This window comes from Phyllostomus hastatus, unplaced genomic scaffold (genome assembly GCF_019186645.2).
Source record: "Phyllostomus hastatus isolate PE091 unplaced genomic scaffold, TTU_PhHast_1.1 phas_contig_449, whole genome shotgun sequence".
Classification (NCBI taxonomy): domain Eukaryota; kingdom Metazoa; phylum Chordata; class Mammalia; order Chiroptera; family Phyllostomidae; genus Phyllostomus; species Phyllostomus hastatus.
Window position 1 is genome coordinate 2,959,780 of NW_025333882.1, and position 144,179 is coordinate 3,103,958.

Below are 144,179 nucleotides of genomic sequence, written 5' to 3' on the forward strand. Positions count from 1 at the left end.
CTGGGAAAAAAAAAAAAAGGAGAGAGAGACAAGTCTCCAACAGACGAACAGATTAGTCCCCCAGGACTCATCCTTTTGAGTGACTAAGAAATAGCCAATCTATCAGATGCACAGTTCAAAACACTAGTGATCAGGAAGCTCACGGAATTGGTTAATTTGGGGCAAAAATTACATGAAAAAATGCAGGTTACCATAAAAGAGATGAAGGAAGATACTCGGAGAACCAATAGTGAAGGGAAGGAAATGGGGGCTCAAAACAATAGAGTGGACCAGAAGGAAGCAAGAAACAACCAAGCAGGAAAGCATAAAGAAATAAGAATTCAAAAAAACGAGGAGAAGCTTAGGAACCTCCAGGACATCTTTAAACGTTCCAACATCCGAATTATAGGGGTACCAGAAGGGGAAGAGGAAAAGCAACAGATTGAGCATCTTTTGAACAAATAATAAAGGAGAACTTCCCCAATCTGGCAAAGGAAATAGACTTCCAAGAAATCCAGGAAGCTCAGAGAGCCCCAAAGAAGTTGGACCCAAGAAGAAACACACCAAGGCACAGCATAATTACATTAGCAAAGGTAAAAATGGAGAGAATCCTAGAAGCAGCAAGAGATAAGGGGACAGTAACCTACAAAGGAGTTCTCATCAGACTGTCAGCTGATTTCTCAAAAGAGACCTTACAGGCAAGAAGGGGCTGGAAAGAAATATTCCAAGTCATGAAAGACAAGGACCTACATTCCAGATTGCTCTATCCAGCAAAGCTCATTTAGAATGGAAGGGCAGATAAAGTGCTTCTCAGATAAGGTCAAGTTAAAGGAGTCCATCATCACCAAGACCTTATTTTATGAAATGCTAAAGGGACTTATCTAAGAAAAGAAGATACAGAAAAAAACATGTATACTAAAAGGACAGCAAACTCACAATTATTAACAACCACACCTAAAGCAAAACCAAAAGAAACTAAGCAAACAACTAGAACAGGAACAGAACCACAGAAATGGAGATCACATGGAGGGTTAGCAACAGGGGGAGTGGGAGGAGGAGAGAGGGGAAAAAGGTACAGAGAATAAGTAGCATAGAATGTAGGTTGAAAATAGATAGGGGGAGGGTAAGAATAGTATGGGAAATGTAGAACCTAAAGAACTCATAAGTATGACACATGGACATGACTAAAGTGGGGGGGGGGATATGGGTGGGAGAGGGTGTGCAGGGTGGAGGGGAGAGAAGGGGGGAAAATGGGACAACTGTAATAACATAATCAATAAAATATATTTAAAAAAAGAAAGTGAAAAAATAATGTCTATCTCTTTAGCCGTATTACTACTAAAAAGATATCCTCCCCTCCTTTTATCATATTGGACAAGTGTTGTTGCCTTACCCACTACTGCCCAGAACCTCAGCATGAAGAGCTCAGCATTTTAGTTTGATATATTCATTCCTCTGACTTGGTTACACATTACTATTTTGGTAAAGATTTATACTATTCTGAACTCTGACTTTTCTCCTATTTCTCCAGATTTATGGGGCAGTCACTTCTGTTTTTCATGCTGTTCAATTCTGTGCCCATATATCACTTGTCTTTCTTTAAAAAGAGAAGTGGACTGTAATTTCCCAGAAATTATAAAGACTAGAATAGTGGTTCTTAAAGAGGTTCTCCAAGTCTCACCTGGGAACTTGTTAGAAATGAAAATTCTCCACCCCTCTCAGACTTGGTTCAGCAAACATCCCTTCACCTGTCAAACAAGAATGCTATATACTATGTAGTTCACTTGTGCAGAAGTCTGATGGTGCTAATGTTTATATGGAAGAGACTGAGACCCTTCCACTTTGAAAATGCCACCGTCTCTCCAGGAACCTTAAAATAAGATGCACTGGGGAAATAATTAACAAGAAAACACTAAACACTCAGAAGAAAAGGGTGTGAAACACAAGAACATTCTTACTAAGGTAGAGTTAGGATAAAAAAGAAAATTGTAGCCCTAGCTGTGTGGCTCAAGTGGTTGGAGTGTTGTCCCATACACCAAAATGTTAAGAGTTTGACTCCTGGTCAGGGCACATACCTAGGTTTGTTTGGTATCTAGTCTGGGCATGTTCGGGGTCTTGATGGGGTGGGTGGACAGCAAGCAATTGATGTTTTTCTCTCCCTTCTCTCTCTAAAGTCAATAAGCATATCCTCAGGTTAGGATGGATGGAAGAAAGGAAGGGAGAAAGGGAAGGAGAAAGAAAATTGTAAAAATTTGTGCCAGCATTGAAAGTCTTCTTGTTCCCCGGTTCTATAAAAATATAACAGATTTTCTATTTCTATTTTTTAATAAAAATTGTGATGTTTTCATGAGCTGTCTTCCCTTTGCTCTCCAACCTTCAATAAAAGTAATTATCACATTATTCAATGAATTGACTATTTTGTCTCTACCTTGATTATTTTTAGTGGAAATTATTACAAATGTGAAACAATATGATATAAGAAAAACACTGTGGAAAAGTTCCTTTTTACTAAATACTGATAGGTACAACAATAATCAAAATTATGCCTTAATTTTTGTTGAAAATAATTGTTTTTTTCTCTTCCCTAACTTAAACAACATAAAAAATCAATATTGACCAACACAAATACATGTCATGTCATAACTAAATATTCATTGATTAGGGAGGTAAGATATAAATGAAAGTCATAAATTATACTAAACTTACTATTTTTCCTTTATGGTGTGGGGGTTCACGTGATACTTCTGAAGGATTTCTTTTTTCTTCTTTTTATAAGGGGATGGGATTTAACTGGTTTTTGTTTTGTTATATTTTACAGAGACATGAAGCCACTCTGCTATCCTTCAATTCTGCTGAAATCTTTAGAAAGCTGATACCTAACCTAAAGAGCAGAAAATTCCCAAAACTAAAATTGCTCTTAATTCCAGAACATTTTCTCTAATGTCTTGTAGATATAAATATATAATATTATATATTAGAATATAATTATATATCAGAATATAATATATATCTATATCTATATATTTACATTAAATAAATATTTATCAAGGATTAAAAAATTAGAAAGTAAATTAGAAAGTAATCATAGGATATGATTGTCCTATCATATTACAATGAATTTTTTTTCATACTGATAAAGTACAAATTAACATGGAACATAAAAAATTGAACAGTATTTGGTTCAAGATGGTGGGGAAAGGTATTTTAAAAATTGTATTATTTTTTTTCTGGAAATTCTGCAAAAATGACAAAGAAAGCAAAATATAGACATCCATCTCGAGGTTCAGGGAAACAAGTAAGCATCCACAACAGTAAACCAAAGACTCTAGAATATCAGTTAGGTAGCTAGAATACCTATATGATTTGCTCTTAACATACAGGCAAAAGTAAAAATGTTGGATAATCTCTTCACTTTTGCTGCAGGAGTACATTTTTCTTCATCCTGTTTGACTTTACTTGAGTAGTTTATTATCTCAAGTTTTCTGTGTTGCTAGACTTCCTTTTTCCTGCTTCATTCACTACATCAAGCAGACATCATGATCTTCTGGTATAATTCACATTAGGTTAATTCAGAGCAAGTTGTCCTATGACCTCACATTTTATCCAGGAAATTCTTAAGTTTTATTTTAAAAGTTCTTAAAACTACCTGCTCTCAAAATACTCTTATAACTAATTTCTGAGGTGCCCTTTGAGCTTTTCAGAATGCCTAATATGCTTGTTCTCAGTTTTTCTTCAGTTTAGGAAATTAAACTTCATTGAAAGTTATTAATTCAAATTAAGGATGAAACTGTGATGTGTAAGATTGGTATTGTCCATATTTGAAGGTTTCATCATGGAAGATGGATCAGAATTATTCTGGAGGCTTTCAAGAAGACCCAGGCATTGTAGTTACAAGGGGATCATTTTAAGAATCAGAGATTTTGTGAAGATTAAATGAACTATCCTAGGTGATAGTAACTTTTTTCATCTCTGGAGCAAGTCAAGCAGCAGTTGCATGTCCCTAAGGAATTCATATGTATTGCAGACGAGATTGAACCATTGTTTAGATTTCTGGTGATAATGGCCATTATGGTCTCTGATGTTTTATGATTTTATACAACTCTACTGATCATTTATAATAGTTTAGATTTTTGATACTGAGGCCTAGACAAATGTTTGGATTTACATTTTGTATCTAAATTACAGTGGAGAAGATTATATGCCATTCAAAGTCATCATCTATGAAATTTTGATGTTCTTGAGAAGCTGCCCACTAATTAAGAAAATAGATTTTAAATCATTAATTGCAGGAAGACTCCATTAAGAAAATGTGGATAGTTAAACATGTAAAAAAATTACATGTTTATATAAGATTTTTCATCCATTATTCCTCAACTTAAAGAGAGATTTGAGCTAGATGTATGGTAAAGAAGCTTTTTGCACTCTGCATGTGCCAATTTTATGCATTAGCCAATTTTATGGAAACAAGGTTAGTCTCCTATGCTCATTTGGTACCCTAATTATTAAAGCCACTTTTATATTCCATACTCACAGATATCAGGTTGAAGAGAGGAAATACAATATAAGAAACTTGATTACAAATAATTGAAACACCACACTTCAGCAAGATAATTATTGTTGTTTTCAGCGGGACCATACTCTGACGATTATGAGATTTTGCCTAGTCTCACCTTCTGCCACTAGGAACATGTCCAGGAATATTTTAGAGGAGCAGATGGGCAGTAATAATGTGTTTCCTAAGTATATCACTCAAAATCTAAATGTCCTCTCACTTATTTATTTCCTTATTGTGCTATTATAGGATTTTGGACTACTTGAGCACCGTTAATAGCTACCTAAATTATCTCTAGCGAAGGCCCCTCTCATCACAGGATATTGTTTCAGTTGCTAATACATAAACTGTTTTTTCCTGACACTGTCAGCAATGAGTATTGAGGCCTTTGCTGTACTTCTGTATTAACACATTTTGGAATGTATATTTAAATCCATTTTGTAGTGGTCCACTGGCATATATAAGAAATCAGAATGATATAAAACAGTCTTAGCAGCACAAAATGTAATTCTGTATGAAAATATCTTTCAATTGTTGTTTATCCATCTTGTCATCATTACTGGTAAAATAATTTTATTTAAGTATTACCTCTAGTTTAAAAGAAAACTTTAACAGAACCATTAGAATATGTCTGTGAACACTTGCTTGAGAAACACTGGTTTATAATTTATATTTTAGCATATCTCTAGGATCATAAAATATATACTTTTAATAGAAAATAGCTATTGTTTATATCTATTAGTTTTCAATAGTAAGCTTGATAAAACAAAACTGAGTATATAAGGCTATTCCCATTGGTTCTGAGTCACAATTTCTAATAGATTATACTCTTTTTTTTACCATCCACCCAAAATAGATCATATGCAAAATAATCTATACTTAGCAGTAAAAAATTACTAATAAATCACTAAGAGAATTGAATAATGCTATGTATGAATGCAGAGTACTTTTAGTGAAATACAATTTTTTCTAGTATTGTTAACATATATGAATTGGGGGGGAGGTAATGTGCTAATTATAAGAAAGATAAAAGACACACTAAAATATTTACCCTGAGCTAACCATGTATCATGTAGACTATGCCAGCACTTAACCTATGACAACTTTAATGCTTACAAACCCCCTTTGAGTTGTTAACGTTATGACTATCCCCATTTTCTTGGTATGGATAAAGGACCCACATTGTGAAGAAGGTCACTGCTCCAAGGTCAGAGCTTAAAAATGGCCAACTCAGGATTTGAACTGGGCAGTCTGCTCCAGACTTTATGTTCTGAACTCTCACCGTATACCTCATTAGTTTCTTCATTCTTCATTAATTTATTCACTGAGCATAATCATCTAAACCAAATCAAATTCCATCAGTTTTGCATGTTAGGAAGCTTTTTTTTCTGGCCTGCTTTAGATGGCACTTGAGAGATTGTTATTAATTTGGCTTTTCTCATCTATGGACAGTACATTTGCATCTCTGTAAAATTAGCAATTAGTTCCTTGGCTTGGCTGCAAGCATTTTTATATAACTGCTAAGATAATAAACAACTCCTACTTTTCCATAAGTAGGGTTATCTGTTAGGATGCAACAGGCACAAAAGAACCAAAATTCTAAATGGCCAGTGATCATCTAAGAAGCATTATTTGCCTGCAATAGACCTCACATAGGCACTCAGTTGTCATTGTACACGGTACCCTGTCCCCCTCTTTGGCCCCTAACACTGAGCAAATGGAAGTCAGCATAAATTAGATTTCTTTCTTCCCTGAAGATGCTTACAAGGTAACATTTATTTTCAGCATAATTTCCTAAATTAAGGTAATCGTCAAAAATAAGTCTTAAGTATATGTTAACTTAAAATCATTTATAAACAAATTACACATATAGAGAACAGATATTCCTTCAGTATCCTCATTATTAGCATTTTCATATGCATCCCTTTCTTCAGAAATGCAGGTGGAACAAGCAGAGGCTTTACTGGTGTTTAATCTGAGGACTAACTTGGACACGCCTTTCTGGGTCTCTGCCATGGCCATTGCATGCTGGCCTCAGTAGTGATGGGCAGAAGATCACCTTTGTTTTATAGACCTTTTCTCTAGAAGGCAGTTAGTTTAAAAGGTAAGTTCAGTGAGACAAGCTGAGTCTGAAAGGTGTGGTCTGGGACTACATTTCCAAAGACAGAAAGAAAATGTGGCTGCCTGGGCATCTCTCACCCATCACCCAGGATGCTAGCTGCACTGCCTGACATGCAGGGATGTAAATCACTTGAGTTTTATAGGAAGGCCTGTAAGGGCTGGTCCTTTAAATTTTGAAGAACTTGATACTTGATAAAAAGCAGTTACCCAAAACACTTAAAGGACTATGACATAAACACTTGCAGAGTACAGATTAATCCAAAATTTGATGAGATTGCTAAAATACTGCTGACTTTATTAAGACACCTAATTATACTTTTTGCTATCCAAATTAAAGTTTGGAGCTCTGAGAAGCCCCAAAGCAGTCATGTTCATTTGAGCTACCTGTAGTTCAAAAGTATCTTGATATAATAACTTTGATGCTACTGAGAAGTTAAATTTCTCCCTGAAGATAAATTAAACTTCACCAAGAAGAAGGTGGGATTAAACCATTAAGCCAACAATCATAGTAAATGCTATGCGATTTAGGCTGCTGAGCACCAAACTCTTTAGTTTCAACTTTCTTTTTTGACACATCCTATTCAAAAACTAAAAAAAAAAAAAAACCCACCAGGTTCCAATTTGTTCAGAGATTTGCTTAGCATATTTTGAAGTAATTGGACCCATTCACCAATTGACTTTAGTAACTTTCTTGTTAATTTGTACTTATTTTAATTGTATACAATGGTAAGCCTTTATCATATTTGTAGAAATAATATTTCTTTTTTAGCTCTTGACCATTTTATTTTGGTACCTGAAGATAGTTTTTCATTAATATGTACACAAAAAGTCTTTTTCTTTTCTTTATAATTTTTAAGTAGAAATTATAAGTAGAAAATCTTCCCCTTCCAGGGTTATGACAGGCATTTAACTTTATCACTGTTCTTGCTTTTAAATGGTGTCTGCAGTTTCTATCTTTAATTCCTCTGGATGTTATTTTGGGCTTTCTTTAAAAGCAAAGCTGATGTCTCTCCTCTGTTTAAATTGATAAAATGTGTTGATTTGGATAAACTGGCTTCTTTCCTAAAGATAAAGGGGCTCTGTGGACCGAGGTTCTTCACTTCTAATGTGTTACAGGCTTCAGTGATGGAGTTAGCAAGTGCAGAGAGACCTACCGGTGGTCTTGCTCAGGGAAGGAAGTATGAGGTGCACTTTGTGGGGTTTCATCTGGCTCTGCCAGGCACCAGCATGGTTGACCCAGCTAGGGAGCCCCCTACAATGTGGAGAAGGGAGGTCTGGTTTAAAAACTCAAAGGAACAAAAACAAAAACAAACTAAGCAAACAACTAGAAAAAGAACAGAATCACATAAATGGAGATCCCATGGAGGGTTATCAGCGGGGAGGGGGAGGGAGGAGAATAGGGGAAAGGTACAGGGAATAAGAAGCATAAATGGTAGGTACACAATAGACAGGGAGAGCTTAAGAATGGTATAGGAAATGTAGAAGCCAAAGAACTTACATGTATGACCCATGGACATGAACTAAGGCAGAGAATGTGGGTGGCTGGGGGGGTCTATGGCAGAGGGGAAAAAAGGGGGGGGAATGAGACAACTGTAATAGCATAATCAATAAAATATATTTTCAAAAAACTCAAAACAAGTCATCCCACTCTTATTGTCTTTTCACCATTATCAAAGCTATGAAACTGCTCTCTCTTTTTTAATGCATATACCTGTTAGGCTATAAGCTAAATCATTAATTTAATTTGAATTTTTAGAAAAGGGAAGATCATTTTTCTGAGCATGGAATCTTTTCCAGAGATGTTAACCATTGGAGCAATGCACACCCTTTTGAAGGGTCAGTGATAAGAAAAGCACAGCTCTCCCTCATTTTCTCTCTTTGAATTCCCCCTTTCTACCATATTTATCTGTGACTAGACATGGAGAAAGTTTCTATTGTTTAAAGTTATGTCAGGTTGGATGTGGGGGAGCTTTGTCTGTAGAGCCCCCTGTCTGCCATGGATGAGAATAAGTCTACTAAGACATGATCTGCTTGGGGAGGAAAGGTAGCCAATCTCTCACAGGAGAAGGACCAAGAACCTTTCCCTCACAGCTTTTATTGGGTTCATTTACTCAGGAATTCAGGTAAAGCTCATTACTCATTGCCCAGAAATAAGGATCAAATAACAAGGACTCTGAGGACCTATTCTGAGTCACGGTCAGATAGCTAAAGAGCTGTAAAAAACTTTAAGGAACAAACTTACTTCTTCCTTGGACCCTTATAATTTAATTCAGAGCATTCTAAACAAAACAGGTTTCACAGGATTTTACATATTCTTTCTTAGGCCTGATCACCCGGGGAACCCACCCTTTCCAGCACAGGGCTGCACCACCCTCTGTCATTGTTTCAGGCTTGGGTGGAGCAAGGGAAGTAAGGCAGCCAAGAGATTAGGAGATTTTCTCACAGACAATGAGGACGCAGGCTTTGTCAAAGCCGAGGGGCCAGGGTCCATCACCCTCTTTTGCTGTAGCCCCCAAAGTCCTTCCTTGGGGGCCTCCCACGTGATCATGCCTGTCTTAGATCATTCCCCCCTTGGGGAATCTTACCCATCATTGGCTAACCGACCAAGCATTGGAGGCCAGGCAGGGTGAAGTAAAAGAACAGAAGCAGTGCTTCTGCCAGGGAGATAAGCTTTTGTCTCCTTGGTAGCTTATGGTCCAAGGTCATTCCCTCAGCCTTAGCCTTAGCAGGGGTTATGGCTTCTGATACCAGGCAGGGTGGTTCCCAACAGTTGGAAGTGGGCTAAAGAACTTTTCCAAAATGACAAGATGGTAAAAACCTTGTGTTGAGGGCCTCTGCCAAGCACCTTGCCTTTCTGGAACTCATAAAGCAACAGGCAGAAAGACAAGAAATACAAGACAAAGACATACAAAGGCAGACAATACATTTAAAAGTTAAGTCATCTTCCATATATATGGAGTATCTTAGCTTAGTGGTACAATTACAATGTTACGCTTACAGTGTTTGAATTTTAGAGACCTCTAGTGGCCACTTTGGAGAGGCAGACTTGACTAGAAGGAAAGAAGACTAGGCCCACAACCTCCCCACTAAATATCCCTCCACTCTCACTTGCACATAGCAGCTAACGAGTGAGGGTATAAATGAAATGGGAAGAAGGGAGAGGAATGGTGCCCATGATAAAAAGTGAGAAACTAGAAATAGGAGTTAATTTCAGACAGGGGTATTTCTATTTGTCTTTAGGAGTAGAACTGGTGAGTAATGATTAGAATTCATGATCCTGACTGTGGGCTAGTCCATTTACTTCTCTAAGCATCAGGGTCCTTATATGCAAACACATCTGAGAGAGGGATGTAGTTCAAGGCTGGAAAAGATGGTGAACTCTACTCAATCCTTGTAATTCTAGAAAAAAAATAATTTAGAACTAAACCTCTGAACCATATAGGTAGTGTTGGGGAAACAAAAGAGATTTATAAGCATGCTAAGACTTTACCAAAAAACATGGATAGAAATATAGATAAAGCTATATTAAAACCAAGGCTACAGTAACAGATAAACAAGGACACTACATAATGATAAAGGGAAAAATACATTAAAAGGATATAACCCTAGTAAATGTTTACACACTCAAAAGAGGAGCACCTAAATTTGTAAAGCAAATCTTGATGGATGTAAAGGGAGAGATCAACAAAAATACAGTCATAGTAAATTTTAACACCCCCTTGATTTCAATGGATAGATCTTTGAGACAGAAAATCAACAAGGAGTTCCAGCCAAGATGGAGGTACAGGTAGAGACCCTTTGCTTCCTTGTACAACTAAAAGCAGGCCAACGACCAAATCATTAAATAACCAAAAGCACCAGAAAATCAAACTGCATGGAACTCCCACAACCAAGGAATTAAAGAAAAACTCAACCAAAATAACCAGACAGGTAAGGTGGCTGACCAGATCAGCCCACTCAAAAAAACCATGGTATCCTGAAGACATTGGGGTGGGGTGGGCTGCCCAGCTCAGTGGGCTGTGCAGGAGCGGCTGGACTCAGAGGTGGCTGTGGGCTACGGCTGGAGTCTCCATGGTAGGAGAAGCTCCAAGTCTCACAGGAGAGTCCAAGAGTACATTGAAAAGTGAACTAGACAGTAATCAAAAAACTCCCAACACACAAAAGCCCAGGACCAGATGGTTTCACAGGAGAATTCTACAAAGCATTTAAGGAAGAGCTAACCCCTATCCTTCACAGACTATTCCAAAAAATCCAAAAAGATGGGAGTCTCCCAAACTCTTTTTTATGAGGCCAACATCATCCTAATTCCAAAACCAGATAAAGACACAACAAAGAAAGAAAACTTCAGGCCAATATCACTGATGAATATTGACACTAAAATCCTCAACAAAATACTGGCAAACCGCATCCAACAATACATTAAAAAGATCATACACCATGACCAAGTGGGATTCATTCCAGGGATGCAAGGATGGTTCAATATTCCCAAGTCAGTAAATGTAATACATCACATAAACAAAAGCAAAGACAAAAAACACATGATTATATCAATTGATGCAGAAAAAGCATTTGACAAGGTACAGCACCCATTCATGATAAAAACACTCGGCAAAGTGGGAATAGAGGGAACATTCCTCAACATAATAAAGGCCATATAGGAGAGACCTACAGCCAGCATCATAATCAATGGGCAAAAATTTAAATCTTTTCCACTAAGATCAGGAACAAGGCAAGGCTGTCCACTTTCACCACTTCTGTTCAATATAGTACTGGAAGTTTTAGCCACAGCAATCAGACAAGAAAAAGAAATAAAAGGCATCCAAATCAGAAAGGAGGAAACAAAACTGTCAATGTTTGCAGATGACATGATAGTATACATAGAAAATCCTATAGACTCTACCAAAAAACTGCTTGACCTAATAAATGAATTTTGCAAAACAGCGGGATACAAATTCAATACTCAGAAATCAAAGGCATTTTTGTACACCAACAATGAAACAGCAGAAGCAGAGATCAAGGAAAAAATTCCATTTGAAATAGCAAAAAGAAAAATAAAATATCTAGGAATAAACCTAACCAAAGAGGTAAAAGACCTGTATTCAGAAAACTATATAACACTCAGGAAAGAAATCAAGGAAGACACAAACAAATGGAAACATATACCGTGTTCATGGATTGGAAGAATTAATATCATCAAAATGTCCATACTACCCAAAGCAATTTACACACTCAATGCAATTCCTATTAAAGTACCAATGGCATATTTCACAGACATAGAACAAACACTTCAAAAATTTATATGGAATTATAAACAACCTCGAATAGCTGCTGCAATTTTGAGAAAGAAGAGTAGAGTAGGAGGGATCACAATACCCGGCACTAAACTATACTACAAGGCCACTGTAATCAAAACAGCCTGGCACTGGCATAAAAACAGGCACATAGACCAATGGAACAGAACAGAGACCCCAGAAATAAGCCCAAGTCTCTATGGTCAATTAATATTTGACAAAGGAGGCAGCAACATAAAATGGAGTAAAAATAGCCTCTTCAACAAATGGTGTTGGGAGAACTGGACAGCCACGTGCAAAAAAATGAAACTTGAGCACGAACTTACACCATATACAAAAATAAATTCAAGATAAAAGACTTAAATATAAAAGGTGACACCATTAAAGTCCTAGAGGAGAACGTAGGTAGGAAAATCTCAGATATTTCACGAAGAAACTTTTTTACTGACTTGTCCCCTAGAGCAAGGGACATAAAGCAAAGAATAAACAAATGGGACCTCATCAAAATTAAAAGCTTCTGCACAGCTAAAGAAAACAGTATCAAAACTAAAAGAGAACCAACTGTATGGGAAAACATATTTGCCAATGATACCTCAGACAAGTGTTTAATCTCCAAAATATATAAAGAACTTACAAGACTGTACTCTAAGAAGACAAGGAATCCAATTAAAAAGTGGTCAAAGGACTTGAACAGACACTTCTCCAAGGAGGACATACAGAAAATCCAAAGACACATGAAACGATGTTCAATATCGCTAGCTATCAGAGAGATGCAAATTAAAACCACAATGAGATACCACTTCACACCAGACAGAATGGCCATCATAAACAAAGCAACAAACAACAAGTGTTGGAGAGGTTGTGGAGAAAAGGGATCCCTAGTGCACTGCTGGTGGGACTGCAGACGGGTACAACCACTATGGAAAGCAGTATGGAACTTCCTCAGAAAACTAAAAATGGATCTGCCTTTTGACCCTGCAATTCCACTGCTGGGACTCTATCCTAAGAATACTAAAACACCAATTCAAAAGAAACTATGCATCCCAATGTTCATAGCAGCACAATTTACAATAGCTAGATGCTGGAAGCAACCAAGATGCCCATCAGTAAATGAATGGATCAAAAAACTATGGTACATTTACACAATGGAATTCTATGCAGCAGAAAGAAAGAAGGAGCTCCTACCCTATGCAACAGCGTGGATGGAGCTGGAAAACATTATGCTAAGCGAAACAAGCCAGGCAGTGAAAGACAAATACCATATGATCTCACCTTTAACAGGAACCTAAATAACAAAACAAAGAAACAAACAAAATATAACCAAAGACACTGAAATAGAGGACAGGCTGACAGTGACCACAGGGGAGAGTAGAGGGAATTTAAGGGGACAGTGGGAAGGGGTCACAGGAACAAACTTAAAGGATACATGGTCATAAACTAAGGGGAGGGTGGTAATGGGAGGGAAGTGGGGAGGGGTGGGAGGGGGGAATGGATTGGTAGTAAAAAGGAGAAAACTGTATTTGAACAATGATTAAAAATTTAAAAAAAAGTGAACTAGAGATAAGCAAGAGAGCCACACAGTTCCTTCTCTTGCCCCTCCCCCACAAGCACTTCCGCTGAGCAGCAAAGAGCGTTGCCCTGCCCTAGTGAATACCTAAGGCCTCACACCCTTACAAAGAAATATGGCCCAAATGAAAGAACAGAGTAGAGCCTCAGAAAGAGGGCTAAGTGAGGAGATCACCAACCTATCTGACGGAGAATCTAAAGCCCTGGTAATCAAAATGCTCACAGATCTGATTGAGCTTGGTTGAAAAATGAAAGAACAAATGAAGGATACCCAAAGTGAAATAAAGCAGAATGTTCAGGGAACCAACAGTAACGGGAAGGAAACCAGGACTCAAATCAACAATTTGGAACAAAAGGAAGAAATAAACATCCAACCGGAACAGAATGAAGAAAAAAGAATTCAAAAAAGTGAAAAGAGCCTTACAAACCTCTGGGACAACCTGAACATTCCAATATCTGAATTATAGGGATGCCAGAAGGAGAACAACAGCAAGACATTGAAAACTTATCTGAACACATAATGAAAGAAAACTTTCCCAATCTGGTGAAGGAAATAGGCTTCCAGGAAGTCCAGGAAGCCAAGAGAGTCCCAAGGAAGTTGGACCCAAAGAGGAACACACCAAGGTACATCATCATTAAGTTACCCAAGATTAAAGACAAGGAGAGAATCTTAAAAGTTGCAAGAGAAAAGGAAACAGTTACCTACAAAGGAGTTTCCATTAGGCTATCAGCTGATTTCTCTAAAGAGATATTGAAGGCAAGAAGGGGCTGGAAAGAAATATTGGAAGTCATGAAACGCAGGGACCTACATCCAAGATTACTCTATCCAGCCAAGCCATCATTTAGAGTGGAAGGGCAGATCAAATGCTTCCCAGATAAGGTCAAGTTAAAGGAGTTCATCATTACCAAGCCCTTATTATATGAAATGTTAAAGGAACTTATCTAAGAAAAGAAAGATAGAAAATATAAACAGTAAAATGACAACAAACTCACAACTATCAACAAATGAACCTATAAGAAAAGAAAAACAACAAAATTAAAAACTAGGCAAACAATCAGAACAGGAACAGAATCAGAGAAATGGAGATCACATTGAGGGATTTCAGTGGGGAAGGGGAAGGGAGGAATAGGGCGGAAAAGGTACTGGGAAGAAGAAACATGGTGAGTAGGTATAATAAGGTAGACAGAGAAAGATAAAAAAATGGTATGGGAAACAGAAGGCTCAAAGAACTTATATGTACAACCCATGGATGTGGACTAAGAGGGGGGAATACTGGAGGGTTGGGGGAACAGGTGGAGGGGGGATAGAGGAGGAAAGTTGGGAAAACTGTAATAGCATAATCAACAAAATATACTAAAAAAAGTTTCAAAAAGAATATTGCAAAAGTAATTTTAAAGAATATTCTACAATGTTAGCTATCTTCCATTTTGTAATCGCAGCCTTTTAAGTAAATGCTACACGTGCAATAAGAGGCATTTTGCTTTGCCCTCTCTAACCAAAATAAAACTTTTGAATTTCACTGTTACATGAATACACAGATTCATTTGATGTCACGTATTACTTAAAGGAGAATTTCTAAACTCCATCTAATCCTAAATTTTAGTGACAAGCTTTGTAACTAAAAGAATTAGAAATGTTGCTACCCTGGCTGGTGTGGCTCAGTGGATTGAATGCAGGCCTGTGAACCAAAGGGTCACTGGTTCAATTCCCATTCAGGCCACATGCCTGGGTTGCAGGCCACGTCCCCAACTCAAGGGGCAACCATACATTGGTTTCTCCCTTTCTTTCCCCTTCCCTCCCCTTCTCTCTAAAAACAAATAAATAAAATCTTAAAAAAAAGAAATTGGTAATGAGCACTGAGCAGGTATTTTATTGTGTTGAAAGCACTGACATTTTCAAGATTTATAAATTTTCAGTTCTAGGTTGGCTTATACTAATAAACACTATAGAGAACACATGGAGGGAGGGAATCATGCTTCTTCCAGAAAATGAGTAAAAATTGGAAAAGTTTAAAGAAATAATTCAATATTCATCTGAAGAAATCATCATATAGGCTGTGGATGTGTGGCTGGAATTTTAAAACAATGAGTAGTTTAACCAAAGCAACATGAATTTGGCTATAGTCTAAAAGAGACATGATAGAATGGAATTTAACTTTAAAAAAATCAAAACAATTAAAATTAGAAAAGTTAAGAAAAGAACCCACCAAAAAAAAAAAAAGCTGAAACTTGTGGAGAAAAGGAAACCATCATGCATTGTTGATGGGACTGTAAAACATTATGGGGATTCCTCAAAAATTAAAAATATAGCAACCACAAAACCCGGTAATCTCCACTTCTGGGTATTTATCTGAATAGAAAACACTAATTTTTTAAAAAATGTGTCTCTATGTTCATTGCCATGTTATTTACAATAGCAAAAATATGGAAGCCATATACATGGTCACTGATAGATGAGTGAATAAAAAAGAGACGGTACATATATGCAATGGAATATTAGTCAGCCACAAAGAGTAAAATCCTGCCATTTCCTACAGCATGGATAGACCTAAAGGGTATTATATGCTATAGAAATGTCAGAGAAAAACAAATACCATATGACTTTATTTATATGTGGAACCTAAGAAACGAAACAGAAAGAAGCTCATAGACAATAAACTGGTGGTTGCCAGAGGGGAGGATAGGGGGATGAGTGATAAAGATGAAGAGGCTTAGTAATACACACTGCTTATTACGAGTCACAGGGATGCGAGGTACAGCATAGGAAATGTAATCAATAACATAGAATGTTCAGTGACAGATGCTTTCTGGACTTACCATGGCGATCACTTCACAAAGGTGTATAAATGTCTAATCCCTATGCAGTACACTGAAACTAATATTGTACGTCACATATGATTTAGAAAATTCAAGAAGCTAACACTTGAGCATTAAAAAGGCAGCATTAACTGAAGGGAGTTGAGAGGAAAAGCTAGGAAAGCTCCAATTTCTCATGCTCCAATTTCTACCTTACCAGACAGACTTGTGATAATTCTTTTTGAGGACAAGAATTCATCAATTACTATACTACACACCCTTGGCAACTATGTTACTCATCACAAAAGAGAATGGTTCTGGTTTATACCAGAACCACATCCCCTGCGACATGGCCTGCCTTCATGTCAACACGGAAAAACTCATATTACTGACTTATGATCTTTATCTTTTAGAAAATGGGTTGAGTCAGGATATTTTGAAGACAGCAGGACTGTCGTGTTTGTAAAAAAGTAATGATTTAAGTAACAATTTGCAGTGTATATATTCTGAACATATACACTGTAGGAATTATCACTTAGCTGATGTGAGATTTCAACTATCTCAACTGAGAATATTCTGATTATAGGTAACAAATAATGGCTAGTTTTCCAATAAAATAAAAACTTCATTGTTTGAAAAGCCTCTCTAATGCTACAATTATTCGTAGGCATCACCGGTGAATGTGGAGGTGCTTCAGGAAACACCAGGCACCACAGTTGGAACATGACCTGTCTGGCATCCCAGACTGCCACAGAAATATCTGGATCAGCGACGAAGTCTCCTATACAGCAGCATTTCTTAATGCTCTTACTCATTATATAATGATATTATTTGTAAGGCATCTTAAAATTTTATATTATGCACATTTTCAGTGCTAATTTTTAGTAAGAGCTCTCATGCTTCCTTGTATTTTTCAATACTGAAGGATAATTTTAGGAATAATCATAAAAATTTATTTTTTAAAAGGACCTGATTAAGAATATGGTAGCATAAAAACAGAAAAGTACACATTTTTGCTACACCAAGTATTGCCTGTTTTTACAATAATGCCTCCATATACGGTGACATACCCAGAAATACTTCCCAAACAGGTTGGAAGAAGAGATAAGCTTGTAATACATGAATATGACTGCAATTGCTGAGAATTCAGGTATCGGATAAGCTTGAGATTAGGCCTTACACTTTTGTAGGAGTTAAGTTTAAGAACTCATTCTTTAAGAAATCGAGCAATTCATCTCAGAAGCCTGAGCTAGTTAAATAGATATCCACTAGTGGAACAGAATTACAGAGATTACAAGTAACACCTATGTGAGCTATTCACCAAATAATATTACTATTCTGACTAGAGGAATTAATTGGTGGCATTTCTAAATCAGTCTAAGGAAAGGGTATTATAATGTCAACTTGGAATTAGACCGTCAGAAGCATCTTTTCTATCAGATTCCACAAAACTGAAGAGATCTTTCTGAAGCAACATAGACCACGTGCTAAAATGGCTCCTGAAAGCCATGAGTATTGGAAATTCCTAAATTTCCAATACTAAACTATTACGATAGTTGTTAGGATGAAGCAATTCCTGCCTTTACCAGGCCTGGCACCCTGAAAAAGAATGGGTGACATGTTAAAATGGTTTAATGACACAGTATTTTAATGGGGCATGGACACTAAAGACGCACACACCTGTAGGTATATTCTTACGTGACACATGCATCCTATTATTGCTTTGATTAGATCAGTAACAGAGTACAACTTGAATTGTGTTATATTGAGGCTTGCCACTTGTTTCCACCAAGTACTTACATGGCCTAGTAGCCACTAGGCCTTATTATAAGGTGGGAAAGAAAGAAACTGGTAAAGCTCAGTCTAAATGGTCTCCAAGTCTGAGACACCAAAGGAGGTAAACCATACAGCTTACATCTGCGGTGTATAGTCTCATTACTATGTTAAGAATTGTTTGCAAGAATTTTCATCTTACCCATAAAGATTACAAATTATACAAAGTATTTTTAAAAACTGGTAAAAACCGGCTTGTTTATATTCTAATAGTGTAACTAAACAAATGCTATCAAATGGTGAACACCAGTATTTTTAACTGCTTCCCAGTTTTCACTAGATAGCTTAATAGGTACATTTATAAAAATTAAAATTAGTTTTCTGACTTTAGGTGTCATTAAATTACTGCTGCTTTAAATCTTCAAAGATATCTGTATCAAAATATTAAGGGGCAATAAGCTATTCTATACCTAACTTCAAAAAAAGTATGGTGGTTTACAAAAGTTTTTTAGTTACTCCTTCTACACTTTGAATCTTGGTTGGCTCTGTGACTTAGTTTGACCAATTTGACATCCAAGCTTCTGCTTTTCACTGCCACTTTTAGGAATGCTACTGTTGCCATTGTTTAGAAACCCAGGGTATTTTGACAGAAGCCACAGAAAGTACCAAGGCACCCCTGATGACAGCCCTTCACCCAGACACCTGAGTGAAGGCATTATGGAACATCCAGCCCAAATCGAGTCAACAGATGACTGCAGCCTTGCAAGATGTTACTTTAAGCCACAGTCTGGAATAAGCAGTCACACATCACCTGATACAGAAATTGGTACCAGGAGTGAGGTAATGCCATAAAAAAAACCCTCGAACATTTGGCACTGTCTGACCAAGGCTAGAATAGTGAACAAACTCTCTGTGAAGGTTAGGAAAGAAAACTACTATTGGAAGCTGGAAAGATGGTGACATGAAGGAGTGAAACACTTGGCAAAACTAACAAATGTGTGCTTCTGGCTGTTTCCAAGAAATGTTCAAATAGTCAATTGCTTTATTTCAGCTACCTATAATGAGGCATCAAAAAAAGAGATGAAATAAACTGTTCAGTGTGCAAGAATTTAGCAAAAAATACAGGAGACTCAGGACCAGTAGGGTTGGCCTGGTACCTCCAAGCTGAAGATTCTTAATGAAATGGCTTCAGCGTCATGGTCAAATCAAAGTTGAGTATGCCTTAATTTAAGGCTTCAGATTTAAGGTGGTGTCTGGTAAACTCTCTTAACTAGACAAAGTATTTCTTAACAATATGAAGTGTTTCCCACAGCTCTATACCATTTCAGTTAGGTCTGTGTAATTCTGATTTAACTTTTAGAGCATGTAGAGAACTCGAGTTTTTTGTATGAAACCCACATAATTTTTAAGCGGATTGTAGTTTGTTAAACACATATGCGGAAAAACATTTTAAAATAAAGAAGGCCACCACTTCAGCTATCACAAAAGTCAACACCCAACAAACTAGAAATTGAAGGGAACTAAAGGCTGTAAGTGAAAAACCCACCGTAAGTACCATAAACCATGGTGAACAACTGAAAGGGTTTCTCCTCCAAGAGCAGGAACAACACAAGGATGCTCATTTTCACTTTTATTGAAGACTACAGAACATTTCTGAAGGAAATTAAAGAGGACATAAATAAATGGAAAGATATCACGCTTATAAACTGGAAGACTAAAATGGAAAAGTCAATCCTAGAATTCATATGGACTATGAACCTTCAGTATATATATATCCATTCAAAGTACTGAGATTGTTCACTTTAAAATAAAAAACAAAATGGAGTGGGGGCCAGATGGCTTCTAAGATTTCATAAAGTTTAAATGTTTTTTTGTTTTCTAGATAGAGGTGAAAGGATTTTCAAAGTTGGCCATCACCTCTTTAATGCTGTAGTGTTGAATCTGAGGGGATAAACACCACCAGATATTCAGGAATACTTCCTACATGAAATAGAAACAAAATAGTGGGGCGGCACTGTATGAAAAAAGGTGAAGGGATTAGCCACAGAACGTATATGCATGACACACAGACAACAGTGTGGTGATGGCCAGAGGGAAGGGGGTGTGGGAATTGGGTAGAGGTGGGCAAAGGGAGTGGAAAATGGGGTCATGCGTATTAGCATCAACAATTAAAAAAAAAAACCATGATGCGTTCATACGATGGAATATCTTACTGTTATGCAGACATTTAAAAGCATGTGACAGAAAGAAATGTTTGTGATTTAAATTAGAAAGTAGATTAAAAACAAGCATACATATTTTGACACAAAAAATAATAAAAAATTTCTTGGAGACAATAGAGGAAATAAAACTATAGAAAAACAATTTGTATTTTCAGAGAGATGGGACAAGATAATGGATCCTACTATCATGAAAGGTAATCAGTACTCTTGGAAGTTAAAACCATAATTGTCAACATAAAAATTCAAAGACATGGTTTAAAGGAAACAGTAAGAAAACTCTCAGAAAAGACTCAAGTTTACCAATCAGCTAGAAAATAGGAACTCAAAATACAAGGAAAAGAGAGATCTAAAAGGTTTAGCAAACATTTAAAGAGTAACCAAAAAATTTAAAACCTCCCCTTAGTGGTGTAGGACATGAATCCTTAGGTTGAAAAGATTCACTGACTTAACAACAAGAAAAGCGATTGGAAACATTATCATACCATTTTATAGTTCTGGGCCTAAAAAGCTCTTCAAACAGGAGTAGGGTAAAATATATATATAATCTATAACAACACAAATGGAATGGCATTAGTTTTTGAAACAATAACTTGGAAAGTAAAAAACAATGGAGAAATTTCTGAAAAATTCAGTATCCTGTTAACCTGTCAAATGTGAGCCTATTTGCAAATTTAGAAAAAAAATTTTCCTAATATTTCTTTCCTAGAAAGTAACTTAATCATAAGCTCCAGCAAGAGAGCCCAAGAACCAATGGCTTTCTAACAAAAAATGTTAACGTTACTTCATATTCATAGAATACAGTATATTAGGCTTAGAGAGCAACAGATCACTTTGAAGCACATCAGCTGTTTCCAAGATGAAGTCTTTGAGAAAAATGGGACTTCATATGTGAAGAAATATTTGAAAAGATTAAAGCTAAGATAATTATACAATAGGACACACACACGCAAACCAGAAAATCTTCAAATAAAGACCCTAAATGGTACAAGAAAGGAAATGTATTCATAGTTCAGGACTTGGCTCAGTAGACAAGATAATGTAAATGCTAATGAACCAACTAGAAAGCAACAGAAAGCAGAGCAAATTCTTAAGAATCAAATCTTTATATCACATGAAAAAGAGTATCAATAATGTAATTGATTTATCAAGAAATAGCAGTATAGTCATATAATTCAGAACATAAGATAAAAATGGATGAAAAAGTAAAAACCACCTCTAGATGGCAAAACTGGGAAACAAGACAGGGGCTTAGGGACATACTATTTTTTTGTTGTTGATAATTTTTAAATAAAAATAAAAAATTTAAATAATTTTTTGTTCATTCTCTTCTTAGTATATCCAGGCAACCTTGCCAAAATAAATATAACTATTCACACAATTCACGTATACCTAAAGTTTACTTGAAGTGAAACATGATTTAAATATTCATTCTTGTAATAAAGAAAGCCATATTAGAACTTGAATAGTGAATTCACAGGTTTTTAAAATGTTGAGAACTAATGTTTATTGAGTACTTAATCTGCTTTTTTGAAATTGTTCAAGCCACTTTAGCTTTGTAATTTTTATCACTTAATCTTCAAAATAACCCTATGAGTTTGGTCCTATTATTATACCATTTTATACATAAGAAAACTGGGTTCAGAGTTTATGCAACTTGCTGAAAGTTGTTATATCTACACCTGGAATGCAAGCATGTGATGCCAAAGGTCACAGTACACTTTCCTTAACCACCCAAAGGTAAAAATATAATTCGTGAGTTTTTATTTTCAGGTTTCATTTTTCTTTTTTAAATTTTTTTATTTATTGATTTTAGAGAGAGGGATTGGGGAAAGAGAAACACTGATTTGTTTTTCCACTTATTTATGCGTTCACTGGTTGATTTTTGTATGTGCCCTGATGGGGAATCAAACCCAAAACCTTGGTGTACTGGGACAACATTCTTGCTTAACGGAGCTCCTCAGCCAAGGCCAGGTTTCTTATTTCTTCTTCTTTTTAACAAAGAAGATTGCATTTCCTTTTTGCTTTATCAGCATATATATATGACATTGACAAGATGGATATAAGAAAAAATATAAGCAACAGAATTACAGGGCAGCATTGAGACAATGAATTTGATGTCATGTGTCAGCCCACTACAAATCAACATGACCACACATCAAATTTGAAGGGCACTGATTAAGTAACATGACTCACCTGGCAGATTCATTTAGACCCAATCAAATCTGCTTAAAAAAAACAAACAAACAAACAAAAAAAACCCACTGTGTATGTAAAGTAATTTATTGCTTTGGTATTCTTTGCAGTAAGATGTCATGGAAGGATTAAATAGAAACATGTGAAGTCATTTGTTCATTTATTCATTAATATGCTGTCAAATTCAAGTTTTCTATACACTATGGTGTTTATTCCATTTTCTGTACTATTAGACATACATATTTAAAAAAATATTTAACTTATTTTTATGAAGAAATTAAATATTTTCTGGAAAAAAATCATTTTATTGTTCTCTAGCAACAAACCTCATCCAATTCAACTAATTTAAATACCTTTGCTCCACAGCAATATGTCTAAAGATCTAGTTTACACAATTCTATTCTACATAACACTGTTTTACCCTGTTACATAGTATATAATTAAAGAACATTTTTGTAATAAACATGTTTTTTTAATATAATACAGAACAAGTTTTTCCCATATCCCAGCAATCACTCAAATATATTAAAAATGTATCCATCTTAAAAGGCACACACATATACAGGTTCAAATCTTTATTGTTTTAAAATTCTACATGTCTTTTACAATATTTTGTTATTTAAATGACTTCTAAATGGTTAATGTACAATGAACTTTTTTCCTGAAACTCAATCATGAATTTTAATTCCATATAATTATTCCAAACAGAATAATAAAGATGTTGGGAAGGCTTCAGTGCTGCATTTGGAAACATCAATAGCACACTCTTCCCTTTAGAACCCAGGTGACCAATCTATCGAAAGTGCTTTTAAAGACTGCTAATTATGGCTGATCTTAAAAATCAATCAATCAAATGAGTTTTTTTTTGTTTTGAAACATCAAAGGGCATTTAAAAAAATAAATGAAACAATTTGCTTTAGTAATCTACAGACGCAAACTCAAAGTTATGATTATCTGCATGCAATAACACTCCTCTTTAGTTTTGAAGCACTTATACAGTTTATAAAGAATGTATTAAAGAGTGCAAGTTTTTTGATATTGATTTCACAAAAGGACAAATGCTGGTAATAACTAACATTTAACATCTAAGTTCAAGCTAATGTATATGTATCAGGCAATTAATATGGCTAATCATAAGCCACAATGCACAAGGTATGCCCTTTGAGAAAATGAACTAGTTTGGTCCACACTTCTAGAGTTATGTGGGTAAAAACAAAAACAAAACCATTTTAATTCAGCCAAGGGTCTTGATGAATTTACTGTTCCTAAAGTGTCGCCAGTTAAAAAGTAAATGATATACACCAATGAAGCATACTGTCACGTTGACTTTTGTATAAAAAGACGGCCTGCTGTTTTTGGAGTGATGAATGAACACTGTAGGACAAATCAGGAAAATGTAACTTTCTTCCATAAGTTATACTTTCTTATTCCATGATACAGCTTTCACTCTGTAAAATTTTGTCCCCAAAGGAACTTTAAATCTGTTTTGTGCCTAAAAAGGAAAGAAATCAAATTACACAGGTACAACGATATCATACTACTCAATTCTAGAGTACTGAGGGTGGGAGGGAGGTTCTTTGTGAAACTATACAAGATCTACCTCTAAGCAGGTAAAAACATATTGAGCCACTTATATTGATGGAAGAACACAGGACAAAGAACATAGTACAAAGTGAGCTATAAGTCATTATTTTAAAGTATCAAAGAAGCCTTGATACTGCACAGTTTAAGTTCCATTAGAGTTTTGGAACAGAGGGGCCCAAAATTACAATGAGTTAGGAAAAATGTTCACCAGATTTCACTGATTGTAATACCAGCATTGGTATTGCTGACATTACAGTCAGGTGTACTTTTGGCCATCAAGTATTTTACTTCAGTGGGGGTAGTGTATGAAAATAAGAAAATATCAATGCTATTTATTCACTTTTAATCAACAGGTTGTATTCTTTTTTGGCAAAACACTAATACAAATAGTCATAGAACAGAAACTTATAGTTGTTTTCCTATATAAACTGATGAATTATTGGTAATCTACCTCTACTATCTAAAGATAAAAAACACATATACTTATAAAATTCCTGGTTCAAATTCATACTCATTAAATGCAAGGTCTAACTTAAGTAAGCAAAAAGGTTAAGGACAGCACTATTAAAAATTTCTATATAAAGTAGTATAAGAATTTTCCACATAATTCCTAGGTTTATATCATATAATACAGTTTTTACCTTTTTGGCTTGACAGTATTCCTTTTCCATTACTTTTCCAAGAACCCAAGGTCTTCTAGATGCACCTGAAGCTATTGAATGAAATTATTAGTTTCTTTTGAAAAGTACAGTATAATCATCATAAATATATAACTGCAGGAATCAAAACAGACTAATGCATTTCCAGGAGTGAGAGAATGTGTAAGACTTTTAAAATCGCTGAAATCACAAAAGATATATAACAATTTAAAAAACAACACTGAAGTCATTTTATTTTTAAACCACTAATTTTGGATTCATTTACTCATTAAATGTTGGTGGTAAGTCAAACCAGAGAACTAAAAATTAAATACAAATAATCTAAGTAAAAATCATAAACAAATAAATGCAGGAATTCTAAATTAGCTCAACAGTGCCATCTACTGAAAGCACTAACAAAGAGGACCTTCCCCATTCTGAAAGCAGTTACACAGACAAAATTTATTTTCTAGGTTCAAAGAAAGGCACTGCTTTTTGAGAGGCAGTGTTTTTATAACACCAGTGCTCAAGGGCAGGAACTGCACCTTTCACACATCTGTACTCCCCAGTGTTTGGCAGGTCTGTGTGAACATAATCAGTGCAAAATAAATAAATAACAAGTGGTAAAGCAGCAAAGCAAGTCTAGAAGAGTAGTACTTGAGTGAAGGAGAGATGGAAAATGTGGGAGATGAGATGAAAAAAAGCTAGTCTGTATAAACCCAACTGTGACAAATTAAGAAGATAGAAATACTCATTCTCTTTAAATTCATCAAAAACTGTCAGAAAAAGTTGACTTTAAAAGTACTTTGGCCAGTAAGTTTATCTGTTTAGGCTAAATCCTTTGAGATTCGTAAGAGTAGCCAAAATTGATAAATATAAATAAAATATACATACACAGAGAGTACCACATGACAGACAGAAGGCCCTGGGCCATTCTAAAAATAAAATGCTTATGTTTTATGTACAAGGACTAATGAGTTACACTGTTTCAGGCATAAAAACACCCATCTAGTAATCCACCCATCCCCAGGGCAACAGTACAGGGGTAGGATAGCAATATCCCAATTTGTATCCCCTGCACTGTATTCCTAAAAAAAAGTATGTGTGTATGTTGGGGGTTAGAGGGCATTAGGGAGGATATGGAGTTCCATGATAAATTTTGTTAAATAAGTTATTTTCTGCAAGACTTGTGAGAGCCTTTTAAAAGATGATGTGCACTGTGAATCTCTAGGAGTATACAGTGAGTGTTTCTGAAATTTCAACACACCCTATCCTTAGGATATTGCACATTGAAAATTTTCAAGATAAAGGACCATAATATAACAGCCTTATATGATTCTGTAAATAAAATGTGCACACAATACATATATTTATGTATTTCCACATTTAGACATATACATAAAGAGATAATAGAAATGGGGGAAAATGTTAACAGAAGGTGAACATGGGTAAAGGTATATGAGGTTTTTGGACTATACTTATTATGCTATATTTTTTTTGTAAATTTAAAATCATTTTTAAGTAAAAAGTTTAAACAAATGCAAAAAACAATCCACAAAAAAAAAGTCACAGAAAAAAGTAACCACCACCAACAGCTACAACAGAGTAATCATGAGACACTGAACTACTTAAGGAATTGGTATTTCACCAGGTTATCATTCTAAATAGGAACAGCAATCTAAACAAACATATGTTCTTGTTTCTCTATTTAGGTGAAGTATCCCAGGGTATCAATTCTGTTCTTCTGGAATTCTTCAAAGTAATGAAAAAACAAAAAACAAACAAACAAACAAAAAAACAACTGAATAGTAATAGGAAATAAAGAGAGGATCCCTTCCTCTACCACTGTTGTTCTAGTACTGTTTACATCTCTATGTGCCCACTTGAACCTAATTATATGGTCTACCTCTGGGACCAGGAGGGGATGAAGATGAACAAAGACCCAGCCTACCTGAGGCTACTGTTCATTGAATGATTACTTAACCACTGTTCCATGAGCCCAACACTGAAAAACTTTCCTTCTAAATAGTTAACCTTTTCCTGCAGGCTTTTAAAATGTAAAAATCATGGTCCACTAATGAGTGTATATTCAGAAACAATCAATTATAACCATAGGCAGAACTACTGCAGAATGTGAAACTTTGTCCTAACACAATTTCATCTTAAATGTTATGTTCTTTCACTCTAGGGGACAGAAAAAATTCAAATATAAACAAATGAGAGAATAGGAATGGATAGAAAGAGAAATGAAACCAAACAGTAGGATGCCAGACAGAAAAAGAATGGTTTCTATAAGTCAAACAAAATCCTGTACTAGGATTGGGAATAGAAGGCACTAGACCTGAGCACAAGTATCATACATCATTTAAAAAAAAATCAACACGAGAAGGAGAAAAGCAGGACATATGTAAATTCTTTTCCCTCTCCAAATGGACTGATAACTACATTGGGCTGGCAAAGAAAACTGTTTCTTAATACTGATGGCAGGTCACTAGAAAAATGACCCCTACCCCTTCATCATCTTTCTCTTATTTTGAGGAAGAAAAAGAGGTACTGGGTAAAAGTGTGGGGTGAAATAGATTGTGGCAGCAAAGAGCTATTTATTTTGAGCCTGGTTTTAGGCTGGATTATAAATTAGTCCAGAAATCATTTTGGAAGATTTATGCCTGATTGCTGAAAACAGTTCAATACATTAGACCCACTAGTCCATAGATGCATCTCATAATAAAGCTTCTGACACAACTGCAAATTATTTAAAATTGGTAGATATTTTTAAGTAACACATAATACATACTATAATTTAGAATATTTTAACAAAGCTTATGTGGCCTTTTTCAAATGTTTAAGTATTGACAAATTTAATAAAAAATAAAGTAGAAACACTTAATGATAAATAAGATGGAAAAGATATTTTATAATTTGCCATAAAATTTGTTTGTTATAAATAAATAAGCATGTAAGCTGAAAAAGGTTGCATTTATAGAAGAATTGTGGCAATTCAATTCTGCTATTACTAGGATATGAGATATTTTGCCCAACCCCATTAATTATACTGATTTAGAATTGTCAATAGAACCCAGAAAAAAACTCTGGATATTGCAGATATTAAAAGCAGATTAAACAGAGTTCCCTTTTAGTTATTTAGGGATAACTAAATCTGATAGATTTAGACAGGGAGAAAATATTTAATATATTCTTTTTACTTCAGCCTTATTATTCTAGTTATGGATGTGACACTTACCACCCTCACCTGGTTTGAGATCCAGGGCAGGCAAAGACTCTGAATGCAGAAAATATAAGGTTGGACTAACAGTAAATAATACATAATTGTCATGACGTTCATCTAGGATGATGAGTACCAAATCTCCCACCTGAAAACTGAATAAATAAATGTTATTTTATTGCCCTAAAAAGTTACTACCACTCTATCCTAAAAATTTTAAGTATATATTCTGCAATGTTCAACTATATATATTGAAATATCAATACAATAGTCATTTTCATATTTACATGATATGTAACTTTTTTACTACACCCAGCACCTAATGGGTGTGCTAGTCATACACAGAAGATATTCACAGGATGATGTCAGTGACTATAAGAGACCTAAAGCATTTTTAAAAATAAAATTTGTAATACTATCTACTGTTTAAAGAGCACAAAAAAAGGAGGGGAGAAAAAATAACTCCACCATAGCTCATCTAGTCATATGAAGAAGATATTCATCCTGACCTTTTATTTTACAATAAGAAACACAAATTCAGAGGGAGCAAACATTTATAGTTGTAGTGGCAAAGAAATTACTATATAATATTTCTACAGTCTCTATTCTAAGTACAGTGCTCTTCAATTTGAAAGAAAAGCTAACTGAGCTAGGTTCATGTTGTTAATTAGGTTTAAACAATGGAATTACTAATTTAGGGTGAAGGCCTGAAAGAAGGGAGGAAGAAAAGAAATGGTACCACTGTCAACGTGCTTTAAGTGGTATCTGTTCAGTCTTTTTAAAAAATGTTCAAAGTATCAACAGTCCTTGAAAGTTATTCTCTGATTCCGTAGTTGTCAAAGAATTTTAATTTATTAGGTCCTATACCTAATAAATCATCAAAATCTCTGGAGAAGCTTTTAAATGATAAGTCTCTTATTCATTAATTGTTTACTTTGCAAATACCTGTTGTCTACCTCACGATATGTGAAGCAACTGCTTTGGCTAAACACCAAAAGGTAACTTTAAAAAAGTAGATACGGCCTCTCTGAGGAAGTTTCTTTCTTTTTTAAAAGTTCTTCTCTCTCTAATCTATGAAAGACCATAAACTGATTTGATTTGACATAGAGCTGGTAAGTCAAGTCAGACACCACCCTTTCAAATCACTGGAAAAAAGATAAAATTCTAATAATTATTTAAAGGTCAGTAACCACTAATATTTGACAACCAAAATTTTGGTCAACAAACCTATTGTAGACAAAGGAAAGGATCTTTTGAGAATATTTAGTTTACTGGTTTTTTTAAAGCCTCACCTGAAGATATGTTTATTGATTTTATTTTTAAGGGAGAAGTAGTAAGGGGAGATAGAGATAAAGACAGAGACAGAGACAGAGACAGAGAGAGAGAAATGTTGCTTCCCATACATGCCCCAACAAGGGATGGAACCTGTAATCCTTTGGTGCACAGGATGACACTCCAACCAACTGAGCTACCTGGTTAGGGCCTGTTTATGGATTTTTGTATCAGTCCTGACAGATATAGAAAACTGAACAGTATTCATGAGCTGCTAACAATGCCTTTGTTATTCCAGAGACCATCCTTTTTAAACAGCCTACACCAAAAGCCAATATATTAATATGGGGTAATTTGGTCCAGGAATACTATTATTTGATACTTAACAGTGTATTATAAATTTTTAGCATAGCAATAAAACTAAGTCTAAAGAATAAAAATGATAATACAATGTAACTTAAAAAGCTAAGACTCTCCAATCTCAAATTTAGAAAGACTAAGGAGATAAGTGGGATTTGAAAGAGGTGGCACCAACTGAAAAGTGAACTAGAATAAAAAAAACTTCAGAAATATTTATGCATATGATAATTAAAGCTGTTAATAGGAAAGATTTCTAATATAATTCTAATATTACCAGAAATAATAATTTAGAAAAACTTTGCTTTTAAATCAACCTTTTCACTACCAATGAATACAAAATACTCAACGCAGTGAACCTGGATCTGAAGGATTAAAGGCATTGAAATACGTTTTCATTAACAATTCATTATTATTCAGTTGAGCAAATTTTTTCCCACAAAATATAAATAAAATACTTACTCTCTAATAGCTATCTTTTCAGAATGCCTTGAAGATACTGAAGACATGCTCTGAGACATCTAAAAAAAAAGTTCATAAAGGTTATACAATTAAAGCATGACACTTATTAGGTTCTTACTGCAAAACTTCTGCTCAATATTATACACATTAACGTCTCCATCCTAGTTTTACAGAGTCCAAATTTATATGGTTGATTAATATAATTCTTTTCCTTCAACAATTACTTTCAGTGGACGAATTTACCTACATTTTTATATTATTTTTGAATTAAATTTTCATGGATTAAAAATAATATCAAATTACATTTTATTTATAATTATGTATTTAACCTTAAAAATTTCACAGGGAAAAAGACTGACACGTATACTTCCTATGCATAGTGGGCCCAAGGCCTAGCTGTACAAATCGATGAAAGATGAATGGATTTCTCTTTGTTTATTAGTCTAATTTTGATGTTCAGAATTTCTTCCATTTACCTTTGAACTCTTTCTGGAACAATGCAGGGTCTCAATTAGAGTTAAAAAAAAAAAAGATAAAGAAAAGAACTACAACAAATAATGAGCAGAAAGGCCTAAAAGTGTATAGCAACTGATTATCAAAATCATCCAACTGCTCCGTATGCTGCCAGTGAAGACAAGTTTGAGCAACCATTTTTCAGACATATTCAACTTTGTTTAGATTTTCTGAAAAGATGTTTTTAATTAATTTATTAAAATGAAGGCTTAGATATGAGGAAACACTGTGAAGACAGCTTTAAATTGATATGAAAGTACAATTTCTGTTGAGACATTCTGGGTTGGAGTGGGACACTCTTTGGACCTGAAGGGCAAAATTCTGTCATTCATAAACATTTCCTAAGCATCTGCTGGAGACTGTAACAGTTACTATTCTAGGTGTAAAGAATACAGCAGTGAATAAAAAACTAAAACCCTTGCCAAGACAGCTTATATTCTATGGGAATACTGCATAAAACACAATGCTGAGTGATGTCTGGAATAGGCAACTCTTTTTGAAAAACAGTTTGCTCTACTTATAAAAATATCAAATAGCCTTAAAATTATTATAGCAATAAGTTAATGACTGACAATCTACTCACTATAGTATTAATATGTAATTTTTGCTGTTCAAGTTAAGGATATACAAAAGAAAGCAGGTGTTTCCCTATGAGATAGGCCTTAAACAGTGACTATTTCCATGTAAACTGTAATTATTAGAATTTAAAAACTGAAATAACTGCTTCATTAAAATGTATAACATGGACTAGAAATGATTATTCAAGTACTTGGTTAAATACATAGCTAGAATAAAATCAAGGTAATTTAGCAAGGTGTTAGGCTCAATCCCCTTCAGTTAAAAAAAAAAAGAAAAAAGAAAGACTTGTGAACAGATGTAATGTATTAATTATGCACACTTGAGTAAACATGCTAATCTTCAAAAGGATTATAAAGAATGGCTCTTACTGACTTAATAATCCTAATGGGTGTTACAAATACATAATTATAAAGCATAAAGTCCTACAGATTATAGCTTATTAAAAAACAAAACAAAACAAAAACCCTGACCAGTGTGGCTCAGCAGGATGGGCGTCATCCTGCAAACCAAAAGGTGGCCAGTTCAATTCCCAGTCAGGCACATGCCTGGGTTATAAGGCCAGGTCCCTGGTTGGGGGCCTGTGAGACGCAATTAATCTATGTCTCTCTCGAACGCTGGTATTTCTCTCCCTTCTTTCTCCCTCTCTTCCCCTCTCTCGAAAACAAATAGATAAAATCTTTTTAAAAAATGATGAAAACAACTGTCTTGATTTGTTCAGTGCTTTTAAAATTATATTGGTCAGGTACACAGTCACAGATGTCAACTGTAAGAATCACTCGCTGATGACCAACATGGCTCAAAGAAAACTACTGGAAATGAATTAATCAAACCATACTTTTGACAGATCTTCATGATGAAATATAATAAATTTTTTAAAAATATTAAGATCAACTGGGCAAGAAAAAACTTACCAGTCTTTGATTTAACCTCTTGTTTTCTTCTTCTTTTAATTGTAATGTCTGCAGGGGGGTGGAAAAACAGACCTGTGGTTTATTCTTATACCTACTAAAGTCTAAACATAATTACTGTCAAAATTTTCTTTAGATGGATGCTCGGTTGTAGTTCAAAAGGTTAGTAAGATGTATGTTTTGTAGATCCCTTCCCACTGTTTTAATTAACTGGCTTAAAAGATAACAACAATTTTTTAGCATATTTACCTAAGCCAAGGATTCTCAAAGTTTAATACGCATCAGAATCACATCACTTGTAAAATATTCTAAGTATGCAGTAAATATCTGAGATCTATCCCAAAGACTCTGCTAGTAGGTCTGGACTTAAAGGAGGGATATACATATATCCCAGTTGATTCTAATGTAAGTGATCATACAATCTTTTAATAACAAAAAAATGCATGCTAGAACACCAAGTGGTACAATTTTGACTAGACTCATAAGCTTGTACAGAGCAAAAGAAAAATACTTTTTTTCTAAAAAATCTTAAAAACCCAAGGAGAAATGGTCTATAAACAAAGATATGTTGAATTTAAATCAAAATGGCATGCCCAGGCTGGCGTACGTAGCTCAGTGGATTGAGCAAGGGCTGCGAACCAAAGTGTTGCAGATTCAATTCCCAGTCAGGGCACATGCCTGGGTTGCAGGCCATGGCGCCCAGCAACTGCACATTGATGTTTCTCTCTCTCTCTTTCTCCCTCCCTTCCCTCTCTAAAAATAAATAAATAAATAAATAAAATCTAAAAAAAATAAAAATAAAAAAAATAGCACAATATTTAAAAATATATCTTAAATCAAAATGACATTATCTGATAGTACAATTTGGGAGGAAACCACTTATTGACAATTTTTTCATGTCATTTCAATTAATCTCTATAAAAAACATAACTTTTCTTCATCATTCACATATTCTATTTTTGCCCAATTCAATGCTTTGTTTTTGAAATATGTAAAATTCATACTTAAAATGTTTTAATGATTTCTGAACTAATGAAAAATACTATTACTGCATATATTTATTTTATAAAGACCACTAACCTTTTTCTCTAATACACACTGCATTTATTGGAATGATATGACAAATAAGAGGCTTAATATTGCCAATTGTTAGCCACTTCTCAAAATATTAACCACAAAAATACCATTAAGAATTATAAACATAAATAGAGTAAGTTTTCAGCATAAAATTTATTTAACTGCATCCATCAGAGTGAACCTATTAAATACTGCAATTAAAGAAAACAATTTACTTACTCGTTCTAACAGCATTATCCTCTGTTTTTCTTCAGATAGCATAGGAATATTTTCTCTACGAGAAAATAAATTACTTTAGTTTAAGTCTTATAATTCTACACTTTAAATTATTCAAAAGGATTTTAGAAATTTAACTATTACTACAAAGTACTTTAAGGGACTGTACTAAACTTTTAAAAGCCTTCCTTTTAAGTTAGCGTACATCTCAATGGTGTACATTCTTGATACCAGAGGTCATGAACTTAGACCTATAAAACTTCTGAAATTATGTATAACCAAAATGTTTGCCTATACCTTTTTCTAGGATAATGTCTTTTAAATGTCAAATATTTTTTCCTTCTTTCAGGGATTAAGAACCTTCTTCATCCTATGTGTGAATGAATACATGTTAAGAATAAACTGGTATCACTTGGGTGGCTTCACCATTCAAACTAAAAACAAAACAAAATGCCCCATACCTGAATGAGCTTACAGAACTCATAATTTCAGTATATGAAAAATAAATCAAATCTCAATAAAGACTTCAAAAGTATTACTAAGTGGCTACAATGTGCTATTTGATATGCCATATGCAAATTTCCCCATACATTAAAATATTTAAAAACTAATTAGAAAAGAAAAAAAAGGATGTGTAGGCTTTTGTTTAATTTTTATTGATGCAAAACTGACAAATAAAACTAAGATGTTTAACGTGCACAACTTGATAGTTTGGTATGTATACACACTGTAAAAGGAGTCTTTGCTTTGAGTTATTTAACACATGTATCACTTCCCTTTTGGATGGAAAGAGGAGATAACACTGAAATTCCACTCTTAACCAATTTTTACCTGTACATATAGTGTTATCTCCTATAGTCACCTTATTGTACATTAGATTCTCAGACCTTATTAATTTTATAAATGAAAATTTGTACCCTTTTAGCAACCTCTCCTTATTCCCCCACCTCCCAGCAAGGACTTTTCTAGTGTTTCTAGGAGCCTTGATTTTTTTTTTTTTAATTCCATATACTATCAGGGACACCATGCCATATTTGTCTCTGCTTGACGTACTTCTTTGGCATAACGGTGCCCTGAGGTTAACCCACATTGTTGCAACAGAAATGATTTCCTTCTTTACACAGTAATCCCATATATATTTTTTCACCATTTGAAAATTTATTAATTTGAGACAGACATCAATTTGTTATTCCACTTATTTATGCATTGATTGGTTGATTTGTATATGTGCCCTGACTGGGGATCAAACCTGCAACTTTGGTATATTGGGACAATGCTCCAACCAACTGAGCTACCCAGCCAGGGCTATTTTCACCATTTTCTGTTCATCAACACTTAGTATGTTCTCTTATCTTGGATATTGTGAATAATTCTGCACTGATGTAGATTTCCATCCCTTGAGATAATGGCTTCATTTCCTTTGGACATATGCCCAGAGATGAAATTGCTGGATCAAATAGTAATTTTAATTTCTTGAGAAACCTCCATACTGCTTCCCATAGTGGTTGTACCATTTACATTCCTCTCATTAGGGTGCCCTTTTTTCCCAGAAATTCATCAGCATTTGCTAGCATTTGTCTTTTTGATAATAGCCATTCTAACAGAAGTGAGGTGATATTATGGTTTTGATTTGATTCATTACCTCTTGCCTTTTGATAATACTTTTGAGGTGATTAATATGATGAGATCTGTCCAGAAAACATCCAACCACTGTTAATATAACAAGAACAGTTTGTGCAACATCAATGTAACCTGGCAGCCAAGGAGAGTGGACTGGAATGTGCACGTGTGAACAATGACAACTTCACTGTACTAATCAGTGGGGGCATGATTGGGGCATAGACACTGTTGACTGAGTTTGCATACCATGTGGCCATCATATTCAAAATGACTGAGTGAATAGAGCAATGGATCTGCATCAAATTTTGCGTTAAGCTTAATCATTCCTCCATATAAACTATTTGGATGATTCAGAAGGCCACAGCTATAGGAAACTGGTGACTGGCACCTTCATTACGACAACCTGCCGGCTTATGCATCATGTCTTGTACAGAGTTTTCTCGTGAAACATCAAATCACCCAGGTGACTCAGCACCCCCATGACCAGATTTGGTGCCCTGCAACCTCTGGCTTTTCCCCCAAACTAACATCATCTTTGAAAAATAAGAGATTTCAGACCACTGATGAGATTCAGAAAAATATGATGGGGCAACTGATGGTGACGGGGAGAACAGTGTGAGGTCCCAAAGAGCCTACTGTGAAGGAGACTGAGGCATTGTTGTCCTATGTACAATCTTTCTTGTAAGTTGTAACTTCAACAAATGCCTCCATTTTTCATAGTTCATGGCTGGATACTTTCTGGACAGACCTCAACGTATACACCAACAATTTATCAGATGCATCAGTTGCAAATATTCTCTCCCATTTCATGGGGTGACTTTCCTTTTTGTTGGTGGTTTTACTTTCTGTGCAGGAGCTTTTTGGTTTGATGTAGTCCCACTTATTTAGTTTTGTTTTTGCTCCCTTTGCTTTCAGTATAAAACCCCCACCCCCCAAATCACTGCCAAGACCAACGTCAAAAAGATTGCTTCCTATATTTTCTGCAAAGTTTACGGTTTCAGGGATTATGTTCAAGTCATTAAATCCATTTTGAGGTGACTTTTATGTGTGGTGTAAGATAGGGGTCCAGTTTCATTCTTGTGCATCTGGCTGTCCAATTTTCTCAACACCATTTATTGAAGAAATTTTCTTCTCCTCATTGAGTATCCTTGGCTCTCCTGTCAAATATAGTTGAGCATATATGTGAGAGTTTACTTTTGGGATCTCTATTCTGTTCCACTGAGCTATGTGTCTGTTCTTATGACAATACCATACTGCTTGATTACTACAACACTGTAATATAGTTTGAAATCAGAAACTGTGATGCCTCCAGCTTTGTTCTTGCACAAGACTATTTCAGCAATTCGGGGTCTTTTATAGTTCCAAATGAATTTCAGTATTGCTTTTTTTCTGTTTCTATGACAAATGCCATCAAAGCTTTCATAGGAAATATCCTAAATCTGTATATCACTTTGGGTAGTATGGACATTTCAACTATGTTAATTCTTCCAACTCATGAACACTGGATACCATTCCATTCATTTGTGTATTCTTCAATTTCTCATCAATGTCTTACAGCTTTTAGTGCATAGATCTTTTATCTCCTTAGTTAAATTTATTCTTAAGTATTTACTCTTTTTGATGCAATTCTAAACGGGATCATTTTCTTCAATTCTCTGATTGTGTGCTGTTAGTGAATAGAAACACAACTAATTTCTGTATACTGATTTTGTGTCTTACAAATTACTGAAAGTATTTACTAGTTCTAACTACTTTTTGGTAGAGTCATAGGGTTCATGTATAATGTAATAACATCAGCAAAAGGATAAGTTCACTTCTTCCTTTCCAGTATGGATGCCTTTTATTTCCTTTTCTTGCCCAATTGCTCTGGTTAGAATTTCTAGTATACCACGGTAATGCCAAAATTTGCTATGTACTTTCTTTCTGGATCTATTGAGATGATTATATGATTTGTCTTCCATTTTGTTAATGTGATTTATCATACTGATTAATTTGTGAATGTTAAATCACCCTGATTCCCTGAAATAAATGCCAATTAATCATGGTGTATGATCCTTTTAATGTGTTATTTAATTTGGTTTAATATTATTTTGTTGAGGATTTCTGCACATGTTCATCAAGGATAATGGCCTATAAACTTATAGTGTTCTCATCAGGTTTTGCTATCAGGGTAATGCTGGCCTCATAAAATGAGTTTTGTAGTGTTCCTTTTTCTTTTATATTTTGGAAGTATTTCAGAAGTTTGGTATTAGTTCTTTAAAAATGTTTAGTAAAATTCACCTATAAAGTCATTTGGTTCTTGACTTGTCTTTGCTGGGAAGTTTTTGATTACTGATTCAATCTCCTTACTAGTAATTGGTTTGTTTGCACTTTCTTCATAATTCAGTCTTGGAAGGTTGTATATTTGCCAGTTTTTATTGTTTATTTATTGTCTTGCTGAACAGTAATAGTGACAGCATTTGTGCATTCTTCCTAAATTATGAAAAATGCTTCTAAATATTTCAACATTAAATATGTTTGCTGTAAATGTCTCTGTTACATGTAGTCTCTCAAATTAAGAAAGTTCCCCTCTATTCCTAGTTTGCCAAGGTTTTCTTTAAAATGTTATTTTTACTTAATGGGCAGATATTTATCAATTGCCACTTTTATGTTTACTAAGATGACCATATAAACCTTCTCATGTGATCAGTGAATATAGTTACACTGAGAGAATTCTGATGTTGAACTATTATTATTGTATTCCTAAAATACTCCTCTGAGTCACGTTGAATACATCATTTTCATATTCCATTGTTATTAAATATGCTAAAATTGTCTTTAGGACTTTCCACATCTAATTCACAAGTGAGATTAAATAAGAATATCTTATTCTTTATAGTTTTTAAAACAATACTTGTGGTTATAATCCTACTCATTTTATAAACTTACCAGTACTTTTTTACTTAATCATATTTTGTTTACCATAGCTCATTTACTTTTAATTCCATTTTTTAGAAATAAATGTACTTGTTCTCCCAGTGTACCACCTTCATTATATCTGTCATTTTTTAAAAAGATTTAAAAAAAATTATTTTAGAGAGAGGAGGAGGGAGAAAAAGGAGAGAAACAATGATATGAGAAACATCAATTGGTTGCCTCTCATCCCCAACTGGGAGACCCCCAACTGGGGACCTGTCCCACAATCCAGGCATGTTCCCTGACCAGGAATGGAACTGTCAACCTTTTGGTTCACAGGCTGCATTCAATCCACTGAGCCACAGCAGACAAGGCTATATCATCATTTTGATACACTTGTTTAGTCTTGAGTAACTCTAGTTTCCACTTTCCTATCAATGCCTATGTATGCATGCGAATATACAGCTATACAAACTTCCTGATGTATAAACTCCTGTTTTTGTTACTAACTTCTTTTATTTTTTATTTTCAATTACCATTGACATTATTTTCTATTAGTTTCAGGTATACAACTTGGGGTTAGACATTATTTAAATAATTTATAATGTGACCTCATGCCCCAATAAATGTAGTAACCACATTGTATCATACATATGTAGTTATTACAGTATTATTGACTATATTCTCTATGTTGTACTTTATATTCAATGACTGTTTATTAACTACCAAATTGTACTTCTTAATCCCTCTACCCTTTTCACCCCACAAATTCCCTCCCATCTGGCAACCATGAGTTTGTTTTCCATATCCATGAGTCTGTTTCTGTTTTTTTGTTCACTTATTTTGTTCTTTAGATTTCCACATGTAAGTAAAATCACACGGTATTTGTCCTTCTCTGCCTGACTTATTTCACTTACCATAACACCCTCTAAGTCCATCCATCTTGAACCAAATGGTTAAGATTTAATTCTTTTTAATGGCTGAGTTTATGTTCCATTGTATATATATACACCAGATTTTCTTTACCCAATCATCTAATGATGGGCATGTAGGCTGCTTCTGTATCTTTAGTATTATAAATAATGCTGCAATGAACAAAGGAGTGGACATATCTTTTCAAAATAGTGTTTTGGAGTTCTTAGAATACCCAGAAGTAAAATAGCTGAGCCCTATGGTAGTTCTATTTTTTATTTTTTGAGGAACCTCCATACAGTTTTTCACAGTGGCTGCACCAATTTGCAATCCCACCAACAACGCTTGTTGCAACAACTTGTTTTATTAATGACAGGTGTGAGGTGAATAACACCAACAAAATGAACAATAAAAACTGGGTAGAAGACCTGAATGGACATTTCTCCAAAAAGGACATAAACATAGCCAACAGACATTTGAAAATATGGTCAATATCACTAATCACCAGAGAAATGCAAATTTTGTTATTAACTTTTATTATTATTGCTTACATTTGGTAGCCTGAATTCTATCAATATTTAGAACTTCGGGGCTTTCTTTTTTGATTCGATATGTAGTTAATTTTTTTAACTGTTTTTCTTTTTCTATTTTATTTTTATATACTTTTTATTATATTTTTACATTACCATTTAGTCCCCTTATATATTATACACCTTCCCCCCCACCAGCAATTACCACACTGTTGTCCATGTCCATGAGTCTTTTTTCCCTTTTTGCTCAATCGCTCCACCCACTCACCTCCCCCCACCACTAGCTGTCATATGTCCTCCATCTATGAGTCTATCTCTGTTTTTCATGTCAGTACAGTTTTTAATATTTGTCATATTTATAGTTTAAAGAATTAAAGTAGCACAGCTTTTAAGTATATGGGCTATGGACAACTATGGGACATTCATACAATGGAATTCTACTCAGCCGCAAAAAAGAAAATTTTACCCTTTGCAACAGTATCGATGGACTTGGAGAACATCATGCTAAGTGAAATAAGACAGTCAGAGAAAGACAAATACTGCATGATTTCACTCGCACATGGAATCTAACAAACAAACTGAATTAACTGCTTTTACCTTTATGTTTTTTATGTTTTTATATTATTTATGTTTTACTTAATTGTTTCCTGAGATGAAAAAGTGTGCTATCCTAACTGTGGCACTACAAAGTTCTCATTTTAGTTTTATTCCACTTTTGACTATCACATTTTAAAGTACCTATAAATGAACAATTAATTGCTTGTAGTGAACTTTGTCCTCTTTATATAAAAGTTCCTATTCACCTTTTTAAAACCTTTAGTGTTAGGTGGCTTATGTACATTTTTTGTTACTTGCCTTATATATCTTTGTCAATCACATTATATTAAATGTTCTGTATAATTTTTAGTTATATGCTTTTCTTATACATAGAATGCAGTTGGATGCTTTTTTTTCCCTGAAAGGTTTTGTACATATGTTGGTTTACTTTTTCATGTACATTTGAACTTATTCATGGCATTTGTTTTCTAATGCCATGGTCTCTTCATATGTTTAATGCTTTGCATTTTTAAAATACATTTATTTGTTGTATTTTTTCACGTATATTCTTAAGCCTCATACCTCTCCAGGTCTCAAGTTAACCAGTGTCTACTTCCTTCTTTTGAACTAAACAGAAACCTACTTATATCTTTACTTTTCAAAACACCACTCTGCCTTCCTCCATTCAACATACCCTTATCAAAATGAATATATTCACCATTATAATAATGCCTTTTCCCCCCAAGGTTATAGAGCTCAAAGTTTAAACCCTCCCTGTAAGTAAGAATAGCTTCATACTTCTATAGTGATACTTTACCTGGCAGCCTATGAAAACATGCCAGGGTGATTCATAAGACACACAATCAGTAACATTAAAATATCTGTCATATTTATAGCTTAAAGAAATAAAGTGGCAAAACTTTTAGATATATGGGCTATGGACAACCAGTAGTGCTAAATAGATTTCATATCTTCAGAAGCACACTACTGGTTTAAAAGCCTGTAACTTACAAAGTTGAAGAAAGATTCACTTACTGTACAGACATCATGCTTGTCTCCATTGCTGAGTCCACTCTTCCTTCATCTGGTGTTTCCATGGCTGATCTCTCTGTTTCACCTGGGAGTTCAGGTGCACAAGCTTCATCAAGAAGTTCTGGAGCTGTAGGTACATATGGTGAAGGAACGAAACTGCTACCACGCAACTTACTGAGTTCTTCTTCAAGTTGTTTCTTTTCTTCAAGCAAGCGAGCTCTATCTTCAGATAGTGACTCTATCAAATCTGAAGGGTACCCCAAGTTGAAATAATAATTACAAAACATTTCAAATAACTGTTAATTTAAAAAAGAAATTAAATGTATCATATTACAAAACAGTACTAACCTTTATCTCGCTCTTGCTGTTGCATTGTACTTTTCAACTTATCACTCAGATCATTAATTATATTTTCTTTTCTCATTTTCTCTCTTGTTAGAACAGTGTTAAAATTGGTCTGGAACACAGAATGATAAGTATGTAAGTTATCAGCATGCACATAGCAACTAGGGCTAAAAAAAAAATAAACCTGCAAATATTTACATGGTACATTTATATGTGAATAAAGTACAATTTACTAATGGTCTTTATTTTTAAATAAAAATGCTATACTGTGGTAAATACAATGTGATTGTATTTCCCTGGTTCCATATTAAGATATTATTGTCTACATATTTATTGTCAAAAGAAAAACATAATTTGAGGAAAAGAAATAAAATGATCAATAAACAAGTGCTATTATATAGCCTACCTATTTTTTTTTTATTAATATTCCTGCCTCTGGAATTTTCCTGTTTTTGCTAAATCTTGATTGCCAAAATAACATTTCAGAATGACTTTATCCCATCTCCATCTCTCATCTGGATATTTTAATGGCCATTGCACCTCTGCTTTATAATGACTAGTGTTGTTATTCAACTTTTAGGAAAACTTTCTTACTATAAAGCTCATATATCCAACTGAACTGCCTACCTAATTGCAGTTTATTTTATAAAGATGAATGAACTGTCAAAAATTTCATGTGTAAGATCTCTATTAAGATCCTGAAACTTAAGAACAGATGAATAATGAAATGATCTAAATCATATCTAACCATCTACCAACCATTTCTATTTCCAAAATTAAGAGTCATGATCCTTCCACCAATGAATAAATGCCAATAATGTTGGAAAAAGTGAGATTTAATAAGAACATGGCATTTTTAGATCAAAATTAGTGAATTCATTAAGCATTGAGTTAAATATCATTTCTAGTCAGAAAGCATCCAGGAAGATCCCTCAAAAGAATATTTATGAATATGTATGTTTATATTAAGCCAGTTCTACATATTATTATTATTTATGTATAGAAAATTAATAAACATTTATAATAGTATATTAGTCATTGCTGTTTCTATAATATAGGGTAGATTTTTAGAAAAGTTAACATAATTTATAATAAGCATATGAAAAACATGGGCCAGTTAAGATAGAAACTAACTCAGCTCAAGTCACTCATATAAACTAGTTACAAATCAAATTACCACCACTTAATATCCTATTTGAAATTGGAGGATACTTTAGAAGTCATCTCTCCTAATTTCATTTCACAAATACTAAAAGAGACCTTAAGGTGAAAAGATCTAAATTTAAATTAGCTGATAATTTTATATTTATTGTTTCAGTCAGCTAATTCATACCCAGCTTAATTTTATAAATCTGAAATTGCCTATGTGTTCACAAATGGGGCAGAGAGAAAGAAGTGAAGAGAGTGAAAAAGATCTATTTTATGTACCAAGTTAGTTTTTTTAAAAAAACTGAGACATTAGTAATGACCTCTTGTTATCAATAATTCTTACTTAAAACTGCTGGCTACTCCCCATCCCTGAATAGTTAATTTTATTGGCTTCATGAAACCAGTCTCTTCTTGGTTCTGGTTACTTTTTCTTATTCCCCTGTTTCAGGCTCTTCTTTCTTTCCTCAATCCTTAAAATGGAAAGTTCTTAAGAGTTTTGAACTGCATTTTCTTTCTACTCCAATAGACATTTTTTAGCTCTAAAAAGACAATTTAAAATTACCATTTTAAGAAAAGAAAAATAACACATTATATTAAATGTGTATGTCAACTATAACATGTGAATCAGTTTCAGAAAAGTATTTCTTAGATAAAAAAGCCCTGGCTGGCATAGCTCAGTGGATTGAGCGAGGGCTGTGAACCAAAGTGTTGCAGGTTCAATTCCCAGTCAGGGTACATGCCTGGGTTGCAGGCCATGACCCCCAGCAGCCTCACATTGATGTTTCTCTCTCTCTTCCTCTCTTCCTCTCTCCCTCTCTCTCTCTCTCCCCCACCCTTCCCTCTCTAAAAATAAATACATAAAAAATCTTAAAAAAAAAAAAAAAGGTATGTCAGTGTTATCCCTGGCTCGAATTACAGCAACAAACTAACTGCTCCTACACATGCCTGTGTGTTGCAGTCCCCTACTCTTTTTTCACATTCAAGGGCATAATTTTGATTGACTATAATCCAGTTGTGTCATTCCTCTAAGTATCTTAAGTGAACTAAGTACAAGCTCCCTAACAAGACTCCCTATAGTCCTCAATGGTCTGGCCCCTGCTTACTTCACAAGCTTTACGATTCACCATTGATCAATATTAATAACTGAATCAGCAACACTCAATATTATTCAATTGTGATCTACCACTAGCCTATCATGGATAAAAACTGTAAGAAGTACAAAATATCTGTACTGATCAGCATGTAACTTAGAATAAAATTTTAGAACTTATCATATTAGTATAAACACTTTCATTTTGCAAAACAACTGAGTCTCAAAGAAATTAAAAGATATATCTAAGATCACATAGGTAAACAAGAAACTAAATATTAATTCACATTTCCTAATTTCTAATCTAGGGATATTTCATTTTGAAGCACCTGACCATGTCACATAAAGACCTTTAAAAAATACTTTTTATCATAAAGAAGATATTTAATAAATATTAACAGGATCAATATAGGGAAATCACATCTAAGATATAACACATCACCAGCTGCACAAAGAAATTATATTTCTTAATTTATATTTACCTTCTTTAGCCTAAAATAATGAAAAGGGGGCAGGAGAACATACCTGTTGTTCAGCAATCAAAGATGTTCGAACATTTTGCATTTCTTCATTCTTTCTTTTCTCTTGTTCTTCAAGTTGTTCTAAAAACTTAGCTTTTTCTTCCTGAAGCTTTTCTTGAAGTTCAGCAACTAGACTTGAAGAATCTTCTCTGGCAGACTCAATGGCAGAACTTGAAAGTTAGAGCATTAAATTTATTTTTTCAAAATTGCAGATGTAATCCAATATAGAGCAAACACCATAACTAGTTGACATCAGAAAGACTATAGATCTTTCTTAAACCTAAGAGTAGAGTTAACTAGTGTTAAAGACATACGAACCCTCTCTTTTTATCTACCAAGGTAAGGGAAACAAATACAAGATTAAAGTTTAAAAGATTACATATTCTCCAACACCAACATGGTTGAATAATTATATCTGCTTCTACTAGAAAATAGTAATGTTTTTAATATAAAAATAATACACCTCTCCAGAGCTCAACCTCAAATTTCAATTTTACTATTCCTACAACTGCAATATACATGACAACTGAGAGGTGAAAAAAAGAAAATGTTTTGCTTCATTTTGTTAGCTAATAACATACACTAAAGCTGAACTTAAATGTTCACACACAGCAAATCTACATATTCCTGAATTCATATTCATTTCCCCCAAAACTTGCTAACCCCAGGAAAGAGGACAAGGCAAAGAGAAAACCACTAACACAAGTTAATTATTATTTTAAGTTCTGGTATAGAAGTTAATCTTACCTACTTTCAACCATATAATTCTTTATGTCATAAAATGTTTGTCCAAGTGGATGATTAATCCCATCAAAGAAAGAGGTTACTCCTCTAGTATATTCTCGTAAAATATTCCCAAATTATTTGAGCAACTAAGTTAACTGATTGTTTTAAATGTACATTTACTTAAATTTAAATGACACTTTATCAGTAAAGGTTCCCTAGCACTCCCTCCAAAACAGGAGAAAATTACATATTCCTGCCTTTGCATGTATTAACAGGCCTAGAAATTAGAACTCAAAAAAGCTGATACATTTGTTATCAGTTGGAAACTTCCATACTATTATACATAGAACTTGAAATAAGGAATCTCTGGTTGATACTATTGCCACCATTCATAAATTGTGTGTATAGCAAAAGGATCCATTATATCCTATATTTCTAGTAACTAGAAAATCTGCATTGGATACAAACTAGATTGTCTTGATGCTTGAACTTTCTTCTATCACTGACTATATTAGATTTGGACCTAGTACACACTTACTGTTTGTCATTGGTTTTTAAAACTCTTGTTTTGAGAACCATATTTTAAAACATTTAAATTTTCCTATATTCCCCCAGATCCACATCCACAACTCCTTGGAAGCATGACTATGAACAGTGAAGTAGGCAGATTTCCAGATATATGGAAACCACATACATATATTCTGCTCTTCTTTGTACACAGGTATACATAAGAAAGTCCTTTCCTTTAAATTCTCAAAAATGATGTTATACTGTTGATATAATTTTTCCCAATTATATAGGAAAGTTATTTTAATTTTGCATTTTCTTCATCTCAAGTAGACCGATCAGCTATTCACATACAGGCTATTTGTATTTCCTCTTTGATTTGTCTATTCGTATCTTCTCACTTTCCTAATGGATTTTTTGCCCTTTCAAAACTTGAATCGTGGAGGAAGTGTTGTTTCCTCTGCATGGAAGAGAAACTGAGAACTACATTATCCAGAATCCTCTTTCCAGTAAATTCTGGGGGGGACTCAAGTTTGTCAACAAAAGATACCCACGCAAAATCCGAAGTGCTAAAGAAAAAGGATTTGTTTATCAGTATCCAGAGATGGCTTATGCTCAGACATGTGGGCAACTTAAGAATCATAAGGGGTTTCTGAATAACCTACCTCCATTGGTATCTCAGGAGACAATTGGAAGAAGTTTTCTAAAAATTAGTGCAGTTTCCTAATTAGCCACCAACTTCGGTGTTTCAGATTACTTTAAAACTACCCACTCATTAAGACTTTGACTCCCTTACCCTTCACTTCCACTACCCAGCTCTCCCAAATTTCATATTAAACCCTTTATCTGGAAATGTTTAAAAGAGGTTCTGTTTTCTAAGCTCAATCCAGATAGATACAAATACATTCCTAGGTGGGAAAAATCCCCTAACGACAAGAATCTTGAGTTCTCTGATCTGCTTTGATCTGAAGGCAGTACACCTCACCACCAGTACAAAATGAAACTTTGGTAGACTAGGGCATTCCACAGCAGAAGAGATGACAACTGTAGTTGTCTGATGTCAAATGACTGAAAGCCAGGTTTTGGAGATGCCCCACTTGTCACTCCAACTCCCACCAAGTCTGCCTTACCAGTGGTAGTCTCTTCTCCCTTATTTGAGATCAGTGTCACCATACCTGATGTTCCCTTCTCAACAAGTTGATCCTTCTCAATAACCTCTCCAACTTTTTCAATATTCCCAGAGACCTTGCTACATTCAAATGTAGCACGGGTTCCAAGGAAAGTTAAAAAGAAAAAAAAAAAGGAATTGCAACTCCAAGATTTTTCACTTATTTTGGAAGAAATATAGGATTTATGGAAATAGATCCAATGTGAATTAGACCAGGAAGAACAAACGAAATGCTAAAACAAGCCAAAATTATTTGTATGAATGTAGTGACCACAGGTTCTAGTTTCAATGTCAGCTTTAATTGCTTATAAGGTTAATTGCCTGAAACCTGGACCCAATGGCCAACATTAAACAAAAATAAGATGCCAAGGTGAGATACTCTAGACCACAGGTAGGCATCAAAGGACTACAGACCAGATCCAGCCTGTTACCACCTATTTGTGTAATTAAAGTTTTGCTGGAATACAGACATACCCATTTGTATTGTCTCACTCCTCTCTGGTTACAACAGTAAAGCTGAGTTAGCTCAAAGACCGTGTGGCCCACAGAGCCTAACATATTTACAATGTGGCCTTGTACAGAAAATTTGCCACCATTCTCTATACCAATGTGATTTGATCCACGTAACTGTGGGGGTAACTAGAACAATTACCCCTTAACAAGGTCACTACTACCTGACACGTAGCTACTGATTTAGTGATTTCTTCCCTGTCTATGCATATTGGTACAAACCAGGGGTTGACAAACATTTTGGGGAAGGGAGTAAAGGCGGACAGGTAATTAGCAAAAATGTTAGCCAGATGATCTCTGTCACAACTACTCAACTCTGCCAAAAGCAGTCACAGGCAACTGGTAAAGGAACAAGCATCTCTGTATTCCAATATAGCTACACTGGCAAAAAGGGGGAAAAAAAAAAAAAGTACCAGAGAGTGAGCAATAAAGCCCATGAATAGTCAGGAACTTGTCACCACAGAAAAAATTTTTAAGTATCCAATGATCTGGCCATGTGAGATGTCCCCTGTAAGGTGAAGGGACAAACTGTTGCTACATCAGCATCTCTGAATTTTGGACACAATATATAGTACATTTGGGTAGGCTGCTATGACTCAGTTAATTACCAAGTAATTTTTAGGGCTGCCTATTCTGTATGAAGCCCACAAGAGACACTCTTGCAACAGGTCCACACAGACATGCAAGCTGCTCTGCCACTTAAGCCATGTTTCCCAGTAGATGCCACATGTGTCTGCAGCAAAAACGGACACCAATGGAGCTTTTAGCAAGTCCTACAGGAAAATCAGTTGAGGCCCTTAGGATTTTTGAAGCTGGTAGCTATTTTTGTCTGGTAAAATGGCTTGCTAGTGGGACTGTACAGATATTGAAAGACTGACCATGGTCTCCCAAGTTATCAGATGTTATCTGAGTTGCCCATCATAAAGAAGATATTATCTAACCTATTAACCCACCAAATTTAATGTACATAGCAGTATTCCACCGACAAGTAGGTGTGGCACACATAGGATGGAGCTCAAAGATGTCCTGATGGTATAAGGTTCAAGAGGTTCAGGTTCCCAAGGCTCTTACTCCTGCTATATTGCTTCTTTTCTCTCCATCACAAGTAGGGCATTCTATACGAGGGGAAAAATACTGGAAGACCTGGTTTCCTGATAATCCTACATAATAAACTGACATTATTCAAAAGCACAGTTTAAGTACTAGAGCCCTACTGAGGCGTTATTCTGAAGAACAGTACTGAAAGGAAATCTTCCTGGTAGCAACAAGTCAAGCAGTGTCCTTGATGTTACCTTGGAGAAATGGCCAGGGCTATCACACTTCAGTGACTCATGGATACCGGCCAAAGACTGGACTGGATAGTGAGTGAGTTGGAAGAAACTAGATTGAAATCTGGTGACAAGGAGGTTTGCAGAGGAGAAATATGGATGAACATCTTAAAGGAGGCACAAAGTATGAGAATACAGAACTCCTCTGAGTACATTATGTCCAACTGCGAGAAACCTCATAATAATCAGATGGGTAAGTTCAACATTCTCTGGGTATCAAATTCTTTAGCCACACCAGTCCTATTGAAAATGCTAATGACATGCAGAAAGTGAGAACCCAGTTCTGAAGAACTCTTTCAGGAGACCAATCACTTGGTGACCCTTGATCACTTCCATCATGAAAGGAACAGTAATCTGTTCTCACAAAAATAGTTTAATATTCTCTATATAAATTAACCTTCCATGACTACAATGTTTCTGCAATAAACACTACTCCTGAACTTACAAAGGTTTAATTTATTGTTATGGTATTCCACTAGAACTGCTTCTGAGGAAGGGATTTTATTTTACAGAAAAACATGTATAGCCATGGCCTCATGCCCAAAGAGAGTCAGATCTCACCACATACGCCAATCTCTAAAGCAGCTAGTCTGATACAATTGTGGATCAATTTATTGAAAACCGTTACAGTACGAGATGGGTGACATTTCGATAGCTAATGAATGCAGTACATGCTCTGAACCAGACACTACTCTGTGAGACTAACTTATAGATTAGAATACATGGGTTGCAGAACTGAGGACAGAAATTGGAAGATAAAAATTGGAATAGCCACTCTATTACTCCTAGAGCCATTAGCACAAATTTTGCTTCTTCTCCCTACAAATTTGGGTCATGCTGATTTACAGAATAGTTATGACCCCCACATGCCCCTAACCCACAAAAAATTTATTTACCAGGAGATACAACCAGAGTCCTACTGAACTGGAAGCTTAAACTACCACTTGGCTAATTAGGGTTCCTCATGTCACTGAACCAACACTCAAAGAAGGCTGTATTGATATAACCGAACTCAAATTATCAGTGGGAAACAGTTTTTCCTACACAAGGGCAGGGAAGAACATTACTGGAAGTCAGGGGCTTTTACAGGGTGTCTCTTGGCACTGCCGTGTCCAATGATAAAGGGTCAAATGAAAAACTACAGTACTGTATTATAGGAAGGACCATTAATGACAAGTCTCTTCGGATTAAGAAGTAAAATCAGCTGAGGTGATGTCTAAGGTAAAAAAGTGGAGTGGGTAATAAAAGGAAGCTGTAAATACCTTCAAGAGTGGAGGTGCCAAACTAATTTTCACCGGGGACCACATCAGCCTCGCGGTTGCCTTCAAAGGGTCGAATGTGATTTTAGGACTGTATAAATGTAACTACTCCTTAACAGTTTTGTGAAAGCTCAGCCCTGCCATCAGGTAGAAACAAGGTGCTGGGCTGGCTAAAACAAGGTGGAGGGTCGGATTTGGCCCGCAGGCCTTTTGCTTGCCACCTGTGTTCCAGAGTTACAAGGCTAAATACAGAAATAAAGAATATATATATATATATATGTGTCTCTCTCTCAATATATAAATACATATATAAATATATACAGAGATATATAAAGCCTGTATATATTAATCAAGTTTTCATCTTTTTTCTTCTCTCTCTTAGTACATGTGTTGCGACAATGCTAGTTAACCCTATACTTTAACATTTAACTTACAGAATATCAAACAGAGATTGTATCTGTGTAGAAAAATTAATGAACATTAATATGTTCACTCTAGGATGGCTAGAATGACATTAAGTTTAAGTCTCACCTTTGGAAGAAAGGGTTAGGATATCTAAGGAGATATGAAGGATATAAGCTGAATCACATTTGACAGAAACATGACATTGTAAATGCCTTTATTTGATAGTTCAATATGAGTAAAAGAGATATGTAAGATTATTGAGTTTGAAATGAGGTGTACAGGGCTAGACTGTTGTCAGCTTGCCATTGCTCTCATCCCTTTTCTAGAATCTGATCTGCAATGTAATGCAGATTCTATATTTTCCAGAAACCCCTTTATAACTTCAAGTTCACCAATGAAAAGAACAAATACAAGGTTTGAAAAGAAGTGCAGCCCAGGATTAACTCTCCAGGTAGATACAGGTGGTGTATCCAGATGCAGTTTCACAGTAGCTTCCTACCACTTTGTGCTGCAGATGGAGCCACATCATTGGGGCTTGAAGAGATTCTTGAATGTTGCAGCAGCTTCCCAGTGAGCCATAGAAACTATGAGCTTTGGTGGGTGCTTAGTGTCTGTTTTCCTACATTTCACTTAGAGTTCTTCTGGCCTTCCATAGTAACTACTTTGACCTTACCTGCCCCAGTTCTATAAACATTTGTGCAACCCCTAATTCCCATATTAAACCCTTTAATTTCCCCAGAATACACGAAGAGTTTCTGTTTTCAAAACAGAAGAGGTTAACTGTACACCAATATACGAATATTACACAGCAGAGAGTCAATCACAAGAGACTGTGTAAAAGTGTTAAGGCAAGAAACAGATGTTAAAATATATAAAACACATATAAATATAAATATATTCACTTGGAAGAATAATAGAACTAATTGCTAATGTTCTAAAAAGCTTTTATTAGCCACAAAACACCTCAAAAAATTTTAAAGAATAGAAAAACTAAAGACCATTTTCTCTAATAACAAATGATATCAGTCAGTAACAATAATAAAACTGCAAAAATCCCACCACTGTACAAAACATGGAATTAAAAAAATAGTATCATCTGAAAAAACAAGGAAATCACTGAAACTTTAATATCAAGAAAGTCACAATAATGAAACTATACACAGCCCCAATTTCAAATTTAACATTTACTAAACACTGCTCAGGGGAAACTGTTAACTTTTTATACATACATACACAATTTAAAAAGAGAAAAAGTAAGTAATTTTTGATTGAATAATTTAGGAAAAAACCTTCAAATAAACCAAAGAAGAAAACTGATCAATTAAAAAGAGGAAAAAGAAGCTCTTGAAAACATTTGAATTTTTCAAAAACTCATTTCCCTAGAAATCCAAAACTCTAATCCATTTTTAAAATCCACTAATAAATCTGTGCAGTCTGTTACTTTCAAAATGTTTACAAAAAACATTAACTATTTAAAACGTACAAGTTTTTTTTATAGCTCAATTGTTACATTTACCTAAGATATGAGAGTAAATCAAGGTAATGCGATTAAACAGGAAACTGATTTGAATTACCTATATTTTAAATTTATAATCACAGACTTAAAGGTTAATTCTTACCTTTTTGCTATGTGATTCTCAAGATGTTTAACTTTTTCTAATAACTCTTTTTCAACAGTTTCTCTCTCCAATTTAAATTCTTTTAGGGCATTCTGAATAGCTTTTTCTTTTTCACAATTAAGCTTCTGAATTAATTCTTCTCTCTCTTGTTCCTGGTTCATGACTAATTTCTCTTTGTCTTTCTCAAGTTTCTGGATGATAGCTTCATATCTCTCTTCTTGTTGGGTGATTTCTTCATCTTTTTGTTTTTCAAGAGCACTCAATGCTGAGTCCAATTTACTCTGCAATTCAACTATTTCTTCTTTCAGGTATTTTTCTATTTCAAATGCTTGGCGATACAATGATGTTACTTGGTTTAATTCAGCTTTAAGCATATTAGATTCTTCTTCATGTTTACTAATTAACTCTGAAATACACTGATCTTTTTCAATTGTCATTAAAGTTCTTAGCTCTGCTAGGCCTACCTGATAATTTTCATTATTATCCTGAATCTTTTGGTTTAGTTTACTTATCTCTGTTCTCAAGTTTTCTGTTTCTTGTTCAAGGAGAGATTTTAAGGTCTCATTCTGCTGGGCTCTGCTTTCTTCTAGCAAAATTTTTATTTCATCAGTTTCTGCTTCCTTCAATGCAAGTTCAACCTCTAACTTACATCTCATGTCTGACAAATCAGACACCTTGAGTTTTAACTCCTGTAGCTGTTGTTCTTTTTCCTGAATAATTGTGGCATGAGACTCTTGAATCTGATTGATTGTTTGTTGATTTTCATTTTGTAATTTCTCCAAAGAAACTTTCTGGTCTGTCATAACTTTCTCGAACTCCTGTTTGTGCTTGACATGCAGAGTGTCCTCTAATTCCTTTAGGTGACTTTGCTCTAAGTTCTGAAGTTCTGTCCTCAACAACTGGATCTTCTCATCATTTTCAACATGGAGCTTACTTAAGTCTTTTAATGCTATCTCTCGTGACTCTTTGAGTTCTTTAATTTCACAATTCTGAGTATGAATTATATTTTCCATCTCTAACAACTTCTGGTCCTTTTCATTCTGCAGGCAGATGATAGCTTCTTTTTCATTTTTAACCAAAGAAAATTCATTATCTTTATTTTGTAAAACCTCCTCAAGGCATACTAAGTCTCCTTTAAGCTTTTTAACTTTGTTTTCGTTTTCTTCACTCTCCTTTATTAGTGCATCAAGTTTGCCTTCATATTCACTTTTTAAAGACTGCAGTTCTTTTTGATGTTTTTCATTTAGTGTTACTTCCACAGAATATTTCACCTTTTCAATAATGTTTCTTATTTCTATTGATGTACACTTTAAAGAATTTGAGAAGTCACACTGTTCTTTTTGTACATATGTTCTGAAGAGGCAGAGGTCTTTCTTGATCGTTTGTATAGTGAACTGGGAGTCTTGGGCAACAACCCTACATTTTTCCAACTGGACATTTAGAGAAACATGATCTCCTAAATCCTCCTTACCACATATATTTGTATCCTGCATACGTCTACTATCTATTGCATTGATAACTGATGAATAAAGTGATTCCACCATCATTTCTGGACTTTGTGGATCACTTATAGGATTAGGAGATGATAAATTTTCTTCTATTACAAACTCATTCACAGCAGACATAAAATCTGATTCAGGACTTTCTGCTAATGAATCCAAGTCTAATGAAACTTGGTGAATAGTCTGTTCTATGTTTGGATGGGGGATAGTTTCAAAATCAAATGTATGTGCATCAATGCTATCTGGAGACAATTCTTCTAAGGGACATACTGCAGGACATAAGGGATCCTGCACAGAGAGTGGAGGGGGAGTTCTTGGTGAGGTAGTAGTTGTAATTTCTGTTGCACTTTCTATCCTTGGTGAGGAAGCTGACTGTGGGGATGTCTGACTCATGGATGCCTGGAAAAGAAAGAGATAGGCTTATACAGCTTCAGCAACATAAACATTTTACACTAATAAACCATTTGAAAGAACTTAATTTGCCTTTTGTTCACTCAGTAGATCTGTAATGGTCTGTGACATTTCGTCCAAACTTTGTGCTGCTTTTACCAAATTATGTAGAGCAAGTACATGCTGGTGTAGAGGTTCAAAGTCACAAAGTAAGGGAACCCTGAAACAAAATGTAATCAGATTAGATTTCTGATTTCTTAATAAAAAGGTAAGTACAACCAAATATTTTAATCTGTCAAAATAACTACAACATTATCATCCTCTTTCAATCAATACCAAAAATAGCTCAAGAAACCTAACATATAATCACTAAAATGATAAATTAGAAATCTCCCACAGTAAGCAAAATCAGAGTCACTACTAGAAAATAATTACATATAAGACATAAATTTATTTTCTGGTCATTTTTACATTGTGCAGAAATTTCTTAAAACAGCCATAGGAGAGACAGTCTATCATGAAATAGTTCTAGTCTGGTATCTCCTAAGAGTGCTAATACTGCTTTCCAGAGCTCCAGAATAATGAAAACACTGTAAAGTGATATCTAAAGTTAAAAATAGTAATGACATTTACCTGAGGAATGGCTGAACTTCTGAAGGACAAAATGACTGCAGAAACTGTAAATCTTTTAATGAAATATCTGGAAGCTCACAGTCAAACTTTCGAGGTTTCTGTGTCTGTACAAATAATAATAATTTACCATAAAATATATGGAATAAATTTATAAATTCTCTTTTACAATAATCAAATTCAGTAAAACAAATAAATGAAAATATTTCAACTGATCAACTCACACTTAACAAACAGAATAAAGTAAAATAAAAATGAAGAACCATTCAATGACATGGTGTACTATTTTTCTGAGTTTTTAATAACTGGGATACACAAGCTCTTGATAGTCAACTGATGTACTTGTTCCTGCCCACTTCTATTTTCTGCGTCTTTTTATGGGAATTCTAGCATTTCTGTCAACATTAAAGAAATCATCTATTTCATTAGTCATAAACTATTCTCAAATTTTTCCTTGACCTATGGAATAACCATGAGGATCTCTTCAGCCTTAGCCCTATATCTACTCCTATCACCTATTAGCATGCCTTGTTTTAAAATGGTAAAAATCATTTTCCCCCATGTAACACTTCCTTGCCATTCACTAGACCTTTACATTTTTTAAAAATACAAATCATTAGTTAATTTCAACTTCTTTAAAAAAAAATCACATGATAAGCCCTACTATTTCTTTATTATATGGCCAAGAAATGAATCTTTAAAAATAAACTGCATTTGTTTCAATTTTTACATGGATTTAGAAACGTTAAGATTCTCTTATTGAAACAGAGTTTCCTAGATAAGTAAGTGTGGGAACCCTATTATATAACTCACTCTTAGATACATATTTCAAGTGCTAAGAAATCCTATAGCACAGAAACTTGTTTAAAAGCTAAGCTGAATGTCTAAGAAAACACAAACAAGCAAAGCAACCTATAGTATTTCCTAAACTTCTTTGACTATGGAATCTGGTTTAAAATATATCAAACTTATTTTTCATGGTTCCAACGAAAGCTACCTGACAAGTCCACTCTATTCTGTTTTTTCAACACATAAATAAAAGAAAGGGGGTCCATGGGTAAAAGAATGAAAAGAGGAAGAAAAATAGGAGAGGACAGGGGGAAAGAAAAGCAGGGAGGGAAAGAAAAGAAGAAAATGGTAAAGAAAGGGGCAAAAGGAGAAAAAGACAAAATACAAATAAAAGAATCTATACCTATCAATCTTAACAGTGTAATAAGACATCCCCCTGTGCTAAGAAGAGTCTACATCAAAACTATAGACTTTGGGTCCAGATGGCAGTATAGCAGACATGGCTGGCTCATCTCTTCACATTACTACATCAAAATTACAACTAAAACATAGAACCATCACTCAGAAACATCAGAAATTGAGTTGAATGGAAGCCTGCCAACTACAGAATTAAATAAACCACATCCATCCAGACTAGTAGGAAAGGCGTAGGCACGGAACAGGCTGGTCCCAGACCCACATGGATAAAAATTCAGGAGGGATATTTCAGGAGTAAGGACTCCCAGGCCCACACTAGGCACCCTAGCCCAGGAATCCAGTGCCAGGAACATAAGTCCCCACAACTTCTGGCTGCAAAAACCAGCAGGGACTGAGTGGGTGGAAGAAACTTCTGGAGCTCCAGTCAATTCCTCTAAAGAACCCACACATGGACTTACCTACTCAGACTTGTTCTTTCTGAGCTCCAGCACCAGGGTGGCAGATGGAAGGGCACCAGAGGTATACAGGGAGAGAAACTGAAGTATCTGGCATTGGGACGAGCAGAGGCCATTATCACTTTGCTACACTCTCCCTCAAAAGAGCTGGTAAACTGGTGCCATATCTAAGACTCCAACAACCTAGATGACACTGTCTGACCCACCTTGGGGATCCTCAGAGGCTCTGTCCCACCCAACTTGCAGGCCCACCCAAGTTGTTTTTCCATAAAAATGGCTGGTCTTGGCTCCTAAATCCTATCAAACAAACAAGAGCATGGCTTCAGTGAGCCCTAGAGGCAGCCAGATTAGATTCGCAGCCTGGTTCTGCCTGGGAATCTCCAAGCCAAGCACAAGTAGCAGCAATCTCAGATTGCTTTACAGCTCAGGCAGGGTGCCCTGGGCAAAACACAGGTGGGGGCTGACCTTGGACTGCACCACCATGGAAACCCCAGGGCCAGTGCACCCAGTGGACAGTTATAGAGTCCTTAGAACACCAACACCCTGCCCCTGCACAGCTGATCCTCCGTGGATGGTGGAGGCTGGTGGTCAGGGCCACAGCCAGTCCCTGTAGCTACCTGGCCAGGGTAAGTCCCTTACACTGATCTGCCAACACTAACCAAGTCTCAACTACAAGAGGAGGGTGTTCTCAGTATACACGAAAGGCGCTACTTCAAGTACCCAGCTTGGGTGAGAGGGGAGGCTGTGTCACTAGACCCTACAGTATGCCTACTGTGTTAGGTCACACTAACAAGACACAGTGTCAAAGCAGCTCTACCTAATACACAGAAACAAACACAGAGAGAATGCCAAAATGAGGAGACAAAGAAACATGGCCCAAATAAAAGATCAGATCAAAACTCTAAAAAAAGGCTAAGCAAAATGGAGATAAGCAATCTATCAGATGCAGAGTTCAAAACGATGGTTATAAAGATGCTCAAGGAACTTTGTGAGGACCTCAGCAGCATAATAAAAAAGACCCAGTAAGAAACTAAGGATTCACTGATTGAAATAAAGAGCAACTTACAGGAAAAGGAACAATAGAGTGGATGAAGCTGAGAATCAAATCAATGATTTGGAACATAAGGAAGTATAAAACAACCACACAGAAAAAGAAGGAAAAAGAACCCCCCAAAATGAGGATAGTAAAAACAGCCTCTGGGACAACTTCAAGATGTCCAACATTTGCCTCATAGGGGAGCCAGAAGGCAAGAGAAAGAGCAAGAAATTGGAAATCTATCTGAAAAAATAGTGAAAGAAAACTTCCTTAATTTGGTGAGGGAAATAGACATGCAGGTTCAGGAACCACAGAGTCCCAATTATGATGGATGCAAAGAGGCTCACTCCAAGACACATCATTATTAAAAGGCCAAAGGTTAAAGATAAAAAGAGACTCTTAAAAGAGAAAAGAAGTTAGTTACCAGATGGTTGCCAGAGGGGAGGGGGCTGTGAGAGAATGAGTGAAGAGAGGAGAGGGGAGTAAGAAGTACAAATAGGCAGTTATAGAATAGCCATGGGGATGTAAAGTACAGTACAGGAAATGGAGTAGCCAAAGAACTTATAGGCATGATTCATGGACATGAACAGTGGTGGGAGGACTGCTGAGGGAATAGGGGTCCCTGGGTAGAGGGAGCAAAGGGAGAAAAATGAATAAAACTTTAGTAGCATAATCTATAAAATGTAATAAAAAAACTATAAATGTATTTTAAAGCTTTATAACAACTGCTGTTTTTAAAGCCAAAAACTTTATGTTGATAAATGCCTCTACTTCTGAAATCAAACTGTGAACACATAAAAAATTTAGTTATGGTTAGGAAATAAATACATACACAAAAGGACGGGGGCCAGGAGTCCAATCCTCTAAACAGACGATTTCTTAAAAAAGACTTCCCTGTGTAAATAAATTAACAATGTGGTTATTTTATAACTTTATTTAGGATAAAAAACAAAAACCAAAGAGGAAAAGAAACCCTATTTTTAAAAAAACATTCTGATAATACTTCATATTTAAAAGTTAATAGTGGATTCAACTCTACAGACTTAAAAGGAATGTTTCCATAGATTTCAATACTAATTAAAATTATATTCATGCTTCAATATATTCATATCCTTAAAATAAAAACCACTTTTTACTTAAAAAATAAATTTAAGTTATTAATGAAGAGCACTTACTAAATAATTTTCCAAAGGATTCCCTTTTTGACTTTTCGGCTTCATATAATCGCTTTCCATCTTTGACTAAAGCACCAGCCCACTAAAAGGAGGAAAGTTTATGTTGTTATCGCACAATAATCCACTAAGATTGATACACAATTAAAACAGAATAAAACTTGCATACCTCCCTGTAGTGTTTTATGAACATCTTTCTCCTTACAACTTCAACAACAGCTAAGCAGTACATCTGAGGAACTGTACTAAGAGCTTCAACAATTTTGACTCTTTCTAATAGCTCTATTACGAGGCGAAGCAAAGCTTGCAATTTCTCTCCATCTTGATCAGCATGAAGCATTACAAAGCAACACCATCTATAGAATAAAATTGAGACATACAAATTCTATAAAAATAATCTAATGCCAAGTTAGCCAATCAAGTATTTCAATATAGTGATGAGAAAAATATGCCACCACTTGGGAAAAATTAAGTTAACATCAGCTCTAAACATGCTAAATTAGAAATAACAAAATAACACTTACTTTAGTCTCACATGTAGGTTAGTTGCTAGTTCTTGTTTGGCAGTGGTACACTTCTGTTTAATATCCAACAGTTTTCTATGATTTTGCAACATAATCATTAACTGATTTGCATGACTCAGGCATAAATCAGGTAATACAGATGCATCCTTCAAGTTTTCAGCTCTCATCTGATTAGCTAAAAATCCCTTTGAGAGAAAATATTTCAAAAGACATGAAATTTGTTTCATGAAAGATGTGAATATTCTTTTATAAGGAAAATGTTTATGTTAACCAAGAACTGTGCTACTTTCAAACAAAATTTTAAAAGCTACTTTTTTGAATGTGGTACATGTGGACATAGGAAAGCGTTCAGTTTAAAAAAAAATCTATGCTTATCTAATTCATTTCCATATTCATGCTAGAAAAAAAAATTAAACCCAAGAAGAGAAAGTAACTTGTCGAAGGACACATTTAATAGCCAAATTAGAACTAGAACCTATGTGTCTAGACCCCTACTACACATGGGTCAGAGCATGAGTATTAAATAAAACACAGTCACTGATTTTAAACCATGAAAGAGTAACTGGTTTAATCTTGGCCAATGATATTCAAGAGTATATTGTACACTTATTCAAATAAATAAAAAACAATTAATTAACTTTGTACTTTTTATTTCTGGCCTATATTATGAGACAGTTTGTGCCATCTTTAGAACAATGACTTAACATTGCAATTTTACAGTACATTTTATTATTTGGTAGGAAAATACACTATTTTCCTTAGCTATGAAATGTATTTTCATAAGTGAAATTTACATCATTTAAGTAAGGAAGGGATTGTTTTTAGGCTATAAATTAATTTAGAAAAATGTGTCATATTTGAAATGTGTCATATTTGTCTGGTTGTGTGTCATTTTGTACACACAACCAGACAAACTAAACCCAAGAGCAAACACTTAAAAAATGTCTGAAGAGGATATATAGAAGATGGCAGCCAAGTAGGTGGAAGCTGAGTCCAACTGCTCTTGCCCCAAACTCTGATTCTTGGCTCATCTTCTGACAAAAAAGCTGAATAATCAACAGAATCCTAGCTGATAAGAAGTTTGGAAACCAAACAGTACAGAAGACATTTCACAAAGGGTGGTAAGAAGACTTTACAAGTGGAAGGGGAAAAACCCCCTGTGTGGCGCCTACAGCTACAGAAAGACTAGTCAGAAATTGCGGCTTTGTGGTCCCTCCCAGGGCAGGGAATCCCCAGACCCAGGTCAGGAGTAACTTGAGAGGATATGTGAAGTTTGGGAGATCCAGGCTACACACACACAGAGTGAGCAGCAGGTCCATAGATGCAGCATCAAACACCAAGGGAGAGTGACAGAGAGAGAGGCACTCTATCTCCCAAAAGGATTAGGGGCCACATCTGGGTTGGGAGGAGGCAGGCTGTGACCACCCATGACTGTGAGACACTTTTGGTTTTTGGAGAGGCGGTGTGCGTGAGAAATGGGACAATGACTTGGTAGTGCAGTGGGTGTGCCACGGAGAGAATTCTTAAAATGGGAGCTAAAGCATGCCTGCCAACAAAGGGACAAGGCTGAAAGAGCAGTTTATTCCCAATGAATACATTTCTAATCTTCCCTGGACAGGGAGGTTAGAAAGTTACACAGCAAAGGGATTTCTGGACCCCAGCCCAGTGGGGCTGGCAAAACAGACCTACGCAAAACAGCGTTGGGGACTGTGTCTATTCCAAAGGCAGTGGCCTGGGAATTAGGCAAGAGTTGAACATCAGAGATTATTTACAGCCAGGCAGAACCCCTTCCCTAGCAGAGCTCAAATCTCTGGGAAGTTAAGGATGTACTCAGCCCCCACCTCCTGCAGGACTGTCTGTACCACATCCAGCATGGAAGCCCTGCAGAACAGGTAGGACAGGCTCAAGACCCCTCTGTGCGTATCTGCTGGAGAAAGATAGGAAGAGAAATGCTAAAGGGCCCATTTTGTACTTTTCTCAGGGAGACAAAATACACTGGTTCCTACAACCCTTATTCCACTGAGGCCAGCAAGGCAAGGAGATCAGAAATCAATGCAGCAAGGGGGAATCAGAGCACCACCCATCCTGGGCTAGCACAAAGAGTTGCCATCAGTGAGAAGCAGGAAAGAGCTGACCCTCTTACACAGAAGGCCGATCCCTTCAAATGGACAGCTAGTTCATTAAAAACTATACATATTAGAAATAAGATGGGGCAGACGAACATGGGTGGCGCAGGGGCGGGGGAACACACCTACAGTTTTCCCAAGATACTGAACAATGCCTCCCAGGGAAGACCCAAGGGTCCCACCCTCCAGATCTCAATAGAAGCCCCCTCTGGAGGCAGGTGAAAATAGTACACATGGTGCTATCAGAGTTGGATGGCACAGAAGATAGAAGGCAAAACACTGAACTCTGCCTTGATGAGTTCTACCTCATTATTCTTCAGAATGTTATTTTTCTTTCGCATGGTCTTTTAACTTTACTCCTTCTTCTATTGTATTCCAACTAATTCACTATTGTCTTTTACTTTTATTCTTTTTATTTAGATTTTTATATTATTTTAATTTCAAATCTCACATTGTACCCTTCCTTGTCTACCTCCATTTTGCTTTCTTCCTACTCTTTATTTTCATTTTAAATTTTACTTTACCCCTTTACAATCATTGTTCCTATTCTTTTCTCTTTACTATTTCTCCTCCCTCTATCCTCTCACAATCATTTTTATTTACTTTAGTCAGCTCACATTCTTTTTCCCTTTCTTATAATATTCTTTCTTTCTTTCTACCTTTATTAATCGTTATTTGTTTGGTGTGGATATTGCAGCTATTGCTATTTTTCTTTAATTTCATTCCTATTTGTTCACTATATTTTTATTTCAAATCTCATAAGTTACTCACCCTTACTCCATTTTGCCTTCTTCCTGCAATTGCTTATTTGAGTTTAAAATTTTTTTTTCCCTTTCTTAGCCTGGATTCTATTCCCAAATCTTATTATTTCTCCTCCCCTTATCCTCTCAAAATCATTTTTCTTTATTATGATAGACATTTCATATTCTCTTTTCTCTTTCTTATAATATTATTATTTCACCTTTATTAATTTTTGCTCATCTGTCATTATTGACCCTGTTATGATTTTTCTTTGATTTTGTTCCCATTGGTTCACTGTTTTTTTACTTTATTTCAAACCTCATATTATACTCTTCCTTTTCTTACTCTATTTTGCCATTGGCTCTTCCTTTTTTACTTACATATTTATATTTTATTTCCTCCCTTTTTATGCCCTGTTTCTGTTCCCTACTGTTATTACTTCTCCTCCCTCTTCCCTCTAAAAATCACTTTTCTCTCCTTTAGTCATCTCATATTCTTTTTTCCTACCTAATAATAATCTTAATCTTTTCCCACCTTTATTAATCTTCATTCATTTCTACTGATATTCCTGATGTGGTTGGAGGGAGATATTTCTGTTGGCGTGGATTTGGTTTCCTGGGTAGTTTTGTGTTGTTCTGCCAGCAGCTGTACAATACCATACAAGATGTGGTGGGGTTGTGACAATCAGTCAGCCAGCCAGAGGTGAGAACCCACCAACAAATGAGCCATCAATAATCAAAGTCAAAGTTCAACAAGGGGGCCTACATAAACTGAATAAAGGGTATCCCTAGATTATCCAGATCAGGAGATCAAAGAGAGTATACCACTGAGTCCCACAGAACTCCTATCACAGAAGGCCACCCCATGAAGACAGGCAGTCAAAGCAGAGCAGTGTGAAACACAGAAACAAAGAAAGTCACCTAAAATGGGGAGACAAAGAAACAACTCTCAAAGTTTAAGGAGGAATCCGCAGAAAAAGAGCTAACCGAAATTGAGGCCAGCAATCTATCAGACATAGAATTCAAAATAATGGTTATGAGGATGCTCAAGGAACTCAGTGAGAACTATAAAGAACTTAGTGGGAATTATATCAGCATGAAAAAGGACATAGTAACTATGAAAAAGAACCAGGAGGAAAAGATGAATACAACATCTGAAATGAAGAATACACTAAAAGGAATTAAAAGCAGGCTAGATGAAGCAGAGGACTGAATCAGCAAGCCGGAAGACAAGAAAGAAAAAAAACACTCAGACAGAGCAACAAAACACAAAAATACTGAAAAAGAACAAGGATGGTTTAAGGAAGTTTCAGGACAACATTCACATCACAGGAATACCAGAAGATTAAAAGGAGCAAGGGATACAAAAACTGCTTAAAAAAATAATGACGGAAAACTTCTCTAACTTGGTGAGGAAAAAGTCACACAAGTTGAGACAAAGGGTCTCAATCAAGACAAACCCTGACAGGCCCACTCCAAGGAATATCATAATTAAAATGGCCAAATTTAAAGACAACAATAGAATCTTAAAGGCAGCAAGGAAACAGCTAGTAACATACAAGGGAGATCTGATAAGGCTATCAACTGATTTCTCAACAGAATCACTGCAATCAAGAAGGGAATGGCAAGAAATGTTTCAAGCAATGAAAAGCAAAGGCCTGCAACAAAAATTAGTATATCCAGCAAGGCTCTGACTTAAAATGGAAGGCGAAATAAAGAGTTTCCAAGACAAAAGAAGGCTAAAAGGGCACATCTTGGCCATGCCAGCACTGCAAAAGATGCTAAAGAGACTACTTTAAAATACAGAGAAAAAAGAGAAACACAGGTACAAAGGAAAAAATGACAATGAACAAGTCAATGGCAGTAATAACCTTAAATGTAAATGGATTAAATGTTCCAATCAAAAGGCATAGCTGAGTGGTAGCTGAGTGGGTAAGAAAACACATTTTGCATATATATACTGTCTACAAAGACTCACCTCAGAACTAAAGAACTCTACACAGGCTAAAAGTAAAGCATTGGAAAAAACATTCCAAGCAAAAGACATGAACCCCGCCCCCCCCAAACAACTCGGGTACCACTACTTCTATCAGACAAAACAGACTTGAAAACAAAGACCATAACAAGAGACAAAGGTCACTGTAATACTTAAGTGAGTACTCCACTAAGAGGATATAACCCCTGTAAATGTACATGCACCCAACACAGGAGTACCTAAATAGATAAGAAAAAACCTCAGATGACATTAAGAAGGAGAGTGACAGCAATACAGGTATTGTAGGAGATTTTAACAGCCCACTGTCAATAATGGATAGATCTTTCAAATAAAGAATCAAAAAGGATATTGTGGCACTGAACAATACTCTAGATCTAATGGACCTATTGATACTTAGAGAACATTTCGCAGCAAAAAAGCAAAGCACACATTCTTTTCAAACACAAATGGATCATCTTCAAAGACAGAACACATGGTAGGACATAAAACAAGCCTTAACAACTCAAGAAACCTGAAATTGTATCAATCAGCTTCTTTAATCACAATGACTTGAAACTAGTAAACAACCTAAGGCAAAAACTCAAAAAAATTCAAATACATAGGGAGACTGAGTAACATGATATTAAATAATGAATGGTTTAACAATGAAATCAAGAAACAAAAAAATATCTGGAAATAAATGAAAATGAATACACAACAAACCCAAACCTATGGTACACAGTGAAGGCAGTTATGAGAGGGAAGTTCATAGCAATACAGACCTAGCTAAAGAAGATAAAAAAATCTCAAATAAACACCTTAACCCTACCTCTAAAAGTACTAGAGGAAAAACAACAAACAAAGCCCAGAGCAAGCAGAAGGAAGGAAATAAGATGAGGGCAGAATTAAATGACAGAGACTAAAACAAAAAACAAAAAACAAAAAAAACAATTCAAAGAATCAATGTATTGTGATTCTTTGAAATCACAAAGAACCAGGAGCTGGTTCTTTGAAAACAAACAAAATTGAAAACCTTTTGCCAGACTCATGAAGACTAAAAGAAAGAGCACCCAAATAAATAAAGCCAGAAATGAAAAAGGAGACATAACAACCAATACCACAGAAATACACAGGATTTTAAGAAATTACTCAAACAACTATATGTCAAGAAATTGGACAAACTAGGCAGAATGGACAAATTTCTGGAAACATACAATCTCCGAAAACTGAAACAAGAAGAAGCAGAAAGCCTGAACAGTCTGGTAACTAGCAAAATTGAAGCAGTAATCAAAAAAAATTCCTGGCACACAAAAGCCCTGGACGAGATGCCTTCACAGGTGAATTTTACCAAACATTCAAGAATTAACTAACACCTATCCTTCTCAAACTATTCCAAAAAAAAAAAAATGCAAGAAGCAGGAAGACACTCAAACTCTTTTTACAAGGCCAGTATTCTAATTCCAAAACCAAGTAAAGAAACAACAAAGAAAGAACACTACATCCCAATATCTCTGATGAACATAATGCTAAAATCCTCAACAAAATAATGGCAATCTGGATCCTGCAATACATTAAACAGATCATATACCATGACCACTAGGATTTATCTCAGGGATGCAAGGATGGTATAAAACATTTGCAAAGCAATAAATGTAATACATCACATAAACAAAATGAAAGACAAAAATCAAATGATCTTATCAATAGATCCTTAAAAATCATTTTACAAAATCCAGGACACATTTATGATAAAAACTCATCAAAGTCAGAATATAGGGAGCATAACTCAACATAATAAAGGCCATACATGAGAAACCTACCTCCAACATCATACTCAATAGGTGAAAACGAAAAGCGTCTCCATTAAAATTAGGAACAAGAGTGCCCGCTTTCACCACTCTTATTCAACACAGTACTGGCTGTTGTACCCACAACGATTTGACAAGAAAAAGAAATAAAAGGCATCCAAATTGGAAAGGAAGAAGTAAAACTGTTATTATTCATAGACAGCATGATAGTATACATAGAAAATACTATATTCTCCACCAAAAATCTCCTCAACCTAATAAGTGAATTTGGCACAGTACCAGGATACAAAGTCAATATTCAGAAATGGAGGGCATTCTTGTACACCAACAATGAATTATCAGAAAGAGAAGCTAAGAAAAAATCCCATTTACCATAGTAAGAAAAATAAAGTACATAGGAATAAATTTAACCAAGGGTGTAAGACTTGTACTCGGAAAACTATAGAACACTGAAGAAAGATACTAAGGAAGATGCAAATAAAAGAAACTGTATACCGTGTCCATGGATTAGAAGAATTAATACCATTAAAATGCATACTACTCAAAACAATCTATAGATTCAACGCAATCCCTATTAAAATACCAATGGTATATTTCACAGACATAGAACAAATATTCTAAAAATTTATATGGAACCAAGACTGACCCCAAATAGCCTCAGCAATCCTGAGAAAGAAGAACAAAGTTAGAGGGATCACAATACTTGATATTAAACTGTACTTGAAGGCCATTCTAATCAAGACAGCCTGGTAATGGCATAAGAACAGACATGTAGATCAATGGAACAGTACAGAGAGCCGAGAAATAAACCCATGTCTCTAAGGTCAATAAATAGTTGACAAAGGGGGCATGAGCATAAAATGGAGTAAATATAGTCTCTTCAATAAAGGATGTTGGAAAAACTGGACTGGTACATGCAAAAAAAATGAAACTAGAACGCCAACTTATACTATACACCAGAATAAACTCAAAATGGATAAAGGACTTAAATTTAAGTCATGATACCATAAAAGTCCTAGTAGAAAACATAGGCAGTAAAACTTCATGTAGCAATATTTTTGGCAATGTAACTCCTAGGCCAAGAGAAATAAAGGAAAAAATTAAACAAATGGAACTACACTGAATTAAGGAATTTCTCTATGGCTAGAGATATCATCACCAAAATGAAAAGGGAACTAACTGTACAGGAGAACATATTTGCCACTGATACATCAGACAAGGGTTTAATCTTCAACATATATAAAGAACTCATATGACCCAACACCCAGGAGACAAATGACCCAATTAAAAAATGGGCAAAGGACCTAAATAGACATGACCAATAGACATGTTCTCTAAGGAGAACATATAGATGATCCATAGACATTATTTTAAAATGCTCAACATCAGTAGCCAACAGAGAGATGCAACTTAAAACCACCATGAGATATCAGCTCACAGCTGTAAGAATGGCCATCATTATTAAATCAACAACAAAAAGAAGTGCTGGCAAAGACACTGAGAAAAGGGAGCGGAGCCCTTGTACACTGTTGGTGAGAATGCAGACTGGTGCAGCCACTGTGGAAAACAGTATGGAATTTCTTCAAAAAATTAATAATGGAACTACCTTATATCCCAGCAACCCCACTGCTGGGAATATACCCCAAGAATCCTGCCACACCAATTCCAAAGAACTTACACGCCCCTATGTTCATAACAGTGCTATTTGCAATAGCTGTAAGTGTTAGAAACAGCCCAAGTGCTCATCAGTAGATGAGTGGATTAAAAAAACTGTGGTATATTTACAGAATGGAATACTATACAATGGAAAAAAAGAAGGAATTATTACCTTTTGTATCAGCATGGATGGGACTGGAGACTATTATGCTAAGTTGAATAAGCCAGTAGGTGAAAGATATATACATATGACCTCACTTATAACTGGAATCTAATGAACAAAATAATGAGAGAAACAGAGAAATGGAAACATGAAACAGACTGACAGTTGTAGGAGGGGAAGGAAGGGGGAATGGTGGAAGGTAGGGGAAGGTATTAGTCAAAGGACATGTTTGAATGATAAATGGACAATGGAAAGGGGACTATGGGCTACAGGGGTGGGGTGCATGGAGGGGGTTTATGTATGTTCTTTTCCTATTCTGTTTACTAAATAATTAATATGTTATAAAAGTTTTAGGATTTGCACATCCACCTGACTGACATACTTGCAATCATAAATAATTATCCTTCCAGGGATTTAACCACATTCATCAGCAAAGACAGCAAGCGTTCCTTCCTACTCTCTAGTACTTCTCTCTCTCCTTTCTGTTTCATGCTTTTCTAAATATCATGAAAATATATAAATTTAAATGGGTACTTAAAATAGTTTATATATAAAAAATAAGACCATTTCAATAATAATTTAATATCTTACTTTACTTTCAATATGTCATATACTTAACTGTGGCTATACTTTTTCTATAATTTAATTTATTTAGAAATAATGTACTGCTTTTATTTTCTTTGTCAAAGTCTTCATACATTTTGAATTACTTTTTACTGAATCCAAAAGAAAATACAGAAGCAATCCCAAGTCTAAATTCCAGACTATTTAATAAAGGATTTCCTGACACAAAAAGCACATATTTTTAAATACAGCATACTAAGAGAAAATACGCCTGCTTGAATCAAGACCACAAGATCAGAAATGCATGCCTGTGGAAATGTGTCAGTTAAAAACTTTGCCTATATAAATCCCCCAGCAGCCCAACACATAAAGATATATGAGTAAAAAGTTGCTCCAATGACTACTCACCACCTAACTTCAATAGTTATCCCCATTTCTCATGAGTCCCTTGAAAATAATCTTATTATACCTCATTTCTTTAATAGCCTGATTCATTCAGGCAAGTCCAGATATAATCCATCTACCTTAGCGCCTCAATTTCTATTTTACCATTTTGCTCCCAATATCTAACCAGGTTACCAAGATGATTTTTAAACACACTCATATTAAATAGTGTTCATAGGTATATCAAGAAATACTAACTGAAGAATAATTAAATGAGTATTTGTCTGTCCAAGTCTAAAAGGACTATACTAATTTAGGTATCAAAATCAAAACAAAGCAAAATACTTTGGAAAAGTATCTTCATTTAAGATAAGGTATTCTAAAGGTGAAATTCTATGAGCTACTACTATAGTTTAAAACATTGGCAAAAGCTGCAAATAAATTAGGGGGAAGGAGAGAAGACATTTAGACAGGATACTCATTATCACAAGACATAAAAAAATAGTTTGTTTTTTTTAATTTCGACAGGAACATTACAGGAGATGCTACTAAATTTCATTTCAGTTTGTTTTCCCTAAGGTTTAATAGTCAAAACCTGAAAAGAAAACAAGTTGCTAATTTTAAGAAATGCTTTTCCTATTATTTTGAGAAAATAAAAAAGTACTATTATTCCCTGTCATAACAACTATACTTCCAGAGAAATTATTTATCCTTGTATGACAAAGCTCCATTTGTTGAATCCAATGCAGATTTGAGGATAACATCAGAAATAGATATTTTTTAAAAATGTAATCAATGTAAATAAATCCATTCTAACTGTATTAGAAATATTAACAATACTTTTTAAAAACCAAGAAATCTGCAAGACAAAAAAAAGAAAATATCTAAGATAAGAGAACTGGAACTCCTGTTTTATTCAATTTTAAAAACAAATTGAATGTATGAAGAAATCTGGCAATTTTAAAAGAATAATGGGTCCTTAAAATTAAATGTGAAAAAAATGGCTAATATATATTATTTGTAACAGACAAAGGATTACCCATCATATATAATAAATTCTTATAAAAACATTATGGTAAAGGAAATTAGGCAAATGACAATTCAGAGAAAATACATGGAAAATCGCTCTTCTCATTAATTACTAGGAATGTTGACTAATTTTTCCCTTATGGAAGGTATTATAACATCATCAGTTAATATTTAAACATGCAAATACCCTATTCCAGCAATTCTTATTGGAGACTGTGCCTAAAGAAATACTAATATAATACTGAATGCCAACTATAATAGAATAAAAATAAAAAATAAAACAAAAGCTCAAAAAAAAGAAACACTAGAATACACACACAAAAATAGATGCATTGGGATATTAAAACAATGTTTGTAATAAGGAAAAATGGAAATAACCTAAGTGACTATCAAAAGCAGTACAGTTAAATAAACCGATTCTTTCAATGGAGGGTGAAAAGAGACTGACACTGGAGAAGAATCCAAGATCAACAATTCAGAGTTCTACCACTAGTGATGGTAGACTATAATGTAAAGGTAATATAGACCAGCTTTCCTGTGGCATTAGTCATTACATATCCAAGAAAGCAGTAAAGGGGTCAGACCAATTGATAGTGCCAGGATTTAGGAGGAGGAGGAAACCTGAAGAGTGAGTTAGGCAACTAGAAATGCTTTGCCCTAGAGACAACTGCTGATTCCTGAAGAAGAGCACAAGGGTAAGAATAAGATTAGCAATTCTTCCTGTAGTTCCTCATGAGGCTAGGAAATAAAAAGATCAGAGACCAGGGCCAGCCAAGGAAAATGACAATGGAACACACTTTGCTTTAATACCTCTCAAAAAGTTGTATCTTAAGAAATAGCCATCACATGGTCTGGAAGACCAGCTTCCCACCTAAATCTCTGAAACTGGATTTAGAGTGATCTAAGATTAAAATTGCTTCTACCATATGCAAAAAACCCCAAAAACCCACAAAACAAATTCTCTCTAAAAGAAAATGTCATCCTTCGTAATTCTTTGATTTTTCTTATCAAAACTAATCAGGATCCTGAAAAGGCAAAATCACATGAATTTGTTGTAAGAAACAACAAATACACATAGACACACAAGCACAGACAATGGAGTTAACAGATAATAGTCTTTAAATTATTATATGCTTAATATAATCAAAGAGATAATGGATAAGACTAAATGTCTTGGTAGATAATTTGAAACTACATATATGAAAAGAATGAAATTTAAAATGTAGAGCTAAAAATAAAACCCAAAAATATTAAATCAATAAATGAGTTTATCAGCTATTCACAGCTAAAAAAATCTGAAAACGAATCTGATATGTTAGATAGAAAAGCAAATAGAACAAAGTGCAGAGATACACAATGACACAACACAGAACACAAGGGTAAATGAAAAAAATGAGGTAAAAGGTCTAATACACGTGTAATTGGAATTAATAAAGGAGAACAGAAAGCGTACGACAAAGGCAAGATTTGAAGAGAAAACTGATGGAAATCCACACACTGAAGTAGTACAAACTTGATGAAGAAGAAATACAGAGAAAGCCACACCTTGTTCTGTCATAGTAAAACTGCCAAAATGCAAACCACAGGTAAAGTGCTAAAAGCAAATCACTAACAGCCTAGAATTCTATATCAAAACATCCTTCAGAAATAAAGGTGATTTAAAGAGTTTTTTCAAATGAATAAAACTGAATTTGCCACTAAAAAGAAACAATAAAAGATATTTTAATGTATATTAGCCTTTAATATATCAAGTATTACTTAAAAGGAAAAAAGCTAATATGATGAATAGAATAAAAATAACACTTTTAAAATAAAAATAATCCAAAAGGCATATGCAGAGACTAAAATGGACACAGGATTTAAAAAAAATAGATTAAAAATCAGAAATAATTTCAAGACAACTATTCAGTATTTCAGTGGACTAAAAGATTTCTTAACATATTCTCAAGCTATTATAACCTTGATTTCAAAACTTGACACATAACAAATGAAAACTACATATAATTCAGTTTGCCAATATGTTACTCTAAATCCAGATATATATAAAAAAGAATATATTATGATTCATAGCATTAATTCCAAATTCAAATATTGTTCAATAATTCCTAATCCAATTAAGGGTTTCTAGTGAAACAAGAAGGAAAAAATCTATTACAAACATTAAAATTATGAAATGTTGGCCATTTTCTATAGATCAGGAATTAAACAAAGATAGGCATGACTGTAGCAGCACTGTATTGGTGCCACTACAACATTTTTTTTTGGCATTGACTGGAGTACTGGTATTCCAGCCAATGCCAAAAGACAAAACAAAGAATTCAGTTCAAAGTAAGGTGGCTGAGTCCTAAATCAAGGGAGAAAAGGAGAGGTTGTGGAAATCACGATAAATTCAATCAGTACATTAAACATCTGCCCCCATCATAGTGATTACCCGTATGTTCTAATAAAGACATTTATACAACTGGAAAAGCATGTTGAAAAGTCAACGCTTTTTGTAAGAGGCTGTTTTGCTAGAGGATTTGCCAGGGTGGGTAGAGGACAAAGCTGTGACGAACTAAAAGTCACTAGTATGAGAGAAAATGTCTAGGTTAATCCCTCGTTTTGGGAGTGATAAAAGCCTAAGTATTAGTAAATTCTTTAAGATTTCATACATTCCCCTTGCCCTTTATAAATTATAGTTATTTTTTTTATTTCTTTTTAGTTTTTTAACAGGAGAGCAGAAGGTATTCAAATGTTTAGTACGACGACTGCTTTGTATATTCTTTCAACACCCCCATTTTTTCCCAGCTGCTTACAGCATTTTCATGGTTTTATCTTTCTGTTGTCATCTAAAATAACCTAAACTAATTGTTAAGAACATGACTTATTCATTATATATGGGAACAGTAATATTGTATTAACAATATTCAAGGATGAAGCAGAAACATGGTGCTTACCAAATTAATACTGCACATAAAATACTTATATAGTAAAGCTACAAATTCTTTTTCCTGAGAGAAGTTTGAAATAAGTACCTGAGCAAGTTCTTTCTGCTCATTCACCAGTCGGCCACAGCTAGCAATCATCTGATCCAGAGCATACAGCCGATCTTCAAGTCCTTTAATAGCTTTCATATTCTGATTATCAAGTTTGGCAATAGTTTGACGGCATTCTACTATAAATGGACGAATAATCCTTGGATCAAGCTAGATGACAAGGACACACACATGAACAAATTTTCATCAAATAGTTTAAATTATATTTTCATACTATTTTAGTAACAGCTTCAGAGAAATATTTAGGAATCTAAATTGTATTTTCAGTAGAAGGTCAAAAGCAGGATAATTATGTTAATAAAACACAAGTATTACTGATTATATTGGAATACATAATTAGGAATATATACTTCCAGAAATTACACCTTTCAATCAATGCCACAAATTATTCAATTGTCAATATCCCAAAGAAAACATTCTTTTCAAGGTCTAAGGATGTAAAGCAGAGTTAAAAACTAAAACACAGTCTTTGGTCATTGGCTGTCTTATTAGTCCAACTTCTCCCTAAAACGTAACATCTTCAAGCTTACCTCCCTGCTGGAGTTCCCTTTGTTCTCAATCCCTAGCTCCTCAAGGAATTGGATCAACTACACTTTCCCTCTTCCCTTGAAAGACATAATTTACACTGGCAGTCTTTTTGCATGCACTCTCCATAAAAAAACATTTGGCCAAAGATCATCAATGACCTCATTTCACCTGAGGCTCCTATATATTTAGCATTGAAGACAGTATTTTCCAAACTTTCGAAGATTTTGGGCATTATCTCAGGGGTTCCTTCACATTACCCTCCTGTTTCCTTTTCCTATCTAATGCATAAATAGAGATGAACCAGGACTTAGTGCTCAGCCCAGTTTTACTTTTCTTTATATGACTTAAGCATAACTACTGTGGCACTAACTCCCAACCTTTTTTGAATTCCTGACCCTTAGAAATGTTCAGCCTATGTTTTTGAGTGTTTTGTAATATCTATGTGTAGATATCAACATGATACATCCTATTACAAACTCATTATAGTTGTTTCCTGGGGAAATCCCTAAATGGCCCCCTTCTGTCCATAATGACATCCAGAAAACATAGAATGCAATAAAGCTTCAGTGCTTTGGTACCAATAATTTCTCCCAGATCTACCTTCTCTTGAAACTGAATTGCCTATTTTATCCAGACGAACCATGTGTCTATCTAGCTCTGATCTTTGCTCACCCTGATTGTCCCACTTAGCTTTTTAAGACCATTCGTTGCCTCTCTGTAAGGACAGTCAAATACTACCTCCTTCGTGATGCTTTTCCTGATGTCTACTGTCAAAAGGACAGTAAATTATTTGTTTTATGTACAGTGTCTGGCACACAGAACACTGAAAACAGTTGAAACCAAACTAGTCTATTGTTATCACCAAGAATCCAATGTAATTAATAAGAGGCTGATTTGTGACACCACAAAAAAGTTAAGAGACATTATTTAAATATAGGCAGCACTTGCTTTGCACTAAAACTTGTGCAGACATGAACATTTTCTCCCTTTTCTCAATTTCATGGTAACTGAGTGCAGTGTGTGCATATTTCCAATCCAAGGTACTGTATACACCAAAGACATTAGGGTGATGAAAGACTAAAAAAGGTGACTAAAACAGATTCAAATTTTCAACTTGGGCAAAATCACAACTATACATAGGATTAACATAGCAACACTTTAAACACAAAAGCAGGGTTCCTAATGTTTCATTTCACAATTCACTGTGCATATAATACAACTCCACTGACAGGTACCGAAGGATATTCAGTGAAACATTAAATATGAATTACACATATTAATTAATAATTATTCAGCAAACTTTCAATAATTGAACATAGCACTATACTAATTTTATGCAATTGGGCTCTTTGCTTACATCTACAAAGGTTAACATTATTGTTGTCTTAGAAGAGAAAAAACTACACAAATTTTCTTACCCTTTCCATTTTTCCGTCTCACCTCTAAACCTATTTCCACTACAATAGAGGAAACAATAATATCCAAATAATATTCCACAAAGACAAGATTCAATAAATTATGCTTGCACTATTCTAGAAAGATTAGAAATAAACTAAATGTACATGTTTCCTATTATTAATCATCAGCAAATCAGTTTGCCTTTTATCATATAATTGGAGAACATCCTAGAGTAGTTCCAACATAAAACACTACAATCTAAGAAAATATGTGAGCAACGAATCTAAATTTTTCTTGATATATGAGGGTGGAACACTAAATAGTTCAAGAAATTAGCACCTATCAGTTCACACAATAGTAAAAACAGAGGGTTCAAAAGACTTATTATGAATGACAGAAGTAATAAACAAATGGCAGTGCCAGTCCTTAAGACTCCAAATCTTATGCAAGTTCCACAATACCTATGTCTTGACTCATTTCTTTCAGCATGCAGGCCAGTGCTCAATCCACTAAGCCACACCAGCCAGGTTGACTAATTTCTTAAAAAAGCAATTTGATTTTGACAGTTGAAAATATGTGACAAAAACTGCTAAAATTGGGATTAGTCTGTAATGGCTTTAAATAGAATTTGTTTTTTATAAAAGAATATCAAACCTTGGTACATTTTCTGATTCACTGGCAAGTAGCATTACTAATATCAGATAGTCAAGTAAGTTAATTGTTTTTGGAAAACTGCAATGTGACATGAAAAGAAGGTATCTCTGATGAAAGAAATCCCATACTCAGTTTAGTCAATCTTTAGAAATGGCACAAGTGGTACCAAGAATAAATTCATAAAACTACTGAGAGGAGAAAAATATTAATCCAAGAAAAAAATCACAGCAAAGTACTATTTATTATGGGGTAAATCCCATTAACAGATCATCCATACTGAGTAAAAGCAGAAATATATAAACAAATTCTTCAAAATAGATTTTCATTGTTTTTCAGCAAATAATAATATTTTTTAAATGTACTGGGCATGTGCAATTAATGAGAGTGCTACATTATAGGCATTATTTTAAGTCATGTTAACTAATTTTATAATAAATGAGCATAACCAAATAAAAGTTTATATATTTTTAAGAGTTCATTTATTTATTTTCAGAGAGGAGATGGGAGGGAGAAAGAGGAGTGAGAAATATTTTTGTGTAAGAGAAACAGCAATCTGTTGCCTCTCACACACCCCCAACTAAGGATCTGGCCTGCAACCCAAGCACGTGCCCTGACAGGAAACTGAATGAGTGACCCTTCGTTTCACAGGCTGGCACTCAATCCGTTGAGCCACATCAGCCAGGGCAAAGTTTATATTTTTATTTCACAATAAAATGGCTATATAAAATATCAGGAAGACATCAGATATTGTTGCTATGTTTTATCCAAATAACCATTAACTTCTGAGAAGTCAATAATATGATCCCATAATAAAAACACTATAGCTAACGTATGTTTTCTTTAGGTATAAATTCCTGTGACTTTTTAATTAAGACAAAAAAAGATCAGTTCTTCCCTTTTTGTCACACAAAGTGAATAAAAATTATGGCATTGGTAGATTTAAATATGCTGACTCACATACAAATATTTAAAAAATGGTACTTTAATCATCCTAATCACAATTATGTGGTTGATTTTCCACACTCAGAGATGAAATTTTTAAGCATATTCCTATGTCAACAGTTCACATAGGAACCCTAGTTTTCACTCACTTTTGGTACTAATCTTTGTATAATTTATTACATACTCCCCTGCCCTGGCAAGTATCTTAATTGAAGCTTTCTTTGATGATTTAAATGATAAATGGTTAAAATGAAATGCCTACTCGAAGTCATCATCAAAGCTGGATATTAAAAGAATTAAGAAAAAACTCAGAACTTACATTTTTTAATTTTCCACTTTACTATCATATAACTTAAGAAAGGTATGTGCTATATTATCCAGGCATCCCAGACAATGTACAGTCCTCCTCTCAGTATTAAAAAATTAAGCCTCTTTTACCACTGAGAACACCTTTAGAAGTATTTAACTATTCTGCCAACTATCCTTACACAACAGCAGACTTTAAAATATTATTTTGCATCACTGAAACATATACCCATCAACTTCCTTTTTATGGCTTCGAAGATTTTTCTATTAGTTTATATATCAGATTTGAAGACATATTTATTCCCCTGATTTTAAAGTTAAAGAGTATTTGGGGGAGAACTGAATCCAAGACACAGGCTAGTCATTACAAAATACAACTAAAAACACCATATATAAGTTCTGAATTTTAAAGTGTCTCAGGCAGATGCAGTATTTCATATTTCTTCTTTTAAGTTAGAAAGAGGTTCCCTCTAGGGGAATAGTGATTAGAAAGAAACACAGGGGAATTTTCTGGGAGATAGAAATGTTCGGTATCTTCTCTTGGTTGGTGGCTACTCATGAATTAACCGCTTGGGAATGAGTGTATTTCACTGAATGTAAATCATTATCAGTATAATTAAAAAATAAATCTTTTAATAGCTTTCATGTAAACTTTCGCGATATCTAGTCTTAATTTATCATTAGTAAAAACTATAAATAAAAATAAAAACAAACTTTTATCTTTAACTCCAAAACTCACTATTTCTACCATAATACCCATTCTCCCATTATGTAAAATATTTAGTATTAAGTTCAAACACTTAAAATAACAAGAAATATCAAATTATCATTACTTACCCTGCTCATTGAATCAAAGCACTTCCTAACTAATGATTCTACATCATTAGGTCTATCTTGAACATTTATCCAGTCTAACAAAGAAACATTAAAAAAAGGAAGATCTCTTTCTTTAGCATCTATTGAAGTTTCCTCCTGCTGAGCAGTACTTTGACAAGGTTCTCCAATTTCTTTTCCACTTTCATCATCTGTGGTATCTGGAGCTACATGTTCCACTGACTTGGGAAATGAGGTTAACAAGGATTTGTTAGTTGTTCTAGGCATATCAGGAGGCAGCACCAGTTCAGTGGAGGTTTTCATCTCAGCTTTTTCTGAGCCTTCATGTTCAGGTAAAGAATCCAGTCTTTCCAAACATTCCCTGTAACTATGTCTGGTTAGGCACTCCAACAGCGGAATCTTGGCCATTACTGAAACCGCAGTTCCTAAACTTAAAATACAAAAGTTCTGTTAGTAAAATAACAGGACCACTCTAATTAGAGATTAATTCTTTGAAAGCTTAGCATTTTATTATCACACAGGCAAATCTTATCACATCTCTGTTATGTTATATACATATATAAAATAATCTAGGAGGTGTTCTTTAGAAGAAACTGAGTTAGAGAGAAGGATATCAACACCTTTAAATTCTATTCTGAAGTAAACATTGCCGGTTCATACTAAACAAATGAACACATAGTTTTTTATCAAGCCTTAGGATATAAGGAATTCAAATTTACAAAAAAGATTTACCATAGCAGTCCCTTAAAGTACAATTTTTTGTCTTTTAGTTAATCAAGTATCTCTGATATACGGAAAGCACAGGATAAAATTAACTATATTCATAAACATTAAGGTAACTCTTACATTCACCAAATCCTGAAAATAGATAGGTAGATGTATGCTGTCAAAAGGCATGGGAAAGAAATAAAATCTTAACGATGTGACTTCTGTAAAAATATATGTAAAATTGAATCAAGAGTCCTACCTTAAATTAACATACCTAAGAGACTCTCTAAAAAATAGTTGAAAAGGTTTTTACATAAACTTCTAAAAGATATTTATATCATCCCCTTCCTTCCCAGTATCTGTCCCATTGTCAAATTGAGGCCAAAATCTTCTAAAGATTCATTCTGCCAAACAGAAAAACTTGATTTTATAAGGTTCACTTGAATAAATGAAAGAAAAAAAATCCCAATTCAAGGCAATGAAATACAAAAAAAAAAAAAAAGGTGCAAAAAGTTGAAAGCATACACACACAACACACAGGGCTATATTCATGAAATACTGCTATATGTTTACATTAATTATAGCCTTTTTAAAACAAGATTTTATATTATTTTATTTTATTTTTAGAGTGGGGAAGGGAAGGAGAGAAACATCAATGCGTGCTTGCCTCTCACACGCCCCCTACTGGTAACCTGGCCCGCAACCCAGGCATGTGCCCTCACTGGGAATCAAACCATCAACCCTTTGGTTCACAGACCAGTGCTCAATCCACTGAGTCACACCTGCCTGGGCTAATTATAACTTAAAAAAAAAAAAATGGTATCAGATAGGCTTATATGCAAAAAAATAGAAAGCCATCTAAACAAAAGCTAGAACACAATGGCTTTTTTCCCATCCTAGCAAGATGTACTTCCGACATCATATGGCAATATTAGGAAAACAAAATTTTTCTTTATTGGTTAATGTTTGAAAAACTTTCCATTTCCTTCAGATGTGTTATTTTTTGTTGTTATTGTTACCTTATTGGAAAGTTGATATCAGGGAGACAGAATGCCAAGATTCTTGGGTTTGTAAAAACTTTCAAAAGCGTTTTAGGCCTTTTCATAAAGAAAACAACATAAGAAAAAAGAAGTGTGGAAGATCCATAACATATATAATGAGTAAAACTGATCATAATATTGGAGTCTATTAAAGTCTCAAAAAATTAACTTTGATTATAATAACTATATGGCCGACTTGAAACAATATTAATTACTGAAACTACTGAAAATTTACAAAGATACTTTAAAAATCTTATTATCCATTTGAATGGCACACATACTGAGTAAGTTTTAACTTGATGTCTTCTATGGATTGCAGATAATTTGAATAAATATTTTCAAACTTGACAAGTAGCTTTTGGTATGAATTTGAACAGTCCTCCAGATTGGCCATGATTGCAGCCCAGCCCTGGTGTTGAAGGTGTTCATCATGGACCAGACTTTCACAGAAGGAGCTAAGTTTCTTGGCAACTTCATACATTTCCTATATTAAAAATGAAAAAAGAAACAGTAATGGAAGGTAATGTTTCTGTGCACATTTCCATATGTGTACTTACATATATACATGAATGAATTCTGAACACACTTTAAAGCATTGTTAAGGTTATGCTTTAATTTACCTTTATTTTATTAATTTAATTTAACTTATTTTTTCTGGCTTGTTTGTTATGATAGTAGAGGAAGAGAAATACCTAACTCACTGCTTTTGGGAATATATATTGATAAAGTGTCTACTGAGGGCAATTCAGTAATAATGATCAAAAGCAAAATGGTATCTAGTATTTGGCAAAATGATTCCTTATCTAGCAATTTACCCTATAAGAGCTTAAACAAATAAAAAATATTAAAAATTTATTTTAATACTATGAAATGAAATGCAAACAACCTCAATGTCTATCAAAAATACACCAATATAATGAAATTTACATAGCATAAGATGAAATATTTTTATATATAAGGATATGGAAATATCAACATATAGTATTAAGTTTAAAAGGCAGGGTGCTGAATTTATAAACTGAATTTTCTATTTTTATATGTTACATAAAAAATTACAAGTGATCTATAGATATAAATCTGAGAAATTTTTTTAAAGGGCTGGGGGTGGGGTGAGATGTGGCATCTGGAATACAGCATACCAGACATACTCCAGCACCTCTACCTATATTGACTATTTCCTTCATGTCTTTGAGATATGCAAAGGTTTCTTAAGGACGAAAAGAAGACAAGACTATTACTAAATTGAAACGTGAACTAAGAAATTCTATTCATCATGAAACATCATTAGTTGAATAAAAAGGCCAGCCACAGAATGGCAGAAGATATTCCCAACATATAAAACCAACAAAAAGCTTATATGAAGATTACATCAAGGCATTAACAAATCAATCAGAAAGATTAGCAACCCAATAATAAACTAGAATATTAACGTCACAAAAAGGATATTCAAATCTCTCATAAATGTAAGTAAACCTGCTCATCCTTGTTATCAAATACAAATAAACTCACAATGGCCTACCACTATACATACACCTATCAGAAAGACTAAAATTAAGAGTATCAGGAAAACCAAGCATGAGTTTGTTCAGCAAGTAGAACAATCACACACTGATGGTGGGAGTATAAACGGATACAACCATTTCAAACAACAGAACATAAAGCTGAAAAGAGGCACATCCAAGAGAAATGCAAAAGATGTACCAAACAATGTACAATGATATTCACAGCAGCTTTAATCACAATAGTCTAAAACTGGAAACTATATCCATTAACTGTGTAATATCTGTACAACAGAATACTATGTAGCGATGACTACAAACCATTAACACACACAATTAAATGAGTAAATCTCAGGAACATAACATTGAGTAAGAGTCCACATACAAAAAAATCAAACTATGATTACACTCAAAGTTCTAAAGAGGCAAAGCAATCTATGCTTTAGGGAAGAGGGATGCTGGTTACTGACTGGGAAAAAGAAGAAGCAGGGTTTCTGGGGTGATACCATGCTTTAAAATTTGTGTTTAAGTAGTTTATGGAAATGAATTAAAAATGAATGTGTATGTATATAGTTCAATAAACAAAACCTATCATTTTACTAATGAAAGTAAACTTAGTTCAAGGTCACACCACAATAGGGATGACTAGATTTAAACTCATGTAATGTGACTCTAGAAGATCATACACTTGCCATTAAATTACAGTGCCTCTAACTCCTTACATACTAATAAACTGTTTCACTTAAGTCACTGTTTTGGTTAGAGTAGCTTTTCAGTGTTTTAAATTCTAAGAAGATACATTCTTCCCACCACCTTCCATTCTTCTTTCTCAGAATGTTCTTGGCTATTCTTGGACATTGATCCCTCTACATGAACTTTACGTCCATTTTACTTAAAACAAAACCAAATAACCCAAAATTCCCCCTAGTCCAACCTCCCAAGCAAAAATGCTTCACCACTGTGGAAATTTTAAACTGTAACTCATTAATTTCATGAATGCGTTAATATTATCATTAATATTAAGAATATTTTAAGAATATTTCGTTGTTTATAATTTGTGTTCTTGAATATAATTGTATATAGATATTTTGTTGCTATTGATGTGATGTACAGAATTTCCCATTTCCTTTCCAAAGCAGGACTAGTTCAATGAAATCTGAATAACATTTATCACATATCCAGTCACCATATCAAAATTACTTCTAATAGGTTTGTATTAAATTTGAGCTTTTCTTTTCCATTAATGTTACCATTATTTCATTTTCTTATTTTAGTACATATCCCAGAAGCTCCAAAATACTGAATAGACTGTTTCTGATTTAGGCAAAAATGACTCTAGCATTTCATTGGTTTGAAAATATATTTTTATATTTTATATTTGATTAAGTCTGTGTTATATTTCTCTTTTGTTTCCTTCTATTTTATTTATTAGGAACAGCCATTGAAATTTTAACAAGTTCTTCTACTGGACAATATTAATGTGATCCTGTAAGTTTTATGAAGTATTAATGATTGAGACAACTAACTAAATTAATATACCCCCAATATTATAGCATCCTTGCATTCCTATTACAGCCTCATTGCTATTAATATGTTATTGTTTCAATACTCTTCTAGGTTTTATCTGTAAGAAAAATTTACCTATATTCTGTATTTTCAGGATAAACAGCATTAAATCTAGTCCACAGGGTTTTCTGATTATGAAAAAAATGTATAAAATAAAACCTCTCGATTTTAAAATTACTGTGATAAAATACACATGAAATTTACCACTTTAACCCATTTTTAAGTGTATATACAGTTCAATAGCGTTGTCATTCACATTGCTATGCAGCCACTATTACCACCATCCATCTCCAGAACTTTTTCATCATCCCAAACTGAAATGGAAACTGTATCTTTTAAACAATTAACTCTACATTCTCCCCACCCCACAGCCTGCCTCCATGAATTTGATTATTCTAGGTACATCATATAATTGAGATTATACAGTATTTGTTGTCCTTTTGTGTTTTATTTCACTTAGAATATTGTCTTAAAGGTTCATCCACATTGTAGCTCCTATCAGACTATCTTTCCTGTTTAAGGCTAAATAATATTCCATTGTATGTGTATACCACATTTTGTTTATCCATTCATCCATTATTTGACATTTGGGTTGCTCCCACCATTTGGCTGCAGTAAATAATGTTTCTATAAACACTGGTGTACATCATTATGTTATATTATATTCTCCTGGAATAATTATTATTATCATTTAGCCATTAGTGTTAATAGGTAAATACAATCATTTTCACAAATTCAATCTTTTATTATTAATTTCACTTTGCTCTGTTTAATGATTTAACATCTACCTTGTTGAAATTAATATTGCTACTTTTATATTATTCTACATTTACCTACCTACTACTTCTGGGCATACCAATTTTTTAATCTTTTTAATGTAATATGTTTTAATATTATGCCTTTGTTTAATCAAGTTTTCTTTGATTTCTCTCTAGTCACTTAAAATTATATATCCTATCTTAAGACTTTAATTTTTATATTTAATATTACATTTTTATTAATGTGTACTACCTATATTTTTCAACCAAATCAAAATTTTATTACTTTTTAAATGGCATGCAATTGTGTAGCCTAAAGTTTTATACACCAATATTTGTACAATAGTATTCTTGCTTTGTTAATAATGCTAAAAAAGAAAATCTGAAAGATTCTATTATATAAATTATTTACAGAAATAATTTGGTTTCTCAAAAACATTTCTGAACCCTTTAGTGCTTATTACGTATGTCCCAGAAAGATGAGGTTATTTTCTTTTTATGTTGTATCCTATGTGAAAATTGGGGTAGTTTCACAAATGCACATGTTACATCAAATCCAACTGCTAGGAGGTTTCAAAAAAAAAAAAGGTAAATGTAAACACAAATAATTTGTTATTTTATTAATTTATTTTTATAAAAGGTAAATATTGTTGGTGGATTTTAAAAGAGCATTTTTTCCATGTCTGAAGGTAAAACGTGATAGCTTACAGTCAATAGTACAGTTAAGTAATAGCAAATGAAAAGAAAAACCAGTGATTGGCAAACAAGTCCTGGAGACTATAACATAAAAAGTATGTATTAGAAAGAACCTTGGTTTTCCTCCAGAACCTAGTAAATATGAAGAAGGGAAAAAGAATCACATTTTTAAGTTACTTAAGCTTTTTATTTATGTCTATTTTAACATAGTTACTTTATTGATTAAAGCAATGTTCAGAAGTCATTATCTGCATACCATCATTTAGAAAAGAAGTTGAACAAATCACATTTAAGACCATTTTCTGTATTTAAGATCTTGTCATTGAATGACAGAATAAGTCATTCAATGTAGAATTGTCACTGAATATAGAATAAGTAATACTATATGGTCCTAAAATGTAAAAACCAGACACACTAACCACAAAATACACATTTTTTAAAATTTGTTATTTTTCACATTTTTTGCAAATGTTATTTTTCAAATATTTTTCATATTTCCTCTGTAATTTAGAATAGTGTACTATTTTAGATTTGAATGCTCTTAGGGGTAATAAATTTGTTAGAATATTCACAAACACCTAGTAAGTAACTAACTCACAAAAATATTACCAAGTATATGTGTAAGACATTTTTTGTTAAATGCATCAATTTTTTATTTTAAATGTACTAGATATAAATAAATACATCTCAAAAAATACTTAGATCTTACCACTGCAAGCTGTGTCCTTGAAGCAACAGTGTGAAAAACTGCAGGCATCATAAGAGACTCTTCAACTTTTATTTCCATGTCATTTTCTGTTGAAAAGGTAGTTTTAGGAATAGCAGGTGGAAGTTCACATAAGATCATTTCTTTGTTAAAAAGAAAAATTGGATTTGTGTCCTATAAAAGTAAAAATGCAAAAAAAAAAAAAACTAAAGTAAAATGTTACAAATACTAAACATGCAATTGCCCTCAATACATGAAGTAGATAAACCTTACTTCTGAATGCTGAGTTCCCAATTTCCTATTTGATGTGAAACTGGAGCATGTTTGAAGGAAAAAGCTGCCAGAAACCTACCGTCCCAGCACTGTAGGTGCACACTCTTCTATCTGCAGCCATACACTCTCCTCCATTGACCACCAACACCTGGTGCTGAATGGCAATCTTGTATTTGCTATGAATAGCATGCTTAAGATCCGCCACACTTAAATAAAAAGGAAAAAAATCAGTTATTTACATTAGCCCAATGACAAATGTTTCTATTATCAAAGTAGAACTATGTAAAAATATCTGATAGATTAATAAATCTCACTCTTTAAATTTTATACCAAAACAATAGTAAAAATACAAGCTTCTTTATCTCTAGAATTGGGTTTCATAACTAACTGGCTGACTTCAGGTGAATAAATCACAGACATGCCACATCTAAAAATGAGTCTATGAAACACAGAGAAGCAGACATTTATTTTCATGCTCTTTATATAATGTAGCAAAGGAGTATGCTCAAATTAGCATCAGGTCTGTTAATATCCTCAGAACACAGGATGTGTGTTAAATCTCCACATCACATTACACAACCATATATTAAATCTAAACCATATAAAAATTGTTTCCTTTTCCTATCTTTCAAAAAAAAAACTCTCTCCTTTACAGGTAAAATTCTATTTTATAAGGACTAAAATTTTTTACAAATAATTTCACAGTTCCATTTTTACAACTACGGTTATTAATTCCATAAATTATTTACAGTATTTTCAGTCAGATTTATTTATTCTATATTACTATCAAGTCTCTGCTATTATGGCCACCATAAAAATATAAGCAAGTTTAGAAATACAGAGTGGAGAAAAAGCAGGTCTTCAGGTGTTCATATAGAAAATAATTAATAAATAACAATACATGAATAAATTCTGGGTTTCCTGTACTCATAACTGTAAACCTACTTTTGCCTGACCCTATATTTGCTGTTTCTATTTCCTAACTGTTTGGACTCAAAATACATCTTTCCTCCCCTGAGACCCATCCCCACTTTTTACAAACAGAAGAGGGCACTCAGAGGTCAAAAATTTGAAATCCTTGCACAGCTGGAGAATCATTAGACATGAGTCCCACTAATTTGGCTATTAAACCACTGTCTTTATTCACACAAGAGAATTAAAAAATCACCCCAAAAAATGTGACTGATACATGTTGCTTTATATATGTAGCAATAATCCCCTCAGCTGTATCCTATGAAACTCAGAATAGCAATCATCTATGAAAACTTCTGGTTGATAACTTTGCTTTGAAATCAGTATATCTGTTTGTGGGTGACCTGTTTATTGTGAATAATATGGTAATACATCAGAATAAAGCTCAACAACGAGTTTAACTTCAGCAGTTTAGAGAAAGACAACAATATACTAGGATGAAATACTGTATCAAAACTCGCTATATCACTACTTTTTATTAACAAAGGAATACTTTTCACAAAATCAAATCACTCCTGTAAACTTCTGCATGCACAAAATGCAAAGCTGATGAGAAAAAAAAAAGAAATACAGCTCACGTTTGCACTGTAAGTTCAGTGTCAAATGTTAGGGTAGTGCCAGTATTAACCAGAAATACATATAACTTCATGATTTCTCTGGATTCTGTAGGTTTATACCTCACACTCTGATATGGTTACTAAAAGAAAGAGACAAGGAAAGTAGTCAAATTTAAAAACACATACAAATACCCTCACATAAGGCCCAGCACAGTTGTACTAAATAACAAAAAACAACAACAGGTTTTTATGTTTACGATGTCTAAGTAGACAATTTAGTAAACTTGTTGCCGAAAAACAAATGAACAGAAATTAAACTAGTAAAAAGCATAACTGTTTTACCATAAAAAATAATTTAAAGAGAGAGGCCAGTAGTTAAAAAAGTTGTGTACATGTTACACTGTTCTACATTAAGAATACAACTAAAAACAAAAATAAAAATTTTTTGGTCAAACATCTTTCTAACTCACTAAGAACTAAGAAAATTTCTTCCCCACTCCTTCCCTCTAACAATCAAGTCTTAAGGTTAAACTTAGGAACAGCAAATAAAAGTGGCCACTAACTTGGCGAGTTAGGGAAAATGAGTTAAGTCCCACTTCTTCTACTTGGCTGCCTCTGAGTTAGAAACCCTCCATCATATAAGAAACTCTATCCCTAACAGCTTCATCACCTCCTGAACAGTAGAGCCTGGAAATTAGAATATTTAAAACAACTCTGGAATTAACTACCTATCAATGTCAAACCTCATATATAAAATAATACTTTTTCATCTATAAAATAAAGAGACAGATTTCAATAGCTAGCATTTTATGTTTAACAACTGGAGGTAAAAAAATCACTAAGATTAATGAAAGTGGTAAAAGACAATAAATTTCCAGAAACTAGTAGCTATCTTTATATTCCTTCTACACATTTAGAGTAAAATTATCAGGAAAAGAGGAAAAAACAACAAAAAAAAGTTTTAAAGTTATTATTATTTTAAATGCCTTAACTCTATAGATCTACCGAAAACTCTACTGTAAAGGTAGAAACTGTTACTTACCGTCAGGCACTGTGAGAAGAACTACCACTTTTCTTAAAAAAGCAGATTAAAACTGGATTATGTTTGCTTTGCTTGATATTGGCAACTGAATGGCATAACTGGTTAAATTCAGTGAACTGAAAAAGAAAAATTTCTGGATTATTATAGAGAGAATAATTCTGTATGTGACAATAACATGTGATTACTGTTCTCTTTGTTTTAAAATTACCTACTGAAAGAGTAATCTCTACTGTCTCTTTCTTACCTGCACATTCAGTGAAACCACAAGCATATGATTTCAGCTCATATCACTCCATTAAAAGACAGCAAACAAAAGTCTCCAAAGAACTCCCCAAACTGCCAAACCCTACTATCATTTTTCATTCCTTCTTAAAATATGATAAAAGAGCCCACGCTGTGGAGCCATACTGCTTGAGTTTGATCTGGCCCCATTACTCGAGTAACTTACTGAACAATTTCAGTTTCTTCTCTTCTAAAATAGCAATAAAAATGGTACCTTAAAGAGCCCCTCCACCTCCAGTTAGCCATACTCTAGTGAAATCCTGACTCCCACTGCCTTTGGTTTGGGCAGGGCCTATGATCTGCTTCTAATTAATGAAATATAGCAAAGTTGATGAAATGCCACAATGGCTACTCTATATTATACTTTCCACCTTGCCAACAGATTTCCATCCTTGCCAGCTTTGATGAAGTAATATCTGCCATACGGAGAGGCCCACGTGGCAAGAAAATGAAGTTGGGCCCCAGCCAAAAGTCAACAAAAAGCTGAAGGCCTCAGTCCTGCAAGGTACTGAATCTGACAACCACCATGAGCTTGGAAGCAGATCACTCCTCAGTCAAGCCTTAAAGACCCTAGCCTTCCTGGCCAACACCTTCACTCCAGTCTTGAAAGAGACCCTGCAGTAATAAAGGAACCAGCCAAGCCATGCCCAGAAACTGTGAAACGATATATTTGTGTTGTTTTAAACAGCTAAGACTGGTAATTTCTTACCTAGCAAGAGTATCCCACTTGATAGGAATGTGATGACAATTAAGCAAGAAAAAAAAATGTTAATGTATTAGTATAGTGCTTGGCAGATAATTAAGAATTCAATAGACCCTAACTGGGTAGCTCAGTTGGTTAAAGCATTGTCCTGATAAACCAAGGTTGCCAGTTCAAGCCCTGGTCAAGGCATATATAAGAACCAACCAATGAATGCATAAATAAACAAAAAGATGTTTCTCTCTCCTTCTCTTCTCTCTCTCTAAAAACCAATAAATAAAATTTTAAAAAAGAAAAAATTCAATAAACAATCATAGGACCCCTTCTTGGGCTCTTTCTCTTTTGGCAACACTCCAGCTTTCAGGTAGGATCTCAACCATCCCTCTTTACCCTTGAATAGTAGCTCACCTACCTCCATGGCTACAGTAACCACCACTGCCGATTCCCAAATCTCTCCACAGACCTAAGTTATTTATCCAACCCCTCTCAAACTCCAAATTTTCCATATGCATTTCGTTACTACTGTTTCTAAAACTGAGTTCCTTATTTTTTTCCTGCCTCCTAACCTACTCATTTTTCAATTGTTTTTATTTGTTGATGGGATATACATTTACCCAATCTCTCAAGTGCTATAGTAGGTCTGTCATTTTCCTCAGAGGATATATATCAGTAAATATTTATATCCAGCCAATTCTAATACAAATACTTACTATCTATTCCCGCCTGAAATCAAGCCCTCATTAATTCTGGACATTTTCAAACTACTCCATATCCACTATCCCTAGTCCACCAATTACCTAAGTCCTCCATATTACCTTCAAAGAGACCATTCTAAATGCTCACCTAATCAAGCTCACTGCTATTTTAAGTCAGCTGTGATTGATAATTTTACAGCAGCTGCCTTTTATGCATATTTACTATATTCTAGACAACTATTCTAAACGTTTTGTTAAGTGAAATTCTTTCATTTGATCCTCAAGAATCTTTGCAGTGGGCAGATATCATTATTCTTTTATAGAATAAAAACTAAGAATTAAGGACTTAAACAATGTCATCAGTTATCAAACTCAGGCAGTCCAATTATACCTTCTCCTTCTTTTAACCAGTACAAAAACATCCAATAAGACAGTGAAAATTGTATGGCTTCTTTTCCACCACAGTTTAACTATTTTCTTCCTCCCCACGACTCCCAAACACCAAATCACTTAAACTCCTTAAACAAAACAAACAGTTTAAAGTCTTTGAGGCCTCATCGGAGCTGTTTTCCCTACTTAAAATACTCTTTCCTCCTTGCCCTACTTCCCAGCCCAACATTTTCTTTCACAGATTTAATCACAATCATATCATTAACAGTGCTGTGTACTCTGTCTTTCTATGCTTGCATATATTTTGATGTTTCTGTTCATATTTCTCACTTCTGAATGGCAAGCTTCTTTAAATCAAAGCCTATGCATTTATGCATTCTTTAGAACTAGCTCTAAAATATTTTCTAAGTAAAAATGAATTGAATAATTCTATACTAGTAAGATATTATTCTATATTCTTGTTAAAACTGCTGAGAAGTCACATGCTTGACATCTACCACAGAATTTCTTCAGGTTGTTCTCAAAGAAAGAGTCCTGATTTTTCCAAGATCATTATCTCCATGACAATAAGGCTCCATCTCATTAATCAGTCCACTACTACCATTTATGGGTAATTCAAATACTTTACAAACACAGCCCCAATGACTTGGCCCAACTAAACGGATACTAAAGTTCAACCTAGCTAACATATAAGATGTATGTTCCTATTATACTACAGATTAGCACCAAGTCCTTTTTTTATCCTCATCTGAAAATCTGTTTATTGATTTTAGAGAAAGAGGAAGGGAAAGAGAAGAGAAACACTGACTGGTTGCCTTCACATGCCTCCCTGACCAGAGCTCTAACCTACAACCTAGATATGTGCCCTGACTGGGACTCAAATCCGCAAGATTTTGGTGTATGAAATGACATTTCAACCACCTAAGCCACGTGGCCACAGATAGCACCACATTTTTTAATGAATAAAGGAAGTGGTTAGGATTAAAGTGACAAATATAGTTGATTTTCATAGCCTGCAAATAACAGAGCTGGGTCCCTGGGTGAGTAACAATAAGCAAAGTCCCCTGCCAACCCCTGTACAGTGAAAAAAATATTGTTAAAAGTTTGAGTATATATCCTGACTTAAATTACTTAATAGTAGTATTTCCACAGTATTACAAATGCTTTATAAGCATTAATATTGATGTCAACAAATCACTCCAACTTGTAAAGTCACCATAATTTATATACTTACTATTCCCAGGGTTTGGTTTTTTAATCTCACAGATATACATTTTTCTTATGCTTGTGATTATTTCCATAAAGGAGGTTCCTATTAGTAAAATTGCTGGGTCAAAACATTCAAATATTTTTAAGACTATTAGAATTGATTCCTTTAGCAATTTATGCTCCTCAGGCAATATACTTGGTCAACCAGTTGACTGTATCATATTTTTACATGCTTGCTAATATTATTTAAATTTTATTTAAACACTGTCTCTGATTAATAGTGAGTTTCAATTTCAGCCATTTGCTTTATCATTTGAGCCACTTCATGCTCCATACATCTCTCTCTATATATGTATTTCCCCTGAACAATCTGAAAGTAATTTGCAGACAGATACCTTGTGTTTGCTAACAGTCAGGATTTTTTCATACATACTACAGTACATTGATCAAATCATTAAATTTAACACTGATGCAGTATTATTATGTAATCCACAGTCCACATGCAAATTAGTGCCCCAGTAATATCCGTTATAGTGTTCCCCCTATCCAGGATCCAATTCAGGAAAATATATTAGATTTAGATGTAAAAGCTATTTACTCTTCTTCATTCTGAACAGTCCATCAATATTTATTTTCTTTTCATGATCTGGTTCAATAATGCTCTCAATCCATCAGAGGCTTTAGAAATTATTAAAGAGAAAAGACAACCCCAGTGCCATTCCTCTGTTCCACAGTACTTATGGTAAGTGAAAGAAACTCTGACAAGTTGTAGTGGCTAACAGGACTACTACTTGCATTGAAACAAATACCAATCTCTTAATCTGATAGTCACCACAGAAACAGCTCAACCTAAGAAACCACAATCTTAACAATGCTAACAAAAAAGCCAAGGCCAAGTGAACAAAATTTATTTGAGAATTAACTTGTCAGTCATAATTCATGAACAATGTAAACAATTTCAAGGACAGTTTTGATTACAGTGGCTCTTAAAGTTTTGGCTCTATTATCTATGCATACTTGATACTACTATTTGTCCTTTAGCTCACCTCTAACAGTTTCTTTTTCTTTCTTTCTTTTCTTTGAAGAGAGAGAGGAAGGGAAGAAGAGAGGAAAAGAAACATCAATGTGTGGTTGCCTCTCACGCACCCTTTAGTGGGGACCTGGCCCACAACCCAGGCATGCGCCCAGACTGGGAATTGAACAAGTGACCTTTTGGTTTAGAAGCCCGCACTCAACCCACTGAGCTACACCAGCTGGGTAACAGTTTCTAAGTGAAGTTAATGACAGGATGGAATTGTTGACCTACCCTGAAATGGCATCCCATGTTTTCATCCAGTATCTATTATTTATGGCCATCAAACAGACAGCTTTAACCAGAAGCCCCCATCTGATTTTTCACTCCCTACATCCTCATTGTAAGTTACCACGAAAGGACTATCCTAGAATAGCATAGAGAAAAATCTAACTAGTAAGATCAGTCAACATTTCCCCATGGGTCTACTAGTGATGGTGGTCTGTGAGTAAATCTCAGGCTTATGACTTTATAGCCACCAGTTACTCGTATTCATTCCACATGTCCAAAGTTCATGGAACATAAAATAATAGTCACTAACATTTGAGTAATTCATTATACACCAGTCATTATACTCAGTTGTGTAGTAGTCATTACTTATTTTTCGTAACATGTAAGATATCCATCCATCTCATCACTGTTTCCTTTTGCAAATGAGGAGTAGCATTCAGAGGTACTCATCTTGCCTACAAAGGCCAAATCTTGGTAAATAAAAGTTCCAGGGGTTTAAAACCAGGTCAGTTTACAATATTCAATATAAATATCAGTTGAGAATCTAATATGTCCTGGGCATTTTCTTAGCTTTGGGAATAAAATAGAAAACAGTATGAAAAAATTATATTCACTCATGAAGCTTACATTCTGACAACATGAAAACTTTTTATCTATATACAAACTCCCTATCTACTTTCAGAAAGAATAATTACAAAAAAAAACATTTATCTTTAAAAAACAATTCCTAAATACATATTTGCACATTTCTGTTTTATTCTTTAAAGATATGAATGTTGTTGGCTTAATGAACTAAGACTATTCCCACTACGTGATGCTCTCACAATTCCTTCTGTGAGAAAGGAATCACTTTACACCCATCAATCAAATGACCAAACTGTGGCACAAAAAAAGCTCAATTATTTTGCAGACATGTTGCAAAAGAGCAGTACTACCAGAGTAAAAATCCATGGCTTGATCTAGGAAAAAAAAAAAAAAACATGAATGTACTGCTGAAACATATGTAATCACCTTCAATGACTTGACATTTTACCACTTTCTATGACCATTTTTAAGTCTTTATTTTTCTAAATACAAAAACAGTTCTGAGATTAAGTAAGGGGGGATGGGATGGCAGAACACTTTAAAATGTGACATGGTAAGGCTTCCTTTTTTTTTTTCTTAACAAAATCAAAAGCATTATAAAACAAAGTTGGATATGTAAGGAATGGTGTGGGATGGGTACAGCAATGAAAAACCTATCCCTGGATCAACAGTAGGCCTTTCTTTTTTCTACCTACCTACCTTTTTTCTAAAAAGCCTACAAGAATCTAGATAAATAAGCATGCAGACATCCTCTTCAGCATGACTACTAACTAGCATCATCTACTTATCTAACTTCTCATACTCTTCAAAGGAGCTGGTTCCTACTGTTTTTCAGATTTTTTTTTTAAGAGTGTGATTCCTTTTTTTTTTTTCTTTTATCTCATCGGTACTTTTTTATTCCTGTTCCCCAATACCCTCCCTTTGGCAAAAACCAGCTTACTCTCCATATTTAGGTGTTTGTTTATATTTTGTTTTATTTATTCATTTGTTTTTTAGAACCTACATATAAGTAATATTACAGAGTATCTGTCTTTCTCTGACTTATTTCACTTAGCATAATATACTCTAGGGTTGATCCGTGTTGTCACAAATGACATTTCATTCTTTTGTATTGCTAAATAATACTCCATTTTATATGTGTATGGGGGACAAAAGTAGATTAACACTTGAGTATGCAAAACAAGAATTCATTCTTGTATTACCTACTACTTTGTATTTGCAGAACACTGCAAACCTACTTTTGCCAGCCCCTGTACGTACACACACACACACACACACAATCTCCATATCTTCATTATCAGTTCATATCTAGGCAGTTGCATATCTTGACTATTACTACTAATCCTGTAATGAATCTAGGAGGGCATATATCTTTTCAAATCAGTGTTTGTTTTTTTTTAATAGATACCCAGAGGACAAACTGACAAATCATATAGCAGCTCTATTTTTAATTGTTTGAGGAATCTCCATACTGTTTCATGGTGGTTGCAATAATTTACATTCCCACTAACAGTGTACAAGGGTTCCCTTTTCCTTGCCAGCATGTGTTACTTGCTGATTTACTGACAACAGCCATTCTTACAGGGGTGAGGTGATAACTCATTGTGGTTTTAATTTGCATTCCCCTGATGATGATGTTGAGCATCTTTTCATGTTTGTTGGTCACCCATATGTCCTCTTTGGAGAGATGTCCATTCATGTCCTTTGTCCATTTTTAAATGAAATTTTGTGGGTGTGTGTGTTAAGTTGTATGAGCTCCTTATATTGTATACTTTGGATATTAACCCTTCATCAGATATAGCACTGGTGAGTATCTTCTCCCATACAGTAGGTTGTCTTTTTGTTTTGTTGATGATTTCCTTTGCAGAGCATAAGCTTTTTAGTTTGATGTAGTCCCATTTTTTTGTTTTCCTTGCCAGAAAAGATGTAGCTAAAAAGATATAGCTAAAAGCAATGTCAAAGAGTTTCCTATGTTCTATCCTGGGAGTTTTATGGTTTCCGGTTTTATGTTTAAGTCTTTTATCCAACTGAGTTTATTTTTAATCTATTTAAATTTATTTTTGTATATGGTATTTAGAGAGTGATCCAATTCCTTTCTTTTCTTTCTCTTTTTTTTTTTTTTTGCATGTATCAGTTCAGTTTTCTCAGTGACTGAGAAACTTACTGAAGAGAGACTATCCTTACCATATTGTATATACTGGACTCCTTTGTCATAGGGTAATTTACCATATAACTTCTTTCTGGGCTTTTTATTCTATTCTGTTGATCAACAGTTCTGTTTTTCTACCAGTACTACAGTGTTACAATTATTGTAGCTTTATAGTATAGGACTCTGATATCAGAAAGCTTAATACCTCCCACTTTGTCTTTTCTCAAAATTTCTTTGGTTATTCAGGGATTTTTGTGGTTCCATATAAATTTCAGGACTAGTTGTTCTAATTCTGAGAAACATGCCTTTGGTATTTTAATAGTCAATGCACTGAATCTCTTCATTGCTTTAGGTAGTTGAACATTTTAATATTAATCCTTCCAATCCATTAGCAAGGTATATGCTTTCATTTATTTGTGTTCTTCAATGTCCTATAGTTTTCAGAGTAGAGGTCTTTCGCGTCTTTGGTTACATTTATTCCTAGGTATTTTATGCTTTTTGAAGCAATTATAAATGGGACTCTTAATTTCTCCTCCCAATGTGTTCGATAACTGGCATATAGAAACTCAATAGATTTCTAAATGTTGATTCTGTATCCTGTAATTTTATCAATTTACTGATTAATTCTAATTTTTTTATGAAATCCTTAGAGTTTCCTATCTATAGTACACCATGTCATCTGCAAATACTGGCAGTTTTTATTTCTTTTCTGATGTGGATGACTTTTATTTCCTTTCTTGTTTCACTGCAGTGACTAGGACTACCAATATGTTGAATAAAAGTGATAATGGGAATCCTTGTCTTGTTTCTGATTGTATCAGAAAAGCTTTCAGCTCATCACCACTGAGTGACATTAGCTGTGGATTTGTCGTATGTAGCTTTTATTATGCTGAGCTATGTTCCTCCTATACCCACTTTGTTGGGTTTTTATCATAAAAGCATACTGAATTTTGTCAAATGCTTTTTCTGTATCTTTTGAGATGATCTATGATCTGTAGTTTTTATCCTTCATTTTGTTAATGTGATGCATCATGTGGATTAATTGCAGATGGTGAACCATCCTTGCATTCCCTGAATGAATCCCACTTGGATAGGGTATATAATCCTTTTAGGTTCTACTGAATATAGTTTTCTAGTATTTTGTTGAGAACTGCTGCTTCATGTTTATCGGGATATTGGTCTGTAACTTACTTTTGTTTTGTAATTATCTGTGTCTGGCTTTAGTATCAGGGTAGTGCTAGCTTTGTAGAATGAGTTTGGAAGTGTTCCTTTCTCTTCAATTGTTTTGAAATAGTTTTAAAAGGGCAGATATTAGCTCTTCTTTGAATGCTTGGTAGAATTCACCTGTGAAACCATCTGGTCCCGAGTATTTGGTTTTTTAAGCAGTGCTCCAATCATCACTAGTAACTGCTTTGTTTAGAGATCCTATTTCTTCCTGATTCAGTCATGGACAGGGATATACTTCTAGAAATGTATCCTTTTCTTCCAGATTGCTGAGTTTGTTGGCATAAAATTGTTCTTAGTATTCTTTTATGATATTTTGCATTTCTGTGATGTGTTAGTTATGATTTCCATTGTCAATTATTTATATGGGCCTTCTATTTCTTAATGAGTTTGGCTAATGGTCTGTCCATTTTGTTTATTTTTTCAAAGAATTAGCTCTCAGTCATATTCATCTTTTCTACTGTTTTCTTTGATTCCTATTCCACTTATTTCCATTCTTAACTATTTTTCTTTCTGTTTGTTTTATTTTCCCTAGTTCCTTTAGGTGGAGATTTTTTTTATTTAGGATTTTTCTTGTTTCTTGAGGTAGGCCTGTATAGCTAGCTATAATCTCAAACTGCTTTTGCTGCATCCCATACATTTTGAAAAGCTGTGTTTTCATTTTGATTCATTCCAAGATAGTTTGTTTAGTCTCCATGTATGTTTTTTTGCAGTTGATTTCTATTTCACGCCAGTGTTGGAAAAGATGCTTGACATGTTTTCACTATTTCAGAATTTATTGAGGCTTGTCTTGTGATCTAATATGTGATCTATCCTGAAAACTGTTTCCTGTGCACCTAAAAAAAAGAAGTGTTTTCTGCAGTTTCGGGAAGAAATAAATGTTCTATAAATTTCTATTAAATTAGTCTGGTTTAATGTGACTTTTAAGGCCATCATTTCTGTATTAAGGTTCTATTGAAATGATCTATCCATTGATTTGAGAAGGGTATTACAATTCCCTACTATTAATATATTACTTTGGATTTCCCTTTATGTTCATTAGGAGCACCTTTATGTCCAACATAAAGGACATAGATATTTACGTAGATATTTTGTGCATATTTACAATTGTTAACCTCTTCTAGAATTGACTCATTTATAATGATTTAATATCTTTTTTTTGTTTACACTTTACATGTATTTTGTTTTAAAGTCCATTTGTCTGGCGTAAGTATCACTACCCCAGTTTTCTTTTCATTTCTATTTACCTAGAATACCTTTTTCTATCTCTCTACTTTCCATCTTTTTACTTGAAGTGTTGTCTCTTGCAAGGTGCCTATAGATGAATGTTTTTTTTTAAAATCCATTTGCTATCTTGTCTTTTTATTGGAGTACCTGATCCATTTACATTTAAAGCAACTATATATATGTACTGCCATTTTGTCCACTGTTTTTTCATTGTTTTTATAGTTCTCTGTTCCTTTCTCCTTCTCAATCTGTTGCTTTTGGTTTGCTAGTTTTCTTTATTGTTTTGTTTGGGCCACTTTCTCTTTATTCTTTGTGTATCTTTTGTAGCTTTTTGTTTTGTGGTTAACTTGAGGTTTATGCCTATTATTTTATATCTACAGCAGTCAATTTAAATAAGCTGAAGGCATTTAAGGTTGAATATGTTCCATAAGATCTACATTTCGATTCCTTCCTCCACATTTTATGTTGTTGTCACGTTTTAGATCTTCTTGTGTTGTATATCTCCTAAATGCTTATTGTAGTTTGGGATGACATTTACTACGGGGTTTGTTTCTTTTTTTTTTCTGACCCTTGTAGTAGATTCTTAAATTTCTGATTCCTTGTGTTCATTAAATATTTGGTTTTACCTATGAGACATTTTCCTTTCTCATATTTTTATTCTGGTTATGGCCTTTCCTTTTCTGCTTAAAGAAGACCCTTTAACATTTCTTATAAAACTGGTTTAATGATGAATGTCTCTCCCACCCCACCCCAGGAAATTCTTTACATCTCCTTCAATTGTGAATGATAATCTTACTGGATTATTCTAAATTGGAAGTTCCTTTCTTTCAGCACTTTAAACACGTCTTGCCACTCCCTTCTGAGAAATCAAATGATTGTCTTATGGGGTTTTCTTTGCAAGTAATTCATTGTTTTTCCCTTGCTTCTTTCAAGATAATCTCTTTAGCTTTAACCACTGTCATGTTAAATACAATATGTCAAGGTGTGGGTCTATTTGGGTTCCTCCTGTTTGGAATTCTCCATGATTCTGGGACCTGTATGTCTGTTTCCTTTCCTAGGTTAAGAAACTTTCTGGCCATTATTTCTTTAATAAAGCTTCTGTTCCTCTCTTCCCTTCCTTCTTCTTCTGGGACTTCTACACTGAATGTTTCAGCACTTGACATTATCCCAGATGTCCCTTAAACTCTCACTTTTCAAGAATTCTTTTTGCTATTTTTATTGATTTCCACTAGTCTGTCTTCCAGGTCACTGATCCATTCTTCTGAATTAGCCAATTTGACGTTGATTCCTTCTAATGTGTTTTTCAGCCCAATTACTGTATTCTTTAGGTGTGCTTGGTTCTTTATTATACTTTCTAATTGTCTGTTGAAGTATTCTCAAAGTTCCTCCATTCCATTCTCAAGTGTGGTGAGCATCTTTATGACCACTCTGTTGAATTCTTAATCTGGCAAACTACTTACTTCCTTAGGGATTTCTTCAGATTTTTTTTTTAAAGATTTTATTTATGTATTTCAGAGAGAAGAGAGGGAAGGGAGAAAGAGGGAAAGAAACTGCAATGTGTGGTTGCCTCTCATGCGCCCCCAACTGGGGACCTGGCCCAAAACCCAGGCATGTGCCCTGACTGGTAATCAAACTGGCAACCATTTGGTTCACAGGCCAGCACTCAATCAACTAAGCCACATGAGTCAGGGTGCAGATTTTTCTTGTTCTTTCATTTGAGAGATAGTCTTCTGTCTTTTTATTCTGTTTGACTATGTTTGTTATATGAATTAGACAAAATAGCTTTCTCTCCCAGACTTGAAATGTATTCTTATGTAGAAGCAACCTCTGTATAGGTTGTGTGTGCCAGGTGGTTCTGACAGGCCAGTAGGAACCAAGCAGGTGCCTAAGGCCCTACCAAAGCAGAGTGGATCCAGGTAGGGAGGCCATGTATATGTAGTAATACCCTATTGATCCTACCAGCTCCCTTTGATGGGGTCAAAATGGACTTGGGCAACATGCCTAGGAATGAGCTGCAGCAACTTCGCAGACAAAAGCACCTGGACAGAACATCACCATGGAGATGGAGAGGGATATAAATAAAAATGGTCAACAGCACCTTCCACCCTAGAGAATTCTGGCAGTTCCCAGGGAATTCCCTTACCTCTCCAGACTTCTCTATACAGGCTTGCTTGTTATACATAAGTGCACTTTTGTAGGACCTCTGTTTAAGGTTTTAAGTACCAAGTAGTTTTGATAAGCCAGGTGGAGCCCAGCAGCCATTTAGGACACTTGGGGCACTGGCCTGAACAGAGCTCCCACCCACCATATGGAAGTGGAGGGTCTCGTAAACAATGGCACTCACTGATTCCTCCAGCCCAGAGTCTTCCCACACCTCTCAGAGGGGACCCCTCAGCTTTCCAGCTTTCTGTTTGATCTCTTTCTTGTTTATTTTTCAGATGCTGTTCATTCAGCCCTCAGCTGTCTTGCAGGAGTAACTGTACTCTATATACGTGTATGTTGAGTATTTGAGTTTACTCATGGGCCGGGGAGAGGGGACAAGTTAAGCCTCCTCCTAAGTTGCCACCATTTTGCCACCTTCCATAGCAAGTTTTTCAAATGAAGGGAAAGTCACCATCCAAAACCTGGCATAAACTGAGGTCTAGAAGAACATCCATAAATGATTTCTGACACATTACAAAGGCTGGAAATTCTTCCATACCCTGAGTCATCTTTGCACTACAGGGTTCTCTGGAAACTTCACAGCTAAAGAAATGTTACCTATGGTAGCTAATAAGACTGTGCCTGAGTGTGAAATACTGATAAAGCCTCCTTAACTCTGAAGCCTACTGTCTCTGTGGGGACTGTCCCAAAAGACAAAAGTGTTGGTATCACAGAGGCCCACCCACTCCAGGGTTGCTTTTCTCTACTCAGAATACACAATGAAAGGTACCTACACATCAGGGACTCTGCTGCTACTGTTGGTAGCAAGGAACAGAATCTCAGCCCTGGAGTAAGAGATCAGCAGGTCACCTGGCCTCCTACCAGTGGTTTGGGAAGAAGAGAAGGGCAACTCAGAATCTGGGAGTAGCTGAGCAGGAAGTAAAACTTACTGCATTGGCCTCCACCCACAGGCTGCCAGGCACACACCTCTCAGCTGTTTCCTCTGGGTTCAGTTGTCATCAAGCTGATGGCAAGTGAGCACAAAGCATGCCCACCACTCTGGATGGCCCATTCCAGACAAATGGGATCGTGCAAGGCAAAAGTTTTCAAAGTACCTACATAGCCTTGGTTTTAACCAGCCATGCCTAAATACTTAGCTATCTAGTTCTCTACAAAGAATGTTTGCCAGGTGCTACTCTAAAGATGAGCAACCACTGCCAATTTAGTAAGAACTGTACATACCTCAGTTACCACCAGGCATTTAGTAATCAAGGATTGAAGCCCCTTGGTGAACACAGGTTCTTTGTAACAGGAATACTATAAAAAGAAAGAACAGCAACAACAGCAGACAGGAAGCCCTCCAGGAGACAGGTCCAATTTCCCAACTTTCTAACAAACAAGACTCTCTGGAAGGAACACAAAAATAGTTCTCTGACTTATGGAAAAAAGGAAAGAGCAGACAAATCAAAAATGAATGAGTCTTTCTATCACCTGCCCCATCATTTAATTTTAACATCAAAAGATGTGACTTTACTTCCTCTCCTGAACTAGTAAGTGGGGACAGTGCTACAGCAGTGATTAAGGAAGGGTTACTGGCCTTTTTGAAAAAGTGAGTTCTTATGAATAGGCATAAATAAATAAATCACAAAGATTCACAATGGATAAGTGGATGAGTAAGTAATTCAAATGGTTAACAAACGTGAAACCTTTTAGGAATCAAAGAAAACAAACCTAAAAAAAGACATTATTTTTCACCTGTTCATCAGGCAAGATGTTAACCTAAGATTCCAAGATTTTCAACCTAAAGAGAAAAGAGGTAAAACACATAAATTTTAAAAAATATATTTTAAGCCCTGGCTGGCGTAGCTCGGTGGACTGAGCACGGGCTGCGAACCAAAGTGTCACAGGTTCGAATCCCAGTCAGGGCACATGCTTGGGTTGCAGGCCATGACCCCCAGCAACCGCACATTGTTGTTTCTCTCCCTCTCCCTCTCCCTCTCTCTCTCTCCCCCTCCCTCCCTTCCCTCTCTAAAAATAAATAAAATCTTTTAAAAAAAAAATATATATATATATATATATATTAGCCCTGACAGGTGTGGTTCAGTGGATTGAGCACTGGCCTGTGAACCAAAAGGTCACCAGTTCAGTTCCCAGTCAGGACATATGTCTGGATTGTGGGCAAGGTCCCCAGTTGAGACATGTGAGAGGCAACTGATCAATGTATCTCTGACACATTGATGTTGCTCCCTCCCTTTCCCTCTCTCTAAAAGTAAATAAAATCTTTTAAAAAGAGTTTAAAATATATATTTTAGAGATATCCATATGAACAAGGAATTTTTCTCTTTCTATAAAATATATATTCCATAGCCCCACTGGAAAAGAAGCAGTGACACTCCTAGAAAAGTGCCTATAGAAACCTGTGCAATAAAGAATTCACCTTACCCAGAAAGACATCTGGCCTTTGCACTTGGATATGGGCGGTAACTTTAGGCATCTGGAATGTCCTACCTGATAGGAGTGTCTTTGTCTGAGGGCTGTAACAATGTGATTTATAGTGGGAGCTTGGGACAAGACATAGTATTGATTCTGATCTCCAGAGGAAATGGAGACTAAAGACATTAAGTCGACCTCTAAGAACAGCTAGAGACTATAAAGGTGAGCTACAAGGATGGAGCCCCAATAAAATCTCTGGATCCTAAAGACTCAGGTAAGCTGCCTTAGATAGCAATACTCAATGTACTGTCACACTACCTGGCCAACAGGAGGTAATACTTTAAGCATTTGGAATCTTTCCAAACGCCACTCTACACATATCTTCCCTTTTGACTACTTTTAATTTTAATTTATATCCTTTTGCTATCATAAAGTTGCAATCCTATGTATAGCACTTTTCTAAGTTTTTTGAGCTATTCTAGTAAATTCTCAAACATGAAGGTGGTTTTAACCTCCAAATTTGTGGTCGTGTAATCTGAAGTGAGGTCAGCCCCAGGTACCACCAAATTGGTGGCTGATATTCAAAGTGAGAGCAGTCCTGTGGGGACTGTTCCACTAACTCTAGAGTTGACTAAAATCACAGCATACTCATGTGGTTTCTAAAAGGAACCTTTGGAGAAGTGGCTGATTCCAAAGGTCTAAAGTAGAAAATGTACCAGTCACATAAGCCTGGAACATCTTAATGTACCATAAAGGAAAAAAGATATCAGGATTAATGAGACCATGTCAAAGGGGCAAAGAAATCAACTTGAAGGGACTAACATGGGACAGCTTGGGCATTAAAAGAATGGTTACAAATAATTAAACAGTATAAAATCCATAAAATCAGTATGCTCATAATGTTACAAAAAGAGGGGAACCCTCTTGGGGGAGCTAGGGCAGCAATCTATTGTAAAATCTAAAAACAAAAACAATTAAGCACTGCCCTGGCCAGAGTGGCACAGTGGTTGAGTGCCAGCCTGTGAAACAAAAGGTCGCTGGTTCAACTCCTAGTCAGGGCACATGCCTGGGTTGCGGGCCAGGTCCCCAGTAGGGGCTGTGCAAGAGGCAACCACACACTGATCTTTCTCTCCCTTTTTCTTTCTAAAAATAAATAAATAAAATCTTTTTAAAAAACACAATTAAGCACTTATCCTTTCTTTCTTATATGAACTGTACTGATATCTGATGAAGGAATATCCTTTTTAATAAAAAAACTCCAGCTAGAACTATAGACAAAAATATAGATGACCACTGTGCAATGAAATATTGGATCTAGACATCAACAGATGTGAAGTAATTTGAAGAAATTTCACAGATAAGGCTAACAAACATGAATATATTGATAGTTTGCCACTCTGTTATTGTCAAAAGTATCTGTTTCAACTAAAAGTGCAGTCCATGTATAGACTATTCTTGCCCACTCCCTCACAAAAAAATTGAACCTAAATCTACATCTACCTACAGTTACCAATATATAAGTAATATAGGCCATAAAGAAAAAAACAAACAATATAAGAAAACAAAATCAGATAAATTCAGAAATGAGCATTCTACAGAACTACCTAGTTTCTTTAATAAATGACTTCGGAAATAAAAGAGAGGAAGAATTCTATCTATTAAAGGAGACGTAAGAAGCAGTAATAACCAAATATAATGTGTGGACCTGTTTGATTTCTGAATCAAACCAACTTCTATACAAAGACATTTCTGAAATGTGTGTGGAAATCTAAATATGAAATAGATATTAGATTTACTGAAGAATTACTATTCCTTTTTATTACATAACAATGGCACTTTAATTACAAAATAATGAATTCTGAAAATTAATGTGTAAAATCATATTTGACATATTTTAAAACAATACAGCAAAACATGAAGAAAGAAGGGGAGGAAGGTTTAGCTGGGCAGGAAGATAGATAAGATAAAAAAAATACTGGTAACTATTAAACACACAGGATGGATAGATTAGATTTACTACTACTTTCATATGTTTGCAAATTATCATAATAAGATATCACAAAAAATTTTACTGTGATGTTAATAATCACATCCAATATTCATATAATATAGGTGAGAATCTACTATACTTCCCAGAAAGCAACTGGTGTGCATGGGGTAGGTAAGCAAAAGTTTTATAAACATGCTTCACCTTAAGGAAATAATTTAAATGTACTTAAAGTACACAACAATATCCTTTACTACTTGCTCAATTACTTGGCTAGTCATTCATCCATTCATATGGCAAGACAGAATATAGAATAATTTTCAGTAAGGTTTATTTACCATGTTAAGTAAAAACAGTACACACAATATGATTACAAATATGTAACTAGAATGCAGGGAAAAAATACCAAAACAGTAAAAATAATCTAGTAAAACAATTAGCTGCTGCCAGAATATACCACCTTGCTGGTTATAAGCTGAAATAAAGTGAAGGAAAAACAACTGATTTTTATAAAAGAAGATCTTAACAGAACTGGTATAAATTCCTATTTTGCCATTTATAAGCTAAATGACTTGAGAAAAGTAACATACTCTCTAAGATTCAATTTTCTCATCTAAAAAGTAGAGATAAGGCCCATCAATAGACATGTAAAGAAGATATGATTCATATATATAATAGAATTATTATTTGACCATAAAAAATGAAATCTTAACATTTGTAACAACATGGAAGAACTTAAAGGGTACTATGCTAAATGAAATAAGTCAGAAAGACAAATACAATATGATTTCACTTATATATGGAATCTAAAGAATAACATAAACAAAACAGAAGCAGACTGACAGATACACAGAACAAACTGATGGTTGCCAGATGGCAGGGAGATTGGAGAGTTGGGTAAAAAAGGGACACAAATTAAGAAGTACAAATTGGTAGTTATGACAAGTATGTAAAGTACAGTATAGGGAATACAGTAAATAAAACTGTATAGCCACGAATGGTGCCACATGGGTACTAACCTACTGGGGAGAATCACTTAGTAAATTGTATAAATGTCTAACCGGTATGCTATAGACCTGAAACTAATAAAAATATTGACTATCAACTGTAATCAAACAACTGAAAAACCAAAGTAGTAGAGATATCTTCCTTGCAGGGTCATTGTGGGCATATATGTTCTTCAATATACAGGACTAAAGCAGTGAGAAGTGGAAGGTGGATATAACTGAAACAAGACAGGTCATGAGATGATAATTATTAAACACAAAATGATGGTTACATATGGCTCATTATTCTATTGCTTATTTTTTGTTTTTAATTCCATAAGTAAATATAAAAATCCAAAACCAAAAACTTAAGGAACAATTCCAGAGATTCCTCATCAGAAGTAAAATGATAGAGCTAGAAACTTTGATCAATAACCTATTTGTTTTGTTATTATTTTTTAGCAATATTAGTAATTTCATAAAAGCAAGTTTATTCTAGAAAAGACTTCCATACAGAACTATGTCTACTCTGAAACCTAACTATTAGCAATGTGTATACAAGGACAATATGCACAGTATAAATTACACATCCTACCCTCCCGCCATTCATATTGGGCAAAAATTTAATTTCTCTCACATTTACTGATCGTCTTTTCTCATGTTGATGGATATAAGTTGTTGAAACACTTTCTAAAAACACTCTTTCACTGTGGTTAAGACAGAGCTAAGAAATTTTCTTTACTTTCTCAGAGAATGCTCAAATGCTGTTAAATAAATCTGAACAAAGCCTATCATACCAGCTCTCAGCAAATAGTATTTGCAACTGACCCAAGAACATGAGCAGAATACACAAATAATGCCTAACACATAGGGACTTTGTGACTACTTTATCCATGACAAGGCATAAATATTACACTTTATGAAATAAAAGAAACAGTAACAATTGCAAGTACAATTAAAATCACAATGCACTGTAAGTACAAATATATATACAGAAACATACAGATCAAATTTCCATTTTGCACCAACACAATCAATACAAAGTATAAAAAAAAATTCAAGGTTTTCTTATCCTTAAACTACACTCAGCTTTAATTTTTCAGCAAAAATAATCATAGATATGTAAAGTGAAATTTACTTTTAAGTTAAAAGTTCCCCTGAATTGTCACTCCATTGACAGGAAAGTTGACCTGTATATCACCCCAAGTGACTTTGTACTCAAGATTCTAGGAGGTAAATTTAAGTATAAGGCTCTCAAGCCATCTATTTAGGGATACAGACAAAATTGAATCTCTGTCTTAAAAGGCTACACCATGTAATATGGGTAACAAAGTGTAAACAGCAAAAAGCCAGATGTAAATGCGAATGGAGTTCCACTACTCTCTCTCCTGAAATATGCACTCTACCCCAGATCAAATGGGTGAAATGAAATTAATAAAGCTGCGTGATCAAGTTTTCTTGGGGTAGAGAAATATGCACTCTACCCCAGATCAAAGCTGCGTGAAATGAAATTAATAAAGCTGCGTGATCAAGTTTTCTCTCCCATACGTTATCTCCTACACAACTAGTCTCTTTTTTTTTTTAAGTCTGCTTCTTTCCTAAGCTGTTATTTCAACACTGGATTACTAATTTTTAGGCAGTCATGTCATAGTTTAACAGAAATATGTTTGTTTGGCATGGGAAAGATTTTATTTCTATGTTTTTTTCATATTTCACAGATTGGACACAAGAGAAAATGAAAACAGGAATCTTTGTGTAAGCTCTGGTGTCAGATTCTAACTGAAAAATATGGTTTATAAAATTAATTAAATGTTAATTAACACAGCTCAATTGGTTGGGCATTGTCCCCCCAAAGTGAAAGGTTGCTGGCTCAATACCAGGTCAGGGCACATGCTTGGGTTGCGAGTTCGGTCCCCAGTTGGGGCATGTATGAGATGCAACCAACTGATGTTTCTCTCTCAAGATTGGTGTTTCCCTCCCTCCCTTCCCCCTCTCTAAAAATAAATAAATAATAAAATGATTTTTGAAATTAATGAAATGCTCTCTCAGTAATCTGTCAAAGTTGTAAAATTTTATTGAATTACATCTTTCCTAGCCAATCCATGAGCCACATGGCTTTACTATCAAATAAAAAAATTCTTATCAGTACACATCTGTCTAAATTTCCATTTCTGATTCTGTAAAATGCAAATGCTACTATCTGCTTTGTATGGCTTTTGTGGAAAAGAAGTAAATAATCCATGCCAAAGGACTAACTTAGCACAATGCCTACCTTCATGTGAAGTAAATACTCCAAAATGTTACCTAGTGACAGGAAGTAACTGTGACTTAACACAAGCTGCTCAAGAGCAAGCATTGAGTGAATAGCCTTTTACAAGCAAAAGTACTCTTAGGATACCACTAGCAGTAAATAGTGACAAAGCAGAGTTCAAATAGTAACCCAGGGAGATCATGTACAAGTAGTTGTAGTCTCTTTATTAGCTAATGTATTCAAAGTTTCTTTAATTAAAATCATCATCATTATAATCACCACCACCACCACCACAACCACCACCATGATCTCCACCTTAAACATATCCTCCTGTTCAAACTGTATGTCTCCTACTGACCTCTTTGGTTTTACCAATGGTAATCAACTTGGTTAAATATTGGTTTGGCCAAAAGTTAATTTGTTGTTTGTTGTTGTTGTTGTTGTTTTATGTAAGATGGCTCTAGTAGTGCTTATTTGTCTTTAATTTCATTCTAAACAATTTTGTTAAACTGTATCGTGACAGCTGACAAACCAACATACATTAAAAAAACATCAAAATTGGTGAATTTTTGTGTAGCCATTGTAATATTGAAGATGGAAGAAAATACACAACATTTTTGGCATAGTACACTTTATTATGTCAAGAAAGGTAAAAACATAACTGAAAATGCAAAAAAAAAAAGATTTGTGCAGTGTTTGGAGAAGGTGCTGTGACTGTTCAATGTGTCAAAAGTGGTTTGTGAAGTTTTGTCCTGGAGGTTTCTCACTGGATGATGCTCTGTGGTCAAGTAGACCAGTTGATAGTGATCAAATCGAAACATTAATTGAGAACAATCAACACTGTACCATAAGAGAGGCACCCAACATACTCAAAATACACACAGTCATTGGTGAAAATGAAAAATGTGTCTATCACTTTATGAAAAAAACAAAACGAAGTTTTTAGCCAACCCAATATGGCATGTGAATAAGTACTCCCTCACCCCAGTTCTAACAGTCACTAACTATGTGACTCTCTCTTCCACTAATTCCCATTAAAGCTATCTAATTCAGTGCTTTCTACTGCATACCTGAGCTCTGACAATAAACTGAGATCCTCCTGCCTGTAGACTTCATCTCAAATTCATCTTGGAAGACACCACCAACTAAAAAATCTTAGACATTTTTGTTTCATTTTATTTCTCCTCAGATTATAAATGCTTTGTAATATCCACTCAATTGTCTGAATTCCTTGGACTAATAATCCAGTATTGGCCTTCTATGCCTGATAACATGATAAACTGATCTCCCAAGAGGAGAATTAGCCTTAGTTTTTCTGTGCCTTTACTCTTGTCATTTCATTGCCTTCATTTTGTAACCAAGATTTCACAACCATTCTGGTCCCTAAAGTCACCAATCTATTGGCTGTCAAAGATCTTCCCTACTAAGACCCACACTTCAAATTTCACATAATCAAATGATAGAGTTTGCAATTGAAACATTTATCAATGGCTTCCTATATTTTCTCCCCATGTGCCAAATGCCTGGCATTCACCTAACTGTATTGTAAATGGCTAAAGAAAACTTGGCCATGCCTTACACCTCTCTTCAAACCACCACAATACCTAATATACTACCTAAACATTGGACAATCAATAAATGAGGCCAAGACCATGGTAAGGAATAGAACAAGAACCAAAACTAAAATCAGAAAAGAAAAAATGTTCCACTAGAATCCACAGGAATACTGTCTCTATTTATGAGAATGTATAGCTTATTTACATATTTCTATTATGTTATCAAAATATGATGGTCCAACATAGCTGAATTCTCTACTCTTGTATGAAACTGTTAAAACATTAAGCAAAGAGAGTGGTATTAGCAACTAAGCACATATTTATGCAGCCTGAAATAAAACAAAAAATACTTAGAATTAAAAAAAAAAGCAAAAAAATCTAAATTTCAGTCCACCTTTAACTTCTGTGACCCTGACAGCCAGGTACTTAATTTCTCTGAATACATTTCCTCATCTGAAAATTCAAATGGGAGCACTGGCTGATTCTCCAAAGCTTCTATAAAATGCTATATAGTCAGATTATAAATTAAACCCAGTTCTAACTTATTTCATGTGCCAGTCATCAAAGATTAAAAAAATAAAAAGTATATTCTATCTGCCTTCAAGGAGCTTAATCACATAAATGAACATTCCAATATAATACATATTACAGAGAGGTATGCAAAAGTAATATTGTGAAGAAATGTGCAGGATGTGAAGAATGATACTTTCACATAAAATACGTACCATTCAACAAAAAAAAAAGAATACGTAAAACTGAGTTCCAGGTAGAACCTATGATTTATCTTCTTTGATCATATTTACTAAAACTTAAGGGGATAAGTATAGTAAAGCACTCACTTGCTTTAGAAATCATCAGAAAGAGCCAATCCTTTTATTAACTTTTAAAAGTTAGGACTGCTTATTGTATAACATTTTCCCTTATCTCATAAAATATCTATTAAATTTCATAGGTGGGTTGAATCTAAATGACCTAGAACTAAAGTTATTACACGCAATTGTAAAGAACAAGCATAGACATCAACTGTTGTTGAATAAGTTATCCTTATGTGACATATAAAATAAAAGCCTGGTATATAACACAGTATTACTTTACAAAAATGTTCATTTTATATATAAACGTTTCTTAATTTCTACAAATGGAATTATATATAGTGTGGACAAGTAAGAGGCCACATATTAAACCTCACAAACTTAGGAGAGGCCTGTAGGCCTTACAAATTCAGAGGCCTAAAGTAACCACATAGAATGATCTGAAATTACAACTTCCTAACTAAAAGGGAGTCATGACAGTAATCATGTCCTAGGCAGTATCTTCCTTGATGAAGGTCAATCTTGACCTTAACTGAGACTGTCAATTGTCTTTTTGCATCTAAGGTAACATATCTTGGGACTGTCAGAGTAATCCTTTTTTTTTCCAGACCCCAAAGGGCACAATCTCCCACCAAAGCAGGGAAACCACAGAACCTCTTCATTATCTAGTTACCCAAATTATCATTTCTGTGCTGTAATTGTTAACTATCTTATACCCACCAATGTAAAAGAAGTACTTGTCTCTTCATTTTACTCTCTAGCCAGTGCTACTTTTCATTCTCCCGCCTCCAATCTACCACCAATGAATTCCATGTAACCCTCCTTGCACCTGCCTCCTCCTCTAATTTTAACATGAAATAAACTGCAAAACTGCCATTCTCTGGAGCATTTTCTCAGTCCACTGAAATTTTGCTTCCTGACAATTGTTGTCAGTTTGGCTCAAAGAAACCCATAAAAATTCTCTACAGGGTTTGGACGTTTCATACATTAACAGTACTATTACAAAAGTTAACACAATCCAATTCTAAATTAAAAGTAATAGGTTAGTAACTCAACTGACAAAAAGATGTTAAAATTACCATGTGGCTCTTTGCCCACACACTGTCTTTAGTTTCTACTCATAGAGACAATAACTATTAACTACCTACTCAGAGAAACTATAGAAAAGAATATTTACCAAAACATGTTAAACATACTATAGCAGTAATTAAAACTGGGGCTCTGGCCTATTCACAGACAGATAACATGGAACAGAACAAATCAAAACATATCTTTATATGCACACAGATACACAATAATAAAATTTCAAATGGGGGAAAAGATAAATTGTTCAAGCAATAGTATTATGACAAGCGGCTATCCATATCATGCAGAAAAATAAAGTCTATCTGAAATATCATTTTTTACCTCTTGGATTGCAAAGTGTTGACAAAAAAACAGCACACTGGCACAGTTTTGACAAAACTGTATACTGGTACAACTTTTAAGGAGATTTAATCTGGCAATATATACCAAAATTGAAAATATGCACACTAGCAATTCTGCCTATAGATGTGTATCAATTAGAAGCAGGTAATAGACACAGGTACAGAGGTATATATTCAATGATTTTCATTACACTATGACTTTAACAATGAAAAATTAGAAAACTATCAATAGGGGTTGGTCAAATAAATTATGATGTACCTATATGCGACATTATTTAGACATTTAAAAATGTCTGCTACATCTATACATATTGATTAGTAATGTGCTCAGTAAGAAAATGTTACTGAATATACCATGTGATTCTGTTTGAGGATTTTATTTTTATTTTACTAACTAGTGATCAGGTATGCACATGTATACACAAGCATCAAATAAGCCTGGCCAGTTTAACACCAATCTTTTTAATGGCTATCTCTGGATGTGGAGCTTTCTTTCACTCTGTCTGGTCTTAAAAATTACATTTTCAGTCAGGGGGATGGATATATTTATTTCCATTTTGAAAAAGGAAATAACCCTATATTTTATGCATTACAAAGAAATAAAGAATCTGAACATGCTGCCCTAGGAGAGCTGATCCAATTAAGAAAACAAGACAGTGACCCCCACTGCTGTCCCCATCCTGGCCCCCAATCTGATGTTCCAGGGCAGATCTACCTCCTGATTCAACATGTCTTCCCTAGATAGTCATTCATATTACTTCCCAAATTGTTATATTTATATACAACTAAAATAGAGAATAGAACTGTGTAAAGAACATGAAATTTGGGATTATAAAACCCATAATTCAAGTCCTGTTCTTACTACTGACCCTGAATGACCTTATCCAACAAATTATTTTGATTACAAAAAGGAAGGAAACTACCTATCTCATAGGATTATTATGAGAAAGAAGCATGTACACATATATGGAAGAACTATGCAAACTAAAGTGCAATACAAACATCAGTTATTATTAACTAATCCAGACCTCTGTCCCAAACTCAGTACTAGTGCTTAACTCATCTAAATGTCTCCAGTTAAAAATCATACTATTAACTTCAACTCAACATATCGACATTTCAATTCACTGCTTCTCCTTTAAAACTACTCCTTAATTTTATCACCAAAACCTGTCATTCTCGTTACTCAAAGCTTGTTATTTCTATTTAAATACTATCATTTTTTCCTTTATAATCCAACCCCTCATTTTCAAATGACATAACCCTTATTTTAGAGCCTGAAAATGCTTCTTACTGTCTTTAAGTCTCTGTCCTGTTCCAACGTTTCCTGAACACTTCTACCAGTTACAACCATGGTAATCAGACTGCTTCCTCCTCAAGTATTTTCCCTAGAGCCTCACTGTTGCCCATAGGAGGCCACAAACCAATGGCCCACCATGCTCTGTTGTTTGTTTCTCTGCAGTTACCTCTCAAGACTTCAGTTCAGTACCCAGATAATTTTCCTTATTTCATTATCTGTTTGCCACTTTAAGCATATAAATTTGCCAACTCTGGCATGAAACTGATTAACATTACAACAGCAGACTCTGGGGCAAGATTTACCTGTATTTGAATCTCATCCTTCCCACTGAGGCTCAGATAACCTTTACACAACAATTCACCAACTATAAAGTGAAATATTGCCTTTTACAGTGTGGATGAGCAGAACAGAAATGATATATTTCAGACTCATTCACAATGCAAGTAATATAATAAAAGCTTTAAAAATGGTGGCAATTATAACTTTAACTCCTACATTCATGAACTTCAAAATTAACCCCAGTTCAGCTTTCTGAAAGTATCTCCAACTACTCCCCTACACAAAACCTATACTCTCACTTTACAAAGTCCTACCAAATAAAACTTCCCCATTTCTCCTCATCTGAATTTTACTCATCCAAGTAAAATTATCTAAAATGCTTGACAAACATTATTTAAATTTGGAAATATTAGTAAATAAATGGTCTTTAAAAAGTCCCAAATATCATTAAGATGTTGTCATTCTGAATTAGTCTCATTCATAACAACTAAATTCTCTTTATAAATTCTCTTTATTGCACTGATTTTTTTTCATGTCATATCATTTGATAGCTTCTGCTTAACAGAGACTCAAAATAACCATTAAAATGAATTTAAGCCAAATCTACTACAAAATAACTCTCCTGCCTCCAAAGTATACCAAGTAAGGATGCCACAGCCATTTTTCCTGCATTACTGTCATCAGCCGGGGTATGACACCCAGAGCAGTGCATGGTATAACTGTTAAGGGATAGCAATTATCAAGTTGTAATACTTCCTTTAAATGTGAATTTTTAAAAAATTCTTGATTCTCACACAACTATATCCGTAGTAAAAATTCTCTTGTCCTATGCTTCATTCTATAATAGATACTAAAAGTTAAAAAAAACTGAAACCAAAATTACCTACACAGCAAATGTTGAATTAGCTCCATTCTTTTAAGCCAAGACTATATGCAAACACTCAGCAAACTGGAAACATTAACAATGTGGTAGTGATTTAACTAATATTTTAACAGTTATTCTAGATAATTACTGACCAATTATGATGTGTGGAATATCTACAAACTGATAAGAGTTCAAAAGAGAGCAAAATCATGGTACAAGCCTCAGTCAAGGCACTGTCTAAAAAGCTGTGAAAACAGAAACTAACCAATGAGAGAAAGGGTGCTTACAGGCAGTCAAGTACTACACTTGCAAATGTTACTTAAAACAACCTCAACTTTACCAAAAGGTGGGAGAAAAGCCATCTTCTCCAGGCCCTGGACAACAGAGGTCCAGGCAAATTAGATTTATTAGATCCACAATGAAAGAATCAGAGAAATGTGATCATTAAAACTTACATACTTTTATCTGTAACCATAAGTACAAAATCATCAACCTAACATTCCATAATCTGCTTCTATATTATCTATCCTAGCTTCTCAAAAAGTACTCCGCATTTGTAATTTATCTTCTTTAAAATTTCCTACAACCTTATATACAAAGTTGACATGTATGTGCTTCTTGTTCATTATTCATTTTGCTAGAGCTAAAACTGTGTGTTGCAGGGGCTTAATTAACATTTCATTTAAAAAATGAATTTAGCTCCAAGTTGCTTTCCAGCCTTCCTGGATTTAATGGAACAAATCTCTATACCTTTGCCCATGCAGAGTAGAGTACATCAGTTTGCTTGCTATGACCCAAAACCACGAATATCTGTAGAGCCCCCGGCCCCGTACCACAACATTCTCTTATTACTATCCCCCTCCTTTGTAACCTGGTCACCCTCAGCAACCTTTTCACTTTTCCATGTCCATGCCAAGTATCTCAAAGACTTTGCATTTACTATACCTTCTGCCAAGAATATCCTTTCCCCAGATGGTCAGTCACACATCTAGCTTCCTTACTTCTCTCAGGTCTTTATTCAAAAATTACCAGTGAGGCCTTCCCTGGCCACTGTCTAAACTTTAGATTCTAAAGTTTTAACCCCTAGTCCTGATAGTTCATCCCCTCCCTTTTCTGCTTTTTTTTTTTCTCCCTAGCTTATTTCTGCTATCCCATATTTCTCTTGAATAAATGAGCACAGGGATTTGGCTTGGTTTGTTCATTGTCCTACATTTCTACAGCAATGCCTGGCACATAATAGGTACATGATAAATCCCTGTCAAAACTTGTTGATAGCCAGATGTTTTTTTTAAAGAAGCGCAGTGACTTATTCATGTCCTATCATGCATTTTCTTCTTCTAGAAATATCCTCGTACATTCTGTAAAAGCTCAAATCCCTTCAGTATATTTCCTTCAAATTTCCAATAATGCTCACTTGTAATTATTTCTATACAGGAATCCAATTTTCTTTCTTTTATAAAGCAAGGATACTTTCACATGTTCTTACATTCCTCACAGTAACTGGTTCAATGGTCTGTGATATATAAATAATTCTAGGAATGAATGTGTGGAAAGGAACTGCTAGATTTTTGACTTGAGTTTTTTGAACCAGTACTTTCTGTAGTGCACAAGAAAAGCTTAATTGGGGCTAAAGAACAGAATTACCCAATTGAGAAAATTTCACTAGCCAATCCTTGTTTTGAAAACATTCAAAGATTACACACATTTGCAACATAAAGCATATAGCAGGTGCTCAAACCGTTGTTAAATGCATGAGATTCTCAAAATTAAAAGCCAAATAAAAGCTCTTCTCAAGCTTACATAATAACAATTCAAGTTCAAAAGTGTGGCTTTTCAAGAACAAAGGTCTTGTGTCTGCCCTTTGGACTTTATGAATTTGATTTACTAAAATTCAATCTGCCAGGCTTTTTAAACTCTGTTAGCAAGGGCTAGAAAAATTTTCTCAAAGAGTAGTACATTTCATTGTCTTCCCTGTCACCCAGTAATAACATAAAAGAACTAGGCCAATAAGTAATAACTTTAACATAAAAGATTCAAAATAGACTAAATACAATTATTTTTTAAAAGCTAAATATCTTCAAACCCTTAGCAATCGTCTGCTTATAAACTCCTCCCCAAAACATCAACCACCTTCCTTCCTCAACTGCCTTCTGCTTCTCATAGTAATATCAAAATTGGAAGGGCTCTTTTTGTACCAAATATGGAAATACAATACTGAGATTCTCAATTAAACCCTGATTTGTCTTCTTCAATTAAAAGTCTCCTCCTAAATTGCTAACCTTCCATACCTTCGGATAAACCATACAAGCACCATCAACACAAAAAAAAACCTGGTTAGCAATAATAAAGTGGTTAACGACACAAGTATATTTTCATATGGGCCAAATCACTGTTCTATATATAGTAGACTTAAGGCGAACATTCCTATGTAGCTGAATGTCTTGTAGTAACGTGACTCGTTATCAACAGTAAGCACATTAGTGTTCCTTGGCACTCAGGCCCACATTACTTTGTGGTATGACCGCACTTTAAAGAGTCAGGACGGGAAAAAAATGAGATTATGAAACTATAAACAATAAACATAGCACATCCACCAGGCAATGTTAGAGACTGTAAAGATATTTTGAGAAGTTGCCATTTCTCCTGTTTTTTACTAAGGAAGTTATGAAATCCGAATACACACTCAATCCTAAATCTATCATTGGGGCGGGCGGAGGCTGAGTCATTCCTAGGAGTAACTTTACACCGATCCTCGCACTCCAGGGTCGGGACAAAGACATCTCTCCTTTTCTCCTACTGTACGCTTCGTTAGGCCTCGGCCCAACTCCATTCTCCGGTTTCTCAAGTCAAAGACACCATTAGGGCTGAGCCCAGCAGTGGTGACGAGTGAGGACGCGCCTCGGTAGTTCAGGCGTCTCTCCTGCTCGGCCACTCCCGCAAGTCGCCGGGGGCTCGTACAGGCAGGCATCCTGGGAGCTGCTTTAAAGGAAGCGGCTGGCAGGCCCGGACCCGGCGAGCCCACCTCACAACTCTCGCAGCCCAGTGAGGTTTCGATAGAAGCGGTGTGTCTCCACAGGGGCTGCAGTGTTAGGGAGGCGACCGCACGGCAAAACCTGCAGGGACCGGATGCGCTGGGCCCGCGGGTTCACAGACCTGCGCGCGGGCGGCGCTCCAGTAATGCCGGGACCCCAGTGCCCCAAGCCCACTGTGCCGGGGCTCGCTGAGCGGTCGCGGAGTCAGAGGACGGAAGAGGACACCGGCAACGGCACCTACCTGGCAGCACCTCCTTCCCCGCCGGAGGCAACAGTAGAGCCGGCAGCCCCTCGCACCATCTTCCGCCGCCACCGAGGATGAGGCGGCGGCTACCAACCTTCCATCCGGCACCGCCACTGACACAATCACCGGTGTCCGGGAGCCAACCGCGGCCCCGAACTCCGGGCGGGAGGGAGGGGTCCGGGCGGAGAAGGGACGCGGTCAGGCCCCTCGGCTCTGGGTCAGAGGCCGGAGGACAGAGGGCCGCGGCCGGTCAGAGCCGAGGGGCCGAGGCGACGAGAGGACCCTGAGGCAGCGCCGAAAGCTCGGCAGGGCCGCGGACGCGGCCGCGGCAGGGTTTGTTGTTTTCGACTCCGTCCCTTCCCCCGCGGAGCATGCTGGGAATCAGCGGGCGGGGAGGAGGGGCGGTCCCGGAGCAGCAAGGAGGCGACGCGCAGGTCCGGAAGTGGCCGGCCTGCCGGGAACCGGGACGACCCCTCTTCCAGTTGCTATCCTCCGGCCGGCGCCTACGTCATCCTCTCCCAATCCGTGGAGACGGTGCTGGGACGGCCTGTTTCGGTGCTATCCGCGGTCCAGGCACTTAGTACCACAAGGTTAGCTTGGCCTTCCTTGCTACAGAGAGTTGGCCTGAGCTAGGTCACCCCTGCCGAATTTTGGATTAGCTCCCGGTAAAAGAGTTCGTCTCTCTCAGGCTGTGGCGGAGGAGCTGGTCAAGCTGAGGGTGGAGATACTCGCCTCCTGACCCGGGGGGCATTCCGCACACGGGGTCAAGATGTGTTAAGAGGATGAGGTACCAGGAGGTGTATTGTCCTGCCGGGCTGACTGTTGCCGCCACTACCCGCTCCCACCAAGACCGCCAGGACTGCCAGCGCTGACAGATGTCTGGGAGTTCTATGTGGCGGCACAATTTTTCTCAGACCAGGTAAGGCAAAGAAAACATCCGAAAGAAAATAAGACTTAAGGCCTGGTCAGTTGGAATGAAAATGAAAGCTTGACGCCACGACCATAGTTTTCAGCTTTATAAATACTGAGTTCTCTAGTGAGATAGCATAGAGTACTGTAATAAATGGGAAACAGTTTCAGGGGAACCCTGATTTTGAGAAGATAGGCATTCGCAGGCAATGACTTGAAGCCACAGGCTTAAGTGTTAAAATTTGAAGATCAGAAGTTACACGTATAAAAGTTATGTAATATTTTAAATTTTTGTTATATCCAGGGAATGTCTGGTATGAGGAGAGCTTGGAGTTGTTACCGCCAAGTTAACAGAGGGCTTTTGGGTTGTGTTCTTTCAAATGCACCAAAAGAACAAATAATATTAGAAAGTAAATTGTGCAATTCTTCATGTCATCATGGAAAATTATTTAAAAAAGAAAAAAACAAAAACATTTAACTAGTAAGCATTAAGGATTTTCGGTTTTCATCATACTGACCTGGTATCTGAAAGTTATGTGTAAGAAGGGCTTATTGTTTTTACCACTTTGTTTTTAATTTTACATTCCTGTGTATCCCAGAGAGATCTTGTCTTCAGTAAGTCATTTTACCTCAGTATTTATTTAAGCTGCAATGTTATTAGACCATTCCAACAAGATGCAGCAAAGAAGTGAAGATTAAGGGACTAAAATGTGCCCTGGCTGGCGTAGCTCAGTGGATTGAGTGCGGGCTGCGAACCAAAGTGTGGCAGGTTCGATTCCCAGTCAGGGTACATGCCTGGGTTGCAGGCCATGACCCCCAGCAACCGCACATTGATGCTTCTCTCTCTCCCTCTTTCTCCTTCCCTTCCCTCTCTAAAATAAATAAATAAATCTTTTAAAAAAAAGGGTTTTTTTTTTAAAAAAGAGACTAAAATGTTATGCTTTGGGGGAAAAGTATGAACTGATTTTGTTAGGCATAACATAGTAATCAGCACACAGAAAATAACGTGGTGAGAAAGGGTTTGACCAGAAAATTGGTAAGCAAAATACAGTGATATTAGTTTATAGAGGATATGTTAGTGCACCCTGGCCAGTGTGGCTAGGTTAGTTGAGTGTCACCCAGAAAACCAAAAGGTCACAGCGCAGGTTTGATTCCTGGTCAGGGCTCATGCCTAGGTTGTGGGGTTGGTCCTGTTGGACTGACTATGGAAGGCAACCAATCAATGTTTCTTTCCCTCTCTTCCTCCCTTCCCCTCAGGAAAAAATGATGGCTTCCCCCATTAAAAATAATAATAATGGTGCTTGACTGTCCTCTTAGTTGTCAATGACATTCATTACACAAACAGCTTGGGATGTAGAAGCATCTCTGGGATATGCCAGTGATAATGTATTATTATATAACAAAATGTTTTTAATGTAACTTGTCTCTCCTGCTTCTTTCTTTAGGGAAGAAAATTATTCCTCATCTTCTCTCTTAGAGGCTGGAAGAAATGATCAGAAGTGATTGGTTCATACCTTACAAATTCACACCTTCTCCGGAGTGTAAATGTTTAGAGTTTATATGCATCTCAAGTTATTTCCCAGTGATAAGTGAAAACATGAACATTTTTTAATATATATTCAGGAAGCTAGAGGAAGTACCAATACAGGTTACTAAAACCACATGTGTCCATAATAATGTGTCAACAAGTGATGTTTTCCTTCAAAACAAGGATATTGAAAATAAGAGTAAACAAAAAACCCTCATGTAGCATTACTTCTCAGCCAAGATTCTTGATAGGAAGTCCTCAGTGCAGTCTCATTTTCACTTACTGTGCTTTTCTCACTAAAATTACACATCATTAGAGACCTCCAAGTTATTGTGTTAAATGGAAAATTCTGAGACTTTTGAACGTTTGTAAAGAGTTTGCTATTTTAAATTAATCTTTTTATCTCTTTTTGTAGTGTCTCTTTCTTAATTTTCCTTTAGTCCTCTTCCAAATTCTCAAGTAATTATAACACAGTGTAAATGATGCAAATATAAGGTACTATGGGAGAATAGACAAGTGAGACCTAATCTTATCCTCATCATATTGTTTTGTAATAAACATTTAGATTCTTTGATAGATTTATAGTGTGGGCAAAAGGAAACAGTTCTCTTTCGGAGGCACATATAAGGATTATACAGAGTTTACTGCTAAACACACTAAGCATTTACTTTAAATTCATTTCAATCAAAATCTTTTTCCTTCAGGTCTCAACCTCACTGTCACTTTCTCAGTGAATTCTTCCATAACATATCCATAGTTCTCCTAGATTCTTGTATCTTTAAGTATCTATCTAACCTGAAATGTAAGTCCTTTTTAAACAGGAACTGTTTTCCCAGTATCTGTGTAGGTAGTGTATACACAAACATTTGTTGACAATGCCCTACACCTTTTTCAGACCCTCAATTTATAGCACAACTCACTAACTAGTCTCTATTATTTATTTCGTCCAAAACCAATCTGATTATGTCTCTTCCCTGCCTGACAACCTTCCTTGGTCTTATTTTGCATATTAGATATAATTTAAATTTATTAACTTACATATGAATCTCTTTATTATGTACCAATCCATCTCTGCAATTATACAGGGGTTGGCAAAAGTACATTTACAGTTGTGAGTACACAAACAAGTTTACTCTTGTATTATACATTACTTATTTCCCATACAAACAATTGTAAACCTACTTTTGCCAACCCCCTGTATCTTTCAGCACTTTTCCCCTTTACATTTGCCTTATATGGGTTTCCTCATCCATTAATGTGTCCTTCCCCTCTTGTTCACCTTTCAAAGTCATCCCTTAAAACTGATCTTGCACACCAGCCAACTTTTGCTGCTAGAGAATATAGTGATCACTCACCCTTTTACTACCTCTGCTCCATGTTACACTACCATAAATTTTTGTCTCCCCTCTTAAGTCTGTGAAACCCATTAGATTAGGAACTATAAATGATCCATTTTTAAGTTCTTAGAATTTTATAGAGAACTTGTCACAGAGTTAACAATAAACTGGTCAATATAATTCTGCAAATATTGAGAGTCTACTAGGTAAGTTATTGTGGGAAATTACTGCCCTCAAATATCTCAAAAACTCATACAGGGACCACTAAAAATCATAATAACAAGTGTATATGATAGTCTTCTTTTGGTATCCTTGGGGTAATTGGTTCCAGGACACCCTGCCCCTCTCTGCAGACACCAACATCTGCAGTGCTAAACTCCCTTATATAAAATGGCATATTTGCATATAATCTATGCACATCCATACATACTTTAAAACTGTCTTGAGATTACTTAATACCTAATACAATGTAAATACTATGTAAAGAGTTTGTTATACTACATTATTTAGGGAATAAGTGATGAAGAAAAAGTACATGTTCAGTACAGACCCAACCATTGTAGACCTAACTACATAGTACACATCAACAACAACCTAACATTTTTAGAATATAATAGTTGCAAACTGGTTGAATTTATAGAGGAGAAACTAAGAATTGTAGGGCCAACTATACATCAGGATATTGGAAAGATCATGGTATACATGATAGTTTTCTTAACTATCTGACTTGGGATTTTATGCTGTGTGTATATATATATATAGATATATATATATATATATATATATATATATCCATCCATCCATCTCTGCATACCTCTGAAACAACCTAGTCTCATTATCCTAATATTCTTTTAGATTATGTTTAAACAGCCAGCAACCACAACTGACAATTTGCCTTTTCAAAGTATGAGTCACAATTTTTCATTTTTAAAGTTAACCCCTTTTTAAGAGCATTGGACTTTTTTTTTAAGATCATAGCTAATTTGATGTAAAATATGGTCATACACATTAAGGCTTCTGCCACTATGATTATAAGTTAATGTTTTCAGCAGTGTTTACAGAATTTAAAGGTACTCTACTCAGTATGTTGGTGCTCACACATGTTACTAATGATAATGATAGTTAACTTATGACTACCTTCAAAGCCAGTGATGAGCTTGTGAGTAATGCCATTTCTGATGCTGCAACACATACAAGAAAATATTTCTAGCATGCTTAATTTCCCAACAGATTTAAACTAATGGAATGACAAAACATTTTTTAAGTTGTCTTTAATTATTTTGATGAAAAACTTCTCAGTTAAATGTACAAAAGTAGAGCTGGAATGTCTTAAAGCAGAAACTGATAGTCCTACAGATGCAGCGATGGATTGGATTCAAACATGAAGTGCTAGTTGGACTTCAGGAGCTTCCTTGACTGTGACCCACATTATTAAAAAATACATTTTAACACTGACCTGGTATGGGCCTCTGTATCAATAAAACAATTTGACAAGAAGTACTTATTGCCTGTCATGTACTCTGATGTTTTATAGTCTATGTTTTCCAATGCTAGTAAATTTCCCAACCCACTAAGTTGATTTTACCATCCTCTAATGACTTGGAAGACATTAGATTCAATGATTTAATTCCCAAACCTGGAGATTCTTTGTTTCTGGTATTTTCATCAGTAGCTCCCTTTTTAAAATATATCCCTCAATGGTAAAGTTTGTGATATGTTTATTTTAAAAAAGGATAACCTAACTGAAGCCCATAAAACATTTGTGTGTCTTAGATGCCACAAATGTGTTTTACATGAACCTATTTAGCTGTCTTAATAGCTCTGTCTGGTTTCTGTTAATTTTAAAAGGCAGTAATAAAGATGTGAAGAAGTTGGAACTGTTAATATATTGATGGTGAGATTGTAAAATGATGCAGCCACCTTGGAAAGCAGATTGGCATTTCCTCGAAAGGTTCAACAGAGTTATCACATAGCCCAGCAATTATACTCCTAGAGAAATAACATGTCTCTACAAAAACTTGTACACAGATGTTCATACTGCATTATTTGTAACAGCTAAAGTGGAAACAATCCTAATGTGCATCAAGTGGTCAATGGATAATCATAATGTGGCATGGTCATATAATAGAATATTGTGTGATGCAAGAATTTCAATTCCTTGCATAGTAAACAATTACTAAATGGTCCAGCAATTCCATTCCTAGATTCTACACCAAAAGAATTCCACTCCAAGAAAATTTAAAACCTATATCCACACAAAAATACTCATAAATCTTAACAGCATTCTTAGTAATAATGGAAGAGACCCAAATGTCAACTGATGAGTGAATAAACCAAATGTAGCCTATCTATACAATGGAATAGTGTCTGGCAATGAAAAGGAAAGAAGTACTGGTAGGAGGTACAATATAAATGAACCATGTAAATGTAATAAGTGTAGAAAGCTAGTCAGAAAAAGCCACATACTCTGATTCTGCTTATTATGAAATGTCCAGAATAGACAAATTCCTAGAAAGAAAGTGGATTAGTGGTTGGCAGTGTCTGGGGAAAAGGAAGAATGACTGCTACTAGCCAGGAGTTATCTTTTGAGTATCATGCAAATACTCTGAAATTAGATAATGGTGATGATTATACAACCTTATGAATATCCTAAAAAGCACTGAATGGTACACTTAAAAAGGGTGAATTTTGGTATGTGAATTATATATTTCAATAAAACTTAAAGAAATGTTAATTATATTTTAAAAACTCAAATAAGATTAGTGAATAAACAAAGAATAACCACATAAATCACTTGTTAAGTTCTGATTCATTAAACCATTACAGAAGTGGTTTAAAGGTCTTTAGAAATGAGATTTAATCTTGAAGTGGCAGTCTATTAGAAGGAGAAATTAATGGATTTCTAATGATTAGCCCTGGATGAAGGCAATTAAGTAGTAAATTGTCTATGCTATTGTTTACCAAACAATAAAAGTAGTCTGCTTTAACTATCATCACGTGCTTTCAATCTTTAACAATACCAAAGAAAAAACACTCCTCCCCCCCACCCCCGAAAAAAAAACAGTTTGTTACTCTAAGTCAAGGCTTCTCAATCTGTTGTAATTTGGAGCCAGGTAATTCTTTGTTGTGGAGGCTCTTTTGTGCATTTTAGGATGTGTAAATGTACCCCTAGCCTTTACCCCTTGATTTCAGTAATACTCTCTTCCTTCCCAGTTACAGTAACCAAAAGTGCCTCCAGATACTGAGAAATGTATCTGGAGAGGCAAAATCACCAAGGGAAAGAACCACTGATGTAATTCAAAGTAAACGCTGCAGTTTCCATTAGTTTTTAACAACATGTATAACCCTCGATGTAAGAATAGGTATTTTATTACTTAATCTTTTAATAAACATTATATTCTATGAAGTTAATGTGTGTGCGTCCATCTTCTGTGGTACTATATAAATCCTACCTTTAAGCAGCATATTGAAAATACATGACTGCCATGATTGTAAAGATGCCTAAACAGAAATTGAATAATTTTAGTTCAATCATTGTATCCAGAAATTACTCTGTGAATCTTAAAGGATTTTCGTCCTTTAAAAAAGTCATAATGAAAAAATGTAAATCTATTACTTTTTCCTTTTTTACTATAATTATTTTACTTAAACTTATTTTACCAATAAAATATTTTTAATGTCTACAATTACATATGTCCTATTATTATTTTTAATTTTATTTCATGAATATTAAAAGTAATTTTCTCATTTAGAGGAAGAACTTTAAAAATGATCTATATAAGCAATCAAATGTGCTAGGTGTGCCAGTGTTTCAGAGAAGGAGAAGGGAGCTAACAAAATTGAACTAGTGCCTGTGAGGCATCATGCCAGGTGCTTTGCATATTTTATTTAATCCATTGTAATATAACAAACTGCCATTTCACACATGAGGAAACTGAAGCTCAGGTTTAATTAACTGAGTGTTTTTCCTTGAATTCTACATAAAATTCTAAATAGCATGAATAATTTGTATTAGGGGATTTTCATTTTTTCGGTCTTGGGCTGATTATTGCTCTCTCAAAACCAAACAATATAATGGCATACAGTTTGTATAATATAGCTAGTACCTTTTTTAAAAAGAAGTATATTTTACATAAACATATTAGTTTTAGGTGTGCATGTGCAGCATAATGATTCTATATTTGTAAACATTGCAACATGGTCATAATAGGTCTAGTTAACACCTTGAAGAAAATTTTTTAAGATCTACTCCCTTAGCAGCTTTCAATTGTGCAACAGTTTTATTATATATGGTCACCACAATGTATGTTACATCCCAGTGACTTATTTATAACTGGGAACATTTGTATCCTTCAACCCCCTTTCACTCGTTTCTCCCACCCCCACCTCTGGCAACCACCAATATGTTCTCTGTGGAGCTTGGTTCTGTGTTTTGTTTTGGTTTTTTAGATTCCACATATAAGTGAGATCATACAGTATTTAGTGTTTGTCTTTGTGTGATTTCAGTTAACAAAATTCCTTAGATGGCAAAGTTTTATTCTTTTATATGGCTGAATAACATTTCATTGTGTATATAAAACACATTTTCTTTATCTATTCACCCATAGATAAACACTTTGGTTGTTTCCATATCTTGGCTATTGGAATGTAACTAGTAACTTTTAAACTTTGCACATTTGTTATATCTTAATTTAATAAGAATTCCTCTCCAGGACATTAGTATACTTCATGGTAGGACCACTGTCCCAAATTATGAAACTATTAGTATATACATACATTTTAAAAGGAATTTTTTTAGACATAAGTACGTACTCACATCTCTAGTAGATGCTTAGTCTTGTGCTGTGTATTTAACTCTTGTTGAATGGATAATGTATTAAATGATAGTAAATGTGACATCAACTCAAAGAAAAATTGTCCAGAAATGGCTCTATGAGCAAAGCTTTGGTGCATAATTTTAATTTGAATGGCATAAATAATTAGGAGGTAGAATTATTAAGATAAACCCTAGTCTAAAACATTGCACAGGAAAGAAGCAAGACTGGCATCTTTTAAAATATTCATAAAATGTTCTCTCATATCTGCAGTTGTAAACTTTTAGAGTGGATTCTAAATTCCAAATAGAAAGCTAAATACCAGGAGGAAATATGTGTGGCATTTTTCTAAGCGTGAAATTTCTAAGCATGGCCTCAGTAAAATTAACCACATTAGTGCTCCTTTGCTCCAGCCACAAAATACATCATACCCAATTATTAAATACTGTCCTATGCCACAGTGGAAGTTGCCCCTTGTCATGATAGGAAAACCAGTTGGGGAATCAGAATATATAAACTTGAACTTTAAATAATTAGTCTGCTCTTTTAACATTATGGCAACCTAGCAACATTCTTTATTTGGTAAATATAGACAGGGTGTGGTGGCCCTTAGCCAGCTGCCTGTGTCCAACATTCAAAAGGTAATGTGGTACAGTTTACATTTAAAAGTAGAGAAGGTACACTTGATGTATACTGTTTCTTTGATGATTGAGGCTATTAAAGAAAATTGTGAAAATTGAAAGAGTACACAGTTTAAAAGTGATAAAAGGCTATTCTTCTCTAACCCCTCCCATTTATCTCTAATCTTTTAAAATGATGGCAGTGGACTAGGGTTGGATTTCCCTGGGTATTCAATAAATCTGTGTATGCCTTCCCTTAGACATTGCAGTTTATAGTGGGGAAATAAACTGCAGTCCCTCAGAAATCATGCCAGATGTTTGGTATGCTTTGCAATCAATTTTTTATTACTCATTGATTCATTAGTTCATGTATTCACTCAACAAACATTTATCATGAACCACACACTCTGGCAGGATACAGTGAAGTTGGAAAAACAATTGTTTATCAGTGGGTATGTGGATGAGTAAACAATGGTATAGTTAATTCATATGCTTGAATACTGCCCAATAGTTATCACACATTTAATGCCTTTTCCATCTTAACCAAATGTTTATATTGTACTGTGGTCATAACTTTTGCAGTTTGAGATGCCACAACAAAACACATGAATTTCTTTTTCCTTCTTCACAATTTCGCAGATAGATTTGTTCTTACCATAGCTCTTAGCAACCTCCGCATTTTGTTTAAGTAGAAAATTATCACCTTTTCACTTAAAGCACTTTAGGGCTTCTCTTTGGCATATCCTAATTGCCAGCATCACTAATCTTGTGCTTTGGGACCATTAGTAAGTAAAATAAGGGTTACTTGTACACAAGGACTTGTGATACCAAGACAGTTGATTTGATAATAGAGGTGACTACTAAGTGATTAGTGGTTGGGGAGCATATAACAGCTTGGAAATTCTGGACAAAGGGATGATTGACATCCTGGGTAGGGTGGAGCTGAATAGTATGAGATTTCATCAGGCTACTCAGAATGGCACCCAATTTAAAATTTGTAAATTGTTTATTTCTGAAATTTCCTATTTAATTTATTTGGACCATGGTTGAACAAAGGTAACAAATCACAAAGCAAAACTGGATAAGGGAAACTACTGCACCTTCTTTTGCCAGAGTATTGTGAAATAACTCTTATAAAGGTCTGAAAACAGAACCAGAGACATTGAAATTAAAAGCAACCTAACAATAGCCAGAGGGGAGGAGGAAGGGTACAGTGGGGAAGAAGGGTTTTCAGAACTACTATAAAGGACACATGGACAAAACCAAGAGGGAGGGTGGAAGCAAGGGAGGGAGGTGGGTTTGGGTGGGGTTGGGGGCAGGGAATGCAGACAACTGTAATTGAACAACAATAAAGTAATTTTTTAAAAATCTGAAAGCAACTCCTGTCATCTTCTGATGGAGTATTTTTCATAAGCCTAAGTTTTACTAAAATTGTGTAACAAAGAGTTTTTATAGTCCCCAGCTCTTGTTTTCATTTTGTTTTCTTTACCTCCTCTTTCCTTTTGGGCTTTAGTGTTTGTCTCTGCATTTTCCAATTTCAGCAAGAATCCTATGAAGTGAGTTTAGACAGAACCCCACCCACATCCATGATTTCTGATGACCTTCAACATCTAAATGGCTTCCCTATCTTCTAGCATCCCCTCACCATGACCTGCTTCAGCAGAAGTCTAAAAGCCCCCCTTACCCCTGATGTTTCCTCTTACTAACTTCCCATCCACTGGCACCCCCTAAGCTACTTGGCCATAAATTCTTACTTTTCCTTGTGATATTTACAACTGAGCTAAATCACCTCTTTTGTAAAACCCAGTTGTAGTAGTCCCTATCCCTAACATAGGCTACCTTGTATAAAGTGACTTTACCAGTCTTTTTTTTATATGTTTTATTGATTATGCTATTACAGTTGTCCCATTTCCCCCCTTCTCTCCCCTCCACCCTGTACCCCCTCTCCCACCCATGTTCCCCCCCTTTAGTTCATGTCCATGTGTCATACTTATGAGTTCTTTAGCTTCTACCTTTCCCGTACTATTCTTGCCCTACCCCTATCTATTTTCAACCTACATTCTATGCTACTTATTCTCTATACCTTTTTCCCCTCTCTCCTCCTCCCACCCCCCTGCTGCTAGCCCTCCATGTGCCCTCCATTTCTGTGGTTCTGTTCCTGTTCTAGTTGTTTACTTAGTTTTTTTTGGTTTTGCTTTAGGTGTGGTTATTAATAATTGTGAGTTTATTGTCCTTTTACTATACACGTCTTTTCTTTATCTTCTTTTCTTAGATAAGTCCCTTTAGCATTTCATAAAATAGGGCTTGGTGATGATGAACTCCTGCAATTTGACCTTATCTGAAAAGCACTTTATCTTCCCTTCCATTCTAAATGATAGCTTTGCTGGATAGAGCAATCTGGGATGTAGGTCCTTGTATTTCATGACTTGGAATATTTCTTTCCAGCCCCTTCTTGCCTGTAAGGTTGTTACAGGGTGCAGCCAAGAGGGGGGACCCCAAATGGGCATTTGAAATGGGGTCCAGAACTTAAGGTGTCCAGGAGATTTTAAGATGTCTCCATCCCCCCCCCAGGGTGTGGGTTGGGGGGAAGGGACAAATGGAGCAAGGCCATTGAGATCTGTTTTGCATAGCAACAGCCTTGCAGCTACCCTCTGGCATGGTCATTTAACATATCTATAGCCTTTGGCTGGTCGCTTAGATATGTTAAATAGCTGTGATCATCTCTGAGCCAGGGGAATGGAAGTAACTTCCCCACCAACATGTGACTGGGGCAGATCCCCCCCAAGCTACAGCGCCTGCGTGGGAGCTCGGAGAAGATTGGCTCCAGGACATGGGGCCACACCTGCCCAGACTCATGATGGCAGCCCAGTAAAGCTGGAAGGATAAGAGTTCCGGCATGTGAAGCCGAGGGTGGGAGGAGTCGGAAATGAGGCTGCAGAGGAAGATTGGCCATGGGGATTTAAAACCCAGACTTGGCGGCCATTAGGGGGGAGAACTACGCGGCTTTGGACAGAGTGAGGACTCTCCCTTCCCGCAGCCATAGGAGAGAGAACCACGCGGCCTTGACAGAGTGGAGACTCCCGCAGCCCTGAAAGGGAGAACCACGAGGCCTGGACAGACCGGGGACCCCCGCAGCTTTAGAAGGGGGAAACCACCACCTGGTTTTAGCAGAGATCCTGACGACTCAGCCGAGGGTGCCGGGAACCCAGGGAGGTCTCCCAGTCGAGAAGGAGGACTAACTAAGAACCAGAGGGCTGTCTGAGCCATGGACTTCGTTTTCCTTCCCTGAGATACGGTACTCTGGACTGGGCAAAGGGGGAAGGAAGGAAGGACTGTGACTGTGTTTGAGGGTGTTTTGGGGGACTTCGGGATTTTTGATAAAGACATTAGGTCACTACTTTAAGTTTGTATAGCATTAAATAAACATTTCCTTTCCTTTTCACGAATCTCTGGCATTGAGAGACGTCTTTCCTTGGGTGGCGGACATGACGGACCTGGGGGCCTTTTAAATAATAGTATATCGTCCCAGGCCCCCCTTGTTCTGTTCTGTAACAAGGTCTCTTTTGAGAAATCAGCTGACAGTCTGATGGGAACTCCTTTGTAGGTGACTGTCCCCTTATCTCTTGCTGCTTCTAGGATTCTCTCCTTCGTTTTTACCTTGGCTAATGTAATTATGCTGTGCCTTGGTGTGTTTCTTCTTGGGTCCAACTTCTTTGGGGCTCTCTGAGCTTCCTGGATTTCTTGGAAGACTGTTCCCTTTGCCAGATTGGGGAAGTTCTCCTTTGTTATTTGTTCAAATAACTTTTCCACTTGTTGCTCCTCCCCTTCTGGTACCCCTATAATTCGAATGTTGGAATGTTTAAAGGTGTCCTGGATGCTCTTAAGCTTTTCCTCAATTTTTTGAATTCTTATTTCATCATGCTTTCCTGCTTGGTTGATTCTATCTTCCTTCTGGTCCACTGTATTGTTTTGAGACTCAGATTCCTTCTTTTCACTATTGGCTCTCCTCCATGTATCTTCCTGCATCTCTTTTATGGTAACCTGCATCCTTTCATCTAAATTGCGCCCAAAATCAACCAATTCTGTGAGCTTTCTGATCACCAGTGTTTTGAACTGTGCATCTGATAGATTGGCTATTTCTTGTTCGCTCAAAAGGATGAGATCTGGGGGACTGATCTGCTCTGTTGTACACATGTCTTATGTCTTTCCCTGTCTCTCCTATTTTTTTTTCCCCCGGTCTGGTTGCTCTTGTTACGGTGGGGGCAGAGCCTTAGGTGTTCATCGGGGCTGGGCGCCCCAGTCGCTAGATTGTGACGTTATATGTTGGGGTGGGAGCGGGGACGGGAGGGAACAATGGTGGTAGTTCTGTTCTCCTGGGCTCAGACCCTTCTCTGGGCTCCTGGGCTACGAGCTCTGCCTTGGTCCACAATCGCTGCCTCACTGGGTCCGCCAGCCGCAGCTTGCGTACCCAGGGATCACCGCTGCATTCTGGTGCCCCGGATGGCTGTCGCACCGATTTCGCACCAAATTTTCCCAGACCTCCGCGTGCCGCCGACCCACGCCAGCCCCGTGCCCGCCTGGCTCGTTGTCTCCTGCCAGTCTGGATGTACGGGTCTACTTCAACTTCTTGGCTGTCCGACTTCCATTCAGATAAATCCTCTATCAGTTCTGAGTGTTATTCTATCTGTAAATTATTGTTGTTCTATTCTTGGTTGTGCGAGGAGGACGGTGCGTCCACCTATTCCTCCATCTTGCTGGAAGTGTGACTTTACCAGTCTTTAACAAGTGTCATTGAATACTTTTTTCTTTAACACCTTCCACCTGTTCAACATAATATATATTAAGCATTGCACTAGACCCAGTGGCTTTAGTGGTAATCACAGCTCAAAATCTCAGGAGGCAAAAATCCACCCGACATGTTTTCTCTATCCTTTCTTCCTATCTTTTCCTTTTTTTCCCCCTCTTCCTCCTCCTCCTTTACTTCTTGCTACTCCTCCTCCTTCATTTGTGTGTGTGCATCTCTCTCTGCCCCTGCTCTGTCCTTTCCACTTTACTTTTCTTTCTATTTTTTTTATTTAACCTTTCCTTTTTTACCCCACCATATTCCATAAAGAATTTGAGGTGTGACGTGATCACCAGCCGGCAGTGACTGCAGAATGCTGTGGATGCCTCATCAACACATGAGAAAAACATACACAGAGACAACCAGGTTCTGTGGGGAAGTAGGAACAGAATGGCCACTCTCTCTAGTGGGGAGCACCCTGTTTCCCCTCCGGGGCGGCTTTTTATTGGGTTTGCTTGCATAAGAATTCAGGTAAAGCTCATTACTCATTGCTGGGAAGTAAGGATCAAACAATAGATAACAAGAAAGTCTGAGGGCCTATTTTGAGTCAGGGTCAAAGAGCTGTAAAACTTTGAGAAACAAACTTACTTCTTCCTTGCACCCTTATCATTCAACTGAGAGCATTCTAAACAAAGCAGGTTTCACAGGATTTTACATATTCTTTCTTAGGCCTGATCACCTGGGGAACCTGCCCTTTCCAGCAGAGCTGCACCACCCTCTGTCATTGTTTCAGGCTTAGGTGAAGCAAGGGAAGTAAAGCATCCAAGAGATTAGGAGATTTTCTCCCAGACATGAGGCCTCAGGCTATGTCAAAGCCAAGGGGCAAGGGTCCCTCACTCCCTTTTGCTGTAGCCCCCAAAGTCCTTTCTTGGGGGCCTCCCATGTGATCGTGCCTGTCTTAGATCATTCCCCCCTTGGGGAATCTTACCTGTCATTGGCTAACCGACCAAGCATTGGGGGCCAGTTATGAATGAAGTAGCAGAAGCAGCACTCTTGCCAGGGAGATAAGCCTGTCTCCTTGGTGGCTTACGGTTCCAAGGTCGTTCCCTCAGCCTTAGCCTTGGCAGGGGTTACAGTTTTAGGGCAGTTCCCAACAGAGGTGAAAACTACATAGACAACTGATTTGTTAAACTTGTCATTTTTAAAAGATTTTATTTATTTATTTTTAGAGAGTGGGGAAAGGAGGGAGAAAGAAAGGGAGAGAAACACTGGTGTGAGAGAGATACATCAAACAGTTGCCCCTCACACAGGCCCCAACTAGGGACCAAACCCGCAACCCAGGCATGTGCCCTGACCAGGAATTGAACCAGCGAATTTTCTGTTTATGGGATGATGTCCAAACAACTGGCTTATACTGGTCAGGACTTAAACTTGTCATTTTTGAGGGAATATATATTCTATATAATTAAGATTTTAAAATACTTTAGCCCTGGCTGGTGTAGCTTAGTGGATTGAGTGCCAGCCTCTAAACCAAAGGGTCACTGGTTCAGTTCCCAGTCAGAGCACATTGGGTTGCAGGCCAGGTCCCCAGTGCGGGAACGTGCAAGAAGCAACCACAAATTGATGTTTCATTCCCTCTCTTCCTCCTTTCCCTTCTCTCTAAAAATAAATAAATAAAATCTTTAAAAAAATTTTTTTTAAAGGACCCTTTAAAAATATCTCTTATATTTTATTTTTTAAATAATCTTTCTACTACATTAGGCCACAGATAAGTTTGAATTCCTATAATTACTTTTATATTTCAAATGCTTTAATAGCTGAGATTTATTTAAAAAACATTCTTTAAAGATTTTAATTATTTACTTTTAGAGAGGGAAGGGAGGGAGAAGGAGAGAGAGAGAAACATCAATGTGCGGTTGCTGGGGGCCATGGCCTGCAACCCAGGCATGTGCCCTGACTGGGAACCAAACCTGCAATGCTTTGGTTCACAGCCCGCGCTCAATCCACTGATCTACGCCAGCCAGGGCCTTATTTTTAAAAAAATTTTTAACTATATTTTATCAATTATGCTATTACAGTTTTCCCAATTTTTCCCCCTTTATGCCCCCTCCACCTTGCACCTGCCAACCCTCCAGCAATGCCCCCCTCGTTAGTTCATGTTCATGGGTTGTACATATAAGTTCTTTGACTTCTCTATTTCCTATACCATTCTTAACCTTTTCCCATCTATTTTATGCCTACCAATTATTCCTTTTATTCCCTGTACCTTTTCCCCCCATTCTTCCCTCCCCGCTCCCCACTGAAATCCCTCAATGTGATGTCCATTTCTCTGATTCTGTTCCTGCTCTAGATGTTTGCTTAGTATTTGTTTTCACTGTTGGTTTTTTTTGTTTTTGTTTTTAGGTTCCGTTGTTAATATCTGTGAGTTTGTTGTCATTTTACTGTTCATAGTTTTTGATCTTCTTCAATTTCATAGGTAAGTCCCTGTAACATTTCATATAATAAGGGCTTGGTGATGATGAACTCCTTTAACTTGACCTTTTCTGGCAAGCACTTTATCTGCCCTTCCATTCTAAATGATAGCTTTGCTGGATAGAGTAATCTTAGATGTAGGTCCTTGCCTTTCATGACTTCAAATTCTTCTTTCTAGCCCCTTCTTGCCTGTAAGATTTCTTCTGAGAAATCAGTTGATAGCCTAACGGAAACTCCTTTGTAGGTAACTGTTTCCTTTTCTCTTGCTCCTTTTAAGATTCTCTCTTTATCTGTAATCTTGAGCAACTTAATGATGAATGTGCATTGGTATGTTCCTCTTTGGGTCCAACTTCTTGGGACTCACTGGGCTTCCTGGACTTCCTAGAAGTCTATTTCCTTTGCCAGATTGGGGAAGTTTTCCGTCATTATTTGTTCAAATAAGTTTTCAGTTTCTTTCTGTTCTTCTCCTTCTGGCACACCTATAATTTGAATATTGAAACATTTAAAGTTGTCCCAGTGGTTCCTAAGCCTCTTCATTTTTTAGATTCTTGTTTCTTCGTTCTGTTCCAGTTGGATGTTTATTTCTTCCTTTTGTTCTAGATCATTGATTTGAGTCCTGATTTTCTTCCTGTCACTGTTGGTTCCCTGAATATTTGGCTTTATTTCACTTTGGGTATCCTTCATTTGTTCTTTCATTTTTTGACCAAGCTCAGTCAGTTCTGTGAGCATCTTGATTACCAGTGTTTTGAACTCTCCATAAGATAGGCTGGCTCTGTCCTCATCACTTAGCTCTTTTTCTGGAGTTTTGCTCTGTTCTTTCACTTGGGCCCTATTTCTTTGTCTCTGGGCACCTGTTAAGTTGTTAGGGGGTGGGGCCTTAGGTATTCACGGTGGGGGGATTGGGGGGTGGGCAGCCCTCTTTGCTGCATTGTGTTGCTGTCTGTGGAGGTAGGGTCAGAGAGGGGATAGCTTACTTGCTTTCTCAGCTCTAGCCCCATTTTCCAACAAACTCTGGTGTGAGTCTGGGAGTTTCTCTCATCACAGCAACCCTGGAGTCAGTCCAGTCAGCTCTGAGTCTGTTTCCTGTTCAGCCAGGTCCACTGACAAGGTCTGCCACCTTGCTGCAGGTTCTCTCCGTCTGCCCATCTGCCCAGTCTGTTTCTTACTGGTCTGGTTAGTCTAGTTGACTGTTTCTTTAATTTCTTGGTTGTCAGACTTCCATGCAATTTGATTTCCTGGCACTTCTGGTTGTTTATCGTTTTTAGATTGGTTGTTATCCTCCTTTTGGTTGTGCAAGGAAGTGAAGGGTTTCTACTTTTGCCTCCAGCCTGGCAGGAACTCTTATAGCTGAGATTTAATAAATTTAGTTTGCAAATGATATTTTTGTAAATTTTTGAAACAGTATGTACAGGTATTACCTAATACAATATTGTTCCTTTGCATGTTTAATGACAGAATCTAATTTCCTGTAAAGAAATTTTCTATTTACCCCATGGGCCACTGGAAATGAGCTACTTGTGCCCACTCTTTCCATTAGCTGTTTCAGTGGATAGTTTTTTAAATAGTGACAAGAAAAAAATTCTGAGATGTTCAAATTAACTTAGAGTAGGATAAAAGGAAGCGACAAGGGAAATTAATCAGTTAACAGCTGCTGCAGAAAATTAACAAAGACTGCTCACATTCTTGAATATATGTTGAAACTTTGAATCAACTTCTAGGTGGCATTTCAGGGATTATCTAGAAAGAATAGCTAACCACCAGATGCCATTGCATCCTGCTTATGCATGAACTTTCCCTAGTGTTGCCCACAACCAGTCCAGAAGCAAATACTTCTCCCTACAGACTCTTCGTTTATCCCAGACTTTCCCCACTTCATCCTTTTCTCTGTAGCAATGCAAATTCTTTCAAAATAACTTAGATCTTTCTTCTCCAAACCCATTGTGTAAAAGAGCCCCATCAACCCCAGGATATCAGACACATTTCTTCTCCATTAGCGCTTCTGTTGTGGGTTTAGACTGCATGCCCCAAGATGTGGTCTTTTTTCTGGCTGGCTTATTACTCAATAAACCCTTTCTTTCAGGACAATTTTCAGTCTCAAAGGTTTCTTTTTAAAAATAATGTACTGCATGTTTTCAAAATAACACCAGGGGTCACTGTAAGCTCGAAAACTTCAAACGTTTGAAATTGTTGAGTTGATGTTAATTGTGTGATTTTTATTTGAATACTTTTTGTTGGTGACAACATTTTTTCAAATCTCTGTTTCCTAATAGCCTGTATTACCTTTAATCATCTTGAGACTGTCCAAATTTAATTCAACTTTAAAAAAATAAAAATTCTTAATTTTTTATAAGCACTGTCACAATCAGATAAACAATGACAAAATACTTCCAAGAATTTTAGAAATATTGTACTTCTTTATCAAAATTAGATATGATATCATAGTTCACTAGATAAAGCTGAATTTTTTAAATTGCTGCTTGTAATATAATCTTTCTACCTAACTTTCCATCTGTTAGGAAGAGACTAGATTAGATGATTTCTAAGGTAGTTTTGTAATGATACAATTAACTTGAGTAATCTATGCTTTTAAGTATTTTAATACCATACAGAAGGTCACAGAACTTTTCTCATGTTCCTAGAGGGTCATTTTGTTTAGCCTTAGGCCTTGGGGGAGGATGAACTAGATATAGGGCTATTTTAGAGATGTACCAGTACATTGACTGAAGAGACAGATCTGGAATTCATGAACATAGAAGACAAACCTAAGTTCTCTCCTAGAAAGGAACCAAATCTCCAAAAGCCTGGGTCTTATGGTTTCCTTCAGATCATACATTCACATATACTTCAGTCTCAGCTTCATTCAATACCAGGTAACTTTTTCTCCACTCAACATGAAGTTAGCCTCAACTCTCCAGAACTCCCTCAGACACAAGCAAACCAATGAAATCAATGAATTGTTTTTCTATATCAAGGTCTCGAGCCAGGGGCTTTAAGGGACTTCCTCAGGTTTCTTTTCATCCCTGCCCTTAACTCCAGCCTTGTATCTTTTGCTTAAACCAGTACTACTTCCCAGGATCCTTGCTTTTCATAAATTGATAAATCGATTTTATTTTGCTTCATTGATATCATGCCATCACCTCATAAAGCTTTTTGCTCCTCCTTCATTATGCAATCAATCCCCAAAGGATTAGTTCCTGTGTTCAGCAAATAATAGCAGAAAGTATTGTTTCACTAGACTATCATCTGTGATGCTCACTCTCAGTCATTTTCTTGAATAGTGATTTAGTTATTATACACAGGTATATTTTGCATCTCCAGGAAATTTTTAAATTCTGAAAATTAAATATTTCAGATACTTCTAAAACAATACAAAAGAAAGAAAAGTGGCCAAAATCACATACCGTAGCACAGACCCCAACAGCCTAACACAGAACAACTTTCATGAATCACTAACTCAATCTGGAGGACAGAATAAAACATTATTCCTTATTTTTATCTCATAGGACTCTTTTATAGCCTTGTGGATTATTGTATCAGTGGCATTCCTATATATTTTTCACCATAACCAATTTACTCAATGTACTTAAAATCTGGCTATGTTTCTTTGGTATTATATCTCATAAATCCTGAATGTGTCTCAGTTTTCAAGTGCATTAATGTTACAGAACACAACAAGGGGGGCCTGGGACAATATACTATTATTGAAAGAAGGCCCCGGGTCTGTTATGTCCGCCGCCCTAGGAATGACGTCTCTCAATGCCAGAGATTTGTGAAAAGGAAAGGAAATGTTTATTTAATGCTATACAGACTTCAAGTAGTGACCTAATGTCTTCATCAAAAATCCCAAAGTCCCTTAAAACACCCACAAACACAGTCACAGTCCTTCCTTCCTTCCCCCCTTTGCCCAGTCCAGAGTACCGTATCTCAGGAAAGGAAATAGAAGTCCATGGCTCAGGCAGTCCTCTGGTTCTTAGTTAGTCCTCCATCCCGACTGGGAGACCTCCCTGGGTTCCCGGCACCCTCGGCTGAGTCGCCGGGATCTCTGCTAAAACCAGGTGGTGGTTCCCCTTCTAAAGCTGTGGGGGTCCCCACTCTGTCCAGGCCTCGTGGTTCTCCCTCTCAGGGCTGCAGGAAGGGGAGAGTCCCCACTCTGCCCAGGCTGCATGGTTCTCTCCTTCTGGGATGCGCATGGCTCACCTACTCAGGGCTGTGCATGGCTCTCCTTCTCAGGGCTGCGCATGGTTCACCTTCTTAAAGCAGCATGGTTCTCTCTCTCAATGGCCGAGGTCCTCCCTATTCTGCTAAAGCTGCATGGTTCTCTCCTCCTCAGGGCTGTGCATGGCTCTCCTTCTCAAGGCAGCATGGCTCTCCACTCTGTTAAAGACGCATAGTTCTCCCTCCTAATGGCTGCCAAGTCTGGGTTTTAAATCCCCGTGGCCAATCTTCCTCTGCAGCCTCATTTCCGACTCCTCCCACACTCAGCTTCACATGCCAGAATTCATATCCTTCCAGCTTTACTGAGCTGCCATCATGAGTCTGGGCAGGTGTGGCCCCATGTCCTGGAGCCAGTCTTCTCCGAGCTCCCACGCAGGCGCTGTAGCTTGGGGGATCTGCCCCCAGTCACGTGTTGGTGGGGAAGTTACTTCCATTCCCCTGGCTCAGAGATGATCACAGCTATTTAACATATCCATGCAACCAGCCAAAGGCTATAGATATGTTAAATGACCATGCCAGAGGGTAGCTGCAAGGCTGTTGCTATGCAAAACAGATCTCAATGGCCTTGCTCCATTTGTCCCTTCCCTCATCCCACACCCTGGGTGGGGGGATGGAGACAATTTAAAATATCCTGGACACCTTAAGTTCTGGACCCCATTTGGGGTCCCCCCTCTTGGCTGCACCCTGTAACATTAATGACTCATTAAGTGAACAAAATGACTAACAACCTAAGTACAACTTATGTACGGTATGTACATAAGTATCTGACAATAAACGAAAGAATCACTATCAATCTTAAAATGCAAATTTATTCATAGTTAAAAACTGGGGTGGGAATGAGAAAAATGGTTATTTAAAACAAAAAAAAATAGTCCTTAGAAGGATCTGGATTTAATTTGAAGGTGTTACAGGATGCAGCCAAGAAGGGGGATCCCAAAGGGGTGCCCTGAAGGCGGGGGGGGTGCAGCACGGAGGGAGTCCTTCCTGTAAGGGGAAGGACCTTACAGAATCCTGGTCAGTTGGCTGTCACCAGGAAGTCGCAGGTTCGGTGTCCAAAGGCTGGCATTACTGGACCGTTGGCATCCTGGTCATATTCTGGAGGTGACAGATTTGGAAAAAGTTGGAAGGCACAATTAAATCATAACCACTAAATGACAAAGGCAGGGACTTAAGTAAGGAATGGCTTATCTGGAGGAAGGTGTACAAGGCATGCCACACCTATCCGAAACTTGTGGCCCGCTATACTTCACTCGGGCTGAGGGGAATATGTTAGGATTTCCCTCCTTTCAGATACCTGGGCCCTTTCTGTCCAAGCTATCAAGACAGAAAAGGCAAAATTAGCTCTAAAGTGAGGCCCACAGACCGCCCAAACCATTCACCAACCCAGCCACTCAGTTCAGCCAAACCATGAGTCTAAGGGGGTGATGATGAAAATGGGCTCCTTAAAGTGAGGTTTATATTCACTCACTCATTCAACCAATTACTCAGGTAATGAAGTCATAGGCATATGCCCTATGAAAACAGAAGAACACACAGGTTAATTCACACAACAATCCCCAAACCAGTCTCTGTGCTTGTGAGACTGTCTTTTGGGAAGACATTCAATTGCAAGGTTTTTCCTGTAATAACATTTAGCAATGGCAACTTCACAGGTCCTTCGTACCTTTAAATTTTACATCTTTGGTGATATTACAAACTCGGTTTCAATTTTCAAATGAAAACAAACTTTCAAGACAGCTGCACCATTCTGATGTCCAATACTAAGCATTGTGGTTTTCCTTGAACCACAATTTTTCTCCTTAAGATCACCCTCACTTATTACGGGGACTACTTTGAGTCCCACTTTTAATTTTGACTGTTCATTTGCATAAACACACCAAGAGCAGCCTGGATCACTTATGATCCTTGAGTCTACCTTGCTGGAACTCATACAAGGAGCTTTTAGATTGACTTCTCAGTCCACCCCTCTGGAGCACAGAAGCAGAGTCACACATTTGCCATCTGGCTTCGCCTGTACCAGTTGTTTCACTCAAATCCTTGAGGCTTCCATTGTGCTTACAGGTTCCTTTTTGGCCATCTTTCAGGAAAGCAACCTTCGTTCCTTCCCTGGAAAGACTGCCATGAACCACACAACCAACCAAAGTACCAGGCTTTTTCGTGGGCTTATGCTAGCTTCACAAGTCAATCCCAGTTCTTCAGGGCTTTCTGGTGATGACCAGAACCCGTACATGCCTCCTTCAGGTGTGACATTCCAGTCAAAGTCTCAGTTAACAAAACCACTATTAACGACCGGTCTTATTGGTTTTATGCAAAGAAACCTTGTATTATCACTCCTTAAGAATGCCAAATTCTGGAGGGATCAGGTAGGGAGAAAAATACAAAGCATGGAGGAAAATCTCTTCCCTTCTGATATCCACCGGGCTTCTTAAAACCTTCACTTACACAGACTTTCTGCAACATTCACAAACCCTTTATTTTATACAGCTTCTGATATCCACCAAGATTGTATCTTTATGCCTTATACCTTTCATTACTAATACACACCACATAAATTTTTTTTCTAAAACTTTCACATTTCCATTTATCTTTACAGTTTTCCACAGACCTTTTTAACATTTACAAACCTTTTATTCTTTCTTTTATACACCTTTTTCATTTACGTATCTTTCACTTTCCTATTTACTTTCCTATAGAGTGTGAAGTTTTAACCTTCCCTGGAATTCTTAATTTCTTTTTTAGAGCAGATACAGAGCAAAATCCAAAACACAGAGTTTCCAGAACAGTACACAGGTAGGAGCATTCTCTTGCACAGAGACATGCTTCTTCAGGCCCGGTCTTTTGGCAGAGACATGCTGCTTTGCCCATGGCTGAAGCACTTATCAGCCCCAAATGACCCTGCCTGGGTCCCGAGTGGCAAAGGCATCCTCCCCAACCAGTTACAGACAACCTTTCCTAGGTCTTAAAGTACAGAAGGTTTCTGATTAGAAACAACACCAATGTTAGAAATCTTGCTCGTTTCCTACAAAACCAGAAAACAATTCAGGTTTCCTCTACTCCAGGTTTAAAACTTTCACATTCTTTACAGATAATTTTTACACATTCAGATTTAACCATTAATCTTTTTTTTTTTTAATCCTGGTTCCTTTCCCACACTGGGAAGGATTATACTTAAACTCAGTACTCAGACTCAGCATGTGGCACTCACCGATTCTGATTGGTGCCTCTGACAGTTCGTGGTTCCTCCCCCTCCACCCGGGTCTTAGAGCGGTCGGGGATGCGGCACGGGAGTCTTCACTTAATTCCTAGGATTTTACTAACCTTCTGTGTGATTTCTTGAGTTGATACACACATTCACTCTCTTTCCATGAGACAATTCCAGTCTGGTGATGAAGCCAGGTGCACTTTCAGAGACTCAAAAGCCTGAGTGCGCTCCTTTGTCCACTTTAAAGGGCTATATTCTGGTCCCTTCAGAGCCACACAGTGGATTAGCAGTGAGCCCAAAGCTTGGAATTCAAATGCAGCAGTCACTTGCCATCCTCGGGAATCTCCTTAACTATTTCTTAGTGTTGGGAAGAGTCCTCTGTGGACTTTTGTTGCACGGCCTGCACTTACTTAGACTTTCTGTTTAGGGATGCCTTATAATGCTCTAAGAGAGAAAGGCCATCCCCTTAAGGGTCCCAGTTGGGCTCAGTTATAGGTATTGCCCTGGGAAGGCCCAGAGCCCCATTTGGGTTTTCTTGGTTTAATCTCCAAGCCTTTTCATTTGCCTTATCCAACACCAGCCTCTGCTCATCCCCCCTTACTGAAGCAAAGAATTCCATAAGGCTCCTATGTCTGCCCATTTGAGAAGATAAGTGGCAAAAAAACTGACACAATCAAATCAGTCATTTTAGCAGGGTTATGTCCATAAGAAGGGTTTGAGCTTTTCCAGTTTAACAGATCCAATGTACAAAACAGAGTATGTGCCAGATAACATCTAGCAGACTGGCCTTCTGGCCTTACTCTCACTAAAAAAGTCTCCGAAAAGGATATTGCCCTGCCCCAGTAGGGGTTTTTCCTCCACCGAATCTGGTTTCTTGACTGATTCAAGATAGCGATGCCAGTTCAGGCACACTTTTCCCATTTCACTCACAGGAGTGGATCCCCTGGGGCTGCAGGAACTCTGACCAGCCAGCAGCAGTCCTAATACCTAGATCTTCTTGGTCCCTCTCCTCTGACCTTCTATCTTTCATATGTAAATTTTCTTTTCTCTGAGCCATTAACTGACTTTGCTAAAATTGGTAGGCTTCCTTCCTTGCTGCTGCCTTTAATCCCCTTAACAAAACCCTGCAGTACTGGAGGAGCTCGTCCCTTCCCCCAGTAGTATTAGGGTCCAAAGCAGAGGGTTGATAGGGGAGGATGTCCTCGATCTCACTTCTACCAGCTATTGTCTCCCCCTCCTGTCCTAATACAGATTTTGCTGCCTCCCTTATAACACGGTCTCTTTCCTCTGATGTAAAGAGAGTCTGCAAAATCTGCTGACAATCATCCCAAGTTGGTTGGTGAGTCCTAAAAATGGTTTCTAGGAGGGAAATCAATCTCTAGGGTTTCTCAGAAAACGGGGGATTCTGGTGCTTCCAATTATACAAATCACTAGTGGAAAAGGGAACATAGATGAACCGTGGTGGTGCCCGCAGCGGCGCATCCAGTGCTGGGGGTGCTTCCCGGAGTGGCAAGATGGCGGCGCCTCCCACGCCCGTTCCATAGCGAGTTCCCCCTCGCATATGTGGTGGGCTGGAAACTCCACCTATATCCTGCAAGGAAGAATCAGGCTCCTCCTTCCGGGCATAAGGTGGGGGTGCATTCACAGGATCTAAATGGTCCTCCAGTGGCCCTGGTAAGACGGGGTACAGTCTCGACCATCCCGGGGGCCCGCCTGATGCAGTGACCGGGGTCTCAGTTCCCCTCCCTTTCGCCTTATTCCCCGCTGATGCTAGGCACACCGCCTGCCTCCCTCTCTGATTTCCACCCTGACACTTCTTGATGTATTGGGGCCGCTCGGTGGCAATGTCGACCCAGACATCTATATAGAGGAACTGATCTGGATGGGGAACCCTGTATACTGTGGCTCGAACAGCAAAAAGGGTGGGCAAGTCAAAGGTCCCCTCCGAGGGCCACCCAACATCAAATGCAGGCCACTCGAGTTGACTTGAGGTTCTTAAAAATTCCGGATCCGGTGGGGGTCCTCCATACCCTCGTGCTCACCGCTGGAAATCGGAAAAATTCCTTAACAGACAACCAAGTGGGGATCCCGGCACCGACTCGTGTTGGCCCATTCTGATGAGGTCCAGGAGATAGGAGAAGAGATAATACAAACCAACAAGGTGACAGACAAGGCAGTATCCCTCACACACGAATTAGGCATGTAATTCAGAAGTCAACTTGTGACACAATGCGCAGACAAAACAAGACACAGAACACAGTTGCTCGCCCACCTGGCCTGCCCTCTCGCGAGGTGATGTCGATCTTGGCTAAGGCTACCCAATCAGAGTCCGGGTTAGACTGCCAGCCGTTATGCCGTATGATCCGACACAGGAACCGCAGGTTAGGGCCCTCTCATGCCCCGTAGGTTTCCCCGTGAGGCTACAAACACAGTCACTCACGAGCTCGTTCACTCACACACTCAAATATTTCAATTGCAGCGCGGCGCAGCGCAAAAGTTCCCTCTTTAATGTGACCAGTCACGGAACTTTCTTTCCCAGTAACTGAAAAACTCCCAGGCAGCGTCCCGCCTCTTGGGAGCCCCTGGGTGGACTGCCAGCGGCGTCCCACCTACCACCACAGGGTAGTTTCCTTACTCCGGAGTCGAAACCGAGAACAGAAAGAGGATCCTCACTACTCACCCGGCTCGAGCCGTCCCTTCAGTCTCCGACCTGTGATCTCGCTGGGGCCTCCAAAATGTAGCATCCAGCATACTCGAGAACAAATATCGGAGACTTTCAGGGTATCAAAGATGTTACTTTATTGGCCAAGTTTAACCTGCGCAGGGGCGAACTCTTAAAGTGTCCAGTGACACAGTGCCCACAAGGAGCTGCAAACGAGAGCCGCACTGAGCGCTTACAACTACGTTCTTATATATGGGCAGGCAAGCAAGCGTTATACAGAAGCAGACGTGGCAGTTAGTAATTCGCTTACAAAGACCGCGTGCGGGAATTTCAAACCAAGCATTCTTTCATAAGGCAGGAAGGCAGGATGTTTGTTCATTAACCTAGTAATCTCCTGGCTCTAGCTAGCTAGTTTTCTATTTTCTCATTAAAAACTACAAAGCACTGCTTATCTAGCCTACCCAGGGGAGAGGGTCTGCTAGACACAGGATGTTTGCTTTAACTGTACTTTGTCTCTTTTATCATTTCTTTTTAGCTACAATGTGGTTCTTGTCTATTAAGGTTAAATTTAGTTCTTAATTTCCTTGTTCCCAGTAAGAACCATGCTGCTTTAGGAAGGAGAACTGTGCTGTTTTAGGAAGGAGAGCCATTCGCAGCCCTGAGAGGAGAGAACCATGCAGCTTTAGCAGAATAGGGAGGACCTCAGCCATGGAGGGAGTACTGTACTGCTTTAGGAGAGAGAACCACGCGGCCTTGACAGAGTGGAGACTCCTGCAGCTTTAGAAGGGGGAACCACCACCTGGTTTTAGCAGAGATCCCGGCGACTCAGCCGAGGGTGCTGGGAACCCAGGGAGGTCTCCCAGTCGAGATGGAGGACTAACTAAGAACCAGAGGACTGCCTGAGCCATGGACTTCGTTTTCCTTTCCTGAGATACGGTACTCTGGACTGGGCAAAGGGGGAAGGAAGGAAGGACTATGTCTGTTTGTGGGTGTTTTTTAGGGACTTTAGGATTTTTGATAAAGACATTAGGTCACTATTTAAGTTTGTATAGCATTAAATAAACATTTCCTTTCCTTTTCACAAATCTCTGGCATTGAGAGACATCTTTCCTCTGGCGGCGGACATAACGGACCCGGGGCCTTCTTTCAATAATAGTATATTGTTCCAGGCCCTCCCTTGTCTTTTCTGTAACAAAGGTATCCACAAATCAGAGGAACAAATCTGGCTTCATCCTACTGAACAATTACTTTTCTTCATAGCTCCTTTCAATAACTAAGTATTTACTGAGTAATAATAGGTATCTTGGTGATTTCCTAACCTTGAGCATTTTATAAAACGTCACTGCTTTCTTTCTTATAACACAGCTACAACTTATTTGAATAGTTGTTTAACCATTCTAGTATGGAATTCCACTGCAGTTCCTACTTTCCTAATATGACAATTTTGCAAATTCTATTTGTGAATCCAGAAATATATCCCTATATTTGGAAATTTAGTATATGAAGAGTGTGGAGAAACTATTTGGTATCTGGTGTTGGGACCTTTGGCATTCATTTATACTGATGCTCCTTTCACACTATTCTTAGACAGATTACCAAAGGATTAAAAATCCAAGTACCCAAACTACAGAAGTACTAGAAGACCAGTAAAAAGAAAAACCACTCCTGTGTGTCTCCTCTACACTTTTCTATACTTCAAGCAATTCTCTGGCAACAGCTGGGTGTCTTACAATTTAACTTAATGATGACACTACCTGTAAATAGCATCAGATCTCATGGATTAAGGGGAGAGGGGGGAGATAGCAGTCCTACCAGACTATCTCCTCCCCTCCCCAATTCCTCCCTGATAGGACATAGATAATTAAATGAATGTTCCTAAAGGTCAAGAGACGAGTGGTATTTTGAAATCCTATCTAGTTTGTTAATTCTGCCATCAAGAGAAGATCATCCCTGCCATGTTTACTGTAGCATTATTTATAATAGCCAAGATGTGAAAACAACCTAAGTGCACAACAATGAGTTAATGGATGAAGAAAATGTGATATAATTTCAAACTTCTTTTGATGGTCAAATAATATTATATTGTTTATATTTTTATAGCCATTAAATATCTATTGTATTTGGAATATTATTCATTCATGAAAAAGAAGAAAATCCTGCTATTTGTGACAGTATAGATGAACCATGAGGGCATTATTCTAAGTGAAATA

The 144,179-nt window shown here is 36.0% G+C and overlaps 2 protein-coding genes across 4 annotated transcripts; one reads left to right on the forward strand and one right to left on the reverse strand.

The window, feature by feature from the left end:
• Positions 1–22,564: 22,564 nt before the first annotated feature.
• On the reverse strand, positions 22,565–115,787 carry RB1CC1 (RB1 inducible coiled-coil 1). 3 transcript variants are annotated; one of them, XM_045845041.1, is made up of 24 exons: positions 115,425–115,787; positions 86,350–86,465; positions 85,329–85,447; positions 83,858–83,984; positions 83,509–83,679; positions 78,562–78,764; positions 76,536–76,962; positions 71,850–72,020; positions 58,391–58,575; positions 58,036–58,222; positions 57,870–57,951; positions 57,527–57,588; positions 54,001–54,104; positions 53,461–53,587; positions 51,476–53,376; positions 43,958–44,123; positions 41,197–41,305; positions 40,852–41,095; positions 33,326–33,380; positions 32,033–32,080; positions 30,030–30,088; positions 27,966–28,093; positions 24,719–24,789; positions 22,565–23,985 (listed from the first exon to the last, which is right to left on the reverse strand). In XM_045845041.1, exons 3-24 carry the CDS (start codon positions 85,397–85,399, stop codon positions 23,908–23,910), a joined length of 4,776 nt encoding a protein of 1,591 aa, XP_045700997.1. In that variant the 5' UTR covers positions 85,400–85,447; positions 86,350–86,465; positions 115,425–115,787; the 3' UTR covers positions 22,565–23,907. The 3 variants fall into 3 exon arrangements, with proteins under 3 accessions (XP_045700997.1, XP_045700996.1, XP_045700998.1); XM_045845040.1 differs by having other exon boundaries at positions 27,957–28,093; XM_045845042.1 differs by lacking the exons at positions 85,329–85,447; positions 86,350–86,465; positions 115,425–115,787 and having other exon boundaries at positions 27,957–28,093; positions 83,509–83,594; positions 83,858–83,987.
• On the forward strand, positions 115,278–120,701 carry LOC123822872 (translation initiation factor IF-2-like). The gene is made up of 4 exons (XM_045845034.1): positions 115,278–115,325; positions 115,462–116,017; positions 116,116–116,346; positions 117,782–120,701. The coding sequence occupies exons 1-3, from the start codon at positions 115,278–115,280 to the stop codon at positions 116,211–116,213; spliced, it is 702 nt and encodes a 233-aa protein (XP_045700990.1). The 3' UTR covers positions 116,214–116,346; positions 117,782–120,701.
• The last annotated feature ends 23,478 nt before the right edge of the window (positions 120,702–144,179 follow it).

What these genes read in the sequence shown, in the direction of transcription:
- RB1CC1 (XM_045845040.1), bottom strand. Translation starts at nt 85,399, where the DNA reads ATGAAGTTATATGTATTTCTGGTTAATACTGGCACTACCCTAACATTT. An exon ending in TCATAAAACACTACAGGGAG is followed by an intron (nt 57,952 to 58,035) that starts GTATGCAAGTTT and finishes TCCTCCTTTTAG; the next exon opens with TGGGCTGGTGCTTTAGTCAA. An exon ending in ACAAGCATGATGTCTGTACA is followed by an intron (nt 33,381 to 40,851) that starts GTAAGTGAATCT and finishes ATTTTCTCGTAG; the next exon opens with AGAAAATATTCCTATGCTAT.
- LOC123822872 (XM_045845034.1), top strand. Translation starts at nt 115,278, where the DNA reads ATGCGCTGGGCCCGCGGGTTCACAGACCTGCGCGCGGGCGGCGCTCCA. An exon ending in TGCGCGCGGGCGGCGCTCCA is followed by an intron (nt 115,326 to 115,461) that starts GTAATGCCGGGA and finishes AGGCAACAGTAG; the next exon opens with AGCCGGCAGCCCCTCGCACC. An exon ending in CAGGCACTTAGTACCACAAG is followed by an intron (nt 116,018 to 116,115) that starts GTTAGCTTGGCC and finishes CGTCTCTCTCAG; the next exon opens with GCTGTGGCGGAGGAGCTGGT.